This window comes from Myripristis murdjan, chromosome 5 (assembly GCF_902150065.1).
Source record: "Myripristis murdjan chromosome 5, fMyrMur1.1, whole genome shotgun sequence".
NCBI classification, from domain to species: domain Eukaryota; kingdom Metazoa; phylum Chordata; class Actinopteri; order Holocentriformes; family Holocentridae; genus Myripristis; species Myripristis murdjan.
The window spans coordinates 23,419,146-23,548,988 of NC_043984.1; the positions used below are offsets into that span (position 1 = coordinate 23,419,146).

The following is a 129,843-nucleotide window of genomic DNA, read 5'->3' on the forward strand; positions in this document are numbered from 1 at the left end:
AAAAAAGAAAAAAAAATACAGGTTTCACAAAACAAAATCGAGTCCATGTAGAACAAAGTTAGTTCCAAGAACTCATCTATTTGAGGTCAACTTAGTTGAAGTTTAACATGATACATAAAATAATTAACAATGGGGCACAATTGTGTGTGTGTGTGTTGCTGTGTTGATGTTGTTGTTGCGTGTAACGACTGTCTATAAAAAGTCTTTTCTCAAGGTTTAAGAGGAACAATTCAATTTTCAACTTCAACTATATTTTTTATTGTTTCTTGACCAAACCCCAGTTTTTTTTCCATGCACTGTAGCTGATCTCAGTCTAGTTAGATTAAACACAGTCATCGCTAAAATATCATTTGGCCACTCAGGAGTGCGACAAGGGAGCAGTTTGGGTTTTGATGTCAAGTGTGTAACTAATTTGATTTTGAAGAAATGGACACTCAAAAAGATACCTCTATGATATTATGACTACATGCCGTTTCTTATGTAGCCTGATGTTTTTTTTTTATACCAGATATTATTGTGGATGTATTCTTGATGCTGTTGTTTAGAGGTACTTTCTGTTATCTGTGCTGTTTTTACATTGAGGACTGCAATGGAAACAAGTCCATGACCTTATCGTGTTATCCTGGACAAAAAGGCTGAAATCTTGCTTTTATCATTAAATAAAATAAACTAATAAGAGCTTGATTTAAGTGTATACTCCTGATGAGGAGTGCAAAGGGTGATTGAGGTAAAAGATTTATTTTACAGTAATTTTGACAGAAAACAGGTCAGCTCAACGGGTAGAGCGTGCACCACATATCGAGGTAAAGTCCTTACCGCAGTTTGACTCTGACCCAAGCCTTTTCTTGCATGTCATACCCTCTCTCACCACTGCCTTTCCTGTCTCTTTTCTCTATTGCTATCGAATAAAGTAGAAATGCCAAAAAACCCTATCCTTGAAAAATAATAACACAATAAAAAACAGAGCAGTCCTAAATCAAGTCAAAGTGGTATCATCGCCTTGTGTCAGGTAGATTAGTCTGAACTAACCACGAGAACAAATACAAGCAATACAACTGAGTGATCAGAATACTATTATTGCATTTTGGCCTACAGCTTGGTGGAGCCATTTTACTTTGGGGAATTTTAGCATCACCGGGTCACCTGGACACACCTGAGCAGTGTATGTGAGACTTAGGCTGCTGAATTTGGCTGACAGCTGACAGGATGTGGAAGAGAGGGTGTATGCAGAAACCTGTCCCTGTGAAAAAGTACAGTGCGTACAGTATCTCGTTCCTCTGCTGTAAGATAATGCAGCCAAAAACCCTCACACCTAGGAGAGGTCGATGCAACCAGAGCCTCTCTTCCTCCTCATCTAACCTCGAGGAGAGAGGTAACGGCTCAGCAGGCTGCACGGGCACAGCCTTATCAGCAGGGAAAAGAAGTGCCCATGCTTCATAGCAGCCCTGACAATTAACTGTCATGCCATGACTGGATTTCTCTGATAACCTTTTATTGTTCCTCCTGCACATCACTGCTAATGCAATCTCTCTTTCACTCTCTTTCTCTCTTTCTCTTCACTCTAGCCAGGCAGATGTGTGCTGCGGCAGACAGTGACCTCAAATCGCTTCTGACGTATCGCACATATCTGGAACACACTGAAATTATAACTGTACCGTCGGTGTACAGGGGGGCCGCTGGGTAGCTGACAAGCCACAAGCAGCACAGCGAAGACCGAAAACAGGCCACTGACTGTCGATTTGCCTGCACGGTTGTTGTTGTTGTTGTTGTTGTTGTTGTTGTTCAGTGTAACCTAAACGATTTAACTACTAGAATTTAAACTGATCATGCACTAACTAATCCGTGACTGGCTGTAGTATGGAAGAAGACAGGTCATTAGGTCAATGAGCAGAAAGAGGTACCAATAATGATAGACAGCGCCCTCTGGTGGCTAAATGGCAGCGGGCAAATATTCATTAGGATGTGATCAAATACAATAAACAGGAAAAATAAGAATAAGTGAGAATTTTATGTCAGACAGATCAACACAAAGAAAGGAAGAAAGAAAGAAAGAATAAATCTAATGGGAGCATATGGGTGTATGGGGGATTATGTATTCTGGCTGTACTTGACATACATTGTGTTATTAAAAAAAAAAAAAAAAAAAAAAAAAAAAAAAAACATTGAGGCAACATTACATCTGAAAAAGCTCTAACTCACTGCCTATGATTAGCACCAATTAGAAGTTGGTTGGGAATTCTAGTATACTGGCATCAATCAAGTATATATCCTCAAGAGAATGTACCTTTAAAAATATGATCTGTATAAAAATAAAAATAAAAAACTGTTTTAACTAAAGTCCTTTGACACAGTGACCAAACTGCATTTTGGGAATGCATGTAAAACAGCCCAGGGGTCAAAAACAACCCCCAAACCAACATGACCTTCAACCTGGGATACATTAGGTCAATCATGTTTACAGTGCTGCTTTTATACTTTCAGTAGTATAAACTAATACATTTAAACTTGTGCATTGGTATAACAGACTGCTCCATGTAAAGACTGTCTATAAAAACAAGTTAAAAACTCTTCCTGCATCTGCGAGAAAGCAGTGCCTCGGGTAAGTCTTTGCCATCGAAATGTGTATCAAAATAATAAACAATAAAAATAAAATACGTCAAAAAAGTATGGAATATCAGAGAGGTCATGCCACGCTTAAAATTGGAAATTGAGTTCGCAGCTTAAGAGGTGCACATTTATTAGTGTGCTTTTGAAATCACACACTGGAGACCCTCATATTTCTAGCGCTTATACCCACCATACCCGCCATAGCTACTTCATAATTTAAGTAGGGGCAGTCCGAGCGGGAATTAAACACTTAACCTTGGCAACATTTTTACTGTATTTCAACCATTCAGCCACACAGGAAGAGGAGCTGTAAAAAAAAAAAAAAATCAGAGCACTTCAGTGTGCTACTTTGGGCTGAATCTGTTATAGATGAGTGCATGTTGAAACATCCTCATGTAAATTGTGCTCATTCATCTACTACAGCGATATACAATGGCTACCTCTATTGTTGAGCAAAAATATGAGCGGCATCTAGCAGCATTTAGCCTCAGGGATGCACAATAAAACTGACAGACTTTATATTAATATCACAGGAATATGTTGAAGAGAAACAATATAAAACCCAAAACAACCACACAAGCCCGATACTATGTACAGTTGTTTATTTTTGATTTGCAAAACATTTGACAAAAATAACATTACATAAACACCAATTTATAATAGAAAAAAGAATAAGATCTTTGAAAAAAAAGACAACATAAATTGCAATAACATTAGAAATTAGATGAATTAACTGATAATTGAAGCCATATCATGCTGACCTTCACAGGCAGTTTATGGCTAGTAGATTCATCTATAAAGTATGCATGTGTTACAAACAATACATTAAGTGCTTTTGTTGTTTGGGGCTTTTAAGTGAATGTGACATGATTTGTCATCATTTAAATGCCAAATTCAAAGTCATTTTTTTTACAGAACATCAATGTGCAGGGCCGACATAGTGCTAATTTTGAAGTCAATCTTGAAAACTCTGCACAAACTTATGTTTTTCCATATATTTTTTTCATTTAAATTGTTTTGTCTCAAAGTTTAGCTGGTGAACATTTGAAGCCAGCTTCATAAAATCCTCCCCTGCCTATCAAGGGTCATATGGCACAGCTCAGGGCATATGTGACTATGGCCACAGTGTTCCTTAGTATTCACTACGTTTCATTTTCAATTTCAATAAAACTCTTAATTTCATTCAGTGTTTAACTGAAGCAGTTTGACAAGAATAGAAAAAACTTCAAAGTTTAAATTCACCAAGGTGAGTAGTTGCTCCACTGATATGGTTACTATAATCTGATTGGATGTATTTCCAATAAGCATCACTAAGTTTACTACGTTTCAAAAGACACGATCTTTCAATGTGGACTGTCATGAGGCAGACACTTGGGACTCTGCCCACTTTATGTAGTGTCAATAACACGCGGCTTGGTGATGCTCAAGATAAAGCAGCATTGCATGTATACTGAGCTTGGACCTCTCCTAATTCCCCTCTTCTGAAAATCAAAAGACTGTCAGGGAATGACGAAGGTGTGGGAGCCAACTGCAGGGCAGAAGGAGAGGGGAAGACCAGGAGAGGGTATGTAAGAAATGATGGGGCAAGTAAAACGGACAAGGTAAGGATGGTGTACTAAAGAGCAAAGGCCATGCTAACTGTACCAAGAGGAGCATATACACATCTCTCATTTCTCCATCTGCCACAAAGTCTTTCAGGTCATTCATCCTATGGAGCTGCATTCACTCCAGAAAGTTTGTATTTTCAATTTGCCCTTAAGAACTACAAAGGCAAGGTAGATATCAGCAACATGACAAAATGAATTAATTGCAAGTACTGCTGAAAGCTACTTAGACATCTCAAGGACTGAGCAAATGAAGTAAATGAAGGATGCCACTTTTGGAATAAATGCAGCCTCACCCCTAACCAGTCTGAGCCCCGTTGGTAAGAGTGCAGGCACTGTATATAAAAACAAGTCCTGGTGTTTTGTGCGTTAAAAAAGGCAATGCTTAGTCGGAGGAAAAAAACTGTACAAAAAACCAAACAAACTATGAATGACTTCATTAGCTAGACTCTCCCAATCTGTGAGATATCTCTGAGGTAATCACTGAAGTATGATTCATTAGACAGCAATAAATACCAACATGAATACAAATATTACAAAAGTAAAAACAGAGGCAACTGCTTAATGCTAAAGCAAAATCTGTAGCTAAAAGAGGTAGGTTTTTTCAGGTAGATTATGGTGTACATCCATTGTGGACACCCCTTTTTTAAGAACTACATTGAGTTGTTTCCATTACAATCCCTGTCCTGTTGGGAAAAAATGACTTGAAAGCCATCACATGAGATGGCCAGCTGTTTTCTTTGAGGAATATACTAATACATGTTTTACAGACAGGATTTGTAATGGCAAGTTTTGTAAAACCATTATACAAGAAAACTTCAAAAATGTTTACGAACATGATAAACTGTAAAGCTTGCTGGTGATAGTGTACCATGAGTTGTATATTGCAGGCATTGTTACTGTGTGTAATGTTTCCAATCTATCGGGTGAAGGAAATCTTACCAAAGACAAACCTATCTAATTTGTTAGTTTTCCATTGCCTTATGGTTTTCAGGTTCCAGTATTATAACAAACACAAATCAGAGTTAACATTTACAGATTCTGAGCAGCTATCTGTAGTAAAACCAAAGGAAAAAGGTCAGACATGCACCACATTTGCATTTAGCTCTATCTGGACATTATGTAAGCACAGATTGAAATAGGCAGTCAGGAAGAAAGGTATGTATACATCATAATAGTGGAAACCCTTGCACTGGGCCAGAATTCCCCTGTAATGTGTGGTATTGATTATACTGTTTTTATTCACTTAAAAGCAACATGATGCATCCCTGAGATTTTTCCTGTTTGGTTTTCAAATTCCCAAGAGCAACTCCTCCTTTACCCTGTTCTTGTGTAAAAGGAACTCTCCCTGTGGCACTTACATGATAACCAAACCTCCCACTGTATTGTACATACACAAATCAGCACTGTATCTCTATCGCAAAGAAAATAAAACGTAGATCAAACCTATATCTACATACAGAGGTATGTATTCTGAAAATCAACATGGAGACTTTCCAAACTTCAAAAGTCATATTCAATAACCAAGCACATCATACCCCTCATCAAACTGGCATACTGTACATATGAGTGGTACTGTCTAAAGACACGGTAGTCTCAACTCCTTACGTCTCAGTCACACCTGGGGAATTTATTGGATAGTAATCACTAATTATATAAAGTATATAATTGCCATGATTTTCAGGATGAATTCCAAAGTAATCACGATTATTAGGCGTCTATCAAAACACCCTAAATCTAGTTACTATCTGTGCTTTGCAAATCAATCAGCTGATCATTCAACCATCGAAATGTCAGCCTGCAGAATATCCAAATATTCACAGAGGCTGATAGCACAAACTGGAATAAAGCCATAATGACGGAGGCGACTTAAAATCCTATTATAGGTTCAAAAGACCAAGATTCAAGCATCATGTGCTACAACTCTCCTCAAGGATGAGTGACACAAAGCAGTCGTGAGGAACATGTCTTTCCGCTCAACAACACAAATATGTTTTCTCTCTACATCCTCCATGAAAGGCAAGATCACAAAAAGCCCCGGTCTGCTGACTGAGATGATGTCACAAGAAGCTCCCTGGGCCAATAACAGGCAAGGTATGTTGCAGAAAACACAAAGAAGTCAGGATGGAAAAGTTCAAGACCATCATGTCGTCTTCAAGGAATTTTCTTCTTGGATTCAAGGCCACAGTGAGGTTGCCTCCTGTGTAAGATCTGTGGTATGACTGTTCCTGGAGGGACATCGAGTTAAAGTTTGTTTGGGGCAATGTCTCTGAGGGGTTGTGAGACAAGCAGAAACAAAGATGTCATTTACATAGTCTTACCATAATCTCGAATGCAGCAAACCATACATTACTGGCCTTGAAATGTTAAGCGTTCTAATGCTCTGAGAAATTCAGCTTATAAGCCGTTAGGTGATGTCTAATGAAGCACAAGCCAAAGACGACTCAAGGTAGAAAGAAGGCATATCAGTTCCTATTGTGCACAAGCCTAACAGGATCATCCAAAGCCATAGATATACAGCATATGAGTACACTGGATTATATTATCAGCATATCCAAGGCTCTGGACTCATTATCGGTTTCAATCTATTATAGTGTATCAGTTGTATAACTAGCTTGGTGGTCTATATGGCTTATATTAGAGAGCAGCACTGTATGTTCAGCTTGTACAACACCCTATTTCTCAAAAATGAATCCTGGAAATTATCTAAAGAAATCAACCCACCGCTAAACAAACAAAAAAGCGCTTGACTGTGTCAAATACGCAATCAACCCCCGATTAAGCCTCTCCTCACTCATTCTTTCCAAAAACATGTACAAAGTCAAAGGAGCACAGAGTCTCGAAACAGGGTGATAATGGATCATAAAACAAAAAGGGTCAATATTGTATTTGCATATATATTTCTCGAAAATTTAGACTAGAGTAATATCTATGTAGCCCTATGTACAGCTGAAGACATTTAATATATACCTGGTATTTACATGATACAGCCACTAGAGGGCTGCGCAGCATACATCATCGAACGGGAGGACCTGGGTGTCAGGGGTGCTCGCCACTGCAACAACCAGGTCCTCAGACATTCTAGAAAATCCACTTCCCAGTCAGAAACGAAAGGGGTGATATCTGTGGAGGTCTGAAGCAGCTTGTTGAGCTCTCCGCCCACCTAGCTCACTGTATACTGAGGAGGAACAATTCATGGAATTGTCTTAAAGGTGAAGTTATGTTAAAATAAAAAAAGCATCCATTGCCATTACATCCTTATCTATGCCAATTCCTGGTATGGTATGTGGCTGTATAATACAAGACAGGCCCATAGCTGGCTTGCTTTGGCCTCGTTTTACTATTCCAGTTAGATTTGGCATTGTAGCCCTTTAAAATCTGCGATAGTACATATATCAATACGTAGGCTTGAGTAAAAGGTGGTATAACAGTGCTTAGGATACATGTGTAGCAATTAACTATTTACAGCAAATCAATTTCCAAAAAAAGAGAAGAACAACCAGCCATAATGCAGGCTTGGTTTGATTGACAGTTAGCAGTGTAAAAGTAGCTAACACATTTAGTGGCTAATACTCACCTCAAAAGCACCCACCCCAAACCCATTCAAACTCTCGCTAAATTACAGACTAGATTCTGTACTCTGCAGTATAAACCTATAAGTAAAAGACATTTCCTTCATAAGTTCTTTGAGGCTAGTCAGATATCTTGCTAGCAGGTAGAGCAACTGTATCTGTGAAAAGGCCATGGTGTAAGGTTATTTTTAGATATTGGAAGCTTTTGAGAAAGTAGTTGACTATACCTTTGGTGAAAGGTGAGAGGCATGTGCTTGAGGTGTATACAAAGACATATACACACATTGCCTTGGAAAGGAGCAGATGAGGACAGAAAGTGTATTTCAAAATGTCAAAAAAGTCCAAAGTAATGTGCAGGCACTGATAAATGTGTTTGCACCGATAAAACTCATTCTTACCGTATCTTTATTGTTTTGTGGAAAAGGTAGTGTTTCACATAGGTGATGCAAATTCAAAACAACCCTAGTAAAACCAAGAGGTAGCTCAAACTGAATGGCTAAATGAACAAGTGAGTATGTTTGTTGTGTTGGTGTGTATATGGCATGTGTACATACACTGTCCAGGCGTATTAAGCAGCGGTTTGTTGGTTTAAATATAGACAAAATACTATCTCAAATATATAGGCAGAGGTTGTGTGTATGGTTTTAATTTGTATCATATGAAGTTCCCTTGTTTGCTGTGTCTCTTTCAATATCTGCCTACTCTCCACACAACTTCTGACCTATATCTTTATGACTAGATAAACTCCTTTAAACACAAGACATACAAGCAACCACGCACGCACGCAACACACACTCGTCTCCCTCCCAATCCCTCCCTACTCCACACCTCCATCCACAGTCCATCCAGCACATCCTCAGCACCCTCCCTCCTCCTTGACCACTGAGGGTCTTCTCTCCATTGCAGATGAGGTTCAGCGCTGGCCTCTAAGAGACTTCACTGCCGAACACCTCCAGCACCAGTGGGGTGAGCTGCATGCTGTGCTCGGGCTGGAAGGAGAGCGAGCGGTACTGCTTGGAGTGCTCCTCGTTCAGGCTGCGCAGGTCAGCCAGCTTCTGGATCATCTTGGCATAAAGCAGCTGTCCGCCTGGGTGGTGAAGCCGGATGTAAGCCTGCAGAGTCTCCGACAGTCGGTCCTGCAAGGCTTCGATGCGTGCGTGGTCTTGCACCCCTGGACGGTCTGCAGGAAGGGGACAAGAGAGAGGAGCAGGGGTCAGGACATTGGGGACATAGTGTCAGGACATAGTGTTCATTATAGTGAACACTATAATAACATTTTCCGTTTTACTTTGAGCAAAATCTACTTACTAGTTGTTGATAATGCATTGTTGTGCATTTGATTTGTTCAGGTTTTTCAAAACATTAAAGGTATTGTCATAGAAGTTTGCATCCCTACAAATAAATTGCATTGGAATACATTTAAATTTAGTGGATTTTTGTATTTTCTTTTTTGCACTTTTAATAGGAAGTGCTGTGTGGTTTTCTCCAGCGGCATTATTATTATGTGTAACCTTACTCATAATACCAACAACAACATCAAAAACAATAATAACAATGATGATGATGATGATGATGATGATGATGAAATTCAAGGAAAAAGAGCTCTGGCATCAGTAAGGTCAGGTATTAGAATCATATCGGAACGGAAAAAACTGTATTGGTGCATCTCAAATTCAGCGAATGATCAGAATGTTTGGCCTATTAGTGGAATTATGATATTCATGCTGGATGGCTATTTTAAAGTCCAATGGATACATTACATAAATCTCATCTATTCATGGCAGCATTATTTCTACCACTCTGGTCAAATGGCCGATATATATACATCGTTAATGACAGTCTTCACGTAAACACAGGCACGCAAACATCCGTTTAGATACATGTGCTTGCTTGCATGACTACACATGTATAATGTATGCACTATATCTTATGTAAATGCATATGATACACATGAATGCATGCTCACATGAAGGCAAATGCTCACAACATGTAGACATGAAACCACTCAAGTGGCTTAGAGCTGCTCTTAAGTATTTTTTTCTTAAATTGACTGGCAGTTGGCACCAACGCCTAAAATGTTCAATACTCGCATTGTTCTAGTCATTCTTTAACCAGAAAAAAAAATCACAATGAATATATTCTCCTTTGGGAAAAAGAAGACAAATGAACAGAAGCATAAACAATTTATGAGGGCCTATGAGGACCCTCTTACAAAAATAACTATCTCACTTTATGCCTACATCTGTGCTGCCTCAACTACCAACACTCCCACCTCAACACAACCCACTCTCCCGGACCTACCTGGGGAAAGCAAGCAGATGGCCATCAGCAGCACGTGTTCTTCCTCATGGAGACTGAGCTTCTTCAAGCCGACCTGGAACTTCACCAGGGGCTCCAACAGCTCCAGAGTATGGCCCGCTATAGGAGACAACACGTCGTTAGAGTCTGTGCAGCACACACACGGGAGGTCTACCAGCTCCATAGTGTATCCCAGGGGAATCTACCTCCAGGGAATGTTAGCATCCTTCTTACTGATTAATATTTCATTTTGCCTGTTCAAGTCATCTCTGTGAATTTTTATTACGACATATCCTGCATTCTAAGCATGGTTCTAACACTGGCTAGGAGATACTTTCATCAACATATTATAAACTCAACAAGGATCGTTGAAATTTCTTTCTTTGGGTTTTTATGTGGATGCTTAGATGAGAAGCCATACAAATGCTAATAAACTGTTTTCTATTTTACCAGGTGTTTTCCTCCAGTTAATCATATTGTAACACAACAGAGTGCTACATTAGTAAAAGATAATAAACAGTAAAGGTAAAAGTGATCTGAACCCTATGTGGAATAAAGTGAATTTAGCTCAACCTAACAACACCAATTTACTCCTAATAAAAAAACATTACTAGAAAACAAATCTCCCCTTCACAAGCAGGGCTATAATTCACACTAATTTAAAGGGGGAGCACAACAGAGCAGCTTCTCCTCAACTAGACAGTGGTTGTCTTGTGTGTTAAGCCAGTCAGGAGTGACATTCTTTGACTAATATCAGAAAGAGGGGTCTTGTTTGAAAGGCAAATGAAAGCAATGCCCAGAGGGCTAACTGGTTGTGTTAGACTGGTTCTGCAGCAGTAAGTGTATTAGCTTCTATGCACAAGGGTGTGTACACATGTCACAGTGAGTAAGCTTACCTATTACTCCCACCCAAATAAGGTCCAGTCCCCCTTCTTAACACAAGACTACACCCTTCAGGCTTTGTGTAGAGTTATGTGCGTAACACACACACATGTCTGTTGTTCCCCAACTATTGACTAAGCAACATGAACTGGCAAGCATGCATATGTGTTGTCCTATCGCTGGCATGTCTCCACTGCAGTCAGCGATACATGTAGCAGTGTTTAGACTGACCTTTAGTGACATCGCTGATCTGGTATTTGAAGTCAGGCGCACCACAGCTCCAGGACATGTCCTCCAAGTTGAAGCTCTGATTTGAGCGCAGCATGATCACCTCGATGGCGCTGGACTTAAGCAATGCAATCTGGTCCTCTGCAGTCAGCTCCCTGCAGGGACCGCAATCACACAGTTACATCGAGCACTACAAATAATCTACTGAGCTACTTTTACCACTGAACCTATTAACTGTCATTCATATCAAATGGTGAAGGAAGCGATAAACACACACAACCACTATGTGTGTATGTAAACATGGAATTTATCAGTTTTCTTGAAAACACAGTCATATATTCCATTTCAAAGGATTTTGTTTATCAGCGGTTAATTGACCACAGGTTCAAGGTAAGGCACAGATTTCAAAGTTTAACAGGTGTTTGATTTATGGTGTGGACGGAGCACAAACATCAAAACATATTTGCTTCTTCATATTCGGTCCTAGAGGCTGATGGGTTTCTGTGCATGCACAAATAATTTGAGAAACATCTATGAATTTTTTTTTTAATTCACGTTTTAGCGATAGTATTTAAGGAATAAAAAAATATGAATTTTGTTCATTGTTCAAAATGTTTACTTGCTCAAGTTGAATTACTGAAATAGCAAGAGATAGGAACTGAAACCTGCAGATTTTAATGGGAGGTCTGGGCTTCTTTAAAGGGGTTTAAGCAGCAGATTATAAGTGGAAAAACATTCCAAAGTTAATCCAACAACGTCCATCACTCCCTGCCAGCGGGAATGACAGCTTTCAGGAAAGACAGGCTTCAGCTTGTTTTAGCCTTGACTTTGGGGTGACCTCTGAGACACTGAGCAATTGTCCATGTTAACAAACTCTGAGACATACACACTGGCTTGTAGCTATGTCCTTGTTTGGAAAGTGAGGCTACAAGAAAACCTTGGGTTTCTATAGAAAACTGCTATAGTGGTCACAATAATCAATAACGTGTTGATTCCGTCTTCCACAGGGCTATAGAGTGGACCAACAAGCAACACGCAGGAATTCATTCCATTTTCTAGTTTAAAGCTTTACAATAAATGTTCGCTCCTGTGCCATTCAAACTGATAAACAACAAAGATTCTTTCTCATGTCAAAAAAAGAAAAACTCAGCTGTATCTATGGCTGTGCAATATGGACAAAATCCTCTATCCATCTAATATCTATCACGATATAGATAATTCCATATCTTGACAATGATATACATGATGATGCAGTACGTTTTCTGTAAATTTGTTAAAATAATTGTCTATAGAAAATAAGTGCATGACTACTATGAAAGGCACTTTGTCTTTTCTCCTTTTTATTTGGACGTGACACTGAGGTTTGCTTTTGCTTTCAACACTTGTCCTCCATTGGCACGGATATTTTTGCCTCTCCCTGTCCTGCCTTTCCTGGTTCTTCTGTAAGTGGTGGAGAAGGTTTGTTGAGCTGGGAGTCTGATGTGGCAACCGGTCTGCGGCGTACTTTGAAAAGTACTATTTTCTGGTCAGTGTAAGATTTCTTATATCCAAACAACAGAAGCAACCCCCTTTTTGTGTACATGTTTGTGCGTTATTCCAGCCCATGTGTAGCAATGGTGCATTCAAAGTAACTAGGAGCTCCGACTCAACGACGTAAAATACTACAACAACAGCAATAGAAACGATAAAGGAAAATGTCAACTTAGACAATTTTCTCTCATCCCACAATATATATATATATATATATATATATATATATATATATATATATATATATATATATATATATATATATATATATATCTCCAACATATCACACAGCCTTACTGTGTGATCTTCAGAATGACAACATCAGGTGAGTCTCAGATGTTGGCTAAAACAAACAGGCATGTGACTGCTAAACCCTAAAGGAAGATATATACTTCACAGCAGCACTGAGGACCAAAACCTCACATTAACAACATGACCATGGCAAATGCATTACCCAGTTGTTTGAATAAACACAAGGCATCAAATACATTTAAGGCAGTTCCAGCAGCTTATTTTCAGACTTACTGTCTTCAATTGTAATTTTTTAACTTTCAACTACTCTACCGACGTCACTGTGAGCTATTTTTATAAAGTTTCATATCTATTCTTTTAGTCCTTTTCTAATCGTGTCTTGCGCTGTTGTTGCATTGTTAATTTTCCACTGTTCTACAGTATTTTTTTTTATTTATTTTTTTTCACTTTTGGTCATTTAGTATGTTATTTTGTGTTACTTTTATTTTATTACATCTAACTGGGCAGCACTGTAAATAATGACGTCTTATTCAGTGCTTTTCTGAGGATAAATAAAGTATATTAAATTAATAAATAAACTAATAAATAAATCAGTCTTGAAAACCAGCCAGATATGGAAGCTAATCTATGGCCTTTAGACCATAGCCATTACTGTGGCACAGTATCGACTAATATGGTAGAAAAACAAGGAAGTGTACAAAGTCTTCAACACACAAACATTTAGGTTAAGAGTCACCAAGGGATATGCAAACAATAAATAAACAAGTATGAAAAGAAAAGTTCATCTGAGTTTATGCAAGACCTTGCATTTTCCCAGACAAAATACCTGTTTGAATTTCACTCTGTCGTATAATCCCTGTTAGATTTACTCCCAATATCTGGAGGCATTTCTTTAATAACTATAGGCTTGTAGAGAAGCATTATTTTTCAACATTTGGTTAAAAGAAAAAGCCAGTCCTCGGCGTAGGACAAAAATTCAAAAGGTTAAAAGCCCAGAGAGTGTGGGATAATGTTTAGAGAGGGAACAGAGCCACCAACACACAGGCACTGTAGCTGTTTGTGCTCAGCAACTGTTTTTTCCTTATCTTATGATGAATAAGGCAAAAGCCTCTTTATATGGCAGCCCACGAGTAAATGTTCCAAACCAAATTTTCTCAGCTTAACATGAGCTATTAGCAGCCAAATTCAGAGTGACAGCGTCAAAACTAATATCCGCTGTGTACACACACACACACACACACACACACACACACACACACACACACACATACATACACACACACACACCTGAACCCAGGGATCATCTTGGCAAAGCCGATGACCTTCTGGATACTGTAGGAGACCAAGTCAGCCAGGTGGGGCAGCATGGAGAGACGTGAGCCCTCCTCTTCGCTGGAGTCCGGGCTGCTACCGTGCTCCTGGTACATCATGAGCAGGTTGTTGAAGTTCATTTTGGTGTCAACAGACTCTGGAGGGAGCAGGAAGAGGCGCAGCAAGAGGAGAGGTGAGGAAAGGAGAGGAGAGTGTGCATAAAGCATGAAGACATTACACCACTTCTTTGTGAACACACCCTCAGTGTGCTTAGAGACAGGGGAGAAATCATGGAGACGGGGGGTCTTGTTGAAGAGAGGATCTTGCTGAGGGAGATGGTCGTCAGAAAAATACAAGAGTGACGTTAGGAGATTTGAGATCAAAGCTCAGATGACAACCCTGACAACCTGTGAATCACGCAGAGCTCACTGCGGTTGTTAGGACTGATTTGACTCTGCTGAGTGCTGGCTGCAGGCCACGTGACCGTGCCCCTCATGGTGTTCTGCCCATTAGTGACGGATGCATTAATGAACCGATGTTTACTACTAGGAGTCAGGTGTCTGCAGGGAGAGGGGGGATTCACAGGATTTCCTCTGGATTCTCAGTAAAGCAATGTCATAGGCAAACATGTGTGGGCAAACACAAATGCAGATGCACAGCAAAAAACAAAGAAACAAAAATAATGTATTAAGTCTTTTAACCATGCACTAAGTCTTCACACCTTAATCTTAAACCACTGAAAAAATAAAATCATTTCTAATACATCGGTCAGTCGCTGAAAATCAAAGGATTTTCTTGATGTAAGTATACATTTCTTCATACGAGTGAAGTCATCTGACTTATTCTGCCTTAATTCAACATAAGGTCATTTGATTCTAGGCAAGTTCTATACCAAGGAAAACCAGATTTGAGACAAGTTAATAATTATATTACGCTATCAGCTTTTTTTTTGCTCAGGTTTTAACAAAAGTAGATTTTAAGACACTCACTCATTCACAGATTCACATTCAAAGTCACACATTCAAGGACTTGCACAATAACCACAGTGAGATAAACTGATAACCTGCAGCAGTTCTGCATTTTTCTCTTACTTTTTTTTTTTTTTTTTTTCTCTCAGCACCTTTCACAGTGCTTCTCTTACCTGGAGAGTGACTGAAGGAGTCAGAGGAGGCATCAGACAGAGAATGGAGAGAGGCAGCTCGGCTGGCACTACGTGTCACTGGGCCGTCACGCACCGGTGGCTGCACAGAAAAAAAAAAGAGCATACAGGAACAACCACACAGAGACACACACACACACACACACACACACACACACAAAATTCTTTAAGATGGCTTGTTACTACAGATACAAAATCACTGCACTGAAATTTGACAGAACTGACTTGTGCTACTACTACTCCAATTTAAGCGGTAAAAATGTATTTCTTCCTAGGCACACTTCATTTTAGCGAACAAGCAGAGGCTCTTGATCAGTTTGGTAATTAGTTAAACCAATGTGCAGAATAATGATGCAGAAAGAAATGGAGCCAGGTAATGGACTTGGGTTTGGCCATGGTTTGGGTGGGTGGGTGGGTGGGTGGGGGGGGGGGGGGGGGGGGGGGGGGGGTGGAGGTAAGGCTGGAATTCAGTTACAAAGTGGACAATACCACTGGAGGTCAGATGTCTGAAAGGACAGAGGTGTTTGAGGGTAAACAGCACAGAGTGTCAGATGAGAATGGCTCGAGGGACTGCGGGGTGTGAAGTTAGTATGTCAAAGCAGACAAAATACAACTGTTTTGTCGACGGGCTATGGAGTAAAGTAAAGCTAATGCAGAAGTGTGTGCGAGGAATCACAACAATGAAATGTGTGTGCTAGTTGATGCTGTCATGACAGAGTAATGTTACCCTCTGCACTGGTGTGATGCTTAGTGGGAATTGGTGTCACAGTGTTAACAAGGATCCCAGGCCTATGTATTCATTGGAGACTTTTCTGCTACTACAGAACTGATAAACTGAACTACTGTGACCTTAACACAGATCGATATTTTTACTTTCTATTCTATTTTAATGCTCGTGTAATGTATGTAAAAAGAACTATGAAATGTCTGACTGGGTGAAGCTCATTTAATAATTAGCTTTATTGCACTGCGACAGACCCTGAAGCGGGAGAAGTCAGAGTAGGAGTCATCGTAAGTCTTGTGATGGGCTTCCACCAGGGTGGCGATGACCTGACTCTGCTCCTCAGTGAGTCGGGGCCGCCGGGCCTCCCTCTGTGCTTCACGCTGCGCCTCCTCATCCTTCCGCCGCTGAATCAGGTCTTTCTTCCTTTGCACTTCCTCATCTGTCAAGATGACTGGGGGACAAAGATAGAGAGACAGAGGGTTAGAATGATTAATAAAGGTTAAAAAAAAAAAATGTTTTAGCAAGAGATACACCTGAGGAGTACCATTTCAACATAAAAACTAGAGAAGCTGTAATGGAAAAAACCAACATGGCAGAGAGCAAGTACAGTGTAAGTGGGACAACACGTCCAATAGTAAATCTTTCAACTTGGCTGTTATCTAGGGTAGTCAGAACAGAAGACAGAGGTTGTACTGGTTGATGGCAGACCTGAGTCTGGAAGCTTTTCACAGAGTATGTGTGCATGTGTTTTATATTGTGATAAGGACTATGTCCATGCAGGGAGGGGGGGCTTGTTATTCTCGGGAGGAAGAAAATGGGAGGGGACGAGTCCATATGGAGACCCCAGCTGGCACTGAACAACAGAACGCATTGTCTCTGTTCTGTTCCCTCCTTGTTGTTCTAGCCACTGAATTAGCTCACACAGAGAGAGAAAGAGAGCGAGCTCTGTCCCAACAACATGCTGCTGTTTTTGCAACAGCAGCGGCAACATAAGTGCATTCCACTGGCTCCTGTTCACGTACAGTGAATTGGTGTGTTTGGTGCTGTCACTCTCCTGGTATTCACAGAAAAACTCTGGGAAGAATATTGAGGGGGACTGAAAGGCCCTTCCTTAAAAAGAGGCCCCTGTGGACAATATCCGGATATTGGGAGAAAACAAGAAAGCTTTACGTTCTATTTACAGACCATTAAAACAAACTAAACTCAGTGGAAAGCAAAGACCTGGCTGGATTGTGCATAACAGCAGGTGTTTAAACTTCAGATGGATTATACTTACTGTACACACCATGGGGAGGCTGCACTAGCTCAAACAGACCATGTAAACATTCAAATGGGGGCAAAGACCCAGAGATACTTGACCCTGGTCCAGATATTACATAATATTTACAAGAGGGACCATGGGGCTCCAAAAATGCAAACAGCAGTTGTGTAAAATTTATTTTTACAGTTTTTCAACATAAAATGCTGTTTTCAAGTCAGTTTGCATGGTTGATCACCAGTGATTAATTTCTAATATGTGGAAGATGTAGAGGGGGGAAGGTGGCTGATCCATGCTCAGCACTTTTAGGCAATCACAAAACTCTGCCAACACTGCTGTGCTGGATAAAATGTGAGAAAAAAACATCACTAGCCCATTTCCCCTGTGACACAGTTCCACAACCATTACACACTATCCAAACAGTTTTCATCAGATCTAGCATTACATCTGACACAAGACACAAAGTGGCCAAAACTGGGGCAGACCTGAAAAAAACAAGATTACATGCAACAACCACTGTTTGAATACGTAAATTACAGTGTATATTTATTCCTGGGGACAGGAGGGCATGCAGGTTATCTGCCACACTTACACTCTTTCATCATGCCGATGTCCACGCAGCGTTTGAGCCGGCATGCCTGGCAGTGGCGCCTGTTGTCCTTGGTGATGGTGCAACTGCCGTTGAAGGGACAGGTGAAGGTGGCTTTGCGCTTCATACTGCGTCTGCAGGGGTTAAAAAATGCATTACATTTTATCTTAAACTTAACAGTGTGCTTAACAAGAGATGTTGATGAAGAGATGGAAACAGAGAAAAGATGCGGAAAGGAAAAGACTGGTTTAACAATGTGGAGTTACTGAACACATGCATATGTAAGCACGCTGACAGTAGAGCGCTTTGATTTATGTTCAGCATCTTGAGTTTAACAGGTGTAAGATTGTGACACCACTGACACTTGTACACAAATATGTAATCATGGTTGAACTAGATAAACACGTCTGCCCTTCAACTCTGGAGCCGAGTCAAAAAGCACAACTATGGATGAGTGCCAAGGAGTCCAGGATAAAAGATGAGTCCTGCCAAAAGGCGATGCAAAGCATAATAATTTACTCAGTGATGCACACATACGTATGTACATCTATACACAGACGCGAGAAAAAGCATGCACACACACACGGCTCAGTGAGAGCAAAGTTCAAGCCAAGGCCAGCTGAGAAATGAGGAAGGAGATTATTAAACATCCGTCTTTTTCACCCTCTCCCTTTAAACATCAATGCTGCCAAGAAGAACAGATGCAAGCAGACAGACACACACACAATCACTGAGTCACTCCAGTTATGTCTTTGGCTGAAATGGAAACACTTGCGTATATCAATGAGCCTACAGGCAGGCAATTGGTGAGGCATTAACTATTTCTATAGGCTCAAGCTCATTTGTATTCTCTACGTGCTGCTGTACATTATGAGTGAATGTGAACATGAATGTTGCCAGTGGCTTTCTGTGTGTTCTTATGTAACTGTAGGCAGCAATTACAATTGGTGTGTGTGAGAGAGCGAGTGGGCGGCTGGTCATTATGTATGCAAGGCCTGTGTACGTGTGCTAATGTGCATGTGTTTGAGTATCTCTGTCGACGTGCATTTTTTTTTTGTCTGTGAAGGTGATGCATGCGATTGTATTAGCTACACAGGGTCTGTGCATGAAGAGCGTGCACGCATTTGTGTGTGGCAGATCTGACGACTCATGTTTGTATCATAGTGCATCGGGGAGCTCACACATCTTGCATTTGTGTGTGTTTGTGTACCTGAAAAAACCCTTGCAGCCCTCGCAGGTCATGGCATTGAAGTGGAAGCCAGTGGCTTTGTCACCACACACGCCGCAGATCCGTGGTGCGTTCCTGTCAAACTCATCAGGGGCCAGAGTTGAGGTACTCACAGCCGAGGACTCCATCACTAGACAGAAAGATGGAAGGGAGAAAAACAGGAGCAACAGAAAGGGAAAAAATAAAAACAAAGATGAAACCAACTCTTTAGGTTGCCAACTCAGCACATCTGAAGTCTATTTGAGGAAGGAAAATTGTCATTTTGATCTGTTCAGTTTTTCACTTCATTAGACATCTGTCACATAATAAGAATCATTTAACAATAACTGTCCAAAGTTTAAAATGTCAAGGTATGTCTAACAACATGAAAAAATGGTCTTTATTTCAGTTGTCCTTTGTTTTCATCTTACAAAGGTGTGAAATCCCAGTACAAAGTGAGACATGGCAAATTTTGCATCACCTTCCTGCATTCCAAATGAACTGTGATTCACATCTCAGTGTACCTGTAGAGGAAGGGATGCGCCAATTTACTGATGAAATATCGGTATTGGCCACTATTGGCCTTGTTGATTGCCACAGAAGATCCTTTAGATCTGAGTCGGCCTACAAGTCAGGAGTGAAAAGGGATGCAGATCGCTATCGGTGTCTGCATTGGAACAGGGTCGCATTTTGCCAAGACTTGGGTCTCACTCAACTGTGTTAGTATCCACAGTGCTGTCAGCTCCTCAGTACCATTAGCGACTTACATTATTGTGCATTCAGGTTCTATTGAGTAAAAATGGGCAAAGATAAATTGTGTTATCATGTTGTCAAAAATGTATGTATCAAATGTAGTCTTGCAAAATTTTGTTTTTGGCAAGAAACTAGAATTAAATATGTTACATTTCTTTGGAGGAGAAATTGTCAGAGTTGTATAGCGGGCTACAAAGGCTTTCAACAAACAATTAAATTAATTAAGAATATATGTCATGTGAAAGACATTTATTTGTACGATTGAATTTGTTCTCATTCAAAGACGGTATAATCAAGGCCTAGAAGACTTTAAAGCAGATACATTAAAAAAAAGGCATCGGCCAAACTGTTAAAAACATCGGTATCGTATCGGCCCAGAATTTCACAATCGGCGCATCCCTATGTAGAGGTAAACTTGGTTCCAGTATTTTTTGTCCTGGAGCTAGGAACTGGAGCCATAATCAAGTGGAAAAACCCTTGTTCCACTCCAAAATGCTGGATCTGGGTTACATTTGATTACATAGTGCACTGAGTATCTATTTCACTTAACAGCCTCATGAGGCAGAGAAAAAAGACATGTCACCGCAAGGCTAGCATCCTCATAAACAAACAATCACTGTCCTTTTCACAAAGCTCCTCTCTCATTCTTTTCTTCGCTTCCACAGCGGAGTGAAATGGAAGCAAATGATGGGAGGGGGGTGGAGGGCGGCAAGAGAGGGAGGTGTCTATACCGATAATAATCTCAACAAACTCACAAATCAACATCTAACGAGGTAAGGGCCTGGCTGAATAATTTAAAATGTTTTGACGGACCACTTCATCATTCACTTCTAATCAAAGAGTGCCAGTCTTGCCAAAAGTCTGATATTTCTGTAAATGCATAATGAATTATCTCATTACTGCTGTTTCCTACTAAGTGCTATTGTCTGACACCATGTCTAGCTATTTTAAAAAATGTGCAGTTTATGTCTTTCAATCAAATTTGCTCTTGGTGATGTCTGTAAAAGGGACCTGTATTCTTTGTTAAAAGAAAGACACAAAAAAGTCTCTTGATAACAGTGAATAACAGCGGATCCACTGCCTTTCTGCTGCAGGCATGCTGACCAGCATTAGCTCAAGTGTCAACGTCAACGTGTAAGTGCATCAGCGCACAACATGTCTCTATGGGGAACATCTGATACAAAGACTGTATTCTGCACAGTGAAAACACTTAGTCTGCCACACAACTGGAATCAGAGCAGCAAATATTTGTGCTGGGAATTCAGCAGATGGTTTGAACAGAACTTTGATAAACAGACCATGGAGAAACTCAAAATGTTGACGAGAAAACTCTTCAGATTGTTTGGCCACATCAATGAGCTCCAAAAGCAATCTGCTCTGCCCAATTGATTTAGAGAAAGCTTGAGGCTGCGCTGTAACTTTGCACTTTATACAGAAGGAAAGAATGACTGTCATTACCACAAGGAAAGAATGACTGTCATTACCACAACACAGATGTGGTGGTTTGAATCAACACCGTACCATGGACTTGACATATACAACATTTTTATTTCACTTGTAATGACTAGCTGCTCTGCAACAAGAGGTGTGTGTGAAAGTTTGTATAAGCAGTGTACCCACCAGCTATGTTTTGTTATGATGACCAACTAGCCTCTTGTGACAGAATAGGCAAGGGTGTGTCCTGAACTCTCATTTTCCCAGATTGTCTCAGTGCACGTATCTTGTGACTTTCAACCTCTGTTCCTGCAAACCAAAGCTCAACCTTCTGCCTCCCACCCACTCATTCACACACATCCCTCACCTTTTTGTGAGTGCAGAGGTAAAGTACACAGGCTGAGTCAAAGGTCCTGTAGAATAACCCAACACATTACATGAGCTGCGTGGCAACCATTTTAGGGCAAACTACTACTGAACAACCTTGAATAGCTATGGAATAAAAGCCTATAAATCAATCATCGATGGGTTAAATTAAAAGATGGAAAAAAGAAACATGGTTGTATGACACAGTTAAGATACGTGATTTTTATGGCCACATTAAGATAAGGCCAGCAGATTATTTACTATAAGATAGCGGTTTTCATCCAGGTGATCTAATTTGAATAGGCACAAGTTTGAGATTTGAAGCAATCAGTGTAGCCAACTAACATAATGCAAACTGGCCTGCTGGACAAGGCTCTGAGGCTAATATAAGTTTGCATGAAAGCCCCAACATAAAGCTGGATAGACTCCAAAACAGGACATTCCCAATACAAACAGGATGATTGAATGGAAATACAGTTTTGTTCGGTCTGGGTTTACCAAGTTTCCTGTCTCCACCCCCAGGTTACAGCTTCTTAAGGGTCATGGTTCTTTAATAAAACAGATTTCATGGGAAAACAGTTTCTGCTTAAGACAACAAACATCAGTTCCCAGTCAATCTCATGTACAGTGTTGAAAGACGGCCTTCCGGACTCCTGCTGAGGTTTCAAGAGGTGATGCATTTTCAACATACAGGGAAAATCTCTGATCCAACAGTGAACTAACAGTCCACAACTGGGTCAAAAAATATGTAATATTTCAGATAGGTGCAACAAACTCACAACCTGATGTTAAATGCAATTAACGTAATGTTATGCAATGCTGATAACTGCATAACAAATTCAAATAGCCCATGTTATTCCTAGATACAGCATAAAATATCGGTCCCAGGAGGCATTCTCACCCTGCGCTAAGTGTGAAAAAACGGGAAAACACTGTCTGCATTGCTATATCATCAACTGATCAGGAAAAGTTAATCCTCTGTGATTCCATTCAGCCCTGACAGGCCATTACACTAAATGCATAATAGTATAGAGAGAGGGCTCTAAATAATGCATCAGGGTATTAGACCAGATCTGTACTCATTTCAGTCCCTGGCACGCAATGCTGGGGAAGAGGTTTTGGGCTTTAGGCAGCCACTGCATTACTCTGTCTGGATTGATATGCAGATATTGTGTATAAGGCATTCAGCAGCATCAATCAAGTCTGTTATTGCGGTAATAATGCAGAATATTATTCACACAGCCACTTCTCAATGTGTTACATTGGCAGCTTGCAGCCTGAGGATAAAACAGGAACAACGCTGTGGCTCCTGATTAGCAGGGTTGACTCCTGCACCATGATGGTCGACAAGAGTGTGGATTTTGATTCCATCCAACTGGCTTTTAATGTAAGTTGCTATGTATGATTACAACATCTGATACGAAGCATCGAACACTAGTTTCCTTGTAGCTTTTTTTCCAGAACCTTCTTAGCACTTAGAAAAACAATGGGGTATCATGTATTTTGATTGCCTCAACACAGCAGGAGGGACTTTAAACACTAACACTTATTGTATTATTTCTTTAATGCCTCTGTGTGTACAACATGAGCTGTACCTCTATGGAAAGTTAATTTACTTTAAAAAGAGGAAGATACTATTTACTGCCAAAAGAGTCAAATAGAAAGTATGACATTTACTGCATATTACGACACACAGTTAGTAAATCCAGGAAATGCAGTGTGTCTCATTTTGAAACTCTGTAAAACTGTGAGGGCCACAACTTGCTGCCACATACCAAAATTATTCATATTTTTATCAACCTGGTCTATCTGTATTTGATGGCAGGGTAGCAGCTATCCAGTAATAGAAACTGCAGTAATGTTGACCGTATTTCTTTTGATAACTTCTCCTCTTTCTGTTATCTGAGCTGCCTAATTAATGGTGAGTCCTCTCTGCTGTATGTGCTGTTATGATGACCAAAGACAAATAGTGAATTTCTTAGAATTTAAAATCTTTAAAAATATAATAGTTTGATTCTTGTGGATTTTAATATTCATGTCTATTGTCTCTTTGGTTGTTTTTGATCTTATTTTTTGTTAATTTTATTTAAGTAATTTGCTTAACATGGTAACAGGTGGTGACGTGGTAACATTCAATCTTGACCCAGTGCCAGGCTTTTGGATTTTAACCAATTCATGCTGAAATCATGGAAAATCTTCTATCCAAAGGGGAAGCAGGGAGGTTGTTTTTTATGTCCTTTTCCTTTACCTCTCTCCCAACCTATGAATTCCTGTCCACTCCTGCATTTTTAAGGAGCATTTCTGACAAATTTCAACACTACTCCAATGCCTTTGCTCAGCACAGATGAGATAATTTTATCACCCATTCAAGTACTACTGATGCTCGTTTGAAGAGCAAAAATTTTGAAGAATACTTCTGTCATGGCTAAATGATAATACTCTGTCAGCAAAGACTGTAATAAGACGCTGTCAGCAGACAATGCAGAGCAGCCGAGTGCAAATGGAATGCTGATCTGCAAGTGTCCAACATTATGAATGACTTATAGCTGAACTATCAGAAACTGGTTAAGGATAGGCAATCTGCTTTATTTTATTTTTAATTTTTTTCAAGAACAAAACACATATACACACACACAAACAAACAAGCACATAAATCTAATCTTAATATTGTTGTTAATTCCTCTTCTAATCACTGCACGGAACGGTCTCCAATAAAACTAGTGGATATAAGACTACAAATCACAGGTTTCCTGCAGGTTTTCTCCTACTGCATTTTTTTACTGCTGCTCCTGTGGGATTTCACACTCTGATGAAGTGTCACTTGCAAAAGTGAAGCTGCTTAGAGCCGCTATTATTCTGTGTGTAAGCGAAACAACCTTAGTGCCTGACCTACGCAACTGCTTGGCTGTTCAATGGAAAAACAGCACGTCTTTTTCCTGAGTGGCGGGTCAAACTAGAGCGACAAACAGAGCCTGCAGAGAATCGGCTGAATGCATGTAAATTGACAACAAAAGCTTGGGTTTGTGTCTACATTTCACAGACATCATAATTCACAAAGTATTCCCTATGGTCTTGAATAACAACAATCAATAAATGTGTTCTAAAATTACTTTTATCAGCTGCCTTTTTATTTCTCTTGTTACAAATGTTGCCAAGGATGGTTTCAATATTTATTTTACTATCCTTTATCCAGTTAAACAAATTCTTACTTATAATGTTATTTTTAAGACACATGTTCTAAAGCAAGTGTTGTGTGCAAGTGTTGACATTTTTTTCTTTTAGTTGCAAATTTTGCTAGAGGAAAGTTCAGTTCCTTCATTTGCCTAACTTAATCCAAACGAATAATAACAACCGTTAAGAACAATAACATCAAATATTTGCTCACATTATTTCTATCATACGCTTGTTTGGACAGTAATAAATGTGTTTAACTGTGTCATGAATAGTTATTTTATTTCTTTGGCACCAAGATGTTCTCCAACCTATTCTCCATTTAAATGCGGACACTTTGTGCCAAAATACCATAAATGTTCACTGTATTGCTGAAAACAATTTTATCTGTCTGTAAATCAGAGGAGGAAAGCCAAACCACTCTCAAAAACTCACCCTAAGATAGCGAACAAAAGATTTGATCAGATTTGATCCCAGCTGCCAATGCAAAGCCAACAGCCAGAAACGTGGGTGTAATTTTTACTGAATTTGAGCTTTGATGAGCAGAATGACACAGAGTTGAATATCTCCAAAATTAAGCAGTTTTATTCTTTTCTGATTTAGAAGTCTTACTGAAATAAAAACCTTGCTGCCAGGCCCATGTTAGTCATTTTTCACCCCATATGTGCCAGAACGGAGCCTGACGTTCTCATGCAGGTCCTAACAAGCTGTTAAAAACAGGCGTTGGACATGGTCAGAGCTTTGCCATCAGGGTATCCTGCACTCTGGACCAACCAGTTCAAGGAACTCGGGCTGGCTGAATCAGTATCATCTTTTAAATCACTTCTTAACACTTGCTTTTATAGACTTGCTTTTATGTAATGATCCATAACTCACTGTCATTGTTCTCACTTTTATGACTGCTGTTATATCTCTTTCTTGATTTTATTGCTTTTGCTGTTGATTTTACGTGTTTTTATCTTTTGTAAAGAACTATGGAACAGTGTACTGAAAAGTGACATATAAAAACATTATTACTGCATATAAGTTATCCACTTGAAAATGTCTGATTTGTATTCATTTTTAAATATTTAAGTCAAAGTACAGACAAACAGAAATAAACAGTTCTGCAAGTCCAAGACAGCGGGGCATTGAAGGAGCTGATGTGTATCATGACTGCACTCTTGGATGTTAAATGAGCATGAACAAGGACTGACACATGAACAGTTGCTGTGAATTGCGGCTCATATCTAGGCCAAGTAGCTATAAGGAAAAAGAGGCAGAGGACAAAACACGGACTATTAAGTCGGTCGGTGACACTGCATGTTGCACATTTTCCATTTGAGGTTGAGAGCTGCCGAGGGAACTATGGTAGTTGATCTCCACCACATATGACGAGTATGAGCACAAGGAAGCTTTGATGGACACCGATTGAAGAAGACAAGTCTGTTACATGTGAACTTCTCCTACCGAATCTCTAAAACAGCCGCACTGCTTCATGAAAAATGCTTTGAATTTCCTCCATTGCCTTGAGCAACTTCTATTAGACATGCCCTCTTTTTCAAAGCAGCGTTAACAGTATACATCAGTGATTTCATAACTTTGTGCTCAGTTTGAGAACTAACTCAACCCAGAAGTTGAGAACCAAAGTCCAAGTTTAGCATTATACTGTACCTGTGAGCGCAGGAAATTTCTCAAGCTTTGCACAAATTTTATGAAGTACATTAATTACAAAATAAATACAAACTCTCCAGGCAATTTTCTCTGGATTTTGAAAGCTTCCTACCACCTTGCTAGTGAATACGTCACGTGATGAGCATGTTTTCAGGCTGCTAATGTTTCAATTACACATCACTACACAGATAATTCAGTTGAGCCCTCCACTACTGCCCTCTGAATGGCCTCTCGCTGTTAGCAGCCAGAGAGGAAGCGCAAGCCCACGGGAGAGAGCAGCGAGAGTAGTGTAGGAGGAGGGAGAGGGATGCACGCCAGAAGCAGGCCAGGGAGGGGTGGGGTTGGAGGGGGGGCACTGGAGAGATGGAGAAAAAACAGATAGAGATATATAGATAGAGCAAGTGAGGGAGGGAGTGGTGACCTCTTTGTCATAGTGACATTCTGTATCACAAAGCCCCAGTGTACCCTGCTGGCTGCTGCGGATACGAGAGCTGGAGGGGGAACCAGCATGAAGAGCGGGCACACAGGACCAACAGCAGTGGCCCAGAGAGGAGCCATCAACACAAACAGCCTGTTTTTGTTATTTAAACTGCCGGCTAAAAATACGCCGCTATGAGCCAGTTCAATTACGGGCTAAAAATAACCAAAACGTCTCATCTCTGACAGTGCTTCATCTTGAGATGTATCAAGGGGGAAAAAAAAAGCAACTTAGTATTTGCATATTGGAATCAAAATCAAAAGTAAAGACACTTACAGTACTATTTCCTGTCAGTTCGTCCTGCTTTTATCCCCTTAAAGAAAAAAAAAATAGCTGGTGTTGATGGTGATGGGTACTGTTTGTCTGTGTGTATCTGTATGTTGCTTGAATATTTGTTACGCAACATTAGTGTGATACATGTGACTGACAGGAGTGCGTGTCATGATGTATGATTCTGATGCAGTCTGATGCAAAACACTTTTTCCCCCCACAGCCTGGCCAATCCGGTCATTGTCTGAGCAGGAAACTCATTGGTTCAGGGCATGGGATGGGGTGGAGGTGGGAGGCACAAATGGTTTACTGCCACGTGACATCAGCCACACCCCCCTTACTCGCTCCATGAGTCATTAGGCCAAAGGTCAAGACTGTCATTCAATTTTGTATACAGCGGTCTGATTGGCTGACCTAGAGGGGGAATGGGCCAAAATCCATCAGCATAATGAAACTGACTGCAATTCTTTCTGGATGAAACATGCATGACAGAAAAAATTATCACCTGCACTGAACAATGCAATGGTTTTCTAGTTTTTACACCTTTCACTGTGGAAATTAATCACCCTTGTAGAGGACAATTATGTAGTAACTGCCAATAATGTGATAAAATTAAATGTACTAAAGGTGATGACTCATAAAATATTGAGCCAATAATGTAATAACATTAATAAAAATGGTGACACTATTGGCTTCTTGCATACTTTTTTTTTTTTTTTTTTTTTTTACTGAATACTGAAGTAGCCTAACTTAAAGCAAGAATGTCCTAACAATGTGAAATATCTTCAAGTATCTTTTCACCTTTGCACATAAAATGAAATAAGTATAAAATAAGTGTTGATTAACCTTCCCGATAGTCATCATTTAGGTTAACTTGGATTTCATTTTAATAACAATGAAATAATGTGAAATTGACTAATGTTCCTATTCTAGGCTAGAGTAGTGATCAGGCTGTGCTCAGATGAATGCATAACTACATACATGTGCATGCACTTATACACATGTACCAGTGTCTCTGCTAACCAAAGGTCTTGCTGTTTATCAGTCAAGATTCAAGTATTCTAGCAGAGGGGTAAAGACCTTTAAGTTAATAGAGAACGACTGGAAGTTTATGGGACCTAGAAAGTGCGGAATTTGTTGACAACAGATTTTCTTGTGAACCACGCAAAGGACAACCATATTCCCCTCACTGTGCCTAAGCATTTAGTTAGGTAGCAGTTAAAGAAGTACTACTATCAGATACATAAATTAAATTACTAGTTTGCAGTTTTAAAACAGAGATACGACAGCCTAGGAAATGGTGAGCATGACTCTTCCTGGTACTATAAAACACAAAGTTCATCTTAAAGTACAAGTTCAGAGAAGTGTTATATGTTTCCAGAAAATGCACTCTTTCACTGACATTTTTTATTTTCGAATCATACTGACATGCCATTGGCTGATATCGAAACACTGAGTCAATTCGTTAACAAGTTACAGATTTTCATATGGAATTGGTAGAACTGTAATGATTCAGGAAAAAATCTCTCTCTTAAACATGTGAACGCGTGCACGCATGCACACGCACACACACACACACACACACACACACACACACACACTCACTCTCTCTCTCTCTCTCTCCTCTACACATCTCCTCTAACAACAGTTTCAATGTACAGTATGCACTGTTAGAGTACTGTTAAAAGAGCACACATATCCATAACCATAAATAAGCCAAAATACCACATGAAAATGAGTCACTTGGGCTAGGCGACTCTGATCATGTTACATCCAAAATGATTTGGCAAGAGGGAACCAGGAGACAATTTAACCTTCAATGGAAAAAAAGGGCTATAAATGTTGGATGGAAAGTATGAGCACTTGAACCTTTATCTGAAGAGATTTCAGAATCTTATTTCATTATTGATTGAGGTCATTATATTATTCAGCCAAAAAAATTGTTAACGAGCCAATAATGTAATAACTTATTGTCCAAATTGGCAAAAATGATATTACATTACTGTTCAAGATTTTATCTCCTTATTGAATTTTTATTACATCATTGGCTTTATTACATTAAGTTTTATATGGGACGTTATTACATTATCGCTAGTTATTATGTTGTTGGGCCGAATAGTCCTTTCGTGTAAAATAAAATGCCAGACGCCAAGTGAGTAATCAAAACTCATAAGGAGAAGGACTAGCAGCTGAAATTGGAGGACTGGAATTCGCCAATCTGGGTGACACGGCAGCAGTGGCCTAGGATGAGCAAGAGATGAGGCCTGTTATAATCATGTGCTACACCACAAAACTGACTCTGGCTTGTCATTTTAAATGGGTGGTGAAAACTGCAAAATCAAGACATTACCTCGATTCTTTGCTGTAGTTGGAGGAGAGGCTAGGGAGTTTCCCGTTTTCCCCTTCGAGACCAACTAACTAGAAGCGGGAGAACAAGTGCTACTTAGCATGCGGTGGTGCTGTGACTCATGCTTTCCCCCTCTGATTTATTCATTCAAATGGCCTAAATGACATGCATGTGTCTCAGAATCAAGAGCTTGACATTAGTACTAGTCCCAGGTCAGATTTAAAGACACCGGCTTCACCCTTCTGGTGAAGCCACACCACTAAACAGCTGACAGTTTGTTTGCTCTCAGGACAACCAGTCTACTGTTGCTGATATGACTCAACCAAAATGACTGTATTATTGCTCTTGCCTATATTAGATTAAAAAAAAAAAAAAAAAAAAAAAACATTTGTATATATATATATATATATATATATACACACAATTAATTATTTAGTAAAACCTGGTAGGAATTTACCTTTGAAGTAAAAAAAAAAAATCCACCACAGTCTCTGTTCTGTCCTCTTTATTTCTCTTAAGTGGTGTCACGTTAATCTGTGTAAACTGTCTACACCATCTGCACTTCCATGTCCCAAATGAATACCTCCAATTTGCACCTTGTAATTAGTTGACATTAGATGCCAATCAATGTGAATTAAGTCTACACCACAGATGGTGTGAATGTGTGGAACAGGGAGCAGAGACTTGTGCAGCGTTAATATGAGAAATGTTAACACTTCATGTTGTTGATGTTGCACTATCTAGTGGGGTATTCCTGAGAATACAGTAAACCATGAATCTGTGTATTCCGGCTGCCGTTATATGCAGCGTACCTGAATTGTTGTGAGAGCTTCTTACAGGGATGAGTGCCAAGGCAGACTGTGGCAACATTCCAGTATCACTCATAAGGGGCTCCTTTCCTCCTCTACTATTTGCCTTTTCATTTCCAACTGCACTGATGCGTAAGTATGGCATTACCAAACTGCAAAGTGACCACTGGTATTCCTTATCAGGTACCCTGTTACAGACAGAAGTATAAACGCTACACGGGCTGTGCAAAAGGTTTGGAGCACAGCCCAGATGTTAGATCGACTTCCATGATTGTCAATATCAAATGAGTATAAAACACACCTACCACCCAACAAACCTTGACTAAGTGGTGCTATTAGAACCTGTGCATTTAAGTAAAAGGTGATTATGGATGGCACAAGAGATAAGAAGTGGGTAAAGAGGAAGACCCAGACAGCATTTCAGGGAGGGATCATTTTAACTGCATGCAGACATGCAGGATAGAGAGGGGAAAGCAGGGGGAAAAAAACTCTGGCATCACGTCCCAAGAATGTCAGCAATGAGCTTACAGACCACATCCCAACACACAAGAGTCAAAGTCAGAATCACATCCAGACCTATAACAGCACTGGAAAAAAAGAGGGATCGCTATGGAACGCCTGAGCGAGAAAGAGCCCTCTCTGACGGTCCAATGAGCATCCACCTCCTACATCACATGACGCAATCCCACAAATGGCTCGGAAATCGTTCCATGCTGCCAAAATTCTCTCTTAAAGGGAAAAAAAGAGGGTGAGAGAGTGAGAGAAAGATAAAAAGGAAGAGGGAGAGAGAGAAATAAAGTGAGAGAGAGAGTGAAGGAGAGAGTGAGAGAGAGAGAATTGGAGAGAGAAGGGAGAAAACACAAGGCGATGTGTTTTACTGCATACCTCTGGCTGGGTCACTACGAGTACAGAAGAGACATAAAACAAATCAGACCTGGAAAGACCCAGGCTGCAGAGAGAACTGCTACAATGGAAATACACTGGGTTTGCGAATCACACACAGAAGCACACCAAAGCCCATAAAGCAGGGAGAAAAGGGGGTAAGGGGTGGAGGGAGCATTAAGCAATGTTTACAGGGGGGTTGGGGGGGGGCAAAAGGAGAGATGATGTGAAAGTTATGGCAGAATAAGTCTGACTAATTCCAATCTCTCTAGTGTTGAGTGATTTCCTCACAGAAATAACAATACATGGAGATAGCTGAGAGAGAAAGGAGAACAATGGACAAAAAGAGAGAATCTGGACCTTACGACGACAAAGCAGACAAACTGAGTCTGTAACACAACTAAATAACTGGCTGAGCGGACTAGTCCAGTCCTGTCCCTTTGCTTCCCTCTCTTGTTTCCCCTCCCTCGGCCTCTGAGGGTCTATCTCATGCTTTTTTCTGCGATCACAGGGAGCATATTACAGCAGCAGTAATAGCACATGACAAGGTGACCTGTGCCCCACACAGGATGGGCTAAACTGGGGTGGAAAGGGGTGGGAGGGGGGTCCCATGTCCCGTGTCCAACCCTATGGTCTCTCCTCCCCTGCCCAGGCCCCAATGCTGGCCTGCAAGGGGAGAGAGAGAGGCAGCGACGGCTGCCTGCCCCCTTACGCTGGGCCCCTTGCTGGACTCTGGAGAGGGGAAAGAGACAAGGCAGGGAGAGGCCCACTCAAACACACACCAAAAGTCCCATTTATGTCTATGTAGAATTTTACAGAGAATGAGTATTCTCGTCCACAAAGAAAAACAACTGGACAGGACAGGACAGACAACAGACATTTGGGTGCGGTGGGTGTGAATGCATGCAGTCAAAGTCAAAGTTAGATAATCTCAACTTAAAACTCCTTAGAAATGCCTTTCTCAAAAAAATTGCAAAATATCAGAAATGACTGACATTTGGATTCCTAAAAAAATCTTAACTTTTGAAAGTAGTATACAATGATACTGAAATTTCCAACATAACCTGTTCACACTCCTGTAACTTTCTGCTGAAATTAAGTTAAAAAGTAACTAGGCTATACATCAACTCACCTATACATCATGTATAGTGGGTCTTGTTCTCATTGTGCATGACCTCCTCTCCATACACATACAACCATTTTTACCTGTGAAGTGTCTGCCTTATGGACCAGCAACCACAGGATATGTACAAGGACCCATAGACATGAGGGGGAACTTAACACTTCAATAGCCCCAAAATCAACTGAACACGTGCCAAATAATGTGGACACACGGAAGTACATGCAAGTGGGTCTGTGGCTAATACAGTTAAGTGCAGCGGCCTCTTTCTTTCTATAGGGTTACATGCGAGAGGAAGCGACCAATTACTGTAGTCACGAAAGGGGGGAGGGGGTGGGGTGCCTGACTGTATAGAAGACCTAATGGACTGTACCATCACCACTGCACAGCTCCATAAACAACCTGCCATTGTTTCAGTCAATAAAGAAAGAAACCAGGCCCATATTGTGGCAAGGGCAGGTCTAGGCTTAGTTCTATCATCTAACTCACTAGTGAGAGAGCTAAAGTATATAGGGTCTACATTTAAGCAAAGTTTCTTGTTGTGGCCTGACTAATATTAGTTATGTTATATATGTCCACATCATTTAAGTTTAGAACATTGGCGAGTACTGATCTTACATTATCCTAAGTGTTGTTATGCTGTTGAAGGAAGAAAGTAAAATAAGAAGGGAAATCCCAATCATTATTTTCTTCCAAAACAGTCAATAGAGCAGCTGATCCAAAAACAACATCCTAGCTCCTTTTTCCATGTTCCCGATAAGATGTACCTTTATTGATCCCCAGGAGCAGAAATTCTATTTAACGCAGCAGCGCAAAGGAATGTAGTTAACATCAAAGAAGTAAATTTAAAGAAATTCCCATATATACCTATCCAACTGTGGTGTTTCCCACCTGATGGAAATGCAAAGGTGTGAGAAATGTAAAAATAAGTTCACTAAAAAGCAAGGTAGTGCCATAGCCCTTGCTGAACTGGTAAGCAGTTCTTGGTCTTTTCAGATTTGCTTTTAAGTGTTGAACAGCACAAAAAAACAAAAAAAAAAACAAAGGGCCTGGCAGATGTTAAATTGTTGGACATAAGGAAGATGACACTTTTATTTCTTACTGGTAACACTATCATCCAATGGCACAGTTCCCTCAGACCAGTAAAGTCAGTCCTTTGGGTGTAAAAAAAAATAGCTGACATAAATTTGACTGCCAACGTTTGTGAAGAAACTGTGCGTGTGTTTATGTGTGTTAAAGTGATTTGGAAGCCTTTCTGGGTTCAGATAATCATATTGCATGGTCTTGTAAAGGCAAACCGTAACTGCATGTTACACGCCAAGAGAGCTGAAGTCTGCACTGAGCTATTGACTCCTGCTTGGTTGATTGCAGAGGATCACTACATTATCAGTGTATTGTTCATGTGCCCATAAACACATTAAAAGAGATTTGAGGTTACATAATACAATGTTATTACAGGTTATCAAACATGTAATAGCCTTAATAAAATGGAGGAGAATTTTGCTTTCTGTGACTGTATGCTGTCCTCATTAAAATGAAAAACAACAACATGATAGCCTCAGTAGATGATATTAATTACTGCTCTAATGCTAATTTCATTAATAGCCTGTAAATTGGACCTTGGCATTGGTTCTGGCAGACACACTGATTTATGTGATACTTCAGCATCAGGTTTATTTAACTTTACCCAGGCTTTATGTAAAAGCATTGACATTTCTAATTAAGAAACTTTTAGCATTTGAACATTCTGAAGTTGTGGTTACATGCATCATCATACTGATAGCTGTCACTCTTACCCACCCAAGTTACCTTTTTTTCATTGAAACTATATAGAACAAATCATAACCAAACTCGTCTGAACTAGTAATAATACAAACAAAACAGCTGTTAAATCACAAGAGGGCAACATGATCACATATAAATCGATCAACATGAGAGCCAGGCAGGGTGATGTGCAACTTACATATGAATGAACAATACTAAAATTAAGCGCCTTCTGAAGAAAAACAAAAACAGCAAAATAGCAATACAGCAGAGGGCTTGTTATGTGAATTTAATGCAAAAAAAAAAAAAAAATGGCTCACCTGAGGTTGTCGCATGCCCTTGTACAATAGGAAAGACTCGAAACCTTTCTTCACCAATTTATCCCAAGTTGTTAATCCTGTTCAATACAAAAACAAAATGGCATGTCGCAAGTGACTGAGGGGGCCTGTAGCCTCGTACCTGACCTGCAGTTGCTCTGTTTATATAACTCTGAACTATTTTCATCAGCAACGTACACATTTCGTGGAAATTACTACACACCGGCTAACAGTTGGGTAAACAAGTAAACAGTGATATAACGTCTGGCTTAACCGTGCTAACCGCTGTTTTATTTAATGTTTTGTTTCGGCAGCAGCAGAAACACTAACTCAGTCTCGACTTTCGCATTCCTCCTGTGCATGCGAGTTTCATACCTCAGCTCAACTTTTCCCCATCAAGACCGACTTGCTCTTAATCCCTTAAGTCGTCGTTGCCGTCGTCAGGCTCGTACAAAGTATTTCCCCTCCATATTTACTTGCAGATCGCTAAAGATAAAGGGGAAGAGGGGTCTGCGTTGTAGAAAGCTCCGAAATGTGAGGGCACTTGAGAGAAAACGTCAAACTCGTACGCCCTTCCAAACGTTGGCTCACGGCGCTGATAGCTAGCGTGGCTAGCTGGCTGGTTAACCCTAAAACGCGGTATCAAGTTCAGCCACCTTATTAACCGTTTTCAGGCCGCGGGCGACGGAAATACAACAAAAAACAGGGGCTGAAACGCGGCGAGGTATCACCGCGGGACAAACGCAAGCATGAACTAAAAGAAAATTAATACATCTGCGGTAGACCGACGACAAATATCTCCCCTTCTTTAGAACCTAAATAGATGGCCATTACTTTTTTGTTATGCCCCGCCCACCCAGGACCTCTACGGGAAAGAGGGATTTTCCCCTCAGCCCCTCCGATAACCAATCAAAGGTGGGCTCGGCGTGTCTCCCGTGTTGTGGTTGGTGACATTTCAGCCCAGCCTGGCTCTGCTTGGTCAGGTCTAGTGCTCGTAACATGTGGAGCCGCTCCCCCACCTCCCCCCAAACAGGGGTGTGTCGTGACGTCAGAGGTAACGAAGAGGTAAACAACTTTGACCGCGTGAGGTTTAAAGCAACATTGTTTCCCTCCGATCTCTGATCCACGGAAACAAGCGCGGTGGTTACATTCACACTTCCATTGTGGTGCTATAGCGGATGGGCTGGTGTTGGAAAATCATCATTTTCGCGCCGGTTCGGCCGCATTTTCTGTAGCACCGGGCTGTCCCTTTGTTGTGCTGCCGCATGCTTTGAGTCTATATGACATGAATGCCATCACCGTCGATACCATACAGCCCATTATCTTGAAATGTGTCAGTGGTGACATTTTTCATTTGACGGCTTTTGTTTTGTAATTTCTTTGACACTTTGCAAACGTGTGCAGCGAGGCGTGTGTATTTGAGGGGTGTGTCTACGCTGCAGTACAGTGGTAGGCTAGGCAGCAATGCCGCTGCATGGCGATGTTGCCATACATTTGCGATGCATGAGATGGCCAAGCTAGAAATAGATTAAACTACACATGAGGCGGTCGGAATGAATGAGTAGTTTCTATAGTCGTTGTAATTTTCCAGTATATTTCTTACAGATTATTTTGCACCTATTATTATTATTATTACTATTATTACTATTATTATTATCGTATTATCGTTGTTGTTATGTTATTTGTTCCCCAATAAATGCATACAGTAGCTCTCGTATGTGGCTGAGATAGGTGTGTATTTGTGTGTGTTTTAATGGAGCTAGAGGAGGGGGCGAGGGTGAAGGTTAGAGGTGTGTCTGTAACAGAGGCGGTCCTGGCTAGTTTTGCGCCCTGGGCGAACCGTCCCCCACCCCCACCACATCAGGCCTATCATTTGTTAACATCTTATTAACTAAGAATAACACACTAGAAATTACTCATAAAGCTATATCACATATAGCTTACAAAATGTCATGTCAGTGTATAGGAAGTTATTTAGGTTACCACAGACCCACGTATAGCAAAAAAAATTAAAAATTCCACAGTCAGGACGTATTGTTTACCAAATCCACAGACTAACAGGCCAATGTGAACTTGCACTTGTTGTGTTGCAAACACAAACTAGCCTATGGGTGAAATTAATTCCATGACACGATGCCTAAAATTCTAATAGTTGCTAGTTCAGCAAAACTAAAAACCAAAAAAAAAAAAAAAAAAAAAAAAAAAACTTCTGTGGCTAAGTGGCAACATATTAGCAAGAGGCTAATAAATAGGGTATAGGCTACTGTTTCATTACATGCACAATTAACGTCACGCATAGAGACTTGCATACCTTTATCTTTTGAACGTTTCTCCTCTTCTTCTCTCCTTCTCTTTCTGAACTGGGCACCTGATGTTTTTTTTTTGGCCTTTTGTCCATGATACTCCATTGACTTTTTGTTGTTGTTGTTGTTGTTTGGCATTTTCACATAACCCAATAAATTACATGTAGCTATAAGGGATCTATATTAATTTTATGAATGAAATACAATTTATTTGGAAGCAGCAGTTTGTGTTGTTTGGCCTGGGATCTTTCATATCAGAGGTTAGTCTATCCCCCGCCCCCCTCCCCTTTGCTTTTCCTGAGACTCACAACCTGCGCACAGCCTCTGCAGTCGCAAGTTGATCCCCCGCGCCCCCCTCCCCCTTGCCTTTTCTTCTGACACACACGACCTGTATACATGACTCTCAGCAGTAAGTTGACGTGATAGTAGGGGCGCCTTAGCGTCCACTGCACCAACTTGACATGGAAATGAGCGATATTAGTCTAGAAACGATTTTTTTTTTTTTTTTGCGGACGCACTTTTTTTTTTTTTTTTTTTTTTTTTTTTTTGGACGGCGCTTGTGCGCCCCCAAGTAGATTGCGCCCTGGGCGGTTGCCCACATTGCCCATAGCAAAAACCGTCCCTGGTCTGTAATGTAAACACAGGCGACATAAATGAAGGGGGCAGGGAAGAGGAGGGCCCCATCCGGTCCCATACATCCTCCTCCAGCTAAAGTCCTTTTTAACTCCTACAGAGAGCAAGTATGCCACACCAAGAACAATATGTTTGAAAAGAAAATGCTGATCTTGTCTTTGCATGTTTCATTCATGTTACATGTCAAGCGCTTATTATACAGTAATATCGCAGAATCACTTGCCGAAAGTGCCCATTCCCTCATTGGTGAGGCATTTTAACAATGCCATTCCATATAAATAATGTAATAACTGTTAATGCTGATCACTCTTACTTGGTTATTTTTCTAACAGAGAGACACTAAACTTGACATTCTCTATCTCCTATCCAATCTGTTAGTACCTTGTTCTGTTTATCAAATGCATATCTGGTATTTTGCAGTCTCATCAGCTCTCCACTTATCCCCTGCATTGATCGAGTCGTCAGCACAATGCCAGGGCTGTGTTGTACACTGCTGTTCTCCTCTCCTCTCCCTTGCTAGTTCTGCCATGCTTCCAAAAGGAGGGGCATTTTCACAACAAACATCACCAAAATATTTCTTTTATTTCACATTCAATACTCATACACTTTGTACCCAAAGTGTGGCTGGAGACTTCCAAAATTAGGGTGGTAGACTGCCACAAAATCCAGTGTGCATGCACAAAGTTTATTGTCTTGCACCACATAAAGATTTGTCCAGGATTGTTTTTCTTTCTAAATGTGTGTTCAGAGAAATGTGTCATTAATCTATTGACTGTTGATTCATGTGTAGTTGCTGGTAGTAAAGTTTGTGGGTGTCAAGTTCATACTCAGTTGATCCTTGTCCTGTGGCTTGGGCTGTCTCCAAGCCTGGCACCAGCACTGGATCAAGCCGTTCTGTTAATGGGGATTTATTTGGCTCCGTAGCACGCACGACAGACATGTATCCTGGCCTGGCCATTTTGTGTCCTCAAATGCTCCAACTCTCACCCAGTGGCCAGGCATGCGCATTGGAAACTGGGAGAGTGGAAATAATAAAGCAGAGGCACTTTTATCTCCTAAAAGCACAGGAATTAGTCTTTGTGCATTCATGCAGAGACATCAAATACTTACACAGTAACAAAGCACACAGTGATACAAGGCACAGGGACAACCACACCTTATACAGTATATACAGTGTAAAGGCACAGTGTAAGACATACAGTGCTGAGGACTAGACACCAGTCTACACGTTTGTAATTATATTTGATGCACATTTAAGCATTGTGGCATATAATATGGCTGCAACATTAGAGGCATATCAAGTTTCATGTAGTATTTTGATCCAGCACAATGTGAAATTGTTATACACAATAGAATAAGATGAAATAAACAATATTATAGAGCAAATACCTAATTTATGCCCCCTGAAGTAGGTTGGTGTGCACAGTCTGAAATTACACAAGGTAGTGCAGGCGTGAGTATTGCCAGATTCTTTAAAAAATATTTACGCAATCGTAAGGCAATAAATAGTAACACTAGTCGGTTCACAGACATGAAACCAGCCATCAGAGTGCAAGTGGATCACAGAAACAGAGAACAAAACTGTCATGTGTTGTGAAGTAGCACACCGACAGTTTCAAGTGTATCAAGCGCCAAAAAGCAAAACAGAGAGGAAATAAGTTCTAAATTCAGACATTCAGTCAGCAATGAATATGAACTAGCTCAATTTCTCAGAGCCAATGTAGTGCAGCTGTTGCCATTTCTAGGATTTCAAAGTAAAGGTTCCTCAGGGGATTTAGGGACACAACCTCCCCCATAAATACACACACAAACACACACACACACACACACATACACACACTCACACACAGAAAATTCTGAACCACATCATGTAAATTCAAGTGAATCTCAACAACAATAACTATAAATAATTAGTTTTGCATCTGTCTGTCTGTTTTTGGTAGACCAGAAGAATATGACACTTAAATTTTATCCTTAACCTCAGACCGCGTAAAAACCTGAGAATAGTAACATTTGCATTGTCAATTTCCTTTGCTCTTTTGTGCTTGACCATGTTTCAACTTTGTTTTTGAAAACTTAAACAACAAGAGGGATGACATGACATTTAGTAATATTTCAGTGGAATAGGTGTGGCATCATTTGTGTGAAAACTAACATAACACCACACATTCAATGTAGTATCTGTGAGCCTTTAAAATAAGTCAGTAGAATAATCAGTGCAGTAATGAAGTTTATCTTCACATTTCTTTCTCATAGCAGAATGGCAAACTAATCACTGGACATAGCTGTCACCCACTATATGACACAATGAAGTCTTCATCTTCTTCTCCTAATAAGCTCTAATACTGCCCAAGCTTGGGAATTTTCACTAAACCAAGCAGATCTCTCTTTCCTGCCCTCAAAGTTTTGCTCTGCAGCAAATCTTCAGCATTGTTGGAATTCCTTTAACTTCTTCAAATATTTACTTAAGAGACCAAAGGTTATTTTTCTTTTCATAATTCCTCTGAAGATGGCCTATAGGGGGTGGAAGGTGTTCCTGGACTCACACAGTTCTACGACTACCTAATGCACAAAATTAAAAGGCCTTTTCTATAAAGAGTCATACATTTGCCCGTGCTTTCCTCCTAACATAATCCACTTCTCAAGCTTGATGATACCATGAGACTGTCTGTGCTTTCTGATTAACAGAAACCAAAGATCATAAAAAGCCCCAGACTGCTATTTGGTAGTTTTACCCTGGAGACTCTCCAACAGCGAGATTATTAGGTTTTGAATAACCTGGGACTAGCATGACTTATTAAAGGCCCACTAGTTCCGTCTTGTGGAAGAATGAGGGACAACACAATCACTTGTCATCTATCATCCATTGTTATACACAGGTTCCTGCTCTACAACAACATCAGACAGGACTGAACAAAGCCAAGACTCTCAGCCTAACATCGACTGCTCTGGCAGCTGGTTTGTAGACTCCCTTGTAATGTGTGAGCATATTATTAGCGCTATAATATGAGCTACTACCTTCGCTGGGAATGAGCCTTGAATCCATTAGGCCTGCTTTGCAATGAGCTGAGCGTTTTCCAAATGAGTGTTTTGCAGAAAAAGTTTTTACCATCAAGTGAATGAGTCTAGATGCCAGCTGCATATGCAAAGCTGAGCCCTAACCTTTCCCTAGCAGTGAGGGGAAAGTAAGGACCAAAATGTGAATCTATAGGAACACACATGCAGAGGTGATAATATTATTAATTAATTAATATATCACTAGGTGCTGATGAGCAAATTTGTAAGAGCTTGGCATTGTATTTTGGTTTGTTGATTGGTTGGTTGAGTTTCATGCACATAATGCTTTTTACAATATGTGTGGCAGTACTTATGAGAATCACACACTGTGTAGTATCATACTTTGGTAACTCTGGTACACAGTATATTGTAGTATTCTGCATGATATTGCACTAACACACGTTACAGGTGCAGTTTTTAAAGTCTGCATACAGTAGTTTTACTCACACCAGTAACATGTAGCCTGTACCAACCAAGCATTTAAAAAGTGCTAGTGCACTTGCATAATAATGATTTCAATGCAAGTAAGTATAACATTGTTATTGTTGAGTCCTCCAACCATTCAGCACTCTGATAAAGAAGTTATCATCTTTTACATTTACAGTTTAGGTTATTAATGACATAATTTATTATTTCCCATAATCTCTCTTCTTTTTACACTAAATCAAATGTTTTACCATTAAACTGCGGTTCTTTATGACATTTATTTATGGTTATGACATTTACTAGTATCTTATGTAATAGTGAGAAAAAAATGCGGTGCATGCTTGGGCCTACTTATCATTTACATTATTTAGCACTTCTTTTAAATTGTTAATAACGAGTCAGAAGCTTTACATGCAACATCTTCATTGCTGATGAGAACTTTTGGAGATCTGGTCACCCTGTTTGTGGGGATGGTGAAACATTTGTGTAATTTGTTGTGGTCCAGGCACTTCTGAATCATCTTCATGCTCTGATTACAGTCCTCACAGAACACTTAGTGAACTGTAAAGTGTAGAAATAACATGTTTAAACCGTTATTTATCCAAGGAAGACTTATGATGAACACGCTGTACTGTACATGACCTTTTGAAGGTGCATCCTGCTTCACTTTCCTATAGCTATGCACACTTATACCACTGCAACCAATCCTCTACTCGTGGCCACTGAGCTACTCCACTAAAGGAAGTGGGGTTAAGTGGCGTGCTCAAGGGCACCTGGACTGTAACTGTTTAGCGCAGGAAAATGTTATGTATTCAGTTTTCCTGTCCAGATTTGAATTAGGCCTATATGTGGTTTTTAGTGCCTTAGATTAGTACACACCAGCCATCAGCAATGAGCATTCTTATCGCCTCTGATTTGCACCTTCTTCAGATTAACTCACCACAGCTAACACATAACAAATGCATGGCTCTCACACTTGGCTCCAGCTTCTCTGATCATGAAAAGGACCAGATCCATGACTCAATCTTAATGGTCATTTGTGCTGTTTACAACCTCAGAAAAGTTCCTTTACTGGTAAGCAATCTGATTTACAATACAGGGCCAAGCAGTGGCTGCTGTGGATTTCTTATTTAAGCTAGTTAGTTTCCTTCAAACCAAAACTGGACAGTTTCCCTTTCATGTTGTTTCCAGCAGAAGTGATTAATTAGCAGGGTCACCACCTTATAATGTTTTCAGTCTCATGTTTTACTTCAGCTTTCCTAATTTGTTCAGGCAAAGACTGCTTACTCAGTCTCTGTTTGCGGGTGTAACATTTATTCTCACCTCTTTGGAGGCTGCAAGTGCTAAACTGGTAGCCTGTTCCAAGGTAAAATTGTATTGCATTATCGTTAGATGAAGCTTGCATGATCCTCATGGTTGGGAATTATTGGATACAATATTCTATAAATTCATATTTACCACAATTCAGCAGGGTAGATTAGAAAATGTGACCACAGTCATTTCATCAGTTCTAGTTTGAGTTTTATTGCCTTTGCATGAATAGTATATAATTAGGTGCTACTGTTGAATATTTGGCCTGTATTCTTTAGTGTTTGGTTCAGCTGTTCCTAACCCCTGGTCATATTTCCCTTTAAACAGAGGAATTTGCCATTAATCAATCATCATCAGGTTTCTTTAAATAATGCCACAGTAAAACAGTATCGTATCCAGAATAAAAAGATTTAGGATAAAAAAAAAAAAAAAAAAAAAATTGCAGAAAGCGGATTATTTTGAAAATCAAGCTTTTATTTTGAGAGGCCACAACGGGAAGACTCTGGCAATGAGAAGGATTGACCGACCTGACCGTCCCGCTTCCCGCAGCCTTCATTTTGTTTACTTGACACACGGCGCGCTGCTATAAAGTCGCCCTTGTAGCTTAGGCAAGCGTGGTCGACTGTATGTACGGACGGATGTGTGTGTTAATAGCTCTTATTTCATCGCATGAAACCGCTTGTTATCACCATACAATGAACGAGTTTGCATCATCTCCGGGGAAAAGAAAGCACCCGCTACTACGGTGTGGTGCTAGCGTAGTAGAGCTAGCTAGCTCTAGCTAACTGGAGCTAGCAAGTTATGTCGTAGCCACGGAGAAGTTTTACCTCTTAAGCATTCTTACGTCCTTAATATGTTCTTTTTTTGATAAAATATGAAAGCAGATATTCTATAGTTCTGTGCGAAAGCTGAAAAGGTAGCACATTTTTTTTGTAGTAGTATGTGTTAAGTTGGTATCCGCTAGCTACATATATCTGTCTTTCTCCCCTTAGTTCGCAGAAAGGTCCCATGGTGTAATGGTTAGCACTCTGGACTTTGAATCCAGCGATCCGAGTTCAAATCTCGGTGGGACCTCGTCCTTTTGATCTAGAATTAGGTGTTACAATACATGCCTATTTAAGTGTAATTGGCCCGTGTATGGAGTGGATTGGGAATCATCTTTAAACGTGTGTTAAGAAATAAACTTAACCCGAAAACACGGCTTGGTGCTGGGATGACCCTTTGTAGAAGAAATGTCTCGCATGAAAGCTGTCATTGATGAAGCACACACGTTATTTTGAGTAGCATTTTATTTTTATTAAGTTAATCTCTTGTGTCAGATATGAAATATGCCTTTCTTTTCACCCACTGAAGAGGAATAAAATATATTATTTCTTTTACATAAAACTCCATTATGAAAAATAAGAATGGTATTGAAGCCATCTAAATACTTAGTTTATATAAAACACACATACCAAACAACACACATTGATTTAAAAAAAAAAAAAAAAAAAAAAAAATCAAGCTTTCATAATATGTTTACATGGTATGGTTTTTTTTGGCTTAAAGCGGATATCCACCCTAAAACAGAATTTTCCTAAGTTTTGCTGAGGATCTTGGTTAAATATAGATGCGTGGAGGGGAAAAAAAACTACCAAGAGCTGCAAGACTGGTCTGTGATATAGAGAGACATTTACTGTTGGACTGGCTCTGTTCACATTCACAGTGAGAGTAGGGATGTTGTGGACACTGAAACTGATGGAGGATGATTTTCCTTGGTAGTATCATGCTGCCGATGTGGCCCATGGTTTATAAGATTTTCCCCGGGCAAGAACATCCTAGGATTTAATGAAGTTGATGTCATTGTTGATGGAGTGGCTTTCAACTATTGCACAAGTCATTTCCTTATGTTCACGTTCTGTCCATAACCTTTAGGCCTATGAATTCAGTTTTAAGGCTACTTTTTCCTTTGATTTGCTTTGGGTAACTTAATAGCTCCAAAATATAAAATGTGAAAATATAAGCCTGTCTGTAAGTATGTTCTCTGTTGTAAAAGATGTCCTCTATGTTGGCCTGTCATAGCTGTATCCCTATTTCTGTATGTGATAAAACCACTTAAACAAAAAGACATTTTCAGTGGTATATGGAAACAAAATGCTGAGTTGTAATACGGAGACAAATCTGTCAGTGCATCATTGGTGAATAAATATGCAGAGAGCTCTTCTTGCAAATGACCAAAAATGGACAAACAGTTTAAACCAAGTCAGACACTTTCTCATCAGATAAACTCAAGCACAACTTCCTTTGATTACAGCACTTCCCTTTCCCTCTTTGGTATTCAGTGCATCAGGCCTGATAATACAATAATGCCACATCCCACCTTAAAACTTCACTATTTCATTCAAACACATTAGTAAAGACCTTCTTCACCATTCCTCTGCAGGTTCATATGTTGAAATATAATTCTGTAGAGAAAATTTAACACAAACGACAGATTGTGCAAACTGGATTGTCAGTTGTGGTTTCAAAGGTGTGTCACACCGCATATCAGTTTGGAACATGATAATAAAACATACAAAATAAAATGAGTATATGAGCACAAATGAAAAAAGTCTGCTTGAATCTCATTTGGCAACACTTAACGCTTTTTATCACTCTATGTTGCTGTCTTCAAACCATTTCTCTTCTTGAACTGAAAACTGACATACAAACAACACTGTCCCACAGAGCTGTGAGCAACCAGTTGGCACTGAACTCTCATAAAAAACAGTCATGCAACTGAACACAATTAATGCCATATGCACAAATGTTAGCACATACAGTTGCCAACACACTCGCGCGCACGCACACACACACACACACACACACACATTCACACTTCATTAACAAAAACTCTCCAAAATTGTGAATATCTCCCTCAGTCCCCAACAGTCCTTAGTCCTGAAACTTTTCTCTGTCTTCATCTGCGTAGCTGTGGCCCCAACATGACTTTGTTGATAAAGTTGACGATGGCCACAGCTGGCTGCTCGGGGTCCATTTCTGCAAACAGGTGACACACGTTCTCCGTTGCACTGCCCGTCCGCCTCGCCACAAATCCAAACATCCTGTGGCAGAGAAGGGCATTGAGATGTCAAAAGAGTGCAGAGCAACAACATATGAGAGAACAATTAGTCAAACAGACTGTGACAGAAATCAAATTCTGTCTCAAAATAAAACCAGTGGTGATTGTTTGCCATGCACTGGTAGCATCGCTGCACCGAGCAACACTGAATATCACTTGCAAAGAAAAAGACACAGAGACACAAACACTTACTTGCTTGACGTGTTATCAGAATTAGTCCACCTGAGGCACAGGTAAAAATGGAGACAGAGGGACAAATAGAGACACAGAGACAAGGCTTAGAAAAAACATGGATAGCAAAGACGAGGAGAATTTGTTTTCTAGCACTGGGCACTGACACTAGTCATTCCTTCATCACCCCTTACAGTGAAAAAGCAAACAAGCCACATACAAGGACAACTTATATTGAAACAAATCAAGGTCAATATAAGTCCACATAAAGACCTTTTGTGTAGCAGCCACAGCGACACAGAGGAAGCTCCCATCATTATGACTAAGGACAGTATTTACACATTCAGCCACATCACAGCCGACAAATCGTTTTCATCAACAGCATCACATAATGTCCTAGAGTTGATGCTCAGTTTTCATACATAGCTGCAGGAACCCACCTCTGGTCTTGGGGGTCAATGCTGCTGAATGTTACACTGTTGATGGGATAGTGTCTCCTGAAAAACAGCCTGGGGAGACATTAACAATGCACTCTCATTAGTATTATGCAGGGTATCTACACCTTTTCCTAAATCAAATTCACACACTTTTCAAGCATTTTCAAGGTGCATTTTCAAGCTTTTCCAAGACCTTACAACCACTTACAGCTACTCAAAATGACTATTTCACTTCTTCATCACATGAAATCAGATGTTATTGTGCCATAAGCAACCATGACTATGTTTAGTAGGAGCACTCTACAGAAGTTTGAAAAATTAAAAGGAAAACACAACTATATTTAGCACTATATTAAGCACTTTTCAAATCTTGAAAAATACCACATTAAAATTCAAGCATTTTCAAGGATTTCCAGCACCTGTGCAAACCCTGATTATGGCTCCACTGGCTGTCATGCCAACACAAGTCATGCGTCTGATTTTTTTTTTTTTTTTTTTTTAAATCAAAGTGGTGTCCATACTGTGCATCAGAAAGTCAAACAGGAGAGGCTGAGGAAGATTATTAACTACCTGCCTAGTTACCAGTTGTCACCTTAGCAACCAATGCCAGTTTTTTAATATGCAGCTGGGTGTGTTTCACAGTGTCTTACACTACAGTTACAAGGTAAACTTAATACCCCTCACTGTTTGACTGTTGAAAAATGTGACATTGTTGCTGACAAGTCAATAGGATTGGATCCCCCTGTTCCCTGAGATGTACCTTCTTTTGCTGTCAGTCAGAGTGATGCCTTGAGCGGACACTTTGAAGTGCACCACTGTTGCCGTGGGACGTGGGTTCAGAGCCATGGTGCATTTGGTTGCCTTGGAGATTGCCTGGGGTCCTGTCAGCGATTCGGTTTCCACAGAGTTCAGGTACAGTACATTGCAGGCTGGATCGCACACACAGAGTTGAGAAAGTACAGATTAACATGAGCATTATTTGTAATTGCTGGTCTTTGCTATGTGTGTGGATTGAGCAGTCTCTACTGGCCAAAAGTAAGAACTGCAGTTTGTGTGATACTATGGATGATTCCAGGGTTTACTGTAAACAACAGCTGATAAACAGAAAAACAGGAAGAAAGCAGCAAAGAAAAGGGCAGTGCTACCTGCTCCTTGCTTTAGGAGGTCAGCAGCTGTGCTGGTGTTGGTGGCACTCTGGATCTCCTGAAGCTCTCCAACCAGATCTGAAACGTGATGCTTTACAGTTATATAACTGGGTTTACTATCCTGTGACTACACACCAAACAGAGCAATTAACACACTTCTACATCAATATAAAGACAGTTATACATGTATTATGTATATATGCAGTACATGTGCAGTTTCTTGGAATAATGATCAAACTTTTTTTTTTTTTTAATAGAGGATCTTGTGTGTAAAATTATTATATTTAGTTGTTGAAATTTTATTTATGAAGGAGGTAATAATGTATCATTTGAAAATTAATTTCCATTTTCTGCTATCAAGTGTGTTATTGTTCTCAAAGAATATTACTATTATATTAAAATGATACTGATACTGATATTACCTTTTTCTGGGATGCGAAGGGCACATGGTAACGAGATGGGAGTGATTGAATGTTGGTACACCAAAGCAGATAAACTCCCTGAAAGAAAGTGAGAAGAAAACAAAGGGCATGAAAAATAATGATGTGAGCTGGCAAGAGAGAGGAAAGGAGACGAAGGATGAAGTGAATTTAAGAAACAACTGGCTGACAAGTGAAGATCTGCTTGAGAAGAATTGCCTATCAGTGTCTTGCACAGAAATAAATATATGAAACACGCCGCTGTTGTGTCTGCTACATAACTGACCAAAGTACGACTCGTTCTGACAGCCCTTGATCTTCACTCCCCGTGGCCCTGTCTCTATGAGGAAGTGTCTCACCAGCTGTTCCAGAGGATCCCCTGGGAGAGAGGAGAGGCAGGGTGAGGAGGATGGAGGGAGGAGGGGAAAGGAAAACTATAAATGAACTCTTTCTGTCACTCTGCCATTTTCGATACTGGCTGCTTCAACAATGGTACCAAAGAGTGATTAATATAGTCCTAAGAGAACATCACTTCATACTTTGATAAGTAATTCCCTAATTTTGTTTTTCATTTCATGCATGGACAGAATGCTTCACAAATACACGAAAGAGTGATAAAATCTACCAATTACTTTTAAACTTTCTTTCACAAAAGACCAAGAAGTGGAAGCGTGAGTAAATAAATAGCTAGGGCTGGGTATTGAATCACAATATATTAATATATTAACAATATATTAAAGTAACACTTTGGTTCAAACTATCACATCCAATATATTATTTTCATTATTATTAATAGTAATTACCAATAATTTATTAGAGACTATTAAAACTGCTTAAATTCTAAAAGTACATCACAAATAATTGACCTCTAAAGCTAAAATGAAGCTAGACCTGGGTCCTTTTCTCTGACATTGTGCTTTTACTTTGAACAACAATGTAAGAACAAAGTGTAATGATGTGTTGCTATCGTTTTTTTCTCCAACCATCAGCAAGCATTTGCCTTACCAGGTAATCAAAAGTAATTTGAGGTTTGTATTGGATGAGAGATGATGTAAAACTAACCATAAAGTCCAGAACTTTGGCAAACATTTAAACATATTTCATAAGATTTAATTTGAAGTGATTCAAATCTGAATATGAAGTGATTTAGTCGGCGTCAAAAAAAACAAAACAACAAAAAACAAAAACAGAATAAAACACCAACCATCGGTAACCAGGCCAAGGAGTAATATACAGTGTCATGATATTCACAATAAAATGTCTAGTAATACCTTTTGGGCCAGTGATGTTGGCATTAGGGGGCGGGGTTGCCACCTTCAGGGCTAAGCCATACGCCCCCTGGAAGGAGTTACTGTCTCTGATGAGGAAAGCTCCTGGTTCCTTATCCTTCAGCACTGCTATTGCTACAGAACAGGAGGAGACACAATAGAGAATGAATACTGTAGTATAAAAGGACCGAAGCAACACTGATGCTGGTTACCTGTCAAACAGTTGTGTGATTTTAGTGTTTAAATCATCATTCTTCAGTCTGCCACTTCTCAGAGTTTTTAGAAAACCTGAACTCCTTAATGATGCAACAATGATCATAAAGATAATATGAGCCCCATTACCATCCTGCATGTCACCCTCACCTTGGTCTCTGGAGATGCCCGGTTTGTACCAGAACTTGGAGCTGTCCTGCACAAACTTAGCATTGACCCTGGTGTCTGTCTCCTGCGTACAGCCGACCTGCATGGACCCTCCTCTGACCTGAGGAGGCTGCTCTCCCATAGAGAGGGAGAAAGTTACATGGTGTGGGCTAGTGGGGGAAGGTGCTGAGGAGGCCCGGAGGAGGGAGTTGTGTCCATTCGGGGACCCTGATGAGGAGGACAGGCGTTTTTTCTCCGGGAGTGGCGGCTGAAAGGAAGGGATGGTGATGGCGGTGTAGCCGGTGTATGGGACGTGGGGTACATTCAGTAACGGGTAGTAATAGGATGCCAAGGGGAAGGTGGGTGTGTGGTATCCGTCAGGGACAGGTGAAGGTGGTTTGGCGTCAGATAGGCTGTCTCTGTCAGGGGTCAGTCTCTGTCCTGCAGGGTCTGCAGTCAGTGATGAGGGCTGAGGACAGGACTGCAGCTCTGGGGAGCCAATGGGAGAATTTGGTGAAGATGGAGTGGAGCCTAGACTGGGGGAGGGGTTCAGGGATACGCCTCTGTTGTTGTCTGATTGAGTATCACCAGGAAGAGCCGAGCCGTTGAGCTGCACTTGGACCGGGGTGACCGGGTGGATGGAGCTGGGGACGATGACATTGGTCTGGGTTGAGATGTCTGCACTTCCTGTGTCCTCTCCATTCTTGGAAGCCGAGTTGAAACTCTGTGATGGCTCACTTGCTGTTTGTGTTGAGTCTCTGGATGAGCTGGAACTTTGGGTGTGTTTCGTAGTTTCTGTTGATGTTTGTGTGATAGTGTTGTTGCTATTTGTGTTGGATTCCAGGGATACAGAGCTTCCTTGGCTTGAATCCTGTGCTCCCTGGTGAGTAGTTGGAGGAGTGCTCTCAGCAAGATTCTCTGTTGCACTGAGGGAGAGACAAATTATGATAAATGGGGTGTTGACTCCATATGTCTGGATAATTCTTGTTGTTGTTGTTATTTTCTGCATTGTTAAAGGAACAGCCAAAATACAAAATAAAGATATGTTCCCATTTACCCTGGCGCAATATCCTTCCAAATAGTTTCTGTATGATTTGGTGAGGTTTCTCATCGGTTGTGATCTTCCCTGTCTCCCGACAGCCCAATCTGGATGGGTTTGGATGGCTATTCTTTTATGGAGCTCAAACCATCTAAAACTTAGATGTGAAAATCACAGAATAATCCACAATCCATGGGAGTAAAGAGTATTGTTGGGAATTATTTCCTGCCCAAGAACACAGATAAGACTGATCTATTCATGCTCAATTAATACAAATTAGGGAATAGATACATGATGTTTGCTGGTTTTCTTTAGCAGGAAATTGTTCCCAACAAAACTCTTCACCTCCAAGGGGGCCTGGACTATGCTGCGTATCTATGTCATTGTTTTTGGAAAGAGCTGTTGCTCTTTTGTTTTTCACATGTAAATTCTTGACTTCTTCACTCATCTGGCCCCAATGTATCGGGCTGTTGGGGGGACAGGGAAGATCATGTCAGACTAAAAACCTCATCATATCACACAACTATCTGGATGGATAGACTAGTGGTGAGAGGTAAAATATCCTCTTTTTTGTTATTTTTGGTGTTCCTTTAAATGTGAGACTGGGGATCAATATCAGAGCTTGTATTCTTATTTAAAACATTATCTCACTCCTGTCAAACACAGCAATGCACACAACACATTTTGTGTTTTGATGAGTACCCACCTATCTTCAGTGTGGGTGGGGCTGCTGCCACTAATAAGAGTATAGTCATGATCCAAGTCCAGTTCAGAGGAGCTTGGCTGCACATTAAATTCTGATTTGCCCTCTGAACCCTGGGATATGTGGTCCTCCACACCAGCCTGGCCACTTTCCTCTTTGAGAGGTGAGAAGAAAAGATGACAAACACAACAAATAGATCATTATTTAAAAAAAAAAAAATCATCAATAAAATGCCTGCTGTTGTTTCATATGTTTGAGTTGCTTCCTTTACAGCACACGCTGTTTCCATGTCTAATACAAACCCACTGGACCCATCCCACCAGTTCCTTCCTCACTCACTTGTATGGCACTCAGCCTGCTGTTGGTCTCTGGATCCAGAAGAGCTTTCAGGCAGCCGCCCTCTCCCAGGAGAGGCTCCCTGTTTGGGGCTAGTAGGTGGCAGAGGAGAGGCCGATCCAGACTGGTACCCGGTACTGTAACCCCGGCTCTCGTGGCTCTCAGCTGGGGACGACTGGTAAGGGGAGCAGGGGCAAGAGTGGCGGGGTGGAGGAGGGGTGTGGTATCCACTGCTGGCTCCATCCCGCATGTCCAGTAGAGCCTGAGGACTGGGGTAGCTCTGGTGAGGGGCAAGAGCAAACGCAGGCTGGTCTGGGTTTTGACCCTGCTCTAAAGAGGAGTGGCAGACACGATATGCCGGCACGGCCGGTTTGCACTGCCAGAACTCTGCCTCTCTTGCCACCTCCCAGGGATTTTCAGCTTCCCACAGCGGAGGCCCCTCTCTTGTCCGTTGCATTCCTGTGTCTCGGGCCCAATGTGAGCTTTCCGATTGCTCCGGGTGCAGTGGGTGGAACGTTCTGACTGAAGCTGACTGATGCTCCCGCCTGCTAGTGCAGTCCCGACAGGGGCAACCGGAGGATGATGCTGGAGGGCTGAAGAACATTTCCCTGTAGGGGCTTGAGGGCAGAGACTGATGGGAGAGGTGAGATGATGGGCCATGGCTGGAATAGTGGAAGAGGTGACACTCTTCCCCGGTACAGAGTCTACTTGAGGCTGGGAGGGTGTGGCTGTGTGGGTGGGTGTGTTCAGGGGTGGAATAAGGGTAGCAGGGCCTGTGGAGACAAGGTAGGGGTGGGGGTGGGCGTTCCCATGGCAACTCTGGTAATGGATGAGCGCTGTGGCGATGGCAGAGTTCCATATGAGGTGAACGAGGGGGAGGGGACACAGATTTGGACGGTAAGGCCGGCAGAGTTCGACTTTTGGGGTTGTTTTTCGTGCTGTTGCAACGCCCAAGACAATGACCATTAGAGATGCATGTGTCTCTCTCCCATCCCCCCTCCCCACACCTTGCCCCTGTTCGACCACAACAAGAGCGCTCCCGCCTCAAGCCCCCCGGATTTGATAAGTCCCCATCATCCAAAATTGCCGTCTCCCTATCCCTTTCTTTCCCCCTTGCCTTGTCTCTCGCTCCATCTTCTCCTTCCCCTCTCTTCAACAGAGAGTCATTGTTTTCTCTTTCAGGGCGGGACGGGGAGGGAGAGGGGTCTTCCAGAGGGTCAGAGAGGGCTGAGGAGTGGCTGGAGTTAGAGCTGAAGGAGACAGGCTGAGGCTGGCTGGGAGCCTGGGGTTTCACTGTAGGGCTGCTAGGGAGGCACCCATTGGGTGTTGCTGCTGAGGCAGTTGAGCCGGGACCTCGTCGCTTCCTCACCTGGGCGTAGAGGCTGCCGTCCAGAGGGCCCCTTGTATGAGAGATATCTGGGAGAAAAAGAAAAAACAAGAGTGGTGTTTAATAAGTTAGACTGTCCCACCTCAGAATCTAAAACAAGCAATCTTCTCATTAGATTTTAGAGCCTGTGTGTATGTGAAAGTGTGTGTGTGCATCTTACTTTCCAGGCTGTCCTGGTGGTGCAGGTTGAAGTTCTCATAGGAATCCCATCTCACCACAGGGTCCGAGGTGTTGTAGTCCACTTTGATGGAGGGGTCGTTCTTCCGATATTCTCGGCCTAGGCAAGCAGACATTTCGTTTTGAAGATGCTGATAAATGAAAAACAGTCCCTGGAGATGATGCAGTAAAACACAGACAGAGGAGGATATTCACCTTTCATTTTCTCTGGACCTCCAGAAAAGATGAACTCGACTGTAGCATCGGGAGGAAACCTGTCATCTACAGTAGACAGCAGACAGATAATGAGTACAACACTGTAAACTCATAAAGAGAAACATTGTAAATCACAAAAAATACAAATACCTAAAGTACAAATAGTGATTATGTTAACACTCACACACATACAAATAAACATACAATGTGCAGCAACAACAGGATGAAACATACTTTCAGATAAGGTGAAACATCCCAAATTTTCAAGTGAAAGAGGAAAAATACTCACATTTCACCTGCTTATTGGCTCACATCGCATTAGAAAAAATGCTTAAGCGTTTCGGCACACAGAGCGTTCATCAGATTTCAATACACTCTGATGAAGGCATAAAATATGAGTAGTTTGTCCTCCTTCACCTGACAATTTGGGATGTGCTACCTTTTTCACACTTTTTGAATGTTGGATTTTGGGTGTAGCATTCCACTGAGAATCATTTGGTTGAGGCACAAACTTCTCTTCCATCCATGCTTTGAGATGGATAATGACTAAAGTAGACAGTACGTAACATTAAATAGACACTCATAAATTAGATAAACATGAGCAGCACATCAAAAAGAAACCTATGATTTGCAAAGGCAGTGTTCTATTTATAGCTTGCATGTAGCAAGTCTCTCGTTTCTTTCTGATATACTTCCCTGCAAGAGTGAGTAGTATTATTTATACATTGTACATTATGTGTATGCATCATTGTGTAAGCACTTAGAGCACAGTTCGACTGTCCTGAGACTGAAGCTTACCGAGGCATGCACACACATTTCTCTTTCATGTCAGCTGACACTGTCATTTGCTATTTGTTTCAAAACACACGTGCATGGCCTGAAAATGATGAATTATGTAGCCATGTAAACAATTCCAAGGAAAGGAATGCAAATTCAGAGCAGAAGTTTTCTGCTTAAAACAGATCTATTTCCTTTTTCTGGGACAAACAGCAAAGATTACAAAATGGCCCGTTATTGTATTCATTTTGTTAAACTATACATCCAGATTTTAGTATAGAAATACAGTAATATGGTCTAATATTGCAGTGATATGGCAGGTCATAATATACTTCTGTAAGATGCCTTGATGGGACCAGGTGGACTGCTCAAAAACTGAAAATCACTCCTATTTTTTGCTCCAGGCAGATACAAACACACTGTTGGATGTTTTTTTTTTTTTTTTTTTTTTTTTTTTTCCGGTTTATACCTGTGCAGGCCAGGTCAAGTTCAGTCTTGCCAAACCACAGCTGGGCTCCATGAACAGTGCATGTGTGGAACTGGACCCGAAACACCACCTCTCTCTCTGCTCCCCGTGTCCGCCGGTGGTAACACTTCACCTGCAGAGAGGGAGACGGGTACAGGCAGGCAGAGGTGAGGAGGAATACTGATGCTTAATGTGCACAGAGCGTTTTGAAAATGTTGATATATCAAAAGACTGGGTGACGGTAACGTGGCAAAAATACAGTTTTTAAAGGTATGTGATGCAAATTTCCTGAGGGTCAGGTGAAATGAGGATCTTTCAGACTCAGCCACCAAAAACATAGAATAAGCACAGAGTCAGGGTGATGATGAGAGCCGTGTAGACTCAGTAATCAAATTTGGTGCTTATTCTGTGTTTTTTTTTTTTTTTTTTTTTCAGTTGAGTCTAAATGGTCCACACTTCAAATGAACCTCAGCCATTTTGCCTGGTACAACTTTATTTTTTACAGGCTTTATTACAGTGTTGTGTTTGGTAATGCAGTGAGCCCTACATTAAGTGTGCTTTACAGCTGTGTCAATTAGGTTTCCCTGCTAAAGTGCTATCATTAGTTTTACATTTTCAAATATAAATGCAAGACATCATAAGGCAATAATAATATTTAAAGGCTTAAAGAGGGCTGGTGGCTCAGGGAGTTTCATAATATAATAATCATTATAACCCTTAAAGTGCTTTAAATTTCTTTTAAAAAATTAATACAATAACTCACAAACTAACAAGGAATTCATGACAATGTGTACTGAGTTTAGAGTGGGTGTGTGACGGAGACATTTGATACATGGTTGGTGACAGTGTATGCATGAACATGGATATGGTTTAAATTGAAAAAGGGTGACAAGTTGGTGTCAAACACAACATGGGATTTCTCACCATTATGTCCCCCTTCAGCAGCAGTGCTGGTTCCATAGTCACACACAGCTTCCTCGCCCTTGAGCTTTGGGGGTCACTGGACACAGACACATACACACAAGAGTATAAAAAGTCAGATATATGGGCATACCTGCTCCAAACATACATAAAACAAGTCCAAACATGTCTAAATTTGGTAAAACATGGACAAACAACATTAACCTTTAAGTAAGCACAGACCAACCTGAACATAAACACAGACAGTGGCCTGTATAGACAATGTCTGACACAGAGGAGAACAGGAGTCTCCCAGTGGATAACAAGAAAGCACAATGACACAAGCGGATAACTGAGCACCTACTTACTAGACGCCTGAGGTGTAGACCAGATGGAGAGACTGGTAGATCTTCAGGAAGGGATAGTAACCTGTCAAAAGAGAGAGAGGATGAAAAAGGGAAAATGTCTGCAGATGGACAAAGGCCTTGGTGTATTTTTCTTCTACCGTAGAGTAAAACACTTCTGATTCCCAACAGTAGTTTTGGTAAGACTAACCTCCCTCAGTCTGGAAGTTGGGCAGTGAGGGAATGAGGATCTGATGGAGGAACAGAGGACTGCTGTTCATCTTGATGGAGCCTGACAGAAGACCGCCAAAGTAGTAGATGTACCTGAAGGAGAGAGGTGAGGAGAATAAGAAGAGCAGCCACAAGAGAAAGACCATAACAAAAGAAATGGTGGTGGTGGTGATCTCACCATTACACAAGTACTAAACAAGATTAATTTATTATTAATTAATTTATTAATCTTTATTGCAATAATATTAGCACATATTTGGCTGTTTGTTTGTTTGTTGTTTTTTTCTTTTTGCCGGTCTGCTCATACTTTACTTATTCATTGTGTCTTGTTTTTTTTGTTTTGTTTTGTTTTCTGTTTTCTCCAAGTATAAGATACATGTGTCATTCTTTTTCTTGAAAAAGGGAAAATAAAATAAAAATTTGATCACAAAAAAAATACAAAAATAAGATTGATTTATTAAAGAAGGGAAAAAAACAGAGTGTCCCACCTGTTCTGGGAGGGCTGCAGAGAAGAAGACACCTTGTCTTCACAGAATTTCCTCATGGCCAGAGTAGTGAGAGCCTGGTCCGCTCTGTGAACACAGTGATAAACATATTCATACATGCTGTAGAGTAACCCCCCCCCAAAAGCACAAATACTACTTTCTCGACCATAGATCTCCAACAGCACACCCTCCCAAACATACACTCAAATAAAACCAGAAGTACAGATGAATGACTTCCTTCCCAACTGGGAACTTGGACATTTTATTAGGACAGAGCTTAACAAGAAAAAAATCAAGGTGTAAATGCATCCAAGTTGCATGGAAGACAGTGGAAGAGGAGTCAGAATACTAGAAGCTACCTTTGGAGATACTTTTGGCCACAATAATAACTGTGTAACTGTGAAAATGGAAAATAAAAAAAAAACACATACATAATAACTAAATGAATCGTATATTACATGCCATTTCACATTTTTTTCTTTCCATGGTGTGTAAATTCAGCACAAATGATTCATAGGTGGATGCTATTTTAGTTAGTGCAAAGTAAAAGTGGCGTTATCACACTCATAAGGATGCAGATTACCCAGCTGATATCTTGCTGTAGTGCATGTAGGCCGCCACAATGACCCCTGTCTTCCCTTTGTTTCCCTGTCAGAATAAAGATCAAAGTGATTATGGTATAGTACATCCCACTATTTTATAGAGAGTACGCAGATGTCCATTCAGGCCCTTCCCCCGCACTGACCTTGCAGTGGAGGACCACCACATTGTGGGGGTCAGAGGTCAGCCAGGTCTCCATGGCCTTACACACAGCACAGATCCTGTCCAGGGGCGGGGCATGAAGATCTGGCCAGCCGAAGTCCTGCACCTGAACACAGGAGGAGAGATTGTAAGTCCGTTCAAACTGTGACATAACACTTTCCATCAGCCTAAACCCCGCTATGAGATCATACAGTTTTGCTGTTAAATTGTTGTACCCCGGAAAATGAAAGATAAACCATTTCTTTCTTTCACTGTAACATATGAAACAATTTGCCTTACATAACCGAAACAAAATGAGTGATCCTTCATTTTTTTTTCTGATGTGCTATATGGTTCGTACCTTTGGGTTAAGTCTGGTGATGTCGTGTCTCTTCTCTGATAAATTCAGGAGCTGGAAAAAGCAGAGTTACCATTATTAGCTGGTATATATCTTTTTTCTACATAAAGATAAGATGAGTTTGATGCAAAATTGATTTCACTATGTGGAACTGATGCCCAATCACAGTGCATTCATAGAAATACTGTTGAAATGTGTGATAGCAATCAGTAAATTTACAAGAAATGGCAGCAGGAAGCAATTTGTTGTTCAATAGTCCATAATCACTCACAGAATAAGACTGAAAACAACTGAGCACTTTTTTGGAAAGCTACACCAATACGTGAACAAAACCCCTTTATTTTGCTTGACTAAAGGTTTTAATAAAGACCATTATCTGCATCTGTTAGGTCGTTTCACATTCACTCAGTCTTTTATGAGATGGCAAGACACCAAATTACATCACAAATTTCACAATCCAACAGTTTATACACCATAGGTTTTCAGTTTTTGCTACTAACCAAGAACTTGTCTTGGTGCTTGGATTTCAGCATGGCAGCCACTTCCTGTATGTTTCTGCGGTACCGCTGTTCTTCCAGGTCTGGCAGGAAGAAGACAGAGATGATCCTCTCTGTGATGTAGGTGAAGTCAAAGTCGTAGTGATGCTCCATCACGTGCTCCATCACTCGCTCCACACTTTTGTTTCTGCACAGGATGAAAACGGAAGGAGAATGGATTTAACATCTCTCATTCATAAAATAATGAAAACAAAAAGTTTGCACGCTGCAGGGAGTTATTTGGACTTTTTATTGCACCAAGGTGAGGTTTCGAGCACACCTGCTTTTCATCAGACAACAGTGATGAAGAGCAGGTGTGCTCCAAACCTCACCTTGGTGCAATAAAAAGCTCAAATGGAGCCCTGTGGTGTGAAATATCTCCTTTTCCTCCCCTTCCATTGTTTCAAACGTCTATCATTTGCTCCATCAAACCTTCCATACACTTCTTTTCTGCTTCTCTTTAATGTGTTAAATATAATTATATTTTGTGTTGTGGTACCTTGGTAAGGAGTTTCTCTTTTTCTGTGACGCAGATTTAGTGAGGCCGTGCTGAGAGACAGAGAGAGAGAGAGACTTTGCATGAACTGCATCACAAAATAGAAAACTTCTTCATAGGAAATAAGGAAATTTGCAAACTCACTGTATCTGGGGCTGAGATGCAGGTGGTCGTCACCTGAAAGAGAGAGGGATGATGAGTTAGTCTACGCAGCACACAAGTGACCACATGCACACACGTATGCAGACAGACAGACACACACACTCACAGAGGGCCTGAACCAGACCGTGCCAAGTCATGTGCTTGGTTTTGAGTTCTTGGTCGTAATCCAGCTACAGAGATGAGGGGACGGGAAGATGGAGGGAGGAGAAAGGAGGAGTAGGGAGGGAGGAGCGCTGATGGAGAGGAGAGGAAGATTCGTTCTCGCTCTCTTTCTGTCATCTGCAGCAGCTGGTTTGAACAGGAAGCTGTCAGCAGGGATTTACCCGTTCCACATGATGGGCTAGTGAGGCGTGATGCCAGACTATGTGGGCATCCACATCCACAAACACAACACACACACGTGCACACACACAGACTGAGATATACAGACACAGAGACGCAAACACACACAAGCACCTACATGCATGCACACAAGCACAAACAAGGAAAAAAAACCACACACACACTAATTTTGTATATTGGCTCAATACATAGCCACATGCATGCTCACACACACATGCACGCACATGCACACAGATTATGTTCTGTTATTTCCCAAAACATCATATCACCAGTTTCTGACATAACCTTAAGTTCACCTTTGAGTATCTCAAAAATAGAGAGGGTCACTCTAATGAAATGGTCAATATTTTGTCAAGCAAGGACTTAAATTACAGTAAGCAAATGAAAAAGTAATGACTTTTGTTCATTTTTATGCAATCAAGTATTTTTCATGTCATGGTCTGGAAATTATCTGTTCATACTAATGGCAACTTTTATATTATTCATTTATTTATTTATTTATACACATGATTTAAAGTCCTCTTGGTCACACTGAAGAACTGTTGCTTTTGCATTGCGCAGGCAGTTGAACAAGAAGAGAAATCTAATGAGAGCTACTCAATAAAAATGATGGATTGTGTTTCTGTTCCTTGTAAAGAAGGAGAGGAGGGCTGGACACAGTTTATAGAAGGAAGACTTCACACATGGTGCGCAGTCCTTGTACTCAGCCAGGGAGCCATTGCTAACTTGCCAAAGCACAGACACACAGACACACACACATGCACACACACACACACACGTACACAGAGTCATAAAACACTCTCAGAGGTGAGGTCATTTAAACAATCATGGCTACAGTCGCTACTGTATCCAAGTGCTATGGATTCTACTATTCTGAATTCTATTCGTTCATCAAAAGCATAACAGTAGACCTTGTAGATTGATGAAAGGTGAAAAACATTTTGATAGCACCTGAAGATTTACTACAGGAAAATAGTCAAACCAAAGGTAGCAGGCAGCTACGGTCTATTAACCTAAACTATGACAGGCGAGTGTCACTGCGTCAACTTTGACCTTTCAACTTTTCCTGAACAGAGATTGATTGACGCTGAGCTGACCTCTGTGGGCAGTGCTGACAGGTGTCATGCAGCAGGTTCACGAGTCAGATCCCTGACAATAACAATAACCTACGACCTAAACAAACTCTGGAAAAAGGAACAGCAGCTGTGGCAGCAACGTGCTCACTGGGTGTTTAATTTTCCTCTGTTTGCTGAAATGACAGATTTATTTGGAGGGAATTCCAAAATATGCTCCATAAACCAACCCCCAAAGCACCTAAATCTTGTATTTTTCAACACAATGACACTCCTTAATAAGACAGTATATACTCCGTTTTTATCTTCCAGTTCTTTATGTAGCTGTGCATGCAGGCAGACCTTTGGAGTGGCAGCAAAGAAGAAACAAGCAAGTTCCAAAGTGCCAAGCTGCCATTAAATCTGAAAGGTACGACTTCACATAATTTTCTGTTATTGACATGTAACATTATGGACTGAGCAAATTTACCGAAAATTACATGCTTTAGGTGATTTTTGAGTGCTTATGGAACATCCAATGGACCATTTTCAATGCTTTGGAGAGCTACGCATCCAAGCAAGCGAGGTGTAAGTAACCCTGTGGTGAAGCAGTGGATGGGTTTTTGGTCAGTGGGAGAAACTGAATAACCTTGCTGAAGTGAGGAATTCAACACCCTGAAAACCTCTCCAGGCTTTCTTTACAATTCAAAGGAATTCAACAAACAGGCTTGATGCATCTTGAGGCCACTAGGTTTTATTTTTTCAAAGAAAAATGTGACAGCACTACGCCATCGCAATGGCACGGAAAGAGCAGAGAAAGCATTAACACACTGCAGATTGCATATGTCTGGCCATCAATAACACCAGTAACACACATACACACATGCCACACATACACACAGTTCGCTTTTTAAAAAATCAATGGCTGATGATGGTTAAGCGCTGTCTGTGATGTTGACATAGCTTTAAGTGAATGGAATAAGCCCTCCTCCTACAGTATGTCTGTATGGCTCCATGCACAGTGACAGGCCTTGACTGAAGAAATGGGGGTCATAAATGATGTCAGACCCACTGAAAAACACGGCCACACAAACTGTAGGCAGACTGGTCCTCTTCTGGGTCATTGTCCAAAGAAACAGCTTCTCTTTTCTCCAAAGTTTGTTTCATTTTGCTTTAGCTTTGTGCTCTTCCAAGGTGGGAGACCAGGACTGGAAACTTTAGATAACAAAATTATAAACACAACATGTAAAGGTTTGGTTCTGTGTTTCAGGAACTAAAATTACATCCCTCCTCATTTTCCCACAAAAGTTTATTTCTTTCAAATCTTGTGCACAAATTTGTTTACATGGCTGTTCACATTTTTCTGCCACAAACTGCTTTCAAACAAATGATTTACAATGACTAAGTAAACCTTTGAAATTGTTTCATGTTGCATTTATATTTTTGTTACATTTGATTTGGTTGCTCTCTGGCAACAAACAAAATTTCAAAAAAGGTTTGTTATAAGGGATAGCATTAAGATGTCATAACAGATGGAATGTGTGGCGTAAAAGATGGACTGATCAAATGACATTACAGAGAGGAAATGGAGAAAGACGCACAGAAAGTTCAAGAGGGCATGACAGATTAAAGGAGAAAATAAGAGGAAGCAAACAAGCATGTGATACATGGAGGAATGTATACAAGAACTGACAAGGAAAAGACAGCAGAAAAGGGGACAGTGTGACTGCTTACTGCATCACAGAGCAGTGAGCATTACAGTAAAACCATGCTGTTCATAGCTTACAGCAAAAGCAAAACCTTTGTTTCATTTCAACTCGCTTTATTGTCCGGGACATGCATACAGTGCATGCTCGTACAGAACATACGATTTCTTATTTGCCCTGTCTTGTCCTGTTTTTCAATCCACTGGATGCACAGTAGCATGGCTTAGAGACCATTAGTCTATTGACTTGTTGGCCTAAATTGTATTTTGCCAAAACAGATCAATTCTTTTCACACTGTACCACAGTTTGAGCATATGCAGAGATTTCCATTGTGTAAATGTATGGGACATATCACGCACATGTTATAAAACCTAGGAAATGAAGGACCACAGAGATTCAGCCATAGGGGAGGAAGCGCCTCTTAATAGGTTTAATAATGGTGGTTAAGTGGATAAAGTGGTGGGCCACAGGAAGGAGCAGTAGGAGAACTACACACACACACACACAAACGTATACACATGTAGCCATGCATGCACACACAACACAGACACACACACACACAAAACAAAGCCAGGGTTAAGCCCAGAAGCAAAGAGTACCGAAAAGCACCACACATGCATAGGAGGAAGACACCAGAGTCAACAGGAAGCAATTTGCAACAGGATGTCAGTGCTGGTCAACCTAGGTACCAACACATGCATTCACACACACAGAGTGTGTACACGTGTATGGTGCATGGTCGTTTACACGTGTACTTGGGAGCCCAGCAAGCCTGAGGGTCTTCATTAGTGCATGGAGCCTCTGTGCTGGAGCCACTGGGACTGGAGCCATCTGGTTCAGTTTGCCTTTTTCATCAGTGAGCATTTACTGAGGTGCCAGTGACAGCACCCTGTCCCACCCCGAGGTCCCGACTGACTGACGGACTGTCTGGCTGCCTAGCCCGTTTAATGGCTGTTTGCCTTGTTCATCAGGTAACACTTACTGAGATCCTGCGCCGCCTCTACTAGAGTCCAACCACTACTAGATATGTGGTGCCGATACTGATGTTGATATTTGGGAGAACAAAAAAGTTCTGATATATTGGCCAATAATTTTCTATTTACATCAAAATACACTTTTTTACTGAGGGATCCTCAAATTCAGTAATCAATTAACTGTGATAAAACATGTACTTGAGACTTTATATTTTATAGTTGAACAATAAACTCAACTTCTTAATAGAATCTGCACCAATATCTCCTAAAATGTGATAGGGCTGTGTGACATGGACAAAATCACAACATCTTTGACAGAAAACCTCCATATGGATATTGTGATGATTCAGTAGACATGACTACTGGTGCGTCCATAAGATATTTAATAATTCATCAACTAGAACAGTCTAAGACAACTTCATCCCTTTACTGCAATGCAACCTTTAAAACCAGGACAAAAACAACACGTATGTCACAGTATTATGATTTCCAAAATCCCAGATGATATCTAGTCTTATATCATAATGTCAATATAATCTGGATATATTGCCCAGCCCTAAATATGCTGCTCTGCAAAGTCACCTGCTATACAAAGTATTCTCTACAATGGAATCTGCTGGACAAACTACTTCATGATAACAGTGTTTCTAAATTATTTCAAGTGGGTTTTTTTTTGGTTTTTTTTACTGTAATATGTACTGTCATTTTTTTTTTTTTTTTTTCATATTGGCCAACATACATGCCATCTGTTATGTTCCTATATCAGCCAGCCTTGGCCAGCGCCATATATCAGTTGGGCTCTAGCCTGGACCCTATGCCACCCTTGAGGATTGACTGGGTGACTGGCTTTGTGGCTGTATAAAACCTCCTGATGCTGAACCCCGCCCATAACACAGATCATAGAAGTTTACACTGCCACTTCTTGAATCATGGCTCCTGCTCCATGGAGAGGAAGTCCAACACAGAGATCTGCCAGAACAGCTGACTCAGTGGAGGCAGCAGGAGATAAATGTAACTGCCTGAGACACGGGCAACAATGTGCCATCCAGGAGGGCCGGGCAGTAAAGCTTACATCATTTTCTGTGAGAGGGGGAAGTGAGTAAGCCTTCCCATTTGAAACTGCAAAAGCAAAAATAACCATGGTTTTTTAAAACCATCAAATGTTCCATATTCGTACAATAAAAAAAAAAAAATCCCTGACACTCCCAGCCCATTGAAAGCTTAAATTTTGTCAGGTGTTGTCTGTCTTCTCATCTTTCTGTGTAATTCATTCAAAAAATAGGCCTTTTGCTTTTTTTTCCCCCACATTTCCAACATTTCACTCAGTGCACCAGAACACAGATTTAGGTGTGGTTGTGCTAAGGCTTTAACAAAGAGTTACAAAGCTTCACACGGACGTCTAATAGAGTGTTTCTATTGCTCTATCCTGTATCCTTCGGCCTCTCCCAATTTTTTCTCCTTTGATGCCTCATTTCTCCAATTTCAGCCCCCTGCTGTCTGTCACTCCTTTGGTCTATCTTCTGCTTCCCTTCATCTCTCTCAAACTCTGCCTCTGTGTTAGTCTCTCTCTCTCTCTTTCCTCCCATAGGATGCAGCGCCTTGGGACAGGATGACCACAATCATGCCTGCCATGAGAAGCAAGCATGCATTCCCCCTGAACAAACAATGTCAGATGACAAAAGACACCGAGATAAGCATCATCCATAGCTGGGGCAAGGAGCCAGCCAGGGAAGAAGGCAAGAAGGGAAGAAGAGGAAGCATGAGGAGGGAATCAAAGCAAAAGAGAAAAAAGTGTCTAGGGAGAAGAGAGATAGAAAAGGGGCTGGAAACACCGGGAGAAAGAAAGATATCAGGGAGACAGGAAAGAGAGCTGGAGTGAGAGAGCAAGGCAGACAGAGACAGACAGAAAGAAAGCGAGAGAGAGAGTGAGCAGTGGTGGGGAGAGAGATGTCAACAGCTGAACATGCCTCCTGACCACTGACTGATCACAGAGATTTCACAGAGCTATTTTGATAGAGCTCCTTATTTTAGACTGTACGTTCCCCTGAACACTTAAAGGCTCATTTTGGCTATTTATCCATCACTCACCTCACAAATACACTTGCTTTCCCTGCAACAGCAATGACATTTTTAACAGATCCCGAAACTAAGATGAAAGCAAACAAGCACACGCAGTTCTACTTAACATTTAAGAAGAACTGTGTATGCTTAAATGTTAAGACCCTGTAATTTATAAGTGGTAAGAATAGCAAATTTAGATCAGACAAAGTATTAAAGCCTACTTGCTATATCCCCCCAAAACATGTCTTTGCAGGGGAAATATAAAGTCACATCCTTTAAGCTTAAAGGGCTCTAGAGGCATTGTTATGACCAGGCTAGAAAATAGCAGCCCTATAATCCCTGGAATATTAAACAAGGCTTGTTGTAGTAGCTATCACTAAGCTTAGGCTCACAGGAAATGAAAAAACGATGGGTAAATATAAACACGTGTCCCGTCTGCGTGTGTGCATTTTTCCTATATTGCTTTATTGTTAAGAGGGTGGGGTAGGCGACTTAATTAAATTAACCACAGAGATCATTTGTACACTTTGCATGCATACAGTCTTGCAGAGCTTACAGTAGGAGTTACATGCGGGTGATGATTATAAGTAGCAGGATGACGGTGACGACTCCAACTTCAATCACATTACACAGATGTTCAACACCTGCATTTCTGCAACATTTGTCTGATGGGATTTTCAACGCCCAAAATCCACTTCAGCCTCCCTCTGAGTGAGTTTGCTATTTCTATCCACTTAGCTTTTTCTACCTGCCAGTCTAATGACACCTAGAGCTAGGACAGGTTGTCTGGTCCTCCATGACAAAATATTGCAAATCCATTAGTTTAGAAAACAGGAGGCTTGCTGCCATGTTGCTCAAAATACTTGATAAGAGAGAAACCAGTGAGATGCTCATGCTCACAGCGTCTGGGCTGATGCTGGACAACAGCTTGATAGAAGTTGTTGGTGAGAAGGAAATTGCAACTTTGCAGGGCATTTTCTCATCTGCAGCAGCTCCGCTGGCACTAATTATGACAAACGGTAAACTCTACTACAAAACCCTCGCCTGTTACACACGCATACAGTCCAAGCAGCAGCATAATCTCTACATCAATTTATAAATCAGCATGAACCATTAGCAGAACAGCTGCTGTAAATGAGCAGACATTGTGACCATCTGTATTTCACTCTGCGACATTAGAGTACATCAGCTGATGATAGGACAGCTGACTGAGTCCAGAATACAGTGATTTGTCTTTGCCAGCCGTCCTTTCATCAAACAGGACTGTCTAGACCAAACAGAATGTACATACATACACAGATATAAACATGTAGACACATACACACAATGCAGCGGAAGAGATGCAAACACAAACATGCACATACACACAGACACACTCACACACATGCAGAAGGCATGGAGACACAGACACACAGGTACATGCAGATACTCGCAGAAGCACACATGAAAGCAAACAAACACACACACACAAACACATTCAAACATCTAGTCTATGCCAACACACACTGATGCCACTTGGCTTTCTGAAATTCATGAGCATACAGCATAGAGTTGTGGGTTCTGTTTCCACTCTGAAACTTATGGCCCCGTTGCAATCCCCTCACCCTTATGCCCACAGTTACAACTCTCTCATTAAAAAATAACACATAGGAATCCACTCTCTTGTATGAAAAATTTAATTCAGTGTCTTTTTTGTAGGTCACAGCAGGAATCCCCTCTTGATTTTTTTTTGCACTTGCTTTAATCTCAGTTAAAGAAATCCTCTTACTGGGCAAGGCAAGAAGACACTGGTTATAGCTGCTATAGCTTAAATGAAATAATATGCACAGTCACATGCTGCATTATCATAGCAAACACTATGAGCAGACTTAAAGGGTAGCGGATTACCATAAAATGCCTCTCTGTAGAAAACTGACATACATGAAGTGCATGAAAGGTCAAAACTGGTGTGGTAAGCCTGAGTGAGCATCCAGACTATATGCTAGGATATAAAACTAAAGCCTTTATGTAATAAATAAGAGCATGGTTTTACCTCTCAGCAAGCAGCTTCAGTCCCTTCCCTCTGCCTTTGAGCAGTCCTATCTGTGGAGTGTGATACACTGCCTCCCTCCCCCCTTCTCTCTCTCTCTCTCTCTCTCTCGCTCTCTCTCTCTCTGTCTGTCTCACCAACTCACTTTGCCTCCCTCCTTCCCTCATAATAACACACACACACAAACACACACACACACACACACACACACACACACACATACCCACACACTCCCACTGTGCCAGCAGCACGGGGGGACCAGGCTCTCTTTTCCACCCCTCCCACTTTGTCAGAGACGGTAAAACACATCAACTGTGCGAGTACTTTCACTATGCACACACACACACACACACACACACACACACACCACGTACATGCACTGAGTAGCTCTAGACAGTCAAAGGGCTCTGGTCTCCAGTGTCCACAGACAGAGAAAGAGAGAGGGAGAAAGAGAGATGAAAAGATGGAGAGTGGAGGTAGTTGCAGGACAAAGAGTTAGTATTAGCCAGAAAGAGAGCAATGCAAAACTGCACCATGAGTGCAAGAATGGACTGCAGAGAAACTGGGACTTTAACGGTGATTGTTACGGAGAAGGTCCGTGACTAAAAGGGGCAATGATATAACGCACTAATGAAAGGATTAAGGACGTGGACAGAGAGAAAAAAAATAATCATGGGCTGGGAGAGTGTTAAACTGAGAATAAAACAGCAGGAGAGTGAGAAATCCACAAGAGAATAAAGGTAAAAAGATGATGACAATGAGAAGCAATAGATGAAAGAAGGGAGAAAGATAGGAAGCGATGTATTGACGTGCAGATGGAAACAAGTAGAAGAAACATAGAACGGTAGCGTGCCACGAGGCAGAGAGCAATGCACAGCCTTGCCCCCATGGTGCCCTTTCATATTTATGAATACCCCCAAATGGGAGTGATTCTGTACACACACACACACACACTTTCTGTCTCCCCAGCTGCCTCTCACTTATTTGTGTCCCCTCACCAATCACTCACTGGCAGGCATCCATGGCACTCTTGTTATTTTCTATATTTACCCACTTAGAGCTCTCTTATCCAGATTGATCATCGTCCCGTGTGACGATGTCCACACTCGTCCTCGGCACACGCCTCTTTTCTTACCAGTCGACCACCGAGAGTTGTTTTTGGTCATTGCCACGGTGACCAGGGAAGAATACGACCAAAATAATAATCCTCTTTTAATACATGCTGCTATGGCACAACAGCTGGTAGTGCCTACTCGTACACCATTACAGTAAAGTCTGACTGTGTGTGTGTGTGTGTGCATGGAGGAGGGGGGGGAAACTATGAAAGCTTTTTCCCCGCTCACAAATCCCATAGGGTTTTAGCCAAACTGAAGTGCTGAGTAAAAGGAGATGGGTCCCTGTTCGTGACTCTGAATGTGTGTTTTAGCGACAGGGTTACAGTTGGAGTGCAACGGCAAATGCGCCATTTGTGTGTTTCTGTGTGTTTCTGTGTGTCGCTGTGAGCCAGAGAGGTTCAACAGCACAGTAAATACAAAGTCATGAGCTCACATAGTGATGTTTGGTGACTGTCAGCTACAAACAAAGAGCAGTTTCTCATATATACACAGCAAAAATATTGCAAGAAAGTTTTTTTTTTTTTACCCAGGACTACCCACTGCAAAAGCAGGTGACACCGTTTATATTAGCAGAAATCCCAAACTGTGCATTTCACCTTGAGGTTAACTGGTGCCACAGTCTAAACTCTATTGCAGTGGCCATACAAATATCTTATTGTCTGTGTCTATAATGGAAAAGCAAAAAAAATACATCACCAAACAAAAAAAATCACCAGTAGCTTTTTTACAGTGTTTAAGTGTTTCAGGATGATTTCTTCCATTAACGAGGAGGTTTACAGCATTAGGCACTGACTGATGCGCTTATCCACGATGACGTAGAATGAGTGCAACACTAGAATGAGCTTCGGCCCCCAGAGAGCCAAAATTATAAGTAATCTATCTATCTAATGGAGTCAGAGCCATGAAGGCCTGACAATATTTTTGTGGCCACTGAGCAATAGCGTGACTGCAAAATGTAAGGAGACTCACAGCTGGGGAGGAAGACGGAGTTTCTGTTCTTGACAAAAAGTCAAAAGTATCTGCCAAGGCATGGAGGAGATTTCAGCTGTGTCAGTACAGTTCAAGTTGTTTTGAAATTTCTAGAGACAAATAACATCAAAGCAGGCAGAGTGCTCCGACTTATTGCTTCAGGTTTCTAATAAATCACAATCTGAACTGCACTGGAGCAAATAAGGTCTTCGCGACATATTCTTTCACTTGTTTCCAGAAAAGGGAATTTTTATGATTCATTACAACATTAAAAAAAAAAAATTCCAATGTAAAGGCCTGCATTTAGGTATATATTGTCTTCGTCAGTAGTTAGAATAAGTCTGAATGAGACACTGAGAGTGAATCCACTGGCTAAAACAATTTAGTCAGAAGCAGTCAGTAATAATGATCGAAAGCACTGTGTGTTTCTTCCTCGCCTGTTACCCAAACCCATCACTACTAACCCCGCTAACGAGCTATTAAGACAGAAACAGACAGCTTTTCTTGACACAGAGACCCTCTTTTTGACTGTTGCTCCTTCCTGTGCTTTCTTGTCCTCTGACCCCTGACTGCACCCACTGACACTGAACACACACCGACACGCCGTCACAGCTCACGCCTCTCTACCGCCCCCAGCATGAGAGCACTCCTTGTACGGCGTGCTAATCGTAGACAGGGAACATGAAAAATAATACTGCTGTTTGCATGACCAGCCTGCCACAGACACAAATCACTTCATTTCGCTCATGTCTGTGTATGCATAGGATCATCCACGCTCAGTATACAGTGTTAAATATATTATTTTAAAAGCAGAAGATGGCAGTGCTATTGTTGAAAAGTCATTTTGAAAAATAAGAATCCTCCCTCCTGTGGCCTATACACTCCAAAACAACTCATGCCAAACCATATTACCAGATTACTGAATAACTCATAGCAACCTGGCTGGTTGTAGGTCAGCCGGGTGGCCTTCTTTAACAAGACATCTAGGTCAGTGCACACATCACCCTCCACATGGCTTACTCCACTCAGGACTCACATCGTATCAAGCTCATTAACCGAAAAACCTCTAACGTAGAATTTGCTCAAGACAAGAGACAAAGGAAAAACTGTGCATGTGGACCTTAAGGAGTGAACTTTTGGCTTACCTTGGTCTCACATTTCTTGTGAACTGTAGCCTTGCACTCTGCAAAACAGCACAGAAAGACAGACAAGAGGTTGGGTGGGGTTGGGGAGTATGCGTTTCATTCTGACTTCAGTTTTGAGGGAGCAAGAAGGAGACAAAAACAGAAAATAGAGACAATCAGACAGGCATGGACAGACAGTCAGGAGCTGCCTGTCTGCACCAGGTCTACGTGTGTGTTAGAGAGCATCCAGGCACGTCAGGCTGGCTGTGCGTCTGGCTCTGCTGGCTGACTGAGACATGGACTCACCCTTGCAGAAAGCCCCAGGGTTGTCGATGTTCTGTCTACATACATCACATGCCCGTTTCCTTCTGAAGCTCTTCTCGGTGAATGCATGGCTCCCTGCTTTGGCAAGCTGCAACAACACAAAAAGAGTCTCAAGCCGATAATTCGCACACAATGTAAATATAATTATTCCAAAAAATGCCGCTGCTCAAAAGCATTAATACACTTTGATCATCTGCTTGTCAGACAAGACTGAACTCTTGAACAATGTAATTGCAGCGTGTGGTTTCTGAGGATTGAAACATCTTGTGTGTGTGTGTACGTGCACCAGCCCTGAGTGGTTGTGACAGATTCTACGCAAGTATTTGTAGATCTGTGGTTGAAGACGCCCTGTCTCCTCTCCCTGAGCCTCCTCACCTCCTCACACTGTGTCCTGACTGCACGTTTTAGGGCTTCCCCTCTTGGCTCATCCTTCACCTCTGTGCATTATTCTGTCTCAGTCAGTGTGGCAGCCGAGATGATAAAGAAAAACTAGCTTGGATTTCAGTTGGGTCCTGTTTCTGTGCTGCCTCCCATGTTGCTTTATTATCTGAACAAAGGAGAGCTCCAATAGGATGGATGAATTTCATCTTAAAGTAATTTTCGAAAATCCTTGCATCACTGATGCCCATTTTTTTTGTGAGATACCCAAACTGAACGCTTAATTTATCAGCAAAATGGATACACTAATCAGGGTTGCCATATGTTTTTGATGCACACGTTAATTGCTTTTCGTTGCTGTTGTTGCTGCTGGTGTTCTCTGTTCGGCGTCTGTCCAGCTGAAACCTGTGCTACTTCACTCTCTTTCAGTGCTGCTGTTTTTGTGTGTGTGGTTTCTGTTGCCTTTTGCAAACTGCTCACCCTCTTGACTTGTCACCATGTACTTTTTGTTTGTTTGTTTGTTTTGGTGGGGGGTGGGGGCACAATTTCCTATCAAGAGGCTTCTGCTCTTGCCCTGTCATCACAGAAAACAGGACTTTACTCTTATTTAGCTTGATTAGTTAAATTAAACTTAAGTAATAAACATACAAAATTAAGTAAGTCTTATGGGCCTATGAAACAGCAAAAATATATCAAATGACACTGTTACTCCACAGACAGATGTTTTGCCATACAGTTGTTCACTAGTTTGCACAAACAACTCAGGGGGTCAGCTGGCTTGACTTGAGGCCAAAGAGAAATGTCACACTGGAACAAACCAAAACATTACCATGAACCTAAGCCAGCTTTCCAACCAAAACTTAGTGGAATAAAACGTAGACTAGCGTACATTTAACATTTATTTATTTTTAGTCTCATTCCACTCTGGCTGAGGTAGCTGGGGTCTCTGACAGCGGTAGAGTTGCTACAAGTTTCCATTCAACGCTGCAAGGTGGTACAACACCATCATGGCATCATGGCAGCTGTGTAAACACAAGCCACGAGCCTCTGTGGGCAAAGCAAAGTCAGAGGAGAAGCTAATTCTCTCTCTCTCTTTCTCAATGAACAGAGTGACATACCACCTAACTGAAGCATGGCTTATTTACGCTAACATGCACATACGTTCATAGCAGAGGCATTCACAGTAATACTGATTACTGTATTATACCAGGATCAGCCAAAGCACACATGACAACAGAATTTCTACCCAAGAGCAAAGTCACTTTCACAGATATTCAGACACGTGAACGCCATGGCACAACAACCACGCTGATTTTCCAAGTACATGCCACCATCTGTAGCAAAACGGGAAGCTAAGGCAAGGACCAAAATGTGAATGCTTACACGCCCACGCCCACACACACACACACACACACACACACACACACACACACACAGACATACGCACACACACATACACAGTCCTACTGAGGCTATGCATCAAGCCAAAAGCAAATATATGCACTCCTCTGATTCATAATCCCCAGATATTACTTGTTATAAACAGACAGTCAACTATCCCAGTGAAAATAAGTGGGACAATGTTTATAGAAAGTTGAGGCAACGCCTTGCTAAAGCAATGCCTTCTGACAGCATGTGAAGCACATTAAACCATTAAATCTTTCCTTGAGCATGGAGGGGGGAGGTGCCGTGGGGAGACACTGTGTGTGTGTATGTGTGTGTGTGTGTGTGTGTGTGTGTGTTTGTGGTAGAGGGGTGGGGGGCTACTTAAACTCTACCTGCACACACTGGTGTTTCTCTTCCTGTTAAATGGCTTGACGCATGTCTCTGGTCCTGAAAAAACATTTCTCAACATGGGCATTTTTCCTTTTCCGACGCCTAGCGTTCCCAAACAGGAGGGGCATTGAACTTAACTCTGGAGGCAAAGGTGCAGCGCTGTTCACCCATATGCATGTGCACAGGCTCAGACACACTCTCACAAACACTTATTTATTGACTCCATCAGCTAGCGTGGTCTCACTTTTCCCACCATCTCAAACTCGGAGTGGAAACCAACTCATTCACGTAACCACGGCATGCTATAAAACAACCATGGCTCTCAAGTGGAGTGTAAACAGCCTAAATGCTTTATGAATAGAAAATGCATAATTTATAAGTGTGCTATGTAGGCCTACACTACCATAAGCTTTGTGTGGTTACATAATGTGACTCTGAACACCAGTCGATAAGCAACACCACTGATGACAGCCTCCAACAAAATATCAACACACAACTTCTGACTTCAAAACTATTAAAACCCCACTTCTGCTCTCATCAGTGCTAGATTAATAAAGCAAAGTGTTTTCTGGATCCAGCTGCAGAGATCAACCTTCCAGGAATGGTCAAGCTTGTGCTGCATACCAGTGTGTTTATTTTTGAGGAAGAAATTGCCAGTGACAATCTCCAAATTGAGAACTAGTCCCGTTTCTTAATTGTTCATTTTGTTGATCATTATAGGGTGAGTTTCTCATAAAGGGTCAGGGTTTTCTACAGTACTTACAGTTATAATATTTTGGGCATCTCTACATTAAGAGGCCCTTTGTTAAACTATATCATGGCATTAAGAAATGCGACTTTCATTACACTGACTTTCCATGTCATTTAACGTGTGTGTATATTTCCAGTCTGGAGTAATTGCCAACAAGGCGGCACCACATCCTTCTCATGATCAAGTGATGCCTTTGCTATAATAAAGACCTAACTTTCAGGTAGTAAGCTAAAGCTGCACTTTGAAAAATATGCTTAAAAACATCAGACAAGGTAAGAAAGAAGTCTGATGGAAGTCTGGTGGTTCCCAAACTGGGGGTCCTCCTATAGGAGTCCCTAATGGGGTCCCCACCGTCCCAACTCGCCCCGCCTCATGTGGTGAGATGCTCACATGGCATGGATGAGGCACACTGCTGTATGTTCTGTGTATTGATCCTCACATTACTAAAGCAACAGAGTGAGAAGCGGCTGGTCAACATATTGACATGTGTTCCCTGCTGTCAGCTGCACTATAATGTTGAATGATTGTTGTAAGTCCTGCTGTGCGCTCCGGCTTTATCCCAATGTGTGGGTGCCTGTGCGAGTGAGAGAAACTGTGTAATTTAGGAAAGAGGAAGTGTGTGAGCGAGTGTGTGTGTGTGTGTGTGAGAGAGAGAGTGACAGAGACAGAGAGAGGGGGAGAGAGAGAGAGAGACTGTTATACCTGAAAGAGGAGGGCATGGTCCCCAGCTGTTTATGTTTTAAATGTTATTACATAACTTTCAGAGGGAGGATCAATTGGATTTATGTAATGGCCTAGAGAGTTGATGTCCCTTATTTTCCCCTGAGTGCCTTCACAACCCGACCTCACATCACCTCCAGGATGAAAAGTAATCTTGACTGTGACAGCGCTGGGATTTAACTCAGCTACACCCCCTTGTAAAGAAGAGCCCTAACTTTTATTAGGGCCACAGTCTTCCAACTCAAGGAAACATTCAGACACAAACAAAGCCACATAAAATAATCTACATGGACCTCTATTTTACAGTAAATGAAATAAAAAAAAAAAAAATGTAGCCTGCTACACAAATATGACAGTAAAGACCCTCAGATGAATATTATGAATACTGTAAAAACACAGACACGCCATAAAGTGATACATTTATACTTTTTTACAGTGCCGGTTTGGGGACGGCTCAGTGTTGTTTCTGAGGAAAGTTTCACACTTTGGCTGCTTATGTATCACAACAAACAGAACAAATTAAAAAAAAAAACAAAAAAAACATGAATTACTTAAATGCGGTTCAATTGCAAAAGATGAGACACTGAGATGGTAAATACAGTATTTTCCTACCTTACTCATTTTCTCCTGTATGTTGTCGCTCTAGTCTCCTTTACAATGGCTCAGCACTGTCCATTTCTGTAAAGTAACCTCACACACTGTGGGCTGTTTATTAAGTTGCCTTTAACTGCCCACAAATTAATGAGCGCCTCAACAGTCATGAGAGGCGGAGTCGAGGTTGGAGCAGCCACAACTGGACTGTAATGACGACAACCTCATCGCATCATCATTTACACACGCTGCTACGGTGTTTTTCATTTCCATTATATCCGGATATAGCTGCATTCGCCAGTTTATTACAAGAAGGTTGATATGTAATATGTGGTCACAGTAATCATTTGGCTTCCTCTTCCAAAAAGGCTCCAAGGAGAGGGCTGTGTTAGAAACCAAACCTCAGACGCAAACTTTGACATTTAAGTTATAATGAATAACATTTCATCGGTTCCATGCTTAAATCTCGCCGCTGTTATTCATCTTTTGGTGCCAGGGTGGAAGTTTCAAGTTCAAACTGCAGCCGGCAGGTGAGCCAAGGGCGGCGCCTAGCGGCGGTGCAGCAGCAGTGCAGCTGGCCCAACCTGGAAGCCTCTGACCAGCCACCTATCAATTGTAGGTTATTTATGTCCCATTCCTGCTATAAAATAAAATAAAATAAAATAAAACAAAATAAAATAAAACAAAATAAAATAAAATAAAATAAAATAAAATAAAATAGGATAATTTAAAAGAAACTAAATTTCAATATATATTTTTTTTCTTCTCACAACTGTTACTTAAAAGCAGAATGAGTATGATTTGTGGTTGTGGTTTGTAAACATAAGATTCTCCTCCCCAACTATGCATCTACCGGCCCAACAGAAAACGGCCCACTACACACCCTGATGCCCAGAAAGATCCCAAACACAGCAAAGCAAGAACACTCAGGCAGAGGGCTCGGTGTCTGCAGATACACACACCGCCACACACTTCTAGTGGGTCATAGGTCATGATTGAATAGGATTATTTTGTATGAATCTATAGGCCTGCATTGTTTTTGTTTTTTTTCTTTTTAGGAATTTTATAACTGATAATTCATTGTGTTTCCCACAATTCTGAGTTTTTAAGTCACACTTGTCAGGGAAAAAGACGGAATCCTGAGATATTAAACTCTCAGTTGCTAGAGAAAGACTTTGTGAGTCTGAGTTAGCCTAACTAAGCCATCACAAAATCACAATCGTGAGGAAAAACAAACATAGTTACGAGTTATTAAGTTACAATTGTGCGAAAAAAACCCTCACAATTCTAAGTTGTGAAGTCACAATTGTAAGGGCAAAAAACTCCCATTTTAACTGGTTTTTTTTCATGTGGTGGGAATGGGCCTCCATAAATACTGCCAAACACGTCACAGCTTTGTGTTTGTCAGACACCTGCATGGCCATGACTGATGCAGGATCACAAAAAGCGACACGAGGCTGGCAGCCAGAATGGTGCAACCAGAATGCAACTTCAGTTCTGTGTCGGCTGTGTTGGAGTTCCTCAGAAAACCACAAAAATCATAAATTGGGTTTGCATCATTTACAATGTTCAGTATGGGTTTATAGCAACAGTAAAAGTTTCATTTGCAAGCTGTAGCTTGCCTAATTGCGTGGAAGTTGTATAAAGTCAGCCTTAAGATTGGGAATAATGTGTCAGAAAGACAAAATTATGGCGAAAAACTGTCTGCACCTGGCAACTTTGTCTCATTTGTGCTGCCAGCTGTGTAAAAAACCTGAGTTTTAGAAGCGCACTAATTTGCTGCACATCTCTCTGCTCTACAAAGTAACAAAACTTCAAATACAGCATGGCAAAATACACATCATATGACTGGATTTATTTGCTGTAGTTAAAGAGCATTTTTGTGATTTAAGACAAGGGTATTCATTGTGTTTATGCAATACAACAATAAAATGTGCAATAGAGGAACACTCATTGAATTTATCACTGATGCTACCAGGATAGGCTACTGACATGAATTTATCATGAACATGACAGAGAGAGCCTCCTTTCATGGTGTCTGTCGTCCCCTTCTCTCATCTGTGCAGTTTCCCTCCATTTCTGTCTGTCTCTACAGTGATGACCCGTGCAAGAGGGGGAGGAGTGAAGGGAGAAGGTGACAGAGTGAATTAGTACACGTATCAGTGAAAGCAGTAAAAGGGATAAGGGCTGAGTGAATATTCACCCCAGAGAGGCTCCCATGGCTGTTAGTGAAATGGCGGTATTGCAGCACCCCACCCCGTTTGGGGTTTCGCAGCCAAAGTCTATGTCATTCTCCAGGCATCCCTGACCGCTCCAGAGCCTAAAGCACTTCCACTTCTAACATGGAGATGGGGAGAGGGTCAGGCACTGACTAATGCATAATGGATTTCTTTATGACTGGATGGTTGCATGAGCTTGTTTGTGTGGGAATACCAGCAGCAGCTTTTGAAAGGGTTTCATGCTAAAACACCTCGCCCATTTTGAAAAGAGAAAAAGTTACCCAGTGTTTATCCTTCAAGGTTTAGAAAAATTAATAAAGATAAATAAAGATAAAGACTGCCACAGCATAATGCTGTTTTGTAAGCTTAGAAAGCAAATAACTTAAAGCAAGCATATGCTTAATTGTAGAAAATACACTGCAAATGATGAATGCCTCATTTTCATACACTTCTGTGCACTGTGTACACTCACTGAAATGGTTGACACAAACACAAATGCAAACACATAAATACACACACACAGTAAATGAATACAGAGCACACAGACACACCCCCTTGGCAGTAAATGCCTCAGTCTGTGTGAGTGTTTTTTCAGTGACAGCTAGCTGCTGATGACATGCAGGAGAGCAGGGGCCACGACTCCTGGCTTTCGGTGACACACACACACACACACACACACACACACACACACACACACACACACACACACACACACACACACACACACACACACACACACACGTTCCAGCCAGGAAGGGACGGGAGCAGGTGGCAAGCCAGGGTTACGCTCCAACCCAGGCAGGGTATTTATAACAGTGTCTCTGCATGAGAGGGGCTGTCACCTCTAAACAGCCATGAAAATGCTGAGAATAGGTACAGGCCTAAGTTACAGCATGTGTGTGTGTGCATGAGAAACAGAGAGAAAAATAGACTACAAACAAAATAAAAGACTCCTCGAGAGTGTGTGAGAGAGTATGACATATTTCATTCCTCTCCACTGCAGAGTCCACCCATTCAATAGGGACTATGTTTTCATGTTTTGGCATGGAGAGACATACACCCTGACGTATGCACACACACGCACACACACGCACGCACACACACACACACACACACACACACACACACACACACACACACACACACACACACACACACACACACACACACACACACACTTTGAGCTTTAGGGAATTTGAAGCCACGTGTGATTTTAGGAATGGTTTTGCTCCAGTAAGATCCAGAAGTTCAATGTGCAGCAGGTCTCATAACTGAAACTACACAAACAATACACAAAGTACATCCTAAGCATGTATAATTTTTGTGCATAGTTAAAGTATGCATTTGACCATTTTATAAATTAAAATGTCATAGGTGTGCTATATTCATCTCTTTGTTCTCTTACTTTGACATGCAGTATACCGCCATGTGACATGTAGATTTACTACAATATGTGAGCAAGGACACATTCTGCTGCATAGCCTTGGTACTAAGCCAGCCTGTAAAGCAGGCACTTTTTTTTATTATAGATTCTATAAAAGCCAAATGGGACATTAAGTGTGACGCAGTGTATCTTCTAAATCTATACGTGTGCTGTTCCTAAATAGAGCCAGCAGACAGGCAGACGACGGCTTGAAACCGGACAGTAACTTACACCACTTCCTCTTGAACCTTGACCCTGAGGACACGATTAAGTGCAATCAGGTTGACTGGCTGCTTTCCTTTGCTCTGCTGCTTTTTCCCCCCTCCTTTCTTATCCCTTTCTATGCATTATAGGCAAATATTGCCAGTGCATATAATTTATAAAATTTTATATTAATTGATAGAGAACCAAAAAAAGTGAAAGGGAATTAAATTGAAGCTGAATTAAAATGAGCAATGCAAGATAATAGAATGCTAAAAAAAATGCAACCTAAATAGCAATATCAAGTGTAAAAATCCTGCATCGTCATTCCCTATAGGATTTCTGTACTACCCTGTTTGCAAAGTAATTGCCTTTTACTGAACACAGACTGAGATCCGGTCCTCCGTCTCTCTTAATGACCGGTCTTTGCCCTAGCTTCCGATGCAGGTCTAAAATGGGCCGTGCAACACATGCCTCACATGCTTGAATACCTATGGCTAAACATGAGATGCTTCTATTCTGTCTCATGCATTGACAAAAATACAGACAGCAGGACAGGAACAATTTAAAAGAGAAAAAAAAGCATTGCCTTGGAGCACAGGCTTGCATGGTTTAATTTGGTGACATGCTGGTAATACGTGGAACTCCTTTGGTTGACATCCATGTGACCAACATCTGACAAAAGTGCAGTCTTGCAGTCTTATCTGAAATAAGTGTGTCAGTGTGTCCAAAACATTGTGGTTTAAGTGACATTTATGATGCAAGTCTTGCAGCGTACAAAAGATGGGTTCACTGATTTGTTACAGGAGGCAGTTTGGGTCTTGTAGTGATGGAGCCCACATATGATCGTAAATCCCTGAAGAGCAGTTATTCACTCACCTCAGCGAGTTGAAGGATCTCGGGATGCACCTCGGTGTCTGTCTTTTTGGGGATTCCCTCTGCTTCTGTATCAGGTTCACGCTTCTTTACCCCGGGAGTCCTATTACTGTGAATGCACCCCATAGTTCCAGCAGAAACCTCTCTCGCCCCCCGTCTTTACTTTCCTTCTTCTTCTCTTATCCAGGAGACAGTTCCGTCCTGCTCGGCCTCAAGTTCCTCTCTCCAGAAGATCCCTCTCCCTTCTCCTTCAACACTTCAGCGCTCCATGTTAGAAGGGCCTCCTTACGTTTCTGTGACACCTAAAGTCTTCCTGGAGACCCCGCCAACATGTTCCCCCCTTTCCCTCACACCCCGCTGCCCTTCTCTCCCCCTTACAGCCTGTCCCGTCTTTTAAAGCAACCAACGTAAAACCCTCTTTCTCTCCCCTCTCCTCTTACAGCTCGCTCCCTCTCTCTCTCCCTCTTCTTCAAGTCCCACCAGCACAGACCCTCCACTCTTCCTCTACCTCCTTTCCCCCTCTCCTCTTACACCCTTCCCCGTCCCTTGCTCTCTGGTTATCCTCACTCTGAAAGCATGCAAGCAATACACTCACCACCTCTTTCTTCCCTTCCCCCTTCCACTTGCCAATATCTCGCTCTCTTCCCCTCAGCCTCTGCAGACCCTCCAAGCTCTCATACAGTGCTCTCTCACAGACCCTCCACTCTTCCTCTCCTTCATTCCCTCACCCCTCCAGGCCGCTCTCTCTCTCTCTCTCTCTCCATGGGGGAGAAGGGGGCAGCTGTTTCGCCTTGTTGATGTCAGGCCCTTCCCCTTTCTTTGGCTTCACTTCAGCCCCCTCTCACTCTCTTCCTCATTGGGGAGTTATTAGATAGTGCCTCTTTCCAACACGTCCTCCCCCCGGACCGTATAACTTTGCACAAGACGGGAACACACACTTGATAGCACTGATCTCACTTATCCGTCCTCTGAAAATCTCATGAGGAAGAGCTTGAATGGTGCACCAAGACTCTTAACCCCATTCGCCTGGCTTGTAATACACCGAGTTCTCAGCTTTGCTTCTTCTATCCTTTTCCCAAGATCTCTTGTGTGCATAAATACATGTGTAGACAGATCTCCATCTCCTATAACCCTCTGCATGTCCCCTGGGTGTGGAAATGCTATCTGCAATGTATTCTACTACCCTGTTTGATAGGAGGTAACAGAGTTGTGACAGCAACACTGTTATCATCCATCTCTCCTCCCCTCTCTCCAATGAAATAAAAACAATGACTGGCTCTGTACTTAAATCTTAGATCTGTGCTCCTCTTGTTAAATCCCTTTATAGGTCTCTCTCTCCCTCTCTCTCTCTCTCACACACACACACACACACACATGCAGACACACAGAAACTTGTTTCCTCACTCTTGGATCTCCTAAAACTCCAGACAAATTCCCCATTTAAGAAGAGGGTTTTACGCTTGTGAGAGGAAAGTCTTGAACAATAAGCTCTTTCTGAAACCATGTTTTTAGCCCCCGGATACATCATACAAAACAGACCTTGGTGTTAAAAGTGGGACAAATCTGTGGCTGTGAGCTAAATTAGGCAACAAACCTTCAACAACAATCTCGGCTGAAAAAAATACTTGCGGGATTAGGAATTTAGTAACTTTAGTAACTAAAGAATTTCAGCGACTTGAACTACAAGATACGCCCCTGTCCCAAGTTCCAGTAATAAAAGCACTGCATGACACAAGCAGTCACTAGTAGCTGACTACAGCATCAACAGATGAAATATCTAAAACATCAAGGACATGAAAAATTTTGCAAATGCCAATAAACAAAGAGCAAACTCCTTTTGGTGGAGAAAACTTCTGGTTAAAGAGCAGCTTTTGACTGTACACCATCTACTGACAGACTCTAAGAGCAGAAACGGAGCCAGGTTGCAGTTTATAAATGAGGTGTAACAACAATGGACCTCCTGGGAGAACCAGCTGCTGATTCACACAGGAGTGGAGGGGGGGTAGGGTGCACGCAAAGGTGATGAGGAAAAACTTATCAACTACGATACAAAACTACGCTTTAAAGTACAAAATATTAGAGATGTTTGCTCTTTGCATGATGAGGACTGATTGGGTAGATCAAAGTAAAAGCCAATACACGTATTAACACACACACACACACACACACACACACCAAGCCACAGAGGAGGAGAGAAGCAGAAAAGGACTTTGAAGCTCTGAGACATTTGAGCTGCGGATTGTGGAAAAGGGCCTGCAACTCAATTTCAGGAAGATGTTCCTATGACATTTTGTACAGTTTCTGCACATGAACACTGTCTGAACCTTGTCTTAACTCCTTCATTTCCTCATTCACACACTGTTGAATGGAGAAGGGTTCACACTGGCAGCCTCTGTCGCTCTCTCATTACTTACACACTTGATTCAGCCTGGGTGGCTACTGACATCACAGATTCATATATAGACCATAATAAACACTTTAAAATTAACATGCTCTGTAAATAAACCTTAAGACCTCATTGGTTTGGTGATGGTTTTTAAATTAAACATACGTAGATCTTGTGGTTAATACAACACTGACATGCGCACAGACACCCCAAACCTGAGCGTTTTACCGCCGTCCCTAACACGCACACACGTCTGAGCAAGCGACCTTTTGTCAATCAGCATTCCTGGGGTCAGTCTAAAACATGCTGATGGCTGTGCCTGTTAATGGGGTCTGGAGGTATACCCTATCCTAAAGCAGAGGGAGCACCATGTGTGTGTGTGTGTGTGTGTGTGAGTGCGAGGCTCAGCAGGGCCCTAAGCAGCTGCTGTCTTGGGTGCATCCCTCAGCAGGGGGGTGAGAGTGATCTCACTGTAGAAACAGAGTGCAAGCCATCTCTCTCTGGGACCACACCAGGAGAATAAGTGAGGGAAGAAGAGTTTGTTTTTTGCACAGAGGTGATGTGTCTGATGATGTAATGCCCCGTCCTGTGACTGAAACTGTTTCACCGCAGCAGCAGCAGCTTTCAGTTACTTCTTTGAAGACTACGGCATGGAAATCTACCCAATAAGCCATAGATATACAATGACCACATGCGTTATGAATGTACATAATGACCCCAATTTATTGCAAATTGGAAGACAACTTAATGTAATGTCAAGGAAATCGACACACCCTCCCCACAGGACACTCTAGGCTTTACCCAAATGTTTGGTTTTCTCACTTCAGGAAGGGTAAATCATTGCAACAGCTGTGGTGGCTGGAAATGGGACCATATGACTGTTTAATTGAGGTCATTATTTCATCAGAAGGTGTAGCAGTATTCAAGCAACTGCATCGTGATGGGGGATTTTAATGATGGCACTTGGCTCAGAAGTGGCTGCCAACTTTTTTCAGAGTGCTGATATGCAAGTCACTCAGATAATGTCCTCTGTGTGTTATTCAGTCCTGTGTGGTACTGCGTCAGTCTTATAGTTCAGAACAAATTCAAATCATTAGTAAATTGATGACTTGTTGAACTGTTTACATGATTGACAAATTATTTTGTATATTAGTAGCCACTTTCAACATTCATGATTATAAGCAATGGAAGACAGCACCTGTTGCAATCTGCATCAATAAATTTGCCAGGAGATGAATTAGAAATCATTTCATAAATCGTTTACTACTAAATTAGAAGAGTTTATAACGAATAGTAGTTATTCAGTGTAACTGAACTGCACAAGTAAACGAGTCAAAGCTTGCTAAAAATAAAAAAAAGTACTTCCATTTAGTAAGCTACATTTTCTGTTATAAGATCCAACTTTCCCACACCCGTGATCCACAAATATACAAATTCATTTTTTCCCCACTTTTTCCATTTATTTATTACAATTAATTCAATTTTATTCATCTTTTTCCCATGTGTCAACTACTCCTGTTTCCATTTAAAACAAGTCCAGTATGTGACTATTCTTTTAGAAACTGAAAAGTCCTGAAGGTGGGGAAGGGGTGTAAGGATGGGTGGCTTTCTGGGAAATAGGTTTGAAAGAGGAAAGGAGGGAGGGAGTGATGCCCTCCCAGGAGCCTATTCCAGGTGAGGAGATTTTTCATATTTTATGTGACATTTTTTCTTCGTTCACGGTTCTCTCCTCTTCTTTGCTCTCTCACGCATTCTCTCGTTATTTTCTCTCTTTACTCAACGTCCTCAGCGTCGTCTCCTTGGTCTCCATCCATTAGCAAAGCGGCGTACTTACTGGCTGAGCTGAACTTCTAAGAAAAAGACAGAAAAAAGAGAGGACAAGAATCAGTACAGCAGCTTCAGGAGCCAAAAGCAAACATCATAAAAAGGAAAGCTGAAACCATAAAGAATTTTACTGTAACTGAGGTCAACATGAATTGTGTGTGTGTGTGTGTGTGTGTGTGTGTGTGTATGTGTGTTATGGGGTATTCTGATTGAAGATGGACTGTTTTTCCAGCACAAAACCGAATGTTTTGGAAAACTACATCGGCAAAGGGGGAGCTAAGCGCTTCAGGAAGAGACTGTGCTGAACAATTACACTGAAGGGGTGAGGGTGAGTCAGACATTGACGTTACTCACTCCAGGACTTACAGGGGTTGGAGTTTCTTCGTATTTCTTTGGCTCTGGTGGTGGTCTGGCGTCTCGATCTTTTTTGTTATCCTTTCTACAATCAGAACGGACACTGAAGTCAAACTTCACTGGCCGGGCTGAGCATTAAAGGGTTAAAGCTTGCAGTGAGGGCACAAACACTAACACAGGTCAAAGAAAAACACCAGCTTGGCCAAATGATGATCTTACAGCTGGGCATTTTATATTGCCAAAAGCTAATAACCACAAGAGTATAGGAAAAGAAGATTACATTTTTCACACCTTGTCCAGTCATCATTTTCGTAGTAGTGAGGAATAACTATCATTACACAAATCATTCAATCGGTTATACCACATTGACTGGTAACATGACATTATGACATGGCATTTCAGCAACTTCTACTGTGGCATGATAAAAACAGATATTAAAACATCTTAAAAAGAAAAATCACAAGCGATCAATGCAAAGCAAACCCCCAAAAGATAACATCTACCAATTCCTTATTTTTCTTGACTTTTTAGAAAACCAGGTCACATACACCAAAAACAAAGTCAAGGAAAATAACTGCATACTACTAATCCTTGCTATCGAGAGGGCAATTATACTTTGTGACATTATAAAGCAATGCCCTAACTTGTATGTATGTATGTATGTGGGTTTTAACAAGGGTAGGAAAATAACATAATAAAATAAAATAACTGAAGTAACTGGGTGATTTTGAACAATGAATTCGTTTGGTTTTATTTATGTAAAGATGGTTACAGTGCTGAAACACAAGACTGAGTAACTGTCGTTTTAGCTCATTGCTTGTTATATTGCTTCTACTTTATGTTGGTAATGAAGTGTTCTAGATGAAAGATGATTGCTTGATATATATTAATTTACTCCCAGCTCTTACAATCACACCGGGAAATTAACTTTTTGATCCACTAACCACTTTGGCAAATTCCTGAATCAAAATGCCATACAAAACACACATAAGCCACACATGTTTTAGGCTATATAGATATAGTGCATTTATGAAAATGTGATGATGCTGATGCTTACAGCAGCTGGTTAGTAGCCAGGAAACAAAATCTGTCCAAACTGGTGAAAATTACCAGACACTTTATCAAGCTCCCAGTGACTAGTATGGACTGACTCTCAGTTTAGGTCCAATATGTCTCACAGTTTAGCCTGTCTCCCCTGACACTAGATAAGAGTGTCCAACTGGAAGCAGTGTGGTGATTTATAGCTGCAGGTTGGAAACCAGAAGACACGGATAATGAGAGGTGGTGCACTGCAGTAACTGAAGAAGGAGACACTGGGGAGGGGAGGGGGAGCAGAAAAAAAGTGGTATTTCAATGACGTGGAGAGGTGATAAGCAAGGCAAGATTTTAATAACTTTTGAAGCAGTTCTCTTGTGCCATTTTGGATGTGCTTATTTTAGATTTGAGCAGCCTCTTTCTGTCATATTTTCAATATTAGAATAACTACTCTCAGCGTTGCATCACTGTCAACATATTTTGCTGAATGCACCAGCTATACAGCCCTTAACATGTGTGGCTTGTTTTTTTTTTTGTTGTTGTTTTTTTTGTTTTTTTTGTGCCTTACCTGTTTCAGGAAACTGCCAGACAAAGTAGTTACTGGATCAAAGTTAATTTCCCTTTGGTTCCCATTCCCATTAAGTGGACAGAAATGTTGTGATAATTGTTTAGTTGCAGCTTTTTCAAAATATGTTTATCTGTGTGAGTGTTGCTGTGCTCAAAGGACATATTTTCCTAATTTTTGGGTTCAACTGCTGGACAATGTGTTCACTGTGTGTGTGTGTGTGTATTTGGACAGCAGGGCTCTCTCATTTAATAAAAATCTGAACACAAGCTGGAAAAAAACTAGGAAACCAAGGCCAGAATAACCAGAATTATCCTGGTTTTGAAAGGAACTCTAAGGTCAATATCAAAAGCTATGAAGCTGGTTTTATTTCAAAACTGAGGAAAATTATAATCAAGATAACTGTCAAAATCATTCCTTCATCAGACATGAACTATGGCTTTGCTGATTTTAGTGTCTTCTTTTATTGTAATGTGTTGATTAGGGATGCACGATACTGGATTTTTTTTTGCTGATATCCAATATGTGGGTATTTCCCAACTCTTCTGGCCGATTGCCGACATGGATACCGATACACGCACATTTTTTTCCCACCTTATTGCTGAGAACATCAAGTCTCTCCTGTAGTGGAATTCACATGTTCTATTTACATAATATCAATACTCTTAATACTCTTTTTGTGAGGGCCCACTGGCAGATGCAGACATAAAATACAATTCTTTTCATAATGTACAGATTAACTGGGCAAAATAAGAAAACTACTTCAACTTTGGTTATGTAAAACATGCCATATTTATTTTTTTAATACAACATTTTGTTTCAAACAGAACTGTAAGATTCATTCTCGTTAAACAGGCTTGAATGATGCTCTCCCTTAGACAATCCTGACAATAGCCACAACAAGGGTAAATTTGACTTCACGTATCGGCATGTCACATCGGCGGAAATTTAATTTTGAGTTCACGCAGATATTTCACTGTAAGGCCGATATCGCCCGATAACGATGACATGCCAATATTATCGTGCATCCCTTGTATTTATTGTATGTACCTAGGACTACCTGGAAAACAGTATATTGGATTATCCTGGTGAAATAAAGTTGATGATGATGATGAAGAGTGGAGTTGCTAGATCTGGCTGGCTGACCTGTCTGCCTCCCTTCGTCGGTCTTTGTTGGGCCCCTCTCCTCGGCCCCGCCCTGCTGCAGGCGCTGCAGCACCTCCTCGCCCCCGTGGGGCACCCCTGTCCCGACGCACACCATCAGCCTTGTTCTCATCTGTAGAGAGAGTGCAGATATGTTGAAAAGGAGGTTGACAGACTTTCTACAGTAGACAAGACTCACACCACACGACAGTTTTCCTACGCGAAGGAAACACTGACGGAGGCCACTTTGAATCTTTCTTCAATGTGAGGAGTCCAGTTACTCATAATGCCTGCCTGCGCATCTATTTATTAGTCTATCTATATATTTATACATATCTCTAGCTATCTATCTATATGTATATCTCTGTATCTATATATCTCTATATATCTTTATATACAGTGTTTCCCCTATCCTTCTATTGGCGGGGTGCAGCGCCTTGCCAACGGAGCCTCCGGCCTCACCTGAAAGTCATGCTAAATTAATTAAATTAATTTTCAAATTTAAAAAAATAAATAAGATCACAACAGAAATAATTTAATGTCACGTTTCTATAGAATATGTCTAGACTGTGTTTTTATCATATAAACTAAATACGCTCAGGTTGGTTATTAATCTAATTTATATAATTTCAGTATAGGGTCTATCTGGTGGGAATGCACTCTGCTGTCTTGTGAGAAGGCAGGGCGAGGCTCTGCTCTAATCACACAATAGTCACACAGGTGCGCACCCTTCCACAAACAGACAGAGAGGAGAACAGAGGAGAATCACACTTATACCCCCGTAAGTGAAATAAATAATTAATGTGACGTCGGCTCCAGCCGCCTGAAAAACAGGCAAAAATATCAGCGTTTTTTTTTAAACGCACTGTACGACAGCCTGAGTCGACCAGCAGTGGCGAAGATGAGTGCATTTGCACTCCTCCGGTCCCCGGTCCAAGTGAAATGGACACCCACAAGGGCGTTCCAAGCACTACAGCCGCAGGTACGAGTTCAGACCAGAGCGGTAGCCCCCTGGTTGAAACGGCCTCCCCTCCCCCTGACAGGCCGCTCAAGTTGACTCATCACCACGAAGATGAGTGTGTTCCCGGTACAAAGTCAAATTTTGCATCCCCCTTCACCAAAGTCAGAATCCTAGGGGAAACACTGATTATATCTATATCTCTATGTATCTATCAATATCTATCTATATCTCTATATCTATCAATATCAATCTATATCTCTATATCTATCTCTCTCTCTATATCTATATGGATATATATATATATATATATATATATATATATAGATATATATAGATATATATATATATATAGATATATATAGATATATATAGATATATATATATATAGATAGATAGATAGATAGATAGACAGATAGATATAGAGAGAGAGATAGAGACAGATATGAAGTTTCATTGGAAACAAATGTTGACATTAGTTTATAAACCAAAAGGAGAAAAAGCTGTTTCTATTCAATAAGCAGATTTAGTGTTCAAGTTCCTGCCAATATAGTCAGCCCTGAGGTATGAAACAAGTCCTGGTTTAATAAGCAGACCCTGTGTCCCACGTGGACTATGGTTCCTAGTGCCGTTTTATTAAAGCTACCTATTCCTATTTTGATTTCATCTCCAACATTTAAAACTGCACACATTCAGGGAAACAGAGCAGGCTGAAGAGAATTTTAATTTCAAAGATGTCTGTAATGTCTAATATTTTTGCCAGTGCATCTGCAATAAGTTACTTATTTCATAAAGGCATAGCTTCAACATTCGAGACCAGTGCAATGAAAAATAATCACCTATTTCCCAAAAGTGAGACTGTGTAAAGATTCAGCCTAGTCCAACATTTTCCAAAAATGTTGAAATTAAAGACAAGAAAGGACATAAGGGTAGAGGAATGGAAGGATAAACTGTGAGTCACACTCATTCTTCACATCAGAAAAACTTGTTTTATTGTGAGAGATATTTCTTAATTAGTCAATGCTGAAGTTAGGTATGGACAATTCCACACTGCTGTGGCCATAACACCCATCAATGGACCTTACCCTTTCCAGAACCTCTTTCAACTGCAGAACTTGAGGAGCTAAAGAGAAAGAAAAAACAGTCAGTGAAAGATGAAAAAGCACTAAGATGCAACCTAAAAGTTAGACTGGTTCAGTTTTGGTTGCGATGTGCATTATCGTTGCTTGAGAGCACGTATTTCTCCCTCAAGAAATGATACAGCAACAAATTGAAATGGCTAATTTCACCACACATTTTCTCAAAATGACTATGCAACACATCTGAGTTGTGGTCTCACCTGAGCTTTGGGGGAGTTGTGCCACTTGGGGAGACCGGGGGTCGTCCTTCACCCTCACTGGAGCTTGCACTGACTGCACTCCGCTTGGCCCAGGCGTTCTCCTTGGGAGGGGGCGCAGGCATCACCTTCAGCGGCTCCTTGGAGGAGCTGGTAGATGGGGGCCGCGGGGATGCCCCAGGGGATGATGGGTCATCTTCCCTCCCACTAAAAACCTCATTTTCCACTGAGCGCTCGCTCTCCCGACGTCGTGAGCCTGGTGGGGGACAAGACAAGCAGGTTTTAAGTTAAAGTGGTGGTGACATCACACAAAAACAGAGTAAATGCCATCGCTATTACATCATTACAATGACCTTTTTATGAAAAGTCTCTTCTATTATGCCTATGACCTGGACGAATGAGAATATGCACAGACACTCGAGTTTTATTAATATCTTCTCTTTTGCTTTTTTTTTTTTTTAAAATAACTAAACAGTTATCTGGTTTATGTCTTGCTTTCTGTGTGTAACTTTTTCTACCATTGTTATTTGACTCACCAAACTCAAACTGTTAAACTTCTGATCTATATAAACTAAATGAATGCTGATCTCACCTCTCCCAGAAGTGCTTCCTTGCTGTGATGACTCACTTCCTGTACGAGATCGCTCAGCATGAGATTCTTCATTCCGCCAGCTTGGGTCCCTAAAAATGATAAAAGTTACAAAAAAATGGAAAGATTGAATGTACTGGAAAATAAAATTGTATGGTATTTTGCTAATAATTTAAACTCTTATATAACACCCCAAATTATACTTGGACACACATCGATGAGTTCTACCATCATGTCCACTGGGCTTGACAATTTTTATGTTTTTTAATTTATTTTATATCAGCAGAGAGTCTCTGACCTGTCTCTGTCTCGGGGCTTTCTGTCAGGGCCCCGGCTCTTGTCCTCCTCCAGCTGCCGCTGCAGTCTCTCCTGCTCTTTCTTCAGTCTTTCCTCCACCTCCCGCTCCTTGGCTGCTGTGTCAACTGGCTTGGCCCCGCCAAAGATGGATGAGGCCCGACTGCTGGAGCTGGGGGCTGCTGGGCTGCTACCGCCCCCACCCTGCTCCTCCTCCTTGGGCACGCTGCGAGGCTTTAAGTTCAACTTGGGCCTCTGTAGAGGAGCTGGGGGAGGGATACAAGATGATAAGATCAATAAGATGTGGTGATAATCACAAAAAATGATACTTGCAAACTCTAAAACTGAATTCAGGCACTTTACAGGATACAGAACTATAGAATACCCAACTCATAGTTTATGAGTGGAGTGTGAAACTATCAAAAGACCAGTGTTAGGACAATTTGACTAAGCCTTGAACAAAATGACAATTTAAGTTATAATGTGGGATTATGTTAATATGGAATATGCAAAAAAAATACCAGCATGTGGCAACTTAAATAAGCACAAATCCAAATCTTATTCGAGGTCACAGGGAAATCATGTAAGATGCAACATCATAAACAATAATGAAAGAAGGCAGAATTTATACAGTTCACTTTCCCCTCACCTCTCTCCTCACGCCTGTCATCCCGTCTGTCGTACCGGTCATCACGGTCTCCATAACGATCTCGGTCTCCATAACGGTCATTACTACTTCGATTGTCGTCATAGTCGCGGCGGAAGCCACTGCCGAAGGCACGACGACCCCCACCACTGCGAGAGTCATAACCTGGGAGAAAGCAAGGAAGAGAGGAGAGACACAAGAATATGAGGAAAATATCAAATTCCATGTATGTGATATTAAAATTTCGAAATGCAAGCCTTTTTGGCCAGAAAACAAGATAGGAGAACACCTTCATGTTCTATGCATATATATGGGCAACACTTCTGCACAATTTGCTGAGCAAACATATATAGTTGGTAAATCCAAGTAGTCTCCAATTTTGATTTCTTGAACAGGGAATACAGCAAACAGCAAAAATTGCTGTCAAAGTTCAGGTTTACACTGAGCAATCAGGGTGGGAGCATACTGCCTTGCCATGTGCAATGGACAGGAATCAGCTATTAATCCGGATGTCATGTAAACCAGATATTTGAAGTTAGAAAAAAAAATTAAATTGAGATCAGAAAGCAGCATAAACACTGGTGACGTCACCTGATGGATCTATAAGTCTCATATTTTAACAGATGATGTCCAACATCATCTCTAAACAACCCCAATGACTCACCTCCCCTGTCAAAGTCTCTGCGGTCCCTGTCGTCAAAACGATCCCTGCGGTCCCTGTCATCATAGCGATCCCGGTAGCGGTCTCTTCCACCTTCATAGCGGTCGTTGTCCCGCCGAGGTCCATCTCTGTAACGGTCTGACTCGTAACGGTCTCGTGATCCTGAGGGCATAAGGAGATCAATAGATCAGAGGCAATCACACATTCTGGATCAAAAGTCTGTGTGAGTGATTAGCACTGGGGCAGGTACAAACTTCTATCACAGTAACATCTTCTAACAAGACATACAAAAGCTTGAAATTTGTTGGTAGGCTTTTTTTTGACATCTTAAGTAACAAAAGTAAAAAAAAAAAAAAATCTGACAAACTGAAGTAATGCACACATTGTTGCAATCAACACAAGAACATTTAAGATTTTTTTGTGGGTGACTCTGCAATGGTATATCTGAGTTTGTGTTACAGCAGATGAGCAGTTAGTTCATTGAAAAAACGAGCATTATCAAAAGTACAAAGCAAAACCGATAGGGAAAACAAACTCATCATGTTTAGCCTGATTGCAACAGGTTGCCTACATGCAGCTGAACTCGTGAACACATCCAAATGGTTACTCTGATCTGATTGTTCCAACCAATATTCCCATAGGATATGAATGTAGCCTTAGTCTTTTCCTAATAGGATTAGGACTGACATCACTAGGACTAAGAAATGTGGGCCCTGTATCCAAAATCACTACTGAGAATCATCCTGGATTATATGTGAATTAAGTGTGGACTGCAAAGCATAAACAAAGCTAGATGTGACTCACTCTCTCCAAAGGCATCATCTCTCCTGGGAGGTCCATCATCAGCGTCTGCGGCGGGCCGGGCCCTCCAATCACTGTCTGTCTTATCGGGGCCCATGTCACCCATGCGTCCACCCCTGTCTCGGCCACCCATAGGTCCATTGTCTCTCTCTGTGGTTTATAGAAGAATAGAGGTTAGGTTTTGATATAGATTGTACCGGCCTAAATATTTAAAAAAGGCACTAATGTTGTTCAGTCACCTAGGAGGTAGTCAGCAGAGTTTGTATGGGATTCTTATGAATCTACTGACCAAAACATGCAGCTCAGAGTAGCTGGTTTAGTATACTGGCTAAATATTGTGCTGCCAATCAGATATGAGCCCTTCCCAAGTTTTGGATAGGCTGAACAATTAAACAAAATATTACATCGCAGTGACGCCAAGTGCATTATTCAAACTGCAGGAGCTGCAGTTTTTTTTGATGAATGTAAAATGTGTGTCAAAATACTATTATAAATGAAGTGTTGTGGTGCAACAGAGGTGCTGTGGACAACAAATTGTATTCTCAAGCTGCAAGGAAACATGTTTGGCACAGAGCCCAGCAAAAAAATCAAATGATTGGCTATTCAGTAAAAATGAGGATTTTGATGGAAAAAGTATCATTCAACAGTCATCATAAAATCATAAATCCTATCACAATTTCAATATCTGTCAAAATAACAGCACCCTGATTTTTTTGTTACCATATTGTTCGGCCCTAGTTTGAATAGCTGTACTGTACCCTTGTCATTAGACTGGTCTGCAATATCCACACGGATCCTTCGGTTTCCCAGGTTCTGCAGGCACAACAAATAGAGGGAACAACTATTAATTGCAATTCCCTAGCAGATTTGACCTATTACAAACCAAGTGCAACCACATTTTAATTTATTTTCCACTAAAAGTGAGCTATGTGACAGCACTACAACATCATACCCATTCAATTCATTTTGCTTCATACTTTATGCAATGATGCCATGTGGCAAAATCCTAACTTGGTATTTTAGTGTGCAATTAAACTGTGGAGCAAATCTGGAATTCATTAATGCACTCATCACATCCTCTCACCTCCTCATTGAGACTGAGAGCCCTCAGGAGGGATTCCACATCGTCAAACTCAGCATAGCCAAAGCCCTTCAGCCTCTCTGGGTTACTGGGTTCCCGAGGGAGACGCACTGCACTGATCTGGAGACAGAAAAAAAATTACAGAAAACACATGAAATGGTGACTGCACTGATCTGAGACCAGACAAACAAGATTTCCGCCATACATTTCACTCTGCCAAGAGCAGAAGCGAGTAAAAATGCATGCAGAGAATGAGGAAGAAATTGACAGACTTGTAGATGGAGTCCAGATGACAGAGGGTGATAAAATGACAGAAATGACAATTGTATTGCACACAACAAAGTCAATTTCTATTAAACTTTGAGAAAGGTCCAGAGCATTGTTGCCATTATGTCTAATGATTGTTATTTGGTGTCTCTCAGAGCGACACTTATGTTTCTGCTAAAATGTTATTATGGAGCACAGCACTGTCATGTTCAAAAGACAAAAAGAATATTAAGTTCCTCAAAATTTGAATCCTACCTCTGTGAGTCAAGACATATCAAATTGATTTATTTCAGTGAAGAAAATAACCACTCCAAAGGGTATATGAAAAAGTTCAGGTACACTTTGGTTGGAGGGAAAAAAGGTACCAAGGCACCCCTTGTAACAAATTATTTAAAAGCCTTTATTCACTGGCTAGTCTATTCTGAGCCAAATTTTACAACAGGAGACCAGAGGCTATGTGTGTGCGTGTTTCTACAGGAGCAGCAACTGAAAGACTACTACTATGTTTTGGCACACTGAAACAGGTTGAGCAACATCATCACCCTTTTTTAACTTCCCCATGAAAACTTTAGGGAAACAGTCAACTAAGATGACCTGTGTGTCCTGTTCTTAAGACTCAACATGTCCTTTGGGCCCTTTGTGTATAAACTAGTCCCAAAGGCAATTTGTGAGCAGGAAACAAAACATTTCACACAGTCAGAAAAGATCCACATGATGAACGAAAGGCAACTTGGTTACACTTTCAGATAAGAGCACGGATCAAAGTTCCTCTGAAACTGTCAGCTGGGTTTCACTATTAGAGGCAATGAGATAGATCAGCTTGAAGATGTTAGACCTTCTATGCTGCATTTGTGCTAGAGTTTGTGACACTTACAGCTAGACCGCGGAAGAAGTCTTTGATAGAGTCCTCGGTGACATCATAGGGCAGGTTGCCCAGGAAGGCCGTGTAAGGTGGGCTGCGGGGAAGTCGGGACCGGTCAATATTGGGCTCACGGGCCGAGCGTGGCGCCGTGGGCAGGATAGAACGATCAATGGGTGGTGCCCGGTATGTATCCTCCTCCGTGTGCCAGGAAGTAGAGACTGGAGAGATGCGAAAAGGGAAAACTATCACTAATCTCCAATACTGACCCTTTATTTCTTGAACAGCAGCTGTTCATTTCCCCTTACTGCTTGCCCTATGAATTCAAATTCTCATTACTAACAGGCCTTACACATCCTCTTGGTTCAGCAGATTTAATTGATGTTTGGGTACTGAAGCAGGTGTATTTAGTGTCCGAATATATTTAACCTTAAACAAAGTGTCTTGCTCTACCTGAAACTCTGTAGTAGTGCAGTAGGCCTTGACAGGACTTAAAGAGAATGTACTTCTAAAAAAAACTGCTGGTTCCTCAATACTGCTGTGGTGGATTAACTAAGAATTAATGCTTCTTTGACAGGAATCACACTGTACCTGGAGACAATGTGATTCTCATCTTATGATTAAAGCAGAGTTTCTTTAAGGGAGAGTTTGACTATTCTTAAATAATGTCAGGGTTTAGGGTTAGGACATACGACTGCCAATTATTTTTAATGAAGGATTTTCCTTTTCTGCCATGATATGTCCTTGATCATGCCATGCTTCAATACATTCTCAATGGGTCAAATCAAGATCAGAAACTGCATGAGAACGACTCAACAAACTTTAAACACTCATCTCAACGACTATTTTTAGCCAATAAACAAATGTGTGCCCACCATCTCCATCCAGATCGTCAGTTTCATCGGCCCAACTGGTGGACTTGGTTGAGTAGCTAGGGGCTGGGGCACTGCCTCCACTGTCCTCAGCCAGAAAGTCAGTCAGAGTAAGGGTCTTCCCCTTCTTATTCTTCTTCTTAGCTGGAAGGCGGACAGGCATACACACACAAGAGGAAGAGAAGTTTAAGATATCAATCAATGCCTTGATGGCTCTATTGCCACCCCTAACATGTATTTTAAAGAAAAAAATGAGGCACTGTGGCCATTAAAAAGTAAGAATTACTGATAAACTGAGCCCATGTTCGCTAACTAGAGAATGCACAAAAAAAAAAAAAAATAACCATGAGTTGAGAAATAGTAACATTTGTCATAGGTGGAGACCCTTTGTGTAAGCAGTTGATGTTTACTTGACATTAAGGGAGTCAGACTACACACCAGTGGTGGGCTACATAGCTTAGTGCTTAACTTGGTTGATTTTCACCATTACAATTGAGATCACAAACATAAATTGCATGTAGATATATCCTTGTAAAGCAGCAAAATGTTGCACCACCGAAATACACAACAATCACCACTCTTTGACAACACTAACACAATGAGTGTCTGGGTTTTAAAACGACTGAGCATGCCTGCACTTGTGCGGACAGTTGCATCTCTGTGTGGACAAACACTGCATTTGCAGTTTTTTGGCAAGCTGTGGTCGATCCAGGCCAGATAAGAGGACTGCAATGTGCAAGCAATGATAAGGAAAACACTGTCTTACTTCCTGTTGCAGGATTCCTTGTCCAACATGTGGTCAAAGCCAGACAGACCCTTGTCCTGCCCTGCACCCACTGTCCTACTCCACAAAGGGAGTGGCCTGCAGTGCAACTGCCACTGTGCAGCAGGTCAAAAACACACTACTCACAAAAGACTTAGGCCTATTGCCTCCACTTACCAACACAAAAGACAGATGTAACCATTGAAACAAGTTCAGACCTTCACCTAGCATGTGTGAGAATTTACCTTGCGGTCAGAATTTATGAGTAATGCATCCATTGCACAACATTCCAACTAAAATCTGTTTTAATAACAAACTTAATATCTGCTTATGGAGGCTTCCACACAGCTTGTCTCATAGAGCAGGTTTGGTTTGTTTTGGTCTGGTCTGAGGCGGAAAGGCAGCGACAAAGCTGGCTGCAGGCTTTATTGTGAAAATCCCAGCTGTCAGGACATTCTTTTCACACACACTCACAAAACCTACACACATACACACACACTAAGCCTACACACGGATTGTTTACAACTCTTGCCCGGTAGATAATGCAAACTCACTGTTTACAACTGACAAACACCGCAGTACTGACCACTTGCACTGTCCAACAACAACAAATACACAATAACACACCAAGTGTTCATGCTTTAGTGATATGACATATCCACGCTACGAGTTGCGTAAGTCTCGACTGTGTTGACTTTGGCTAACCGGTGGAATAGCAAAGCAGCTGTCAAGACACAACAGTGAGTTAAACATGCAGGTTTGACGCCTTGTTGCTAACTAAGTAGCTCTCTATTGTCTTTATGCAGGCTTAGTCAGCAAAGGACTGCTGACGGGGGAAGTATCCCTGCTTAGCTGGCTAGGTTTTAGGGCCTAGTGCTCGTCGCTGCGCCAGGATCCAAGTGCGCCATCACCGGAGCAAGACTTGGCTAGCCAGGCGGCTCAAAGTTGTGGAGCTGCGAGGGGCTGTTTAGGATGTGACCGATGCGACCCGGGCGGCTGTCCCACCTCACCAAACGGCGATATTAGGGACCCAAGTTGCACACGTGGGGGATTCCTCGGGAAGCCCGGACTCTTCGGCCCAACCCCTCCTCCAAGAAACGCGCTTGCGCCCGGTGCTTATCTGCTCTGAGCGCCACACTGCTCTGCTACGGACACACAATGTGGCAGCTCTGCCCGCAGTTGGCAACACTTCACAACATGTCACACAATGCCCAATATACGCAGCGTCGTACAAAAAATACAAGCAACCACTGCAAAAATAGTGGCAACCGCTCTCTTACTCAACCCGATGTAATGTCTCGGTTAAAAAAATATTCAGATTGTGCAAGTCGTTGCCTCGCTCATATTCCTCCTCCGACCGTTGCGTCTTTTCGGGGCCAAAACAACCCAACAGCGTTTTTACACACGTAGGACAACAACAGCGATTAACAAGACGACACTTTAAAATTTCCCAAAGTCTAGGAGTTAAGTTGTGTCGAAGTATTAGCCCCTGAAATCTCCCCAACCGACCCAGATCGTTCACCCACATAAACCTCACCTAACGCCGCCATGTTGGAGAGCGAGTTCGAACCAGGTTCCCGGATGAAGGCGTCAGAGGTTTATGATCGGGAGCGCGCGTCTCACGTTCACGAGCCTGTCTTCCCTCCATACCCTTGCAGCCCAATGAATTACCTCTGCTGACCCGTGTAGTTTGCAACAACCACTGAAATGACCTTTTGGTGTGCGTCATTAATTCACACTAGAAGAAGAAGAAAAACAACAACAACAACAACAACAACAACAACAACAACAACAACAAGACATTACTATTTCACCGCATTTTGTCGTTATCAGTCAGTGAAATGAATGAAAACTCCCCCCGTGTCTTTATTATTTATTCTCTCTTACCACTTCTATATGCTTTCAGCTAAAGATCTCTTACAAATATAGATGTTTATATATTTGCACTTTCATAACATCTAAAACTTATTCAGTTTTCTTATTAATTTTTTCCCCTCCTGCAAATTCGATGATGGAGAAATCTATGAAGAATGTAAACCATAAACACTTAAACCTTTTCAAATGCAATCAACTCCTTAGCCTGTAAAGCTGAGACAAACTCGCACACTTTTCCTCCAGCAGCTTTCAATTTACCCAAACATTTTCTCCAGGAGATGTAATGATCCAGTTGCACTTTATTGCTTCATTATGTTGACCAGAGCTTTGGGGGAAAAAAAGAATATTTGACAATTACAGACAAAGTCCTCCTGTCTGGTTGTCTAAACAGCCCAAGCCACGCTGTACTCATTACAGTGTATGTGCCCTTCAAGCTTCATGTGGATGGTCCAGATTAATTAAATTCAAAATGACTTTAGTATTTTTCTGTTTTGTTTTTCCCTTATAAATTCAAAATGATCAAATGGGAGTCAATCATGTTAAAAAAAGCTTATGCAAGCTTATGCAAGGCATTGAACTGCAATACTTAAAACCATCATTACTTGTGTTCCCCACAATGAAATCAGGAAAGTGACCATAAATTGGCCCAGGTCCATCTGTCCATCTACCCATTACACACAATTATCTTCAATGCCACTTATCAGCTTTTGTCAAAAGTTAGGGGGAAAATGTGTCTCTTTATTCCATTCAATATTTTAAACTTGCACTGATAGGACCAAATATGTGTGTATGTAGGTATATGCATAGTTTCCTATTTTTATGGCATTCAGATAATGTATAGATATATTTCTGTTTTTATTAATAACTAAGTGTGGCACTCTAGTTTTTGTTTAATTGTTGGATTTTTCTGAAACTTTTAAAAATGATGCATCTCACTCCTCTGTTCTTACACTGCAGAGTGCCCAGCAGAGGGCGATGCATCTTCTCTGCAGTTCTGCACTCAAATTTGTGTCATTGGACTCAGTATACACCACTGATTCCATTGTGACTTTGGGAAATGATGCACCTCACCATTGTTTCCAGCACTCTGTGTTACTCATTGAACCAGGGGTGAAGTACAACTACCATTCAGATAAAGTCCCATTTGTTGCTGATTGTTCCAGGTGGGGACTTCATCATTTATAGTGAATGGTGTGTTTGCTTCTGTAGATGTTGTGATTACCTGTCATTTATTTTTTAATCAGCATGAGTAATTTGAGTGGCAAAGACTTTGTACCAATGACTTACAAACCACAAATGAGTCACATTCATATACCCTGTGTTGATAACAAATTCAGGCATAAGAACAATGACAGTTTGTGAACACATGAGTTTATTCGTTTTATTTTGTTGCCATGTCAAGAAAATGGTTGCTTTTAAAGTAGTCCATTACACTGTGGTATTGGACTGAAACCTTTTTTTATTCTTTTCAACTTTTACTTTTTTTGTAGTGGATAGTTGTGGGTTAGTCTCCTTCCTTTGTCGGGATGGTTGCCTGGATCATTTGTCCCAAATTAGCTTGCAGCCGCCAGTTCATCCACTGCATCTTGGAGCCTACACAGAGCACAAATGAAACATGATGACTTTCAAAAGCTTCTCATTCATCTCGTCATGTGACAGTCACCAACTGAAGCCGGTGCTCCCATTGTAATGCAAACCACAATGATAAATTATTCTGTTATTCACCACCAGCATCATCATTATCCTCGGTTCCGCCCTGTCATTATTCACCATATTTTCCACTTCCCCTGTGTGGAGGAAAATTAGGGCATAAGGGGTAAGGTTATGGCGGGTCAGCGCTTATGTCTCATAATTTTCCTCCACACCCTGCTCCTAACTCTTACCTGAAGTCTCCACCATCCAGTAAGGTCTTGTAAGTGGCAATCTCAGCCTCCAGCTTCATTTTCATGTTGAGCAGGGCCTCATACTCCTGGCCCTGCTGCTGGATGTTGTTGCGCAGGTTGGCCAGCTCCTCTTCCAGGCGAAGTATAATGTTGTTGTACTTCTCCATTTCCATGTTGGTGCGCATCTCAGTGTTGCGTAAGGTGTCCTCCAAAGAGGCTTTCTGTTGAGGGAATGAAAAAGTAGCAATGTCAGTCTGCCAAGGAATATTTAATCAAGCATATCTAATTTGCAACAACATGGTAATGCTCCAACTTGTGTTGAAAACAACCTTGTAGTTGGAAGAACTGATATATTTAGAGGATATGTGTAGGAATACATTTTACAGGACATCTGAAAAAGGGTCTATGAGTGCCAAGTGGGAGTGAAGATAATTTAAAAAATAATCCTCTGAAATATTGCTATGTGTTAGACTGCAGTATGGGTAGGGATGAAATGGATTTAGAACATTTTTTCACATTCAGGTGAAAAAAGATTGAAAGAAGAAAATACACTTTAAAAAAATTAAAATACATCACTTTCTTTAAAGTACGTGCTTACCAAGCTCTGTTGGGACGCAAGTTCGATTTCTAGGGTCTGGATCTGTCTGGATAGGTCGCTGATCTCCATTTGGGCCCCCTGGAGCGCCTCTGTGTTTTGTGTTACCTGCACCTGCACATCTGAAATCTGATGGAGAAATACAGCAGGGAGAATATGTTAGCAAATAAGTGTTCACAATGTTTTATTCAGTGTCTTCACAGATAACCACCCTTTATAAGACTTTATCACCTGATTTTCATGCCATTGCTTGAGATCCTCTGCATTCTTCACAGCCATCTTCTCATAGTTGCCCCTGATGTCCTCCATGATCTGAGCCAGGTCCTGACCTTTCGGAGCATCAATGTCCACCTGCACACCAGACTGGGAGATCTGATTCCTCAGCTCCATCACCTCCTGTGCAATAGAAGTAGAGAACAAAATGTTATATGACATATAAATGCTCTGTTGAAACGACTTAAAAAGTGTAAGACTTGTGATGATATCCACTTATAGATGAAGGGAAACAGGACCCACTAGGGACAAACCAAGCAGAGCTAAAGGTGTGGCTAATTAGGGTGTAGAAGGGTAAGGTTTTTCCGGCCTTAGAGAAACCTCTGGAGTTGTTGCCTATACTGGTGTATGGGTAGAAATGTTTGCCAATAGTATTTAAATAATTTAGGAATTAGGAATAATTTTAATGTACAATTGTTTTATACACTTCCATCCTCCCCCTGTTTTAGCACGACCAGCAGCATAAAACCTACTCTTGTAACATCACTTGAGTTGCATATTATAACTGCTGTGTTCAATGAAAGTGTAGTGATTAATCTGGATGAAAGCTCACATTCTCATGGTTTTTCTTCAGGAAAATCAGCTCCTCCTTCACAGCTTCAATCTCACTCTCAATGTTCATCCTTCCCATGTTGGTGTTATCAATGACTTTCTTCAGCCCAGCAATGTCAGCCTCCACAGACTGGCGGATGGCCATCTCATTATCATACCTGTGTGGTTGTGCGGACGCAAACTCATATTAGTGCCTGTAATCACATCCTACTTCTAGTACTCAGCCCTGACATGAAAGCACTTGCCAATCAAAAAGTCAATTTCACTGAAAACTTCACTTTCACAACTGAGATTCCACTCTGTACATAGATGCTGTTGAAAAGCCGCACTGAACAGTCAGATTTACACTTTCTGATGTTTGATCACATGCCCTCAGCTGCCTTGTATGAATCAGAAAGGATCACATCTCTCAGTTTGCAAAGTCTGAAACTCCTAGCACCTGAGCTTGAATCATTCAGTCTCTCTCTCTCTTTTTCACTCGGTCTCTCTCTCTTTCTCTCTTTTTTGTTTTTTTACACAGTGGGCTTGCTGAGAGTGACTGTTCTTTTTCGGATCTCTTTCTTTCTTATAGGCTGAAGTTGCTATCTAAAGACGAATGAGACCCTTCACTGTAAAATGAGAAATGAAACAACATACTTCATTTTGAAATCATCAGCAGCCAAACGGGCATTATCAATCTGGAGCACAATTGTAGCATTGTTCACTGTCTCATCGAAGATCTGGACAGAAAAAAAAAGGATTTATTAGAAGATTGGAAAATAAACATATCAATGTTTAAAAAAGTTGCACATATGGTTTTGTTTTTCTTCATTTTGCTGGCCACAGAGCAAGTTACCATTGGCAAACATGTAACAGTAGTCTGGTCAAGTTAATATGCACAATGGGAGTTGCATTTTTTAGACAGTCATCAAACATATGCTTTGAATCACTATGTGTTTTATGTATCATAGGAACCGTAATAAACCCTGAATTCAGATTTCACAGTGGGCCCACAAAATGTTTGAATCCATGGTAACATGCAGTGAAAAGAGGAACCCACAAACTGAAGTACAGGATAACGTGATCTTCCTGTGCCAACACTGAAACTGCTTTGTTTTAGCTTTGTCGAATGAGTGGGTTTCCTGTCCAATAAGTCATAACTTCTCCTTCTTGTCCCAAATTCACCCCACTGCTGCCTGTCTCTCTCTGGCTTTGAATGTGTGTGCTTTGAATGCTGAAAATTTTTTGGAGTGTGTGTGTGTGTGTGCATGTATATATGTTTGTGGGTTAATATTTTTCATTTGCATCCATGGTATCCTGTTTCAAAGGAAAGGGGAAATACATGTCCCTTTATGCGTTGAGAAAAAACAAAGCTCAGCACTCTCACCATCAATGTGTCATTATGTGGCATTAAATAACTGGAATTTAGCAAAGAATGTGACATCTGACTCTACTGACTAGAGCTGATTGTTATACAACCAGCACACACACACACACACACACACACACACACACACACACACACACACACAGATGTACGCACACACACATGCTGGCAGCACGGGTTCCTTTGTGTCTACCATTACAACACATCTGGTTCACATTGGGGCCTTCCTACACCAGAGAATGCTTGTAGATTGATCATTCACATGCAGAAGCGTTTGGAAAAGCTGTTGCTTGCGACTTCTCTGAAGGCCATTGGTCTGTTCCTCATGAGGCTTTATGGTTTCCCTAACTGTGGTGATTCATCAGAGGAACTTCTGACCAGTTTTTGTGGCATGAGAGGGAGTTTTGTGGAAGGTGGGGGGTGGGGAGTGGGGGGGGGATGTAAGAGGATAGCTACCACACCCTTCATTCTCTTGCTAGAAATTTGATAGTCCATGATGGCAAAGTTGCCCAAGTCAGTGTAAGCATTATCAATCTTAATGTAAGGATTAGGTTTATGAAGTATCTGGCTCCATTTTGGGTAAAAAAAAAAAAAAAAAAAAGAATGCATTGATGTGACTGACTGTAATAGTTGGCAATAAATATGTCCAATTACAACATTGTCTGTGATGATGAGGCCTGTCACATTCTTTCATTGATCTTTTCATTTTACATTCAAGGCTTCTGTTAGTATATATCTAAATAGCATTCATTATCATTCCCCACCTTTAACCATATATTTTTTTAATATTTAAAGGTTCCTTCTGTCTTGTTTTCTCATCAGCCATCCCTGGGACTAAACCTCTGTCACTCCTTTTATACTCAGTTTCTTTCTACATCCGCCTTTTAGTACCCTCATCTGCCCATCATTTATAGTAATGCTTACCTGTCTGCGCAAGTCATCTATGATTGGGGTGTACTTGCTGTAGTCTCTCATGTCAGGACCCCCCTTTTCCAGGGCCTCCCTGATCTTCTTCTCCAGCTCCTGGTTGGCCTGCTCCAGGTTCCTCACTGTCTCCAGGTAGTTGGCCAGGCGGTCGTTCAGGTTCTGCATGGCCCCCTTCTCATTTCCCAGGATCCCACCACTGGATGCACCACTAGCTGCCATGGATCCAGCAGCACCTTTCATTCCACCACCCATACCTCCACCCATTCCACCGCTCCCCTTGAGGCCAGATGAGATGGCGAGGGCAGTAGAACGCAAGCTGGGGTTGGAAATGCGGGTACTGTTCCCACCGGCACCAGCATGAACGCTGAGAGCACGGTAAGTGGGTGCGGAGCGGGTGAAAGAGACGTGGGAAGAGGGTATCTGCTGCATGGTGGTCCTCCTGTAGCTCATTTTAGCGTTGGTTTAGGCACGTTAGAGAACAGAGTGAAAATGAGGAATGGAGTCTCACTGCTGGCCGGCTTAGAAAGTGACGCTGGCAGAGAGAAGTGGAGAACTTATACTCCTCCTAGGCCTCTCTCCCTCAATCACAGCTGGTCTCTCAGACCCTGCCCACTTCAAAATCTCCCCATTCTTCCTCTCCTGTTCCCCTCCCTCTTCTCTCCTGCTCTCATTCACCCACATGTTCCCTCTTTCTTGCCTATGGTTTATGTTCTCTCCCATCTGCAATCAAATGTGTGAAAGCATATTTCCCATTTGAACTCTTGGAAATGTTTACATTTGATGAACTAGAACATTGTGTTTATCTTACTGAACTATACAGAAAGAACAGAAAGAAGAGTTTGCAACAAACAAAGTAGAAGTGAGAGGTAATACACATTTTGTACAGGGGGACAAGATAAGATATGCATCAAAGAAATGAGGAGTAGAAATGAAACAAAAAACATCAGTGATTGAATATTGTAGGCAAAATAAGGTTAGTTTGTAAGCACGCAACAAAATTCCTTTGGTTTGCCCATAAAAGGCATAATGCTTACCACTTGTTGCATAGCTTCTAAATATGTGGTCTGCTTTGCCCTAAAATAAACAGATTGCGCCTACGTCTGTAGCCAGACTAAACTGGTTTACTAAAGAGATATAGCTGCTGCAAACACTACACAGACTCCTTTTACTGCAAGAGAAATAGAGGCGAGACATAACCTCATTTTAATCTGCTTTCCTGTTTTAAAATGTTAAATGCAAAATGAATTTGGGTGAAATATCTTTAGGATGACATTTGTTATTCTGTTGAGATTGTTCATCAGAGCAATGCTATTGACAATGAAAACCAAGATGATTTTGTGATAATAGACAACAGAGTGAAAAATGTATACACCTAAACCCTGACTACCACACTTACATGGCAACACCCAAGTTTCAAATACAACCACAGCCACACAGGAGGTGCAATGCAGAAAGAGCGTAAGTAAGCTGATACAACCTTTTCACCACATAAAACTAAGAAAACAAACAAAAGAAGAGAATAGGCGTCCTCATTCACTAGTACTGCAGGCCATTATCTGTCTTGTTGACGATTTGAAGCCTGATCTTTGTAATCTGAGATACCAATGATGAGAAATACTGTATCTCTTGGAGCTGTTTTGATATCCCCCCATGAGCAGCACTGTTTTTTTATTGCCCTTAGATAAACCCCATGAAAAAAAGAATCACAAAAAGCTTTCAGTTATAGCACACTAAGGCTAAAATTGTGTTTAGAGTGTATTTTTTAAGCAAGACCCCAGAGAACAGAATAATAAAACTGACTAAACCACCCAGGAGAAAATGGCAAAAGCTCTAACACCCTCTGAGCTCCCATATAGCCTGGTTCTTTTCTTCCCTGATCTTACCTCACCTTCAAGGTTGATCAAATTTCAATGCTTTCTCACACTTTGCACGGCATCATCATGGCTGCTCATTGTGCATTTGTAGCTAGGTCCCTATTGTGAGTTTCCTCAGAAAGGAGCAAAAAAAGCATACGCGGAGTAGCAAAAGAAATGCCAAGGAAACACCCATGAGTCTGGCCTCTGATTAAGACTTTTGCAAACAGATATAAAGAGGAACTTAAATTGAATCAGCATGACTCAGTCCGCATGACAGTGCCTCCACTATGTTGCTTAGTTTATCCCTGCTTGTTTATTGACAACATACAGCTATCTAGAATCTGCTTGAGGAGAAACAAGAGGTTGACAGGGAAACAGAGAAAGATCTTTACTCCGACTGATAGCTTTGTCTTTCCAGCTTGTGTCAATTCTTTTGAACAGTTTTGGCTTCGCTTCTTTCCAGCTGATAGCATGTTGGCACAAGGAGCATAATTGTTTTTGGTGTAGAACAACTGAATTTTCACCAGGATCTTTGCTTCATGTGCAGTAATCTGGATTTTAATTGCCAACCTCTTCCACACAAAAGTCAGAAAAGGAATAAGAATGGGTAAAGTGGAGGAACTGGAGGCTGTGAGTCACTGTGTTACACAGCAGGAATCTGGGCAACTACAACAGGAGATTATGAGCTTCACAGATCCTGGACAGCTGTCAGAAAATTAAAGCTCTCTGCTTGACGTTGGCTAGGATAAACTTGGTCCGTTGTTCTTTGCTTTCCTTTCAGCCAGCTTGAATACGAATGAGTGGTTTCTCGCACGCTCTTATATAATAAGTCAGAAATAAATTTGCATGCATGCATATGCATGTTTACTTTATGCACATGGCTGTGAGCACATGCACAGATGTGAGAAGGAATGCAGACATGAATGGTGGAGTCATGCAGTGTCACACACTCACTTACTCACTGACCTGATCCCTCCCACTCTCCCACCTCACTCACTCACTCACTCACTCATAGTGCTCAAATGGTGAAAAAAGATCCAATTTAAGTAATTCCTACACCTCTCTATATTCCACTTTTGTAGCAATGATGCTGACATTGGCCATGTGTAGGGGTCATACATCAGAGCTTAGTGAAATGTGTCAACCAAGAGATATTTTCTCTATGGGATGTCATGTCCATCTATAGCTCACACAAATTCCACAGGAGGCCATAACACCAATGATGCCATGGAATTGTTAAAGGAGAGTCACCTGTCCTCCCATTTCTCATGTGGAATTACATGCTTACTTTTAGAGGTGAAGGAAGTAAAGATGTTCTGTGAACTGATATGATAAAACACTTTTCAGTACAAGATAAACTCTTTCAAATCACATCAATCACATACTTAGAGTTCAATGTCATAATCATCTTTTAGAACAGTACAGCTAGAGGCAGATATGTCATAAGTTTTTTTTTTTTTTTTTTTGGGGGGGGGGGGGGGGGGGGGGGGTGGAGGGGGTCCTCAGATTTTCTTTTGATATTGTTTTTTTTTTTTTTTTTTTTTGACAAGAATTATATTATAACAAGCATGGGATATGGACAAAAGCAGTGTATGCAGTACAACAAAACCCCACCACAGTTAATGGCACTTCGAACAGAAGGAACATCCCTTTGTATGGATCAAATTTCACTTAGCATGTTAGCCTATGCACTTGGAAAACTGTGGTGATAGGATCACATCATGCCACTCCTCTCTGGAAGTTTACAGGGCTAAAAATGTTCAGTTCCATCCTCAAGTCACTAGAGGGCGTGAATCTCAAAGCAAACCAGCCTATTGTGGAGGGAGAAGAGTGGGTGTGGCAGTGCACGAGTTGTACAAGTTCATTTATCCCCCTGTCCCGTTCAGTCCCATGCCTTTACTTGAGGCTCTCTGTTTGAAGAGGCATTGTGGGGCAGTGGTGCAACTGTCCTGCATGAATGTAGCTGGAAGCAGAGAGTTTTACAACTGATCTCACTGATAACTTTTAAGACTTAACTAAGTCTGGCGCCCAGCTACATCTCAGATCTGTGAAACCTGTCTGCACTCCACAGATCATCAGGCAGGGCCTTTTACATCATTTAATTTTTACCTTCCCCCTCCATACCAAATTTAAGTCTTTATCTTATCTTTTACCTCGTTTTTTTAATTCTGTGTTTATTCCCAGAGCATTCTATTCATACAGTTTGTTGCAGTCATTGTTATTTTGTGAAGATCAGTGCTGATGTCTGCTGCTGCTGTAGTCTTCAGTCCACTTTAGATTACTTTTGCACCATGCACCATTGTGGATCCCACCTCATTCTTGTTAAACATCTCAGAGTCAGTCTGTCAGGAACTGTGAAATAGTTTTGTTTCTTGTCTTTGCTAATTATTGTCTTCCCCACTCCCCCTCTAGCCTACATGCCTTCTCTTTAGCCCCTCTCTCTGGCTCATAGCATGTAAGTGTCTCTCTCAGCACATTCCAAACTTGATGTGTCATGTAGCAGCTTCATACAAACCAAAACATCACCGGCCGTTTAAAAGGCTTCAGGTCATGGGGCTGGCTTCTTATATTACCCTCTCACTTCCCTCACGCTAATGGAACAATGAAGGATTCTCTTATCAGGAAAAATCACTCTTACTCATATTTCTGCCATCAAAGGAGGCTAATCAAATGCAGTTGTATTCATTTAATTGGCGCATTTGTCAAAGATGTTGTGTCAGACAAAAAGCTATTGGTTGACTTGTACATATATGGTTGTGTTCCCCCTAAAAAGCATCCCAATGTGGAGAGAAAACGTCACCTCTGAGTTTTAGCCAAGCAAAACATGGACACAATTTGATCATAGGCTACTCCTTAACAGCCCCTGCTGCGTTGTTAACAACACTTTCCATAGCACTTTCCCTTCTGCTTATTAACATTTACACTCACGCCCAGAAGTACCTTGTCTTTGAGGGTTTCTTTTTGTTAAGGTATGAAAAACTGACTAGCACAAATAAATGTGGGTGCGGATGAAAACTTTAGGTTCAGGCAACTATAGGGTTATAGGTAAAATTAGGCAAGTTGTCCAATCTCTCAGACTCCTCAGAAGATAATGAGTCACAAAACTAGTGTGTGACACATGAATAATGTTTTCCACTGTTTGTAAGTTGGTGGTTGAGGTTCCTGTTTTACAGTAAGGAAATGATAACCCTGTCTTGCAATAATGCCTTTGCGTTAATGTGCAACCATGGCAACAGGCATAAATTGCAGACACATAAAGTGATAAAAAAAATCTATCTATCTATCTATCTATCTATCTACTAAATCCCTTTTTAAATGATGAACGTCTTGAATATGCAACACGAGAAAAGGGTAGTTTTTATGTTAGGGTGGGGAAAATGTTTTAAGACTCAGGTGTGGTTTAGAATTAGGCAGAGAGAGACAAGGACTGTTTACTTTTCACTGGGCTGATATGGCAAGAATGTCAATCAATAGTCAGAGTTTTTTTTATTGCTATTTTATTGTGTGTGCAATGCACTGTTTGGCTCACTGATCTTAGCTGATTGTCAGACAGAGCATCTAATAATAACAGATTTCGGTTTTACATGATTCTAAAAATCCAATTACATTTTTTTTTCAAATTATTTTCATGACTTCAGGTAATTGTGTGAGGATTTATTGCAACATGCCTGCTTTAACAGGTAGCAATAGCTTTATCAAGATATAAAAAACAGTAATGGAACATACTGTGCTCTTACTAAAATCTGTGTCTCCCACTGCCGTGAGGCTTAGAGTCCCGCCCACAGAGGCATAAAACATATCACACTGTGCAACACAATTACTCTGGAATATGTCAGGTCTGTGAGAACTGCTGTAGAGTAAAAGCGGAGGTCATAAAATGATCTCCTTGTTCATTATACCCAAGGTTTGACTTCATACTCTGTGTGTGTGTGTGTACGCGTGTATGTACAAAATTACTCATAGAGAATTCAGCAGGATGCGTTAACAGCGTTAAATACAACATCATGATTTGATGAATGGGAACTTATTTGCATTTACATTACATTTACATCATTAATCTATGTCATATGGCAAAACACAACTTAGTGCCTCAAGTTCTGCAAACACCACTCCAAAAACTGAAGGTACGCAATAAAAATTGTGGTTTCCACTACGAGATTTCACTGTAGATTTGGAGAAACTGGCACTCTGGCTCTTACATAAGGTATGTGCTCACTCCAGTGCACTCGGTGTGCTGTAAATGTGTAACACAATGCTATTTTCTTCCCTGAGATTCCCTCATCTCATACCCTCTCCCTTTCCCCCCTCATCTTTCACTCCCCTGCTGAGGGCTCCAGCCAATCACACCTCACTGAGGTCCCTCCCCTGCTCAGATAAATAGCGCCAGGGACCAGGGAGGGTCTATCTGCCTGACTCTCTCTCTCAGCAGAGTCTCTCAGCCTCCACACACCACCTCAGTGCTACTGACTCCCTCTGTGATCATGTCTGTCCGAGCTTTGAAGACCACCACCTACTCCACTGTGTCAACCTCTTCCACCGGCAAGGGCCCAACCTCGGGCTTCAGCAGTTCCTCCTTCTCTGGCTATGGTGGCCGCAGTGTGGGTGGTGCGAGGCAGAGCTACGCTGTCCGCAGCACCTATGGGGGAATGGGCAGCAGCAGTGCTGGCATGGGTGTTGGGGGTTTCAAGGTGGTCGGGGGGTATGCTGCTGGGGGATCTGGCCAAAGAGGAGGTGCAGTTGAGTTTGGTTATGTGGGCATCGGTGGAGGTATGGGTGTTAGCAGTGGCATGGCCAATGCAATGGCAGCCCCAATCACTGCAGTGACAGTGAACAAGAGCCTGCTGGCCCCCCTGAACCTGGAGATTGACCCCACCATCCAGGCAGTCCGCACCCAGGAGAAGGAGCAGATCAAGACCCTGAACAACCGCTTTGCCTCCTTCATCGACAAGGTGGGTTAAGATAAGATGATAAGATAAGATCAGATAAACATAGATATCTCTGCTGGGAAATTTGTCTTAACGTGGAAGCTGCAACCCACCAAACCAAGGACATTAAAATTTAAACATGAAAGTGGCACAAAACCTCATATAAGTTGATTCTTTGGTTTGTGGCTACCTTATTTTGTTGGTATTTGTCAGGACTATTAACATGTAACTGTTTTATTCCACACAGAGTAGAAACATAACTCAGGGACTTGAGAAGAATTTACAAGAATACAGGCCAAATAGCCCCGAGGTGATAGGGGTCTGATGTCATGCAAGGCTATCCAAGGGATATTTCCTGCAAAAACTGGATATTGACGTACATCCCCTTCCAAACTAAAAGCTTATGAAGGATCATTGTGGAGGATATTGGCTGTTTTGAGTAACATCTTAACTTACTCAAATGTTCTCAGTACCAGGTGAGATCATAGAGCTAAAATGAACGGATCAGCCTGGACACTGTGTACATATACAGGGCAAAAGCTGGGCATTTTTTGCTTGAAAGGGTACACCACCATGTAAGTAATATCCTGCAATAAGATAGATTATTTAGTGGTTATGAAGGTAGAAAAGGTGACAGGTGTGTTTTATTTTTTTTTTTTTAAATTGCTAAAGTTTCAAACTTTGCTAGATACTGTATAATCACAGTGATAACATGATGCTTCAATCAACAATATTAAAAATAATCTCTAAGTTCAGCAAGTGCATTGTGAATATACAGAGCCAGTTCTTTCCTGAGCAGTTGCACAAAAAGGTGGGAGTGGCAGGGGGAAGGTTTGCATGAAACAAGGCCACCTTGTTAGACAGAGTAGATCTCTCAGTATTGGTATAGATATCTACACAAGACTAATATACAAATCTTAACATTTGTCAGTATATGAGGGTCCATGGTGTACGATGCAATTTTCCTGTAATGTAAATAATTGTTATTGTGTTATGCGTCCATTATCTGTCAGAGATAACAGCTTAAATGTATGAAATAGCTATCTGGTCAGTGAACTAAAAATTTGTTATCTCATAATGACTACATTCTTTAGTTATCGGTCATTGTTCCTCCTCAAGGGGCACCTTGTTTGATGAGATACCCTAAGAGTAAAGTAGGACACAGGTTAAGCCTCTAAATCAATCAAACTTTGGCTAATTGTTAAGATTGTCAAAGGAGACCCTCAGCCTCTTCTGTACACACAGTTGTCATACAGTGAGTGCATACACACACACATACACACACACACACACACACACACACACACACACATGCAAGCATACATACATGCATGCAGCAGTGCTTTTCTCCTCATGTTTGCTATGTGAAGCCCAACCCCACCCAGGGTCAGGGGACTGAAAAGAAAAGTTGTATAGGAAACATTTGAGCCAGATTGGGAAACAGTGCCACTCTGTGTTGAAACACAGCAGTTATGGGTTGGAACCGAGAGAGGAGTAATTGATGTGACATTTGGAGAGAGGTGGGGGAACGTCAATCAGCCATTTGTCTCTTTTGCTTGATATGGATGTTGTGTTTCTTTGTCCATCAGTGAACACAGGGAACCTATTCATGCTTTCGACCATGTGAAGTTATCCACACCCAGTTGCTCTTTACAGGCATTCTCTCTTTGTCCACATGTCTGTCTGACCACCCCCTCCTCAAAATGTATGCAGTTCTGCATAGTTTTGCTATGAAAAAACAAGAGGCTGGTTATTTTTCGCAATATCATCCATTATTACATACATTTTTTCCATTCGGAAATCCAACCATCACTATCAGTTCACTCACAGTAATTAATGTTCCCAAATACAGAAATGTAGGTCTGACTCAATCTAAGCACCATTTGTTAGCTTTATTTCTGTCTCTCTTTGCAGGTGCGCTTCCTGGAACAGCAGAACAAGATGCTAGAGACCAAGTGGAACCTCCTGCAGAACCAGACCACCAGCCGCTCCAACATTGACAGCATGTTTGAGGCTTACATTGCCAACCTTCGTAAGCAGCTAGACAACCTGGGTCATGAAAAGGTCAAGCTGGAGTCTGACCTGCATCAAATGAAGGGTCTGGTTGAGGACTTCAAAAACAAGTGAGTGGAGTTAAAGTCAGGTTAACATAGAATTTCTGTCAGTATTGTCAGTAATAACTTAATTTTGATTTAATTTGAGAAAGAGAACGGTGATGTTGGATCCCATATTGATGTCATCTTCAAATCTTCTGTTTCTCAGGTATGAAGACGAGATTAACAAGCGCAATGAGTGTGAGAACAACTTTGTGCTCATAAAGAAGGTGCTCAGTTTGCTAACAAATTCTCTAACAAATAATCTAAAAACTACATTCAGCACGCCCATACAATGGCCATTTGTACAATAAGGCCAGGGCCGTACGCAATGGTGATTATTCTCAATTTCATGTTCTCCCATGCAGGACACAGATGCTGCTTACATGATCAAAGTGGAGCTGGAGGCCAAACTTGATGGCCTTTCTGATGAGATTGAGTTCCTGAGGCAGATCTATGATGCGGTGAAGAACCCTATATATTCTCATTTTACTCTGATGAATTATCCAAAAGAAAAGAGAACGTTATTTGTATGTGGTTATTTGTTTCCCCTGTGCTCATGTTCCTTTGGTAACCATTGCAGGAGATTCACGAGCTGCAAGCCCAGATCAAGGACACATCCGTCGTAGTGGAAATGGACAACAGCCGTAACCTTGACATGGACGCCATTGTTGCTGAAGTGCGTGCCCAGTATGAAGACATTGCCAACCGCAGCAGAGCCGAGGCTGAGACATGGTACCAGACTAAGGTGAGACCACTCCTCTCAATATTTAAAACTAAAGCATAGAGCCAATGCTGTCCTTTTTGGGGACATTCTCTCGAGTAAAATGGGACTGTGGACTGTTATCATACATTTGAAAAGGGGTGACAGGAACTTTGACATGACATCATGAATGAGTCCACAGAAAGTAGCCTACCAAGATCATCATGTTGCACTTTGGTGATTTCAGTATAAGTTTTTCTTTTCCTTAACAGTATGAGGAGATGCAGCAGTCAGTGGGTCGATATGGGGATGACCTTAAGGCGTCCAAGGCTGAAATTACTGACATGAACCGCAGGATAATGAGGCTCCAGTCTGAAATTGACATGGTTAAGTCACAGGTAAGAACCATCCTGCAATATTTGATGTCTGCCACTGGCGATGCGCTGTCTACAAAACTACAAGTTCTAAATTAGGAATAGTAAAGAATTTTTGAGAATTTTTAAGCAGGTTTTAGTTAGGATTTTGTCTTTCACTATCATCTTGACCTCACAATCTCTTTGCTCATCAGTACACAGCAGAAAAGCAGAATGGCTGATGAATAGATGATGAGTCTGGTGGTGTCATATAGAGCTGCCCACCATGTAAATGTGGATAATTGATTTCTTGCACTTCAGTTCAATCTGAAATTTTCTTCTTTACTCTCAGAGAAACAACTTGGAAGCTCAGATCGCAGAGGCTGAGGAGCGTGGTGAGCTGGCAGTGAAGGACGCCAAGCTCCGCATCAGGGACCTGGAGGAGGCTCTTCAGAGAGCCAAGCAAGACATGGCATTGCAAGTCCGCCAGTACCAGGAACTCATGAATGTCAAACTGGCCCTGGACATTGAAATCGCCACCTACAGGAAACTGCTGGAGGGAGAGGAGGACAGGTAAGATGTTAGGAGCAGCCGTGCACTGGCCTGGAGTAATGATGATCATTTCTTATTTTTAGCAATCCTCATCATTTTGCTTGTTCTCTCTGTCCATCTCTCTTTAAAGACTAGCAACTGGAATCAAGACCAGTGTGTCCAAACAGACTTGTAAGTTCACACACTACCATTATACCACATTTGTATCAAAGTACCCAGAGGATTATTATGCTACTGCTGTGGGAACGTAATAATTCTCATTAAAGACAATGAGGTCACTATAAACTCATTGACGGAGACCAGAGGTAAAAAAAAAAAAAAAAAAAAAAAAAAAAAAAAAAATGTCATAAAGTAGGAAAAGTTGCTATACGTTTGCTATTGTTCTAAACAAATTAGTCCCCACAGGAATATTCACAGTGTTTCTTTAGCCTGTCAAGAGAGCTGCCCTATGCTTCCTGGCACAGGCTCTTGTGCCCTAGAGACTTTGATTAGGAATAAACAAGTATAGAAAATGAATAAGATGGATGATTGTTCTTCAGGATATAAAGGCCCCTTGAGTGATTCAGTGACTTCAGTCTTTTTCAAAACTCTAAACTGAAACAACTCATCTCAGTAAGTGATGTAGGATTATAGCCCCGAGAGAGTCCCACATGTGTGTGAGGTTAATCAAGGCCTTGAGTGCTGGTGCCAGCTCTCTGTAAATACTTGTTACTCCCATTTTACCATGTACAACCAATGATTTACTAAAGCATATTAAGACCAATACAAAACTCACATTTGAATTTAAGCAATTTCTTTCAGTTCTGTTTCAATTCTGTTACTTGCAGCACTGAACTACAACGCCTATGGCCTGGAGAGTGCCCGCACCCCCTCCTACGTCAGCTCCTCCTTTGGTGCAGTGAAGGCCAGCAGCAGTTCTCTCAGCAGCCATGAAGGGGCAGTGAAGAGCAGCACAGTCACCAAGACTGAATCTGTGGTGATGAAGACAGTGGAGAAGGAGGAGGCACAGGTAGCTTCTGAGGAGCCCGAGGCCTCTGCTGTTGTTGTGGAGCAGCAGCAGGAGCAGGAGCCAGAACCTGAAAAGGAGCAGGAGCAAGTGGAGGCACAAGCCGTGGCTGAAGAGTGAAGTTTCACTTTTTTGTCCTTTCACTGAAATTCTGATTGCTGATTTTGGTGAAAGAAGCACACCTAAGTCATTCTTTGCTTACTATTCAATGCTTCTAATTTCATTCAGGTTCATAATACCCTAAGTGCCTTCATCAAAGGATGGGTGTGATCCTGCAGTAGGAGATGAATACCCAGATTTAGGAAGCCTACTGTCTTAGTAAACACTTCTTAGTTACCTCTAAAAGCCCAGTTAAACAAGACCTTAGGTGCCTTTAAACCAGTGTAGGTTTACAAGCTTTTCACTGTTAAATGTAGTCTCAGTCACTGCTGATGAGTCACTTTCTTCATCACCACTACACCTGTAAAGCCTGCAGGTGGCACTGTGGTGTGACTTTTCCTCTGCTGTTCACATTTGCCCTTTGGCCAATACAAAGCACTGCTGTTATAGCCTACGTTTGTCTGCAAGAACAGAAAAACTTGTTATTCTCAGAGTGACATACTGCTGTCAGTGGAACTCTGTAAGACTAGACTGGGGGAAACAGAATCATTACTGTACTGAAAATGCTGTGCCAAATGACTGATAGTTGAGTATAAACAAAACAACAGGAAATAGCAAACTCTCCATGACTTCAGCTGTGAACAATGCTCAGGTGTACTGTCTGCTGTTGGCAACATCTGGTGTCCTTCTTGCTCAACAATAAATATTCTCTAAACCCTATTTTACATGGTGTCATGTTGTGTTTTGATGCCAAATGTTAGCTTGTCAGTTTGCACTTCACTGAATTCTTCAGAGTATTCTCTCAATTAGTGTTGAGCACTTACTTGGACGTGTAAATGAACACCCCAACTTTGGACACATAAATAATAGATAAACTAAGAGGAACTTTGAAGTGACACAATGAAAAACAGAGCACAGCAGAAAAACACTTCTCACAGTCAGCCTGACATGAATATTTACACTGCAGTCTATTTACTCTGAATGTGAGAGACACCTGCAGCAGCCCAAGGCACAAGGTACAAGGCACAAATGACATGCCACATGCAGAATGGGAATTGCAGGCCTTAATTTTACACCCAGTCTATCTAAGTAAGTACACACACTCACAGGCATCAGTTCAAGTCAGTAGCACTGTGTTTGTCCGTCTTGGGTCACTCTACATCAATCAGTGGCAAACAACAAAGAGGGAGACAACACAAAATACAGATCTGTATTTTGTGTTTAAAATAAGAAAACGAGATAAAGTTAAAAAAAAAAATGTTTAAAAGTGATTAAAAAGACTAGACCTGACATATCAGACAAATAAAGACATAAAGGGAAAAATAAAGGCTGGGCCTGCATCATATCAAAAAGTGAGACAAAAAGTGCAAACGCAGTGTTAGTCTATGAAGTGACTGTGACCATCCCTTTCAGATTTGCTTTTCTTCAGTGTAACAGCCTCTGGAATGAAACCAAACTTTCTTCTGTTTATTTTGCGCGTGGGAGTTCTAAAGCACACTCCTGCACACACAAATTAAGAAAAAGAAGGAAAGGTTGTTTGTGCCTCAAAGACACGAGTTGCAACAGGAGCATTTTTTTTTTTTTTAAACAGAAAGCTTAGCTCTTAGCTCTCTTGATATTGCACAAATCAACCATTTCTCTGTTAAGTCCCTGCTTGCCTAAGTCTGACATTTAAGGTGACTTACAGAACCAGTGAGAAAAATGGTAGCCTCAACAGTTGAGGAGCATAATACTTACAATGCCCATAATATTCTACTAGACAAAACAGATTAAAGGTCATGCATTCCTTCAAAATGTCAGTGGTTTGTCATATTCCTACTCCTTCATTTACTGACTGGTAGTAAATGACTGGCAATGATGATTACCACTATACAAATCACACATAGCTCAAACCGATCACACATATAATTTAAATAAGATTGAGCAATACACGACCACACCAATACTATGTACTCAGATGCAATAGAGGTTACTATGTATGTGAGTGTCTCTGTGTCTGTACGCACAGGTATATTTGTACTTGCTTATAGCTGGGTCAATTGGGCAAAAGAGTGCTAGTACACTTAGAGTTTATCTGAGGAGGGTTTTTTTTTTTTTTTTTTTTTAAGCCAGATGGATTATGTAACAAGGTGCTGAGCTCTTCAGAGGAACAGGCCTGAGCATGAAAGAGGGGTGGTGGTGCTGCACCTGAGGCGATACTCTCAAATGAAGCCAAAGACACAAAACCCAATGGACCTACCAATCCATTAGATTGGTAAGTCCATGGTAGAGCTAGGGCCTTGGCGTTCTGCATGCTGGTTCACTGAAATGGCTCTGGCACACCTAAATGGGGCAGGAGCTTAATTAATGTCATCAGTACCACCTCTGCTTACTCTATTATTTCATGACAAAATGGCTGCTGTGAAAAAGGTCTATTGAGAAAGGCCAGCATCCCCTCACTGCTGACAGAACTGCATTTCTTGGTATGTTGCCTGTACGAACAGGCTGAGACTCTTCCAGCCCGCAGGGTTGCTCACTGAAGTGGTGACCCTCAGTGACCCTCAGTGTGCAATGGTCTGGAGATACACCCTGATAAACATCCAGAAAAGGCAATGCAGCAGAGAGCATATTATTTACAATCAGCCAAGAGGTGTATTCAGTGGCCAGCAAAGTGGAAATGATATAAGCTCTGGATTGCCTTTTCTTGCACTGAGGATGAGCCCTAACATGGACCGACACATTTGCACTTGCACTGGTTACTTTTTTGCTCTCAAGCCTCAAAAACACAGCAAGCATCAAAATATCCTCAGTATCTGGTTGTTGTTTCAGACATGGATGGAGCTGGACTGTACCTCTTAAAAGAGACTTTTTTTTTTTCACCAGTATTTTTTTTTTTTGCACTGGTCAGGGGGTACTTGGCTGAGAAAATGTAATCTAATAAAACTACTGAAAAGATCAAGGTCTGAATCTATGATATGTTCCTCTGTCCCGGATTATGTGCTGTTCTTATACTAAAGGGAGGACAGTGTTTAGCTTCACTGTCATACATATACTGCTGCTGGTGGCTTCAAAAACAAGTTACAAAGTGCATTGCAATAAAAACAAATAATAGAAGTAAATAAGATCCAAAACATAAGATATAGACTAGATAAAATAATTTAAATGTAACAACAAATACCATCAGTTAAGAAAAGGCCATTCGACAAAAATGAATCTCAAGAAGAGATTTAAAAGAGATACTCCCTGCCTGAGATTTCCAGACAGGGATCTCCACAACTGAGGGGCCTGAACAGCAAAGGCCTGGTCACTTTTACTGACAAGCTGACATTTTGGGACCATTAGTAGGGTCATGCTGGAGGATCTCAAGCAGCAATATGTTTCAGAGGAAGTTAGCAGATCACAGATAAAGGCAGGAGCCTGACCTGATGCAATGTGTTTGTTTCAAGCCCAGTAGCAATGTGTTTGTATCAAGTGCAGTCTTCGGATGTTTCACCTGCTGATACCAGAATAAACTCTGTTGCAATAGACAAGTCTGGAGGAGATAAAATCATGGATGATCTGGAGAGGTGATTAAGGGGATCTAGAAGAGCATTACATTGTGATCAGAGACAGCAAAATCAACCCATGTCATATCATCTACATAGAAACCATTTCAAAGCACATGGTCTCCCATGGTTGTAATGTGTGCCCTTTGTCATGGCTGGAGGGACTTCACATATCAGGTCACTGATAAAAGGGCTGAAAACTGCATAGTGAAACCAGAAGTAAGTTCAGCAGAGTTCTGTTGATTAAAACACATAAAATGGAAAAGTTACTCTTTAAATAAAACCAAGACTCTCAAAAGTGGAAAACTGCCAAGTGAGACTGGAGACATGTCATGTATGTAACAGTCAACTCTGTTATGTAAGTCGTACAACATGCCTCTGTACGTGAAGATATGTTTCAGCTCCCCAGGGCTCTCTGCAGAGCAAATATGTTCACACCACAGTGAAAAAAAAGTTAAATTAATATTTTTCTTTGTGCTTCATCCAATTATTTGCATGCTAATTTGGAACACCGTGGGAAATGCTAGGAGACACGTGTTTTTAAATGACCTTAGGTCACAGTTTCTCGACATTTTCATACATTTTAATACATTTTCATAACATAACTTTTTCACAACACAACATTTACAGCTTATATTTCTTTCAGGTGTTTTTCACTGGACAATTTACTGAATTTTACTGCAGGGTTACAAGGCAGCTTAATAATATTTCTAATACAGTAGCCAGCATCACACAAACCTGTTTGCGTTATCCCAGAAACACATCACAAATGAGTGCTGAGCAGCACCATGGGTGGTGAGACAGCAGGCCGGTTCATGACCTCAGTAAAGTATCAGCTGAGCATGACTCTTTTATAAACTTGAAAATAAAGTTTGGCAAGCTTGTTAGCTGGCTAAGTTCAAAGTTATTTAGTCATGCACGATGACAGATTGATAATTGTACAAGCTTGTCTAAAGTGGTGCGTAAGTACCCAGATTCATAGGTATTAAAGGCCAATTAAAAAAACAGTAACATCATTTGTAATAAACTTATATACGTTTGATCTCTCCTCAGGATAGAATAATTTGGTCTTGACAAGTGTCAGATATAAAGTCTTAAATCACTCTCAAAATGCTTTGCTGACAAAACAGTTCATTACCTAGTCAATTTGTCTCATGGATCTGTCTGTACAGGACTACAAGATTCATAAGTGTGTGTGTGTAAGTGTGTGTGTTTTTAATAGCATTGTAGGCTGCAGATATTTTCAAGCTCCCTGAAAGCTTGAGTAACAGGTTTGAATTCTTCTGTCAACTTAGGTTGAGGACAACTCACAGGTGAAGGAACAAAATCAGTAAAAACAAAGATGATTTTATGGATGCCAAGTTGAGGTGTGTCTCATTCCATGTGGTGCAAACAACACAGTCAATGGCAACACCTATTGCTCTCATCAAGATGATCAAAATCATCTTGATGTGGTTTTCATTGGAAGGCATTTAAATAGTGTTCACTGCAACCACAAAAAAAAGCTAGTACATATTTGAAAATCACAAGTTTGACAATGACAAAAAGCAATTCAAACAATGCATCCGAAACTTTTTTGTCAGTAGCACAGAGTTTTAGGGGTGTGGAGATACTGTCTTCACTCATTCTTCTTTGACACTGATTGAGTGGTGGTCCAGTATGAGATACATATGATGTCATATTTCAAAACTGAAAGAAGCACTGAAAGGTTTAAACAGTTTTTGAAAGCTTGAAATCTAATTTAAAAAAAAAGGTTGTACAAGATCAAACCTAAGTTTTGAAGGCTTGCATAATGTTTTGATAGTCTGAAAAAAAAAAAAAAAAAGTAAAATCTTATATTTTCAAATTTGCACATGTATGTTGGGGAAAAGCTTCTGAAACCTTTAAACTGGAGTTTCGAAAGGGAAAATCTTTACTTTGAATCTTTGTAGTGGTAGTGCAAACTGTCCTTTCAGAGCTGAGTTTGTAACACCCACTTTTCAGAGACCTGCCCACACAGTGGCAAGCTTGTCACATGATTTATTGCAGTGTTGTTTCGCAGCGCTGGTCTGAAACTTCGAAACACACAGTCTGAAAAAAAAAAGCTACGACTGGCACTCAGTGTTGCATGCATTTGCATTCACCTAGTGTTGACAGTCTTATTGTCTTAACTCTCCTAGTATGTGCAGAACTAGAGGCATTTTGGTTTTGGACACACCCTTTCATTCTTCCCCAGTAATAGTACGGTGTGTGTGAATGTGTGTGTTGGCCAAACCTGACTATTCTGCATGAATAAACTGAAAACAGTCCAGCACGCCTGCAATGCAGAACAGGATGGACACTTTGGTTAAATTCCTGCATAACTTAAGACCACCTGACAGCTGGACTAACCTGTAGGCTGGACCAGTTAAAACAAGGTTGAGCTGGTCTGGGCTGGTCTCACCTGGAGCAGATAGTGTCCACTGGAAGTCCTGCAAACTCAATCAAAAGTTTAACCTATTTTATGCTATATCAAAACCAATTAAATTCAGTCTCCCAAGTAATTCCAAATCAGCCAGCGTCTAGCTTCAGGGCCTACATCTGCTCTTAAGAATTTAATGATGGTGCACACATTGGCTAACTTAGGGGCCATTCAATTTTATTTTGCAAAATCAAAGATGCAGGAATCCACAATACTTTCATTCCCTGTTTTAACATAAATTACCCAATCAAGTGCAACGAGGCTTAAAACCCAGTAAAGTAAGCAGCAACAACAAATAGAGATTACTCCAGGTCCCAAACTGGTCTTTCATGTCTTTTTCTACACAGCAACAACAAGACAATAAAATATTTAGTTTCTTTGCAGAAAAGAGTTTTCTTAGTGGAACGTACCCACCAGCTGAGAACTATTGAAATAGACTATATGACATCAACTCACTAGCTAGAAATCAACCAATAGGTCATGCACTTGATCTGATAATAGCACAGTGAGAGTGAGAGCTTACCCATACACATTGCTATGTTGTTTTCATGTGTGAATGTTTCAGACCTCATAGAAACCAATCATTGCACTGTATATATTATGATGTCTATTTATTGATTGCAATATCAAATATTTTGTTGCAGTTTTTGTGCAGAAAACTTATTTTCCAATTTAGACAAGGTGCCATGCTTTCCAAAGCAAATATGTCCTGCTGAATTACAGGAATATGTGTGTAAAATGATCCACAAGACATTGAGATGTTTTTTCTTTGATGTAATTCTGCAGATACAAAACAGTGGCATCTTGGATTTGAATATTTCGCTCATAATAAATGTAACATAGCTTCTGAGAAGTATTACAACCACCAGATACAGAATATGCATGTGACATTGTTGTACAATTTGGAAAAAATAACCTTGTGGGAATGTTTTTTCTTGCTTTGAATGTACTTAATGGGAAATCAATGGGAAATGTGAAAGATGAGCATCTTTGATTGTAGGCAACATTTACAAATCTGCTGAGGGTTTGTTAACTTCATTGCAGTTTGTAACTGCCTGTCCTGCAAAGATACCAAGCTGTGCTGCACTGTCATCAGCCTTGGGCGACACACACATATTCACACACAACTTTCATTGATGAAGAATGAAAGGTGTGTCCAAACAAACTGCTTCTGGCTCTACACATACTTTCAAATGGAAAAGGATAAGATTGTTAAGTTAAGCTTGTTGATTTGATCTCACAATGATAATCTTCTCTTGCATGAATTTCCGAGTAACCCTTATAGTGGGGCGGCTTAGCTCAATATATCACAACAATCAAACAAATCAAACAAAAATTTGGTAGATGTGTTGGTGGATATATTTCAAACAAATCTGGATATTGAGCCATCACAAAATCGCCCCCTAGTGGCCATAGCAGGCATTTGATTTGTTAAAATGAATAAAAATATTAAAATGATTCATTAAAATATTTCAAAAATGTAAATACACATTAAATTAAGAAAAAATACAGTTATACACACTCAGTTTCTCAAACACTTTTGCCCCACCACCACAACCACCACTGCAAGCCAGCTAGCCAACGAGCTAGCTAGCATATAGTGAGGACCGAAAATTGAAAAAGCCCTTAGAAAACAACATGGAAGGCATTTTTGAGGAAAAGCACATTATCTGTTGTTTCTGTATGATTTTTTAGTGCTGAATCCATTTCTGCCATATGCCAAGCTGTAAAAGTTACCGTTTAGTCATAGTTATTGATTAATTAGCATAGTTATTAATTAGTTATTATTAGAAATGGCTATCAGTTTCCTATTTGTCAATATTCTATATATGATTTGGTTTGGTTGTTGTTTGGTATCATTGTAAAGGGGGCCTTCTCAGCTTTCATTTAAGCCCATGGGTGTCTCTTTCTGACAAACACAGAGGTCACATGAACTCCTTAAACCAAAAATTACACACATTTTCCCACATTTTTCGCCTAAACTATATAGTTTCTTTTATCCCTGTGGGATCAAGGGATATCAAGGACCTAAAAGACAACAACCACAATACCTAATGGACTTTGAGGATTCAGGAAATGTATGATATACCCATACTATTTCTTTGCCTTAAAATAGCAGTAACTGGCTCAGGCCCATTCATCTCCATTCATTCTTTGGACCGGCATAACACAAAAACGACCTCACCAGTTGTTTACTGTAGATATAATGATATTATTACTAATACAAATGTAATAATAATCAAAGGCCAGGTAGACATTTTTCATCAATTTAATTAAATAGTAAAATTAATTGAACGTGGTCACTAATTATTACAAATATAGACGATAATGATTGGATCAAAACAGCAGTGCATTACAATTTTTTTGTGATCACGTTTTTTCTTCTTCAGTGCATTACATATTCATGCAAAGGTCACTTGACTTTCGGGCAAGACAGCCCGATGAGGCTGCAAGCCAAACCCATGCACTGCATCTTGTCAGTGCCGAAAGGCTTTTTCAATTTTCGGTCCTGACTAATATGCTTCCTGCGACAAGCAGTGCAGTGTACAGTCCATCAAGGTAGGCCTAAACATTTTATTTCAACTGTAATAATTATGAATAAAATATGTTAGTTTTTGGATGTATACATTTTGAACATCATAGATAAAGGCTAAAGAGACAAAGAATTATTGTGGGGAACAGGTAGGAAACTAGGTAGTTAAGCTGGGTAGTTAGCTTGGAACATGTAGCTAGCTTGGAATGTAGCAAGTATGTAGCAAAGCTGTAGCTATGTTGTATGTTGTATGTAGCTATGTTCTGTTTTGTTACATTGTAATAAAGCTTTTTCCCACTTTAAAATGTCTCTAAGTTATATTTGTGGTGCTGAAAACATGAAACAGCAGCTATAGGGTAGGCAAAGCATTCCATGCCACTGGCGGCCAGTTTTGAAAATGGCTGCCACAGTCATCAGAATAAAAATTTGCAGTGGCCCAATATCCAGATTCATTCAACATATATTCAGCAATGAGTGTACCAAATTTGGTGCTTTTATCACAAAATGAACAATAGTTTAGCTATGCCGCCCCACTATTATGGATAACTCAAGTGCTGATATAATGAGTGCAAAAAGGACAGTAATTATATGGTAACACTTTACAATAAGAGTACAACAATTAACATTAGTTAATGCTGTAATAAACATTAAGTAACATGTTATAAACATTAAGTAACAGTTAACTAACCGTTAACTAATGTGTCTAAGAAACATTTACTAATGCTGTTCATGCTAAGGTATTAATTTATATGTTATATGAGGGTTATTGTAGATATTATTAACATTAACACCATAATAATCGTTAACTAACAGTTAATTAACCATTGCGGCATTAACTAACGTTAACTAACATTAATTGTTGTACTCTTATAGTAAAGTGTTACCAATTATATTTATTGCTAATAAGCAAATGCCCCACCTCTGAGGGTTAAGATATAGTAGTCCCATCAAAGCTGTGACAAATACACATATGTATATTTTGATGCCATAATGAGCGAGTTAAACTTCTCAAAAGAATCAAAAGATTAGTAAAATTTACATTGTCACAAACAACATTTGTTTTAGATATTTGTTTGTTATACAGTGTATATGCTGTTAAGATATTATGCATAAAGGAAGTAGTAAGACATTGAAAAAATGAGGCCTCCCTTTCCACATATTCTGTCCAAAGCTATGAAGAATCCAAACTGCTGACCTGGAGAACTGATAGCATAACATTATTGTTTCTATCCCCCATAATCCTTTGATCTGGCCTCCATATTTTGGCCTGTGACTCTCACAGGCCTGCATGAGATTGTTGCTTTATCATTGAATTATTGAAGCCGATATACTCTGTTTAACGTTATTATGAATATACAAAACTTTGCTAGCATTATTTAAATACGAGGAATCTAGCATTAGGGTGACTTGAGTACTGCTATGTTTGCAAATGGCACAGTTTTAGCTTCTGTTTAGCGGGTTAGTGGCCCTACACACCCAACATAATCATTTCCTACTATCGCTGCTGAGTTTTAGTGGTGATTTGGCAGCAGAGTAAAAAGGGTGTGGCGGTTTTATGGTGCATGTTCACACATACTCACTTTCCTTTCACATGCAGGTATTGTATGTGCATAGTAGCCCCACCCACTCCATACCCCTCCCATCTCACACACACACACACACACACACACACCTACACACACACACTCATACACTCATACTTTGCCCCCAACAGCTGTCATGTTAAAGTTTGTTACATCCCTGCTATTGTCTGCATTTAGTTCATGTTTCCATGTTTACCACGAGAAGCTAAATCTTAACTGGGGCTGTTCCTCTCACTGACTTGCATGAATGAAATCGAGTGGTGATAGTACCTGAGAACTCTCACACACACATATCTTGTAATGGCAAGACAGTGGTTGCTAGGTACTACATAAACAAAAACAGGGGTTGGCTAGACATTTGTCATAATGAACTGTGGGAAGACAAAGATAAGCTGTCTGAAAACTGGAAGCAGGTTTGTGAATCTTTCACTTGATATGTACACTTCTGCTTCTGCTTTGCATTGAATAAACAAAACTACATTCAGCAATACAAGGGGAGAAAATAAAATTATGTAACACTAAGTTTCAATGAAAAACATGACCCTCAATCAGCTAGAAAACACCAGCATCTACAATTAATCTGTGATAAAAATAAAAAGTAAAAGTAAAGAATAAGTAATAACAAAAGAAGTGGAAATTATAATCTACAAAACACATCATTCTGACATAATCCTCCCCGTCTGCTGTCTTTTAATGGGCAAGTTAGTTGCAACACCAAGCAGGTTTTAAACCCCATAGGGGCCTTTAAATCACACGGGTGCATTGTTGGAGTGGTTTGTACAAAGCTATTGACTGGCCACACCTTCTAGACTTGATTTATATATGGATGATACAAGTTGTGTGTGCATATAGAATACCATCAAAGGATATATAAATAGATGTATAAATGGATGTATAGGGTCAGACATATAAATGACTTTGGAGTCATGAGTGAAGTGAGTCAGTGTGAGGCTGCTGATAACACAGCTCCCTGACTGATTGAGGGGTGGTGTCCCAGGAATGTGTTCACCGCCAGGCGGACGAGACAGACCTGCTTCGACAAGTTGTCTGCTCAGCAAGACGGGTCATGAATGGTCCAGTGGCAGATATAAAACATTACAGAGAAACATACTGAAAATGTAAATCTTCATAGGCAGATTTTAAGACATATTTTTGAGCTCGATGCCTGTATTTTTATTCACTCCACCAAATCCTTTTTGTTCTGTTTATTGATTCTTTATTTTTACTCTCTTCATGCTAAATTGTCTTCTGTTTCTATGTGCTTTTTTCTAACTTCTATCCTGTAGTCATCTTGTTTGTCACTGATTGTAATCATGTGCTACCGATTTTTGGCCACTCCTGAAATTCAGCAGTTCAACTTCCAAGTAAGTAGCAGCATGTTGTAAAATCAGTTTCTACAACTGCTATGGCCCGAAACCCATATGGAATATTCCAAAAGGTGACGCAAACCCCTTTCATGATTTTCATTGAATGGAAGTCCAAAAAACTTGGTGCCAAGTTCCAAGTTTCACATGTAACACTGGCCTGTGACTAATTCTTAAGTCTGCACATACAGAATTGGCACTGATCATTCCATTATAGCTAGGCACTACGCACAATAACCGTGCATACACAAATGTATGAGCTCACACCAAAGCAGATGTTAAAAGTTTATAAACGTCAGCTCACACAAAGACACCTTTGAGTCAGTTTCTAGCTATGTTTTCATTTGGTTAGAAATCTGATCTTTCCCCTCTCACTGAGTGAATCATCCGACTAACCCGCAACGCTGAGGTTTACATCAGTGTTCTCATGCCTAGTTTCTCCCACAATTACACTGAGGACTCAGGTGTGCTATCAGCAAGGTGTGAAAGTAAAAAGACTATTAACAATTTGTAAAAATGATTTCTAAGCAGTGTGGATGCCTTCTACGTTTGTTTGCATGCCAACATACTGCTTAAATTTCAGCTCCTCCTAAAATGACAAAATACTGATAACTGCAAAACAACTGAATGTGTGCATTTTAACGCTTTCATTGATCTTTTCCATTTTATGAGATACGCATTGTTATGGTAACAGTCCTATTATCAACATTCTTTGTGGCTAAACCACATTCCCTTAACTGTGCCAATCAGGGTGTGTACCTTTGCAGGTGGTGAAAGCCTGAGTCCCAGAATCTACTCCGATTGCAGCACCACTCCCACATGAACACACCCACCGCACAACGAGGAAGCCAAAACAAGCATGAAGGGGTGTGTTTGTGAGTCAAAAGGCTTCAGATTTTCTCTTTTGTGTTTGCGCATTATTCTTCATTTGGCCAATGAATGGTTTGATTATATTCCCTCAGATTAACCTGATAGGATTAATTGGCTTTTTGAGTGTTGCTGTGATGAAGCTGCAGCCTGAATTCAGCAGAATCAATTAGCTGCAAGAGTAAATACAGAACGCAGGCTCCCCTGGTCAAATTCTGATTTAAGTGCAAAACTATCGACACTGCAGTAAAGAATTTTTTTTTTTTTTTTTTTGATGGTAAAATAAATTTCTGACTAAAATTGGAATCAAAAACTATTGTTTGCAAATCCAAAACTTTGTGTTGTGCTTTATGCTGCTTTTATTTTTTTAATACTTCTTCCTAATATGAGTCTTGCACCTGTCTAGATAATTTTTCAAGTGAATGACTATTTTTTTTTTTTTTTTTTTGAATGCTTCAAGATAAATTCATTTCTATTTGAGTGGAATTCAGTCTTCATAGCATGGTGAAGTTGTGCAGTACATCCGATTTAAACATATTGCTGCAACAGGCACAAATACCCATGAAACATCATACCCAGATGTGTTATAAAAAAAACTTTTCAGACACTGTTTGCAGTTTGTGTATGTGTGGTATGTGTGTTCTTCTGTTAACCCACTGCCAGGCTGCCCAGCTTGCAGCAGCTGGCATGTTAACCCAACAATTTATTGTTACAGAGCGTACCTGTGAAGTGTATGATGCACACCACAATGCAGTACCACTGTTACCATCAAACAGAAGTGCAAAGAGATCCTGTCAGCCCCTCTCAAAGGATAGCGTGGATAACATGGAATAATAATAAAGAATACTAAAGAACAGAATAACAGAACAGAGTAATGATAATAAAATAAAAAAGACTACACAATAATACATTTGCTAGCTGTCCTGTATTTGTATTATGCTTGTGCAAGTCTCACAAGTTAAGATCGAGAAGTTTGTGTCACTGTGGCTTTCCTGCAGATGGACATTCCAGTAAATGCTTAGTTGCAAAACTACTTAAACTTATGTTACATACTGTACTTGGAGTCCACCTGTGGTAAATTAAATTGATTGGACATGATTTGGAAGGCACACACCTCTCTATGGAAGGCCTCACAGCTGACAATGCATATCAGAGCAAAAACTAAGCCATGAGGTCAAAGGAGTTGCCTGTAGAGCTCAGAGACAGGATTGTTGCAAGGCACAGATATGGGGAAGGCTACAAAAAAATTCTGCTACACTGAATGTTCCCAAGAGCACAGTGGCCTCCATAATTCCCAAATGGAAGAAGTTTGGCACAACCAGGACTCTTCCAAGAGCTGGTTGCCTGGCCAAACTCAGCAATCGTGGTAGAAGGGTCTTAGTATGGGACAAAGCTCCAGAAGGACAACCATCACTGCGGCCCTCCACTGATCTGGGCTTTATGGTGGAGTGGCTAGACAGAAGCCTCTCCTCAGTGCAAAACACATGAAAGCCCTCTTGGAGTTTCCAAAGAAGCACCTGAAGGACTGTGAGAAATAAGATTCTCTGGTCTGATTAAACCAACATTGAACTGATTGGCCTCATTCCAAACGTTATATCTGGGCTTTATGCCAGAAAGCCCAGATCGCAATCATGTGCAATCAATTTATTTATTTATTTATTTTAATCAGAGAATAGCATTTGAAACTGCAGGCCTCTGCTCTGTTATGGCGTACATTTTACTCCAGTTCAAACACAACTGTCAATAAAGGCACATTCAACGTTAGCTTGCCAGCTAACCAGCTAGCTTACAGACAGCCTCTTGGTGGCTCACCCAAATGCATGTTTTCCAGTTTAAAATGTATTTAAAATTTAAATTGCTGAGTTTTGTGACAGTTTGGGGGATGTTTTATAATAAGTATGTTGGATAAACAGATGAAGTAAAACAGACAATGAGAAGCAAAAGTAAATCACCCCAGGATGTGAATGGCTGGAGTTGCTCGACTGGTTTCAGCGGCTCCCGAGGCAAAGCTAAAACACGGCCAAGAAAAACTAGAGGCAACTAGAGGCAATAACCAGTTGCTTAGTAAGTGCAATACACATTTTAAGTGAATTCTTGGCAACTTTCCTGTGTAGTGAAAATAACTGCTACAGGGTCATTTTTCCTTGAGACTTTTACAACATCCCCTCCTATTCAAAGACTGCAATTAAGGATCAATCAATCAATCAAACTTTATTAGCGCCTTTCAAACAAATCAAATTGCAACTGAGCGTGCTTTACAGACAGTTGACAGAATGCTGGCTGTTAAAAGTGGATTTGGAGTAAAACAGATTATAGTAGATTATAGTAAAACAGTAAAATGTTGATAACTAATTTCCTTATGTCTTTCCAGCTGATTAATCCATTTTTCTTGGCCACAGTTAATGCTATTGAGATTAAAGTTTGGAGATGCTGAGGTGACATCAGGATGGTTGAGGAGCTCAGACAACTCTCCCATGACCTCCAACCAAGATGGACCTACTGGTGTCCAGAATGCATGGAGGTGGTTGTCTGTTGCAGTGGGACAGTGTTTGTGAAGCCTATTTGTTACATTTTGTGAGTGGTAATGTCTGCTCTGTGTAGGACCTTATATTGAATTAGCTGAATTTTTGACTTGTATGACGTGGAAATGGTGTTTATGATTTGCCAACTGATGTCTGCTTGATGTATATTCAAGTCTGCTGTTCATTTATCTATTGGTATTGTGTCTTTGTGGTGAGAGAAAAGTATGTGAATCTGTAATAGTATTTTTTAGCTGCATTGAACTTAGTTTTAATAGTAAGGGAGGAGTGAACTTTGGGAGTTTATGGATATAAATGTTCTTTTTTATGGTCTCTTTCAAT

General features: G+C 41.0%; 5 protein-coding genes and 1 non-coding gene across 9 annotated transcripts; 2 read left to right on the forward strand and 4 right to left on the reverse strand.

Moving 5' to 3' along the window:
* Nucleotides 1-3,608: 3,608 nt before the first annotated feature.
* On the reverse strand, nt 3,609-35,449 carry LOC115359123 (vitamin D3 receptor B). Its single transcript, XM_030051464.1, has 10 exons — nt 34,961-35,449; nt 34,589-34,665; nt 19,225-19,372; nt 18,018-18,148; nt 16,422-16,618; nt 15,426-15,525; nt 14,261-14,441; nt 11,195-11,346; nt 10,085-10,201; nt 3,609-8,963 (listed from the first exon to the last, which is right to left on the reverse strand). Exons 3-10 carry the CDS (start codon nt 19,368-19,370, stop codon nt 8,710-8,712), a joined length of 1,278 nt encoding a protein of 425 aa, XP_029907324.1. The 5' UTR covers nt 19,371-19,372; nt 34,589-34,665; nt 34,961-35,449; the 3' UTR covers nt 3,609-8,709.
* A 7,868-nt stretch (nt 35,450-43,317) lies between these two features.
* Nucleotides 43,318-43,389, forward strand: trnaq-uug (transfer RNA glutamine (anticodon UUG)). Its single transcript has one exon. It is a non-coding gene; the product is annotated as a tRNA-Gln (tRNA).
* A 213-nt stretch (nt 43,390-43,602) lies between these two features.
* LOC115359109 (tensin-2-like) lies at nt 43,603-79,520 on the reverse strand. The gene is made up of 27 exons (XM_030051431.1): nt 79,183-79,520; nt 70,227-70,332; nt 69,942-69,979; nt 58,531-58,563; nt 58,390-58,439; nt 57,855-58,038; nt 57,358-57,408; nt 57,001-57,123; nt 56,839-56,903; nt 56,259-56,342; nt 55,751-55,863; nt 55,564-55,624; nt 55,220-55,295; nt 54,299-54,428; nt 53,053-53,118; nt 52,841-52,957; nt 51,297-52,709; nt 50,961-51,111; nt 49,219-50,141; nt 48,859-48,990; nt 47,874-47,966; nt 47,591-47,668; nt 47,169-47,246; nt 46,784-46,952; nt 46,027-46,095; nt 45,608-45,637; nt 43,603-45,398 (listed from the first exon to the last, which is right to left on the reverse strand). The coding sequence occupies exons 1-27, from the start codon at nt 79,303-79,305 to the stop codon at nt 45,254-45,256; spliced, it is 4,701 nt and encodes a 1,566-aa protein (XP_029907291.1). The 5' UTR covers nt 79,306-79,520; the 3' UTR covers nt 43,603-45,253.
* A 3,289-nt stretch (nt 79,521-82,809) lies between these two features.
* On the reverse strand, nt 82,810-97,281 carry eif4ba (eukaryotic translation initiation factor 4Ba). Of its 3 annotated transcripts, none has more exons than XM_030051454.1 (15): nt 97,151-97,281; nt 94,854-94,994; nt 93,994-94,199; nt 92,856-92,972; nt 92,530-92,584; nt 91,775-91,921; nt 90,974-91,132; nt 90,313-90,474; nt 89,668-89,929; nt 89,373-89,461; nt 88,784-89,036; nt 88,530-88,567; nt 86,490-86,619; nt 83,756-83,828; nt 82,810-83,415 (listed from the first exon to the last, which is right to left on the reverse strand). In XM_030051454.1, the coding sequence occupies exons 1-15, from the start codon at nt 97,161-97,163 to the stop codon at nt 83,338-83,340; spliced, it is 1,923 nt and encodes a 640-aa protein (XP_029907314.1). In that variant the 5' UTR covers nt 97,164-97,281; the 3' UTR covers nt 82,810-83,337. The 3 variants fall into 3 exon arrangements, with proteins under 3 accessions (XP_029907314.1, XP_029907312.1, XP_029907313.1); XM_030051452.1 differs by having other exon boundaries at nt 83,744-83,828; XM_030051453.1 differs by having other exon boundaries at nt 90,307-90,474.
* A 1,724-nt stretch (nt 97,282-99,005) lies between these two features.
* On the reverse strand, nt 99,006-103,625 carry LOC115359124 (keratin, type I cytoskeletal 18-like). Of its 2 annotated transcripts, none has more exons than XM_030051465.1 (7): nt 103,082-103,625; nt 101,428-101,510; nt 100,793-100,949; nt 100,198-100,362; nt 99,970-100,095; nt 99,372-99,592; nt 99,006-99,081 (listed from the first exon to the last, which is right to left on the reverse strand). In XM_030051465.1, the coding sequence occupies exons 1-7, from the start codon at nt 103,532-103,534 to the stop codon at nt 99,042-99,044; spliced, it is 1,245 nt and encodes a 414-aa protein (XP_029907325.1). In that variant the 5' UTR covers nt 103,535-103,625; the 3' UTR covers nt 99,006-99,041. The 2 variants fall into 2 exon arrangements, with proteins under 2 accessions (XP_029907325.1, XP_029907326.1); XM_030051466.1 differs by lacking the exon at nt 99,006-99,081 and adding an exon at nt 99,208-99,275.
* Nucleotides 103,626-109,389: 5,764 nt separating this feature from the next.
* LOC115359143 (keratin, type II cytoskeletal 8-like) lies at nt 109,390-115,356 on the forward strand. Its single transcript, XM_030051489.1, has 9 exons — nt 109,390-109,889; nt 111,780-111,988; nt 112,128-112,188; nt 112,327-112,422; nt 112,542-112,706; nt 112,934-113,059; nt 113,367-113,587; nt 113,697-113,737; nt 114,394-115,356. The coding sequence occupies exons 1-9, from the start codon at nt 109,422-109,424 to the stop codon at nt 114,690-114,692; spliced, it is 1,686 nt and encodes a 561-aa protein (XP_029907349.1). The 5' UTR covers nt 109,390-109,421; the 3' UTR covers nt 114,693-115,356.
* The last annotated feature ends 14,487 nt before the right edge of the window (nt 115,357-129,843 follow it).

Coding starts and splice junctions, on each gene's coding strand:
- LOC115359123 (XM_030051464.1), bottom strand. CDS start 19,370: ATGGAGTCCTCGGCTGTGAGTACCTCAACTCTGGCCCCTGATGAGTTT. Junction 15,526..16,421: donor CTGACTTCTCCCGCTTCAGG/GTCTGTCGCAGT, acceptor TTTTCTGTGCAG/CCACCGGTGCGTGACGGCCC. Junction 11,347..14,260: donor AAGATGATCCCTGGGTTCAG/GTGTGTGTGTGT, acceptor CGGTCCCTGCAG/GGAGCTGACTGCAGAGGACC.
- eif4ba (XM_030051452.1), bottom strand. Junction 92,585..92,855: donor CTCTCAGTCTCAATGAGGAG/GTGAGAGGATGT, acceptor TTGTGCCTGCAG/AACCTGGGAAACCGAAGGAT. Junction 89,462..89,667: donor AAGCCCCGAGACAGAGACAG/GTCAGAGACTCT, acceptor TATCATTTTTAG/GGACCCAAGCTGGCGGAATG.
- LOC115359143 (XM_030051489.1), top strand. CDS start 109,422: ATGTCTGTCCGAGCTTTGAAGACCACCACCTACTCCACTGTGTCAACC. Junction 112,707..112,933: donor AGACATGGTACCAGACTAAG/GTGAGACCACTC, acceptor TTTCCTTAACAG/TATGAGGAGATGCAGCAGTC. Junction 113,738..114,393: donor CAGTGTGTCCAAACAGACTT/GTAAGTTCACAC, acceptor TGTTACTTGCAG/CACTGAACTACAACGCCTAT.
- LOC115359124 (XM_030051465.1), bottom strand. CDS start 103,534: ATGAGCTACAGGAGGACCACCATGCAGCAGATACCCTCTTCCCACGTC. Junction 100,363..100,792: donor TGAAGAAAAACCATGAGAAT/GTGAGCTTTCAT, acceptor TCTATTGCACAG/GAGGTGATGGAGCTGAGGAA. Junction 100,096..100,197: donor AGCAATGGCATGAAAATCAG/GTGATAAAGTCT, acceptor TTTCTCCATCAG/ATTTCAGATGTGCAGGTGCA.
- LOC115359109 (XM_030051431.1), bottom strand. CDS start 79,305: ATGGGGTGCATTCACAGTAATAGGACTCCCGGGGTAAAGAAGCGTGAA. Junction 56,343..56,838: donor TACAGCAAGATATCAGCTGG/GTAATCTGCATC, acceptor CTGTGTTCACAG/AGCGGACCAGGCTCTCACTA. Junction 45,399..45,607: donor TCTGATAACACGTCAAGCAA/GTAAGTGTTTGT, acceptor TCTCTGCCACAG/GATGTTTGGATTTGTGGCGA.